The following is a 144179-nucleotide window of genomic DNA, read 5'->3' on the forward strand; positions in this document are numbered from 1 at the left end:
CCATTTCCTATTTCAAATAAGCAAATAAATGTATATACAATATACCAGATAACAAGGTAAGGTAATGTAACAGTATGAGAATAACCAAGGAACAACAAAAGAGGTGAGAAATAACATAGGACATTAAGAACAACAATCCCACATTGTATGGCTCCATATCCTGGAGGTCCTTTCATCATATATGGCCTTATGTATCTAGGCTTTGAGCTATTGTAATCCTCTGCTAGGAGAGTCCAAGGTATACACTAATTATTACAAATGAGGGAAACCACCAAGCCTATGTTCCTTTGGGTCTGGCTTTCTTCACTTAATATGATTTCTTCAAGTCTTCCCATTTCCTTACAAATGGGGTGATGTCATTCTTTCTCATGGCAGCATAGCATTGTGTATAAATACCATATCTTGTTGATCTGCTTATCAACTGAGGGACATCTAGTTGGTTCCATATCTTTGCTATGGTAAATAGTGCTGCAATGAACATCGTTGTGCTGGTGGATTTAGTATGTCCTTGTTTCTGGATCATTGGGTAAATGCCAAGTAGTGGAATTGCTGGGTCATAGGGGAGCTCTATGTTTAGTCTTTTGAGGAAACACCATACTGCTTTCTATAGTGGTTGAATGAGTTTACACTTGAAGTGTCTTTATTTTATATCTAATTTATTGTGTCTGAACTTATGGTCAGAAGTGAAAAGCCTCGTGGTAATTGATCATGGTCATAAAAGAGAGAGACTAGAATATTTGGGGAAAAGAAGGCTGTATTCTATTTTCTGGACAGACATGTAGAAACAGCCATAAGATGAAAATATCTTGTATCCTATATCAGCTCCTACCAGAAATGACTTACCACAGAAGAACAAGACATTATGGATCTGTGCTAGCCACTAAATTTAAATGTGCTGGAGATGTGAAAGATGCACTGGATTTCAAAGACTTAATAGTAAAGAAAATGTAAAATTCTACCAACTTTTTTTTTTTTTTTTGCCAGTCCTGGGCTTGAGCTCAGGGCCTGAGCACTGTCCTTGGACTTTCTCAAGGCTAGATCTCTACCACTTGAGCCTCAGCACCACTTCCAGCTTTTTTTCTATGTATGTGGTACCAAGGAATCAAACCCAGGTCTTCGTGCCTGCTAGGCAAACACTTTAACCACTAAGCCAAACTCCCGGCCCAACCAACTGTTTTTAATGTTAATTAAATATAGAAAATGTTTATGCCAGGTTAAAATACAGTAAAATTAATTTTATGGACTTTTTAAATGGCTACTAGAAAGTTACAAATGTGGCTCACATTTGCATTTATGGATAGCACTGATATGGACAGAATAACTTGCCAGCTGATAGTAGCCAAACTCAGGCATAGGCTACAGAGTGCTGCCAAGACAGATGCATGGGTGTGGGAGGAGCAGTGAAGACATCAAGATTCTGCCTGGCCTGTGCACATGATCCACCTCCCGCCAAGGGTAGTAAAGCTCTCTGCTGCTAGGAAGAATGATGCTGAGCTCCTGGCTTGGTGCTCTTTTTCTTCACTATTCTTAGATCTCAATCACATCATCAAGATTATTCTTCTGGAGTCTAACCCTAAGAATCAGAAATACTTTTGTTTGTTTTTTCTGTGTTTATATATACTTATACATGTATATATACAAATATTTCATGTATTAGTTTGCTTTTCTTACTGTTTATTGTCTATTTGACATGAGAGCTTGATTGGAAGTTCTAGCAGGGGCATGCAGGTATTGTATACCTATCACCAAAGATGGGTCTTCCCCTATCAGGGTCAGTTATCCTTGATCAAGCACCCAGCTTTGGAGGCTTGCACATGGAGTCATGAGGAAGGAAGAGAAAATCCATCTAGCCAATCAGATCAATCGAATCAACCCTGGCAATCAATGGGGTGATAGGTGTTCCAGCCACATCCCAATTCAACATATTAGAGTATACTTCTTATTATCCAGCCCTATAGTGTCTTCTGGTTACAGGTGCCCATTCCTGAGGGGCATTCTTTTTTTTTTTTTTTTGCCAGTCCTGGGCTTGAGCTCAGGGCCTGAGCACTGTCTTTGGACTTTCTCAAGGCTAGAGCTCTACCACTTGAGCCTCAGCACCACTTCTGGTTTTTTTCTATGTATGTGGTACCGAGGAATCGAACCCGGGTCTTCATGCATGCTAGGCAAGCACTTTAACCACTAGGCCAAACTCCCGGCCCCATGAGGGGCATTCTTATTAGGAGGCTAAAAGTCCATAGAACTGTAGGTGTTGTTGCAACTGCTGATATATAGGCATATATACACATATGTGAGTATAATATATATAAATATATATAAATATAATAGAACATAAACAATATAAACATATACTCATATTACATATATTGTATTTAATTCTTCTATTAATAGTATATTACTAGAATTAAATACAATATATGTAATATACAAATATGTAATAGAGTGTATAAATATAATTATATATACTAGATATTGTGTAATATAAAATATATTACACACATAATATATAACATATGTATATTACATGGTATATATGTAATGTATATATGTATATAACACATAGATAATAAATAATATATAGTATATTTTATATATTACATATATTTCATAATATGTGTTGTACGTATAATACCTTGTTGTTATATATAATATATATAATATTATATATACCTGAATATAAATATTCACTCAGGAGTATACTGCCAGGTAGGCCATGGAGAATAGCAAATTGTTGCTAAGGCAGAGGAAAAAAGTTAGAAATAATAGTAATGAAGGAGATGACCAGTAACAATTGTGGTTCTAGGAACAACTTGGAGTCTCAGGGACTGTAGGTAATTCTAACCAGCAATTCTAAGTTTTCTATAGGAAATAAGCACTTGCCAGAATCCTGGCTTTCGCAAAGTTGTTGATCAGACAGGAGTTTGGAAGACAGAGGTGCTGTTTTACAAAACTATCTACAAACATGACTTTGTCTGGACTTCTGAGAAGGCTATCCACAAACATCGTCCAGCTTTCTGCTCTTTCCAGGTTTTTCACCACAGTATGGAGACAAGCTAGCTACAAGAGAGCTAGAGAAGCCTAGCTGCTTTGGCCCATTTGACTCCAAATTCACCTGGAGGTGGTCAATCCCTAACAAAAATCCTACATGATGAACTTATTCTTTTCTTTCTAAAGGTCCAGTCTTCTTTGGTACATTCATCTCTCTAGGTGTATTATTCTCTTAAAACTCTCATTCACCTCTAATCTTATATCTGTATCCAACCCCAAGACGTAGATTTTCTTTTGGCCATGTGATATTTTTATTGAATGTCCCAGCATCAATCCAACGGGTCTAAAATTAACCTAGCTCCTTTATTTATAATATTCTACTTTCAGTTTGCTCTCTCTACATCTTATATACATCCCCATATTTTATGTAGAAGTATTTTAAGGTCATATGCTTATTACCTTTAATCTGCCATGTGTTAACAGGTCTTCAAATAATTGGTTCTGATATAATAACCTAAACTTCTATCCTTGCTTGACTAAAGGAATTCACCTATGTTTCTAGATTAATGGCCTCTTTATTCTCTAGCCCAGTGACTTTGTCAGAGCAGGTCCTTACTGTTACTACTGATTTTCCCCCTACTTTTGTGGTACTGTGGAGCTCAAGGCCTCCAGCTTGTTCAGCAATGCTCTACTACTTGAGCCAAATCACTAGACCTTTTACTTTTAGCTTGTTTTCAGACAGGATCCCATGTTGGCCTCAATCCTTCTTCTTCTACCTTTGATGTAGCTGGGATTACAGTCATCTGCTGTTAGTATTTCCCCACACACAACTTTTTTGCTGGTTATGGGGCTTGAACTCAGGGCCCGGCCAGTATCCTTGGGCTAACACTCTACTACTTGAGCCACAATTCTACTTCTGGCACTTTCTGTGTATGTCGTACCAAGGAATTGAACCCAGGGATTCATGCATAGTAGGCAGGTGATCTACCACTAGGCCATACTTGCTGCCCATTATTACCTCGTTTAAAATGAATCATGACCATAATATCTACAATGAATATCATCCTACCATTTCTACTCTCAAATTGACAGTGCACCGCATTCATACTGATTCTTCATGCTGTCTATGCCACCACGTTTTGGTTGAGCTATGTTATTGGATGTACTTAGGACGTCTCAAAGTATACAGGTCAGACACTTTGAACTGCTTTTGGAAACTATAGAATATCTCAATCCATTGTCCTCACCTGATCTGCCATTTGTTCCTCAGTTAGCAATTACTTATTCTTAACAAAGTCCTCTGCCTTCCCAGCACAGAAGAAAATTGTTTATGGAGGAAAGAGATCTGCCTGACATTGTCACATAGTATGAGTTATGGAATTACCTTCCATCTGAATTCCTCCCTTCTGCTGAACCTGGCATTATTCCAGAACCTGCAACAGGCTATTTTTCCAACATCTGAACTCCTACAAGTATACTTAGCCACAATAGTTTTTGTGCTTCACAGTCATCAGCAAACACTTTGAGCATCTTCTGTGTCAGATTCTGAGAACTTGGATAGTAATGAAATTAACTCATTTTCTAACTCATATGGTAGATATATAAATGAGTGCAATAAAGCTTGAGGGATTTTCAGCATCTACTTTGGGCGTAATAGAACAGGTAATTACTTTCTAGAAGAATCAGAAAAACAACATTAAAAAAGGAACATTTGAGCTTTTTCTTGAAAACAAGTAGACCATCATTACCATGCTGAAAGGATGGGCCTGCCTAGGGGTGATATTCCGGGCTGAATGGACAATATGTCTGAAGGCAGGAAAAAGTAACCTGCAGGTGAAATCTGATCAATCTGTCTTATAAGCAAAGGGGTGGGTGGCAAGGAGGCAGTTTGGTTAACAACAGGTTACAAAAGTTGAATCCAGATATGAGGCAATCCTGAAAGACTTTCCAAATATCTTAGATTTTATTTTGTTGGCATTGAGGAAGAAACACTGCAGATAATTGTTTTAAGGGGGAGGTCCTGGGGCTTAAACTCAGGGCCTGAATACTGTCCTTGAGCTTCTCTTGCTCAAAGCTAGCACTCTACCACTTGAGCCAGAGCACACTTCCAGCTTTTTCTGTGTGTCTAGTAGTAAGGAATCTAACCCAGACCTTTGTGCATGCTAGACAAACACTCTACCACTAAACCACATTTCCAGCCCATGGCCGATTTTAAAGTAACAAAATCAAATTTGAGGTTTTGGATTACTACATAATTACTATTATATTTATTATTAATTTAGCTTTTAAAACTATAGGTATAGTCTTCAGATTTAAGAAAACTGTTTGAGAGAAATGTGTTGCACACAATAGGAGATTAAGAAGTTAATTCCTTTTCATCCTGAGGGTAATAGATTTGGCTTATTTTAAGCTAACGTCTTTAAGCAGATGGGTCTCAATAATGACTTACTTGTACAAATATATTACCAATACCATACAATAGCAAAGCATACTACTAGGCAAGAGTTAAAGGATACAACTTTAAAAGAGAATACATTTGCCTTTGTTCCTATTTGTGAAAATGTCCTCTTAAATTCACTTGGTGAGTTCCATTTTGGCTTTTGTGCTTGTTTACAAAATTACTTGATGAATGGAGGGAAATGCTGAGAGAGGTAAGCAGCTCCGCTGAAGGAATCGATCATAACAAATTCAGCACACCTTTGAAATGATAATATAATGAGCCATTTTGCAGAAAGTGACTTCTCTTAGAATTTCTCAGGGACATATATTACCTGTTCCATGGGAGGAAGGGAAGGAGAAAGGAGAGGGATTCTTGTGTGTACTCTGAGAGAAAAGGAAAAGGGACCAGAACTCAGGATAAAAAAGCAAAGGTTGTCCACAAAATATGACAAAGTGCCACAGTAGATACAACTTAGAAACAAGTTTACTCTGCTGCAAACAAAGGGACAAGTTATTGTACAATATATAATAAAAAGTACAGCATAATACAAGTGCCACTATTAAAAGAAACAAGAAGACTTAAAAAAGCTTATTTGTAATATATATATATATAGATAGATAGATAGATAGATAGATAGATAGATATACACACACTGCAACAAAAAGCCACAATAAATACAGGATTTCCCATGTCATTCATAATAAATATTGAAAATATAAATACAGAGGATCACAGCTAATATGAATAAATTATTACAACATAAAGTCCAGGTTAAATTCTGTTGAGTATAATTGTAGCTTATTTTCTATACCCTTTGGCATCTTTGATGTTCTAACTCATAGAAATCAATCTGGAAACTAACATACAAATGACATCATAGCATAAAATGACTGCATGAATTATAGTTTGATTTTCTTCCCATTCAACCTGTAAAAGTCATTTGATTGAACATAACAGTGATTAGATATTCACTGAAGTACACGGAAATATATTGAGTAAAATAATAAAAATCAACTAAAAGAGAAACAATCATAATGTCAAAAATAGTTTTGCAGTGCAGTGGCTTTTCTGGTTTTTAAATTTCCTATTTTCTTTTTCTTTTGCCAGCATCATACAAACAGACCAAAAAAAATTAAAAACCACCAAATACTCTCAAAAGACTTTGCTTGTATATCTGAATGATTCCACAGACAGAAAGATAACACCTAAGTCCTTTGGATCATTTGATCAACCAATACATTCAGCTCTCTACAGATCACCAGAATTTCCAAATGTGCCACATTTCCATAGCAGCTGGAAAATGGAGACACAGTCACTTTCTAAGACTATGATCAAGATAAAAAAAATGCAGCAAATGGTGACATTCATCTATTACACATATTTATTTTAAGTGTGGCAAATGGATCTTGGACCAATGTAAATGACCTTTCCTATCAAATCGAGATACCCTGTGACATTGAGGAAAACACATTGAAATAACAAAGTGCCATTTTCTGCATTAACCAGTACATATGCATGAATAGTTCTATCTTAAGAGGCTATTACACCAGAAATGTGACAATTTTATTTTATTATTTTTTTTTTTTAAAAAGCAGATCAACTTTACTAAGACACAATAAAGGCTGAGGTTCTTAGGAATGGAGTTGTAATCTACAGGTTTAATTTTTATACTATTTCTGTACTGCAAAGGTCTAGCATTTATTATACATCAAACACTTTTGAAACATGTTTCACAAACTACGCCTCAGACTCATTTCCATAGTGTCTAGAGTCAATTAAAACATTGGCCAAATTTTATTCACCATTAAATATGATGAGCATTCTACAGCATTTTTTTTTAAAAAAAGAAACATAAAGGGCTATTTCTCTCTAATGTTATTTGAAGGGACCAACCAACTGTATGGCTGTGGCTGTTATTTCACAAGAGCCGCTGAGCTAGAGTTAAGAAGCTGTACCTAGATTGGGAAAGAACCCATGGAAAAGGGAAATCCTGGTTTCAGGGATGCTCAACTCCTCATTAGTTCTGCCTCTGAATGGTAGTAAAGTGTAAGCAAATAGCCAGGGCTCCACAAGCACTAGGGGAGTGAAATAGTCAAGTGACTGAATCAGAAAAACATCACCATCCTTCATGATTCCTTCCTTCGTTTTTCAGGCCTTGTCAAGATGACACATTTTCTTGATCCCTGAGAAAACAAGCAGCCATGGTTGAAATAACATGAGAACAAAGGCTAGGATCAAAGGGTGGCTGAGTGATTCTCCAGAGTCATTTCATTCCAGATCAGATGCTTCACGATGGTCACATCTTCTCCAGGAGCAGAAAAATCTTTAGATTGTTATTTGTCATTGTAGGCTCAAGAAAATTAATGAGAAGGAATTTCTTTAGTAAAAGCAAGAATGTAGAAAGTACCCACATTTTTGTTGTGGCAACATCTCAGGAAACTGGATGTCTTAAAGGTCTAATCAAATTGACTGTATTGATGTTTGAAACTTGGGATGGCAAATAGTTGCTTTTCCTGACATTACTTCCAGACATAACCACGTTTTTGATAAATAAGTAGATTAAAACTGCTTTTGCCAAATTTGCCAAAATATGAAGCCGTGTCTGAATATCTAAATCCTTTTTCAAAAATCTAGTTTCTTAGGAGACTTACTGAGTCAGCACATGTACAATCATCAGTTGTAGGGGGGAAACCCAGCTTTCATGGAGTCACCCAGTACAATGGCCCAAATTTCCACAACTGTTGCCAGGCGCCTAGCTCATAAAGCATGGCCACTGTATTTCTTTATCGTGAGAAACCCTAAAAGAGCTGGATTGGGTTGTCAAGGAAACCACTTTCCCTAGAGATGTGAAAAACTAGATGGCTAGCTGTGGCATTGGGCACGCCTGAGTGACAGTCTTCCCAGAAGGTAGATGGATGAGCCCTAAGACCTCTGGAGACTCTCTTTTGAGTCAGGACTATAAAAATTAAAAAACACAGAAAATGTCAAACTTTCCATTATTCACATGGTTGGTTATTGTGAGTACCTAAAAAGGATTAAATTGTCTGGAGATACCTGTTGAGCAGAATTCGTGCCTAATAAATTAGGATTGAGATAACTTTTGCAGTGGGTTGTCATACAGAATGAGTTACACAATTATTAAAATCTAAGCTCTATTAAGTTTGAATATTATTTGGGTACCAAATATCACTAAAAGAAAAACAATAAATTTAAAAGAAAAAACAAAACAAAATCAAGGTGATTGGGAGGGGCTGAGGGGAAGGAAATTGGGAGAAAAACATGAGGAGTATCAATATTCAAGAAGTGATGTAACTATTACCTGATGAATGTAACTGTAGCCCCTTAAACATCACCCCAACAATAAAATACAAATAATGATTTAGTCCTTGGTTTAAATATTTTGTTTTTGTTTTCCTTAAGGAGAATTCAGATTTGGATTTTAGGGATTCATTTTCATTTATGTTTAAATAAACTTTCCATATATATATATATATATATATGATTTTTTTTTTGAAAAATTTCTGGCCTGTTGAAGAGGGCAAAGATTTATGGCCAGTAAAACTGACTTTTCTAATCTTATAAGTAAGTAAGATAGGCAGATAAAAACCATTCCTCCTGTAAAGTGATGTATTTATCCCAATCAAAAAAAAATGTTGCCCACCAGCATGACTCAAGTCTTCAAAATTGTTTTGTTTTCCAGTTTCTATGGATGTAAAACCGTTTTTACTAAAATCCCAGGTTCTACATTGATGAGACATTTAAGTTCCCCTTTCTGGCTTTCCATCATTGCCCTTTTCTTATCACTAAAAAATAAATAAAACCCAAGACTGAGAAATAAGTAAAACTCCTGTAATATCAAGTTTTTGGCTTCTAAGAATTCTAAGAATGAAAATAAGTACCTGCATTGTTCAAGAAATGGGTCTCACAGTCTAGATGAAAGGCCATGAGAGAAGTCCAAATAAAACACAGAAGTTACTGTTCCTAGAGAGTTCCTAGAGAGGTTATAGCTTTGACAGATAAAACATTAAGGAAAAGCTCTTTGTCTCAAAATTCCTTAGTTTGACAATAATGCAAGTCCTTAGTCCTTTGTAATATAAATTGAGTTTATATTTCTTTTTTCTTTTTTTTGGTGGGTCATGATCTTGAACTCCACCTGGATGCTGCCCCTCAGCTCTTCAGCTCAAGGCTGCCTCCCTACTCCTGGGCCTGGGCATTGTCCCTGAGCTTTTCAGCTCAAGGCTACAGCCCTACCCTTGAGCCAAGCCTCACTTAACATTTTCTAGAGGTTAATTGGAGATATGAGTCACAGGTCCTTTGAACCTTGATCCTCAGATCTCAGCCTCCTGAGTAGCTAGGATTAGAGATGTGAGCTACCACTCCCGGCTTGAGTTTATATTTCTTTTTTTTTGATATTTTTTATTGTAATTAATAAAAGGGTTACATGATATTTGCCAGATAGAAGATACACTTTTCCTTTTTGAATGCTGGAGTTCTATTTTTGTTTTCTAAAGCAAGAAATGACCTGCAGATGGTAAAATGTAGTAAATGTGGATGTTTGTCAGCAGAGGCGAGTACAACTGGTCTGTGAGCATAGCCATGGCCGAAGTTTGGAAGTATTTGGAATATCATTTGTGAACTTTCAAGTGAAATAAAACCTAGCATATCTCTGCTGAAAAATAAGTTCCTAGCAGATACTCAATTCAAACCCTTACCCTGGCATTTTGTAATTCTAGTCATCTTTTATTACATGTGGGAGGGGGAGGTTGCTGGTCCTGGGGCTTGACCCAAGGGTGTGGGCACTGTACATGAGCTTTTATGCTTAAAGTAAGTGCTCTACCACTTGAGCCACAGCTCCACTTCCAGTTTTTTGGACATAAGAATCACAGGGACTTTCCTGCTGGAGCTGGCTTTGAACTGAGGCCCTCAGATCTCCCCTTCCTGAGTAGCTAGGTTTACAGATGTGACCCACTGGGTCCTGGCTTCTAGTGACTTTTAAATTGCTACTCTTCAGTTAATTAAGTCAATTAAAATTTCCAATGTTAAACCAAACATCAGGTGAGCTCTGTTGTTTGAAAATTTTGACATGCGTTATAGGAGGTGTTGGTTGACCTCAGAAAAACGTATACAATCAGAAGTCACAAAATGTATTAGAATTAGGAGTGAAGTGTGACTGATATTGAAACTTTTTATGTTGGTTGTGGTAACCAGAGAGTCAATTTTGCCTTTGAAAGGGAGCCTTCCCATCTAAGCTTGGCACTTTACGCACTGACTATAAAGGCCCTGTCAACTCGTTCCAGAGAGAAACAGGAACAGAGTTCCTGAGAAGAAGAAAAAGGAGAAAAATTGTTACATTTTCAGAAATAGAGGGTCTTCTTTAAAAAAAAGCCAGGTGCTGACTTCCGATGATGTCAATTTCTCACTTGCTATTTTGATGTTTTTTAACTCCAGCTACATGTCAAGTGGTTCTAATAACCTGAGACTCTGTAACTTGGAATGACATTGTTCAAGTGAATAACCTGTTTACAAAGACAAGTAAGAGTGCTTGAGTCCCACATGGTTCTTTCTAGTCTCCTGAGAAGTTTCCTGCTGTACTACTCCTCAGTAAAGGCCTCTGGAAGTGTGAAGAGGAGCTGTCTGGTGTAGCCAACCAGCTGAAAACTTCATTTACCCTTAATTCGGTCCTACCAATATTCAGATTTAAATTTCAGACATTGGCAGGAGGATCCACTGAGTCCCATCCATTTAGGAAAAATGAAACAATCTTTTGCATTCCAGTTTGACATAATGAAGACGAGAATCAATGACTACTTTTCTAATATGACATTTGTAAATCATATACAAAACGGTTGGGACTGGTTTATTTCATGCCATCCATCATCATCTCTTTGACTGTAAATGTTCCCCTTCTGTGTTTTTTACTACCCAGAATAATTGTTGAATAAGTACTTGCTAAGAAGCATGCATAATAAATTTCTGAATATTAACACTCAGTGAAAGTTGGTATTATACAACCATATAAAAAATTAAAAGCCAGTTATATGACATACCAATTTACAGGAAATAAATTATGATAGTTTCTTCTTTGATGAAACTAAGGCAGAATTTTTCCTAGAAGCCATCTGCTGGGAGTAGATAATTTTGAAGAACATAATTACTTCACATAATCTCTTGCTTTTTGATTCATGTGTGACTCGAGTTTGTACAACGTGTAATCTTCTGTGGAGAGTAAGGATTGCTGTGCTGTTATAATCATAAATATGCTGATAAGAAATGTTAGTTTCGAGGTGAGCATGGTGGTTCATGCCTATAATCCTAGCTACTCAGAAGGCTGAGATCTGATGATCTCAATTCAAAGCCGGCCCAGGTACTAAACTCCATGAGACTCTTATCTCCAATTAACCACCCCAAAACCAGAAGTGGCACTGTGGCTCAAGGGATAAGGCAGTAGCCTTTAGCTGAAGAGCTCAGGTACAGCACCGAGGCCCAGAGTTCAAGTCTCAGGACCAACACAAAATAATGTTAGTTTCATATTTTATATGTGGCTGGCACAGTGGCCTTAACAAAGAAACCTTATTATTCCATCCATCCAAAGGTATGAGATAAATGAATTTTACCTATGTCTTAATAATTGATAAGCAAAACAGGAGCTGGGAGTTTAGCCTAGTGATAGAGTGCTTGACTAGCATGCACGAAGACCCAGGTTCTATTCCTCAGATAGAAAAAAAAGCCAGAAATGGTGCTGGGCTCAAGTGGTAGAGCTCAAGGCTAGCGTTGAGAAATTCCAGTGCCCAATCCCTGAGTTCAAGGCCCAGGACTGGAAAAAAAAAAAAGAAAGAAAGAAAAAAGAAAACAGAAAAAAGTTCTCCTTGACACTTTTCTCAAAGAAAAGAAAATCAAGAACGATAAAGGACTTGCAAATTGTCCTTCCCATTTGCTGGCATATGGATTTGGCCAGAATTGTAACAGGGAATTCATCTCCACTTAAAGGTGTATGGCTGATGCTAAAAACAACAGGGTTGAAAGCAATTGACAGTGGATAAATAAAAAGCTGTGTATACAAGGATTCTAATTTGCTAAGTTGTCTTACGGGGTAACACAACAGCTGTAGGTCATACGAGTGTGTACTGGGAAAAGGATCTGAAGTATCCAATTGGCTGTCTCTAACTTAATCTCCCCCTTTCAAAGCTAAGAGTAATTATAGCACTTTCTTGGCTAGGAGGGCAGTTTTTGTTGAATTTAAAAGTTTATTTTAATAGAAAAAAATGTTCAGATAGAACACTGTGCTCTTTCAGTTTTCCTGGGAAAGGAAATAACACAGAAATGACTCCATCAATGTTAGTTGCAACTTTACCCTAGATATTAAAATGATTACTTTATAAGTTACCCTTTTCAAATCACAGTTTTAGGACATAAAATCCAACCAGATCTAGTGTAAAAAAACAGAAGTACTTGTTACTTACTGGTCATTGACTAAAATCTGTATGTCTCTATGTGTGTTATACGTGTGTGATTTAGGCACAGTGCATGGGAGTTTTTTTTAGTAGGAGTCTGTGCATGTGATTTATATATCAATTAGTTCATAATATAAAAATTGGGATGGGGTTGTCAATTTTAGAAAGCTAATTCTTCTGATTAGGGTAGTGACTTTCTAACCTAAATGGAAAGATAGAGGGAAAAAGCTCTCTCATTTCCCCCTCACCCTAAAGGCAACAAAATAGCAACCTAGCCAAACATAAAAAAGAAGGAGCCTTCAAACAATCTTGTGAAGATCAAACTGGACTAAAAGGAAAACATCTGTTCATTCAGAAACTGGACTGTCATTCTACCCTTCAAATATGACACAACCAGAGTTGGCTCCTCCCACTTCCCATGCACTATGTTCCAAGAACAGCTCAAGAGTGCCTTACATGTAAACTCTTTCAGAGAATGTAACGATCCAGCGGCTGTAACACACAATTCTTCTATATGCTTGAATGAACAATAGACCATTTTCTCTTTGGAACTATGTTCTTGTAGGTTGTATTGTCAGAGGGAAAACTTGAGATTAAGCCTTAATATCTGTCATTTTCAGCTAAACAAGAATATAGTACTGAAAATTGTGCAAGCTCCTATCAGATTAGAGATGGTTATGTCATTCAGAAGGTCATTTCTATATTCATGATAGCTACTTCCATCATGATAAGCCCAAAGCTCTTTGAACACTGCTATTCATGGCTGTAAATTTGTCTCAGAGTTGAGTCCAACTACATGGAAGAAGTGCTGCCAAGTAAATAGATTTCCCCCACATCAAAATTTAGTAGAAACTTTTTCCATTGGAGGACTATTTTTTATTTATTTGTTTGTTTGTTTGTTTCAGTCCTGTGGCTTACTGAAGGCTAGCACTCTACCACAAGGGCCATAGCACCACTTCTGGCTTTTTCTATGTATGTGGTACTGAGGAATTGAACCCAGGGCTTTGTGTATGCCAGGCAAGCACTGTACCACTAGGTAAAATTCCTAGGTGGGAGGACTAATTTTTAGATCAAACATTAAGTTCAATGAAATATAATAGTAATTTTAAGGAATTGAAATCTACCCTAAATTTGTGTTCATCTTTCAAAATACCCAAATCCAAAAGACATTAAAAAGTATTAATGTTGTCACTGAATAGCAAGGCATATTCATATTGTGGATAAATCGGAAAATGTGAAATGATGAAACAGTACAGGTCAAAAAAGTGAAAAATATTTAGCATAAGTATACTGCATTGAGGAAAAAAAGATAGAACAAGCTATGTAGTTACCTAAATTAATTTACAGGAAAAGAGGTTTCTAAAAGTCCTCCGATGAAGCAAGTGCAGGTAATCTATAGGCGGGGAGTGCATGTGAGGTAATTAGAGAGGCTGCAATGCACTCTGGACTGCTTTGCTAATTGTCCCAGGCAATATGAATCCAACTGCTTCAGAAAAGTAAGGCCTAGATGAGCATTTGGGTAAAGGCCCCCCTTTCATCAGCTAGTCACTAAGTGGCAATCTCTTGTATGCTTTTTGTAAGGAGGATTGATTGCTCTGTAGAATGGGCTGGCAGCCAACACTGTGGTCTTCCATGTCTCCTCAGCCTCTTCTGAGTTTACCAAGTCAGGCCCTCAGGATGGTGAGGGAAAACACCATTTTTTTTTCTTCAGAAGCATCATAGGATGATTCCTTGTTTTTCTTTCATTGTATGAACCTTATAATAGTTACCGAACTTTTTTTTTTTTTTTACTTCAAAGAATTCTCAGTCCCCACTCCACACAAGGTACTGTGAAGGGGTACTAAAGTGCATTTTAATGTAGGGGGTAGAGTTTAAAGGTGCTGTCCAAGCTAAGAACCAAGATGACACTCTGTGTGTGTGTGTGTGTGTGTGTGTGTGTGTGTTTCTTTTTTCAAAAAAAATTTTTAAAAAATGAACAAGAAAAGAGAAAGAAAGGCAATTCCTTCTACCTCCATCTGGGGAGGCAGTTGAGGGAGTCAACAAACTGGATCCTCCCTAGAGGATTGTCCTAAGTCTTAAGTTCAGAGAAAATTGTGTAAAGACCTGCACATATAGACTCATTTATGCGTCCAAAGTAGCAAAAATAGGCCTTTTTTCATCCTTAAGAAAGTATTTGCAAATCTGCTCAGTCATGTTCATAAAAACAGGAGTGGATTCCCGATGCAGTTCATGTGGGCATGCTCTGTGGTGCTAGCGACGTTTGTATCTTCAGCTTGCATGAACATGCTGCTGCTCATTTGCAACAAAACATGACTCCTAAACTACCATAAATAAAATACACATGAAACAAGTAAGTCATTTTTGACAATAATTACTTTTACATGAAAAAGTCACCATCATCTTCAGATATATCGAAAATTAAGACTCTAAAAATCTTATTATTTTTTTTCTAGTTTTAGTTAACAATCTTGCACAGGCCCGATATTCCAAAACTTGGAGCTCTGATCTGCACAGCTTGGCAGGTTTCGCACAGTTTGACAGGTAGGCAAGTGTGAGATATGCATTTCTAAAATTTAGCATATTCTATCAAAACAGTCTGAAATCTTTTTAAATCCCCATAACGACTGTATTTGTGCAATGTCATTCTCAGGAAGCTAGAAAGGAGAAAACAAAATAATGTCTGGAAGATTAATCACAGTCCAAGGTTTCTTAGTCTTCGGTTTAAATAACAATGAACCTAGGAGATCCAATTAAATATAGTGCCTTAAATAGGAGAGGAGCTGGTCCCACAGTAGAATAAATTAAGCAACTAGACAGGAACCGTTTCCACCACAGGTGATTTGATGCACTCCTCATGCAATCTGCTCTTTTCTGCAAGGCTCAAAGAATTTTCAACAGGATGCTCTGAAATATGACTGTCCCCATTCAATGTGGAGACAAATGCTTCCTGGGAAGGGCCTTTCAAGTATGAATGAAATTCCACTTGTGCATGATTAGACCTGTGCTCAGGATACAAGGTATTGCAGGGCACCCCGTTTTCATTTTCAGAAGAGGAGCAGCAAACGATCACAGAGGGGTTGGCAGCTGGGTAGTGGGAAGCATTGTAGGCCTCTTCTGCTTGTCGGGCATAGTCAACAAATTGCTCTGGGGTCATGGTGTACGGCACCAAGGAAAGGGTACCATTTTTGACAGAATCTCTTTCAGAATAGTTCTCAGAGATCTGGCTGGGAGTTCCTGGAATGTGGTTATCTATTTGGTAATACAGAGTTGAAGAGTTGGCATAAAAAGAAGTGTTTTTTGTGTGGCTTTCATGAACAGCAGTGCCATCAGAGTAACAAAGGACTGAAGGGAGAGGGACAACTTCAGCATGGGTGCTCAAACCTTCCACAAAGCTGTCTCTTTTGTCCTCCTCATCCTCCTCTTCCTCTTCTTCCTCCTCTTCCTCCTCTTCCTCCTCCTCCTCTGATTCACTAGGTGCCAGGCTCTGTGTGCTGGAATCAGTGACTCCACTGCAAAAGCTGCTTCCATCTTCCTCCTCCTCCTCCTCCTCCTCTTCTTCTCCTTGGCAATCTAATTCCTCCGCAGACTGCAGGTGCAGCACTGCGGCCTGGGGTTCAGTCTCAATCTCAAAATTGTCTGCAATGGCATAGTCTACAGAGTGAGCCACAGGACCCATGGCACTGCTGTGAGCACTTAACTCACCATGGCAGCCATTCAGTGTGGAGATTTGTTGCTCTCGGTTTTTCTCCAGTTCAAGTTTCATTATGGTGTGCAAAAAGTGAGTCCGGACACGGATAGGATTAAATTCAATTCTACCTGCTGTGTTGCTACATCCTTCTTTAGTGCAGCCACATGGGAAAGACATACGATCCACCTTGGAAAGGAAGAACACAGATTAGTGCTAGGGATCTACTACAAAACATGTACAAATCTATAGCCTCTCAACAACCCTTTTGAATTAAGTAATCCAACTCAAGTCCACTCATGTCAGAGCTAATGACAGTCCAACTGCAAACAGAAAGGAAAGGGGAAATAAAGACTTAAGTCATGAGAACTAACTCCTTTTAAACCTGTATTTTTAAATGGATTTTAAAATACAAGTGCATATTTTATTTAATTGACCTCCTCCAATACTGCTTCAATTACATTCACCTCTGTGACATTACACTCAGGTTTACACTGTTTCTCCTTGCCTCCTCCCTCCATTGGAGTGTAAGCTTCTTGAACAAATCGAATATACTTTTTACTGAAATTCCAGAAGTATAAGTGATAAGGCTTTCGACCTGACATGTGTTCAGCAAGTGTCACTGGACTAACCTCTGTACCTAGCTTGGTATGTATAATTCTAAGCAACCTGTAAGGACTCTTAGGATATTTGCCAATGGCTCAGACTCTGCAAGCGAGAGAGGAAATAGGTCCTGCTTCCCAACTTTTCCAAGAGCAGAGACCTTCCTGGGCTTTGAAGGAGAAGGGCAACTCTTAGAAAGTTACGGTGATATTAAGGAAAAGTAGCAGGGTGACTGTGACAGAGAATCACAAACTCAGGGTCAACTTCCCTGGGAAACATAGCAATACTGTTTCAGTTCAATCCGAGGGAACTTGTCTAGTGTGTTTGAGGCTCTGGGCTCTGTCTAGAGTAACATGTATGTGTGTGCACACAAACATACACACACAGACATAGAGCAGAAATCAGAGCCAATACCTGTAGCAGTTATTATATCTATTTTCTGTGAGGTATAAGCAACTGATCTGTTCAGCTGATGAGATCTGAATTTTCTATCTGCTGTAGTGGCTCTCTTCATTGAAAAACCTGTGTCTGCATATAATAACAGCAGCTCTGGATAGTAACCAGAGATGCATTTAGTCTAGAGATTGATAAACTTCTCCTTTATCAGTTTTAATCATAAAGGCTAAACTATAACCCTCAGATATAATCCTCTTGAGTAGCTAGGATTACAGGCATGAGCTAACAGTGTCCAGCTAACCTTTAAGTTTTTAAAGCATGTAATCAGCCAGGTGAGAATGGTAGGGGATAATTTCTAACATTTGTCATATAAGCTCAAAATTTAGGCTCTTCATTGGAATAAAATGTGTTTTTTTCTGTCTATGGGATTATTCTCATTGTAAAAATTCTCTTTCCATGATTTTTCTTTTCTCTCAATCTTTTATCTTCTACTCAATCTTGGCTACCACAATCAGACAGACAGAAAGTAAGAGGACACTACCTGCTAGGGAATGCTTAGCAGCAGGAGTAACTGCCATAGTGAACTGTAGATCTGTGCATCCCTACTATCACCTCGAAGGCCCAAAATAATAAATATTTTAGGCTTTGAGGGCCATATGGTCCCTGTGATACTACTAAGCTGTCCTGCAGAAGTATGAATGCAGTCGCAGACAAGAGGTAAACCAACAAGCAGACAGACAGACAAACTGGCACTGTCCCCAATAAACATCTGTGTATTAAAACATTTAGATTTAGTCTGTCAACTGATATTTTGTCAACCCCTGGCCTCATCTAGCCTATGTATTTTAGAGTTAAAGAAACTGAGCTCAGAGAGTTTACCTGTTTACCCATTTCAATCAACTAGTAAGTACCAGATGTAACAGCTCAACTTGATTTTCTTAGGTCTAGATCTAGTTACTTTTCCTGGAGTCCATTCTGCCCATAATGATTCATTATACCTCATGGGTTCACGTCTAATAATTATACCCTGAGTCCATTTTGCCTCTAATCAACCATCACAACTTGTTTATGGGTCAGAAAACATAAATACAAAGGGGTGTCATGGTTTCCCTCCCTGAGTATTTTGAGAAACGCCACAATAATCTGGCTTAACATATATTTCCAAAAGGGCTGGGCATGATGGCCTAGCTACTCAGGAGTCTGAGATCAAGGTTCAAAGCCAGCCCAGGCACAAAAAGGCCTGAGACTCTTTTCTCCAATTAACCTCTAGAAAATGGGAAGTGGGGCTTGGCTCAAGAGTAGAGAGGTAGCCTTGAGCTGAAGGGCTCAGGGACAGCTCCCAGGAGAAGTTCAAGCCCCATTAAGCCCCTTTTTCTCCCCCCAAAATTCCAAGAGGTAATGATGTCAGTTCTCTTAGCTGTAGTTTGGGTTGCTTTCACATTTTGTCTACAATACATAGGAATATTGTGATTGTTCTTGAATCAGCATTTCTTTTCTCCCGTGACAAAGTTTTCTTCCACATACTACACATATCATGAAACTCTCAGGGCATGAAATACATTGACATGCAGATCCTTACTTGACACTTAATGCCCGCAAGGCTACAGGTGCAGGTTTCTGGATCACAGAACACTCTGCAGTCACAGCCACAGTCCTCTCGTGATAGACGGATAGCTCTCAGCTCGTGCTTTTCTTCCACATCGATCTTTTTCACACCAGAAGCTCGCAGCAGGGCTCTTCGCTTTTTGGTTGGCAGAGGTTGTAGGAAGAAGTACTCATCTACTTCTGTGTTGTCTAAATCAATATCATCATCAGAAATGTCATCCACTGTAAGAGTGCTAGCCTCTTCGGATTCTACTGTGCCATTCTTAGTCATCTAGAAACACAAGACAGTAAATCAGAAACATCACATGGGCTGGGTTCAGCATTCTCACTTCAACCTTTGTGAAAGTAGGCCATTACACAATCATCATGTACCCAAAGCCCATATATGCTTGTGGGTTCGATCATGTCTTTTTATATTTACTATTTAGGAGAACTCACAAGTGAAAAAAAAAACCAAAGGCATCAAAATGATAGGCTTTTAAATATTTACTTGTTTGAGAAAGCTATAGAAGTGGGACATTCAGCAAGTTACATCATGTTCAAAAATGGACATGTTGAATTGTAATCCCCTTTGTAGAATTACTTAAAAAACACAAAACTTTGTTTTTACACGGAGTGCTTACAGAAGCCTCCCAAGCTTCTGTACTTACAGTTTCAGCTTGGGAAAGTCTAAGGAGTATTTACTCATTTACCAAAGATGCTGGGCATCCATCACTGAAAGCTCTGTTTAAATTCAGTTCATAATGGGCAGCTCCAATGCTAGAATAAATGTGTTCTGGTGGTAATGGCATCGTAGTGGCAGCTGCTAACATTTCATTCAGCAAACACAATGTCCTTGAAATACTAAGTCTGCCTTTCAGGTTTCAGAAAAAAAAAACATGCACACAGGAAATAGTTACGTTGCACTGTGCAATTGGGAAAACAAATATTATCCTACAGGACATTCCAAGGATGAGGGCTTGATATGATGCAATCAGTCAGGATTCTGTGCTCCCAGGAAGACTGAGGGTAGTACTGGCTCATGTTCTCCAACCTACAACTAAACAATAAATTTGGTCCTCAGAGGGGTTCATACTTACCTTAGCCCACAGCCATATCTTCTAGCTCATGAAGACAACCATTTCTCATGTCCTTGTGACTATCTGGCTTCTATTTTTTTTCTTCTCTAAAGTAATCTCATCCATCACTGAGCCCTGAATCAGTATTTCTTTCTTACTCTTACCACCAAATCTTGTTTCCTTCTTACACAACCATTTAGAAAGAGATGATTTCCTATATCAGTAAGATTTTTTTTCCCTGAGAAGCACAGAAATAAATGCAGCAACTCCACAGGAAATAATAAAAGTTTTCAATACAAAAGCAATTTTATTGAGGTTTTCAATGTGTAAATTCCTACTCTTTATTAGTTACAATTATTACTATGTTTGGTTATCTTAATGACTAATAAACTCTAACTAGTTAGTGATCTTCAATAACAGCTAAAATATTCTATTGACATCAGACATCATTCACTTATGATCATAGGAAAAAAATTAAACTGTCCTCTTTGTAGAGGAAACGACATAGGAGCGAGTATGTGTCAGAGCATATTAGAAAGAGTCCTGAGGTTTACTGTCAGAAACCATTTAGCCTTGTTTATTTGAAATACGAAAGAGAAGGGGGAAAAATGATGAGGGGAGGGCGGGAGGGGAGAGAAATGGGGACAAAAACATGAGAAAGGGTATCAATGTGTGATACAGGTGCATCTGGTGAATATAACTGTAACCCCTCTATACATTAACATAAAAAAGTGGCTTTATGTTGTTTAAAGCAATTTCATTGCTCCATGTGAGCAAAATGTCTGGAATCCATATACACAAAATTAAATCATATTTGACCACTTATCTATGTTTGTTAATGTTTCAGAGTTTTAGAGCTTAAATCTATGACCTCAGAAAAACATGCATTCCTCTCTTTGTTTCTTGGTTATTGTTGTTACTGCTGGTATTGGGGCTTGAACTCAGAACCTGCTAAGTTGGTACAATATTACTGAGCCTTACCTCTATTCTTGTACTTCATTGGTTAACTGCAGGATGAGGTCACACTTTGCCTTCCAGATGTGCTCCTGTTCTATGATCCACTTACTTTTGGCTTCACAGTCAACGGGATCAGAGGCATACACAACCAAGTCCAAACTCTCCCATGGAGATGAAATCTTTCAGATTTCTCTGTAAGGACTGGCTTGGTATTACACTCCTCCCAGACATGGTCTCCTATGTAGCTTAGGAAGACAGTCATTTGCCACTGTGCTCAGGAATGAGCTTTCAATAACTTACCTACTCAAGATGGCTTTGAACCCAGGTAGCTTGGATTATAAGCATAAGTAGTATTTCTTTGGGTATATTTATTTATATGTGCATTCCCTTTTAAACTGTAATGGCCACTACTAACTTCTTGATTTTATGTAATTTTAACTTTGATAATTCTACTTTCCTAATAAGTAGCACATTTCTATCTCTAAAATATGATTTTCTAATAAATGCAAGTGTAACATACTCAATCTTTGTAACAAGTAAATCTGTGTGAATATTCTTTCCCATCTTTTCATTCTTGGACACTCAGATTTATTTAAATTAATTCTTGGTTTGCCTATGTAAATGTCACCAAGCATCTGACTCTGTGACACATGAGGACAGAAAGAATATGATTAGTATGATTCATTTTAATACTTTCTTCCCACTTCAGCTCCATATTCCAAGAATGTTTGTGTTTTTGTACAATTAGTAGCAGTATAACAACAATATCTCTAATTCCTACAACTTTTTAAACATTGCTACCAGACTACATGAAATTTAAAAATGAATACTAAGAGATTTCAACAGATAAGCAAATAAAAATTTTTAGGGCAGAGTCAGGAACTAAGGAGGCTGAGATCTGAGGATTACAATTCAAAGCTAGTCCATGCAGGAAAGACCATGAGACTCTTACTCCATTCAATCAGCAAATACCCAGAAGTGGAGGTTTAACTCAAATGGTAGAGCACCAGCCTTGAGCAAAACGGCCAAATAAGAATGCAAGAGTCTGAGTCCAAACCCCTGGACCAGCACACCCCCCCACACAAAGAATAATAATAATAATAATAATAATAATAATAATAATATATGTATATAAACTGGCATCTAACAATGTAAGAAACAAATCAATTTAGATTAACTACTAATTTGGTTTACTACAAATGAATATGCCTTAGAAGTGAAAATCTGCACCACTTACTTTCATGTATTTAAATTATAAAAGTTTTTGATTAAGAAACCTACAGAAATCCTAAGATGGATTGTCAGAAGCTGACATAAATGCAAAAGTCACCAAACCAGATTCTGTTCTCTTCAGCATCATTTCTAGTGCAAGCAGAATCTTTTAGCTCAGGTTGGCCAACTGGCTCACCTTCCTCTTCTCACAGCCATGGTTTGTATGCTGCTTTTGAGACATGTTCTCCACTGTGCCCTGGGAGGCCTTGTTCTGTCCTTTCCCCAGTATATGCTCATCCTCTCCCTTACAACCCAGGTCAAAACTAGACTTTAAATATTTTCAAATTTAATTTCTAAGAAATGAAATATAAGAGAAGTCAAGTCTTTTGGGAGTATGAGGGTTGCTGGTAGCAGAAATTGAACTCAGGCCTGGGCATTGTCCCCTATCTTTTTTTTTTTTTCCCAGTTCTGGGGACTGAACTTAGGACCTGAGCTCTGTCCTTGGGATTTCTCAAGGCTAGCACTCTACCATTTGAATTACAGCACTACCTCCAGCCTTTTCTAAATTTTTGTGATACTGAAAAATTGAACCCAGGGCTTTGTACATGGTAGGCAAGCACTCTACCACTAGGCCATGCTCTTGTTCCTCCCTTCCTTAGCTTTTTCCTTAAAACTAGTGCCCTACCACTTAAGCTGTGGGTCCACTTCTGGATCTTTGCAGAAATAAGACTTTTCTGCCCAGACTGGTGTCAAATCATGATCCTCAGATCTCTTGAGTAATTTTAAAAAACAGGCATGAGCCACTGGTGCCTTGAAGAGTGTTCCATTCTTGTTCACCTACTGATATCCATTAGGATTTCAATATCTAGTGCAATGACATCAAACAATGTCTTTGATGAGCCTGGGTTGCCCCACATACTACTGGATTCTTTGTTCCATGACTATCTTTATTCAAAAGAACAGTCTTTTGTACAATATTTTATTCCCTTCTGACACAAGCATTACCTTTATGTCTTTTTCTATCTGAAAACAGAACCACTGATGAGATTTTTAGACTTTAGTTTGAATGGACCATCCCTACTCCATATTTCAAACAGCTTCTGATTCATCATGATCTCTCTAAGACATACTTATAGAACCTAAATTCTTAACTCCTATTTCAACATACATTTCTCACATCTCCTAGTAAGATTATAAGGTTCTTATGATACTTGATAAAAAAAAAGGCTGGTATCCTAGCATGGAATTAAAGTCTGTTTAGAAAATGACATTCAGAAACAAGTATTTTCAAATGCTCACACTATTTTTTGGTACACATGTTCATTGAGGAATTAGACCATTTCTCATCGAGTGTCTGCACTAAGGTGTGTGTGTGTGTGTGTGTGTGTGTGTGTGTGTGTTTATGTGTGTATTTTAAGCACACATAATTATAGTGGTGCCTCCTTAAGAGCTTCAAAAGAGTTTATAATGGCTTAGAGCCCTTTAATGGTTTAACGGATGTAGTGGTATGTGCTTGTAATTTCAGTGTTGGGCATCCGAGTTCATAATATCAGAGGGTTGAAAGTTCAAGGCCGTTCAGAGCTACATAATGAATTGAAGGCTGATATTAGTTACCTAGAGAGATAGTTTCAAAGCAAAACAAAACAACAAAAACCTGAAAAGTGAAAAGTAAGGGTTTGGCCTAAAGTTCAATAATACTGCACATGTGCATAAGTTTATGTACTTAATATTCTCAATTTCTGTATTCAGTCCCCATCAACACATATAATACAATTAAAGGGGACTATCAAACAATCTAGTCTTTGTAACTTGCTGTTTTACTCTATTCATTGATATACAAAAGAAAGAGAAACTGAAGACAGAGACAAAAGTATGTAATAGAAATAAGTATGATACAACAATACTAGTAATGGTCTTTGTGTCTGTGTTCCAGGAACTGTTCTAAGCACTTAACCTACATTAGCTCATTTAACATCACAAAAATCTCCTGGGGGAAATATTATCATATCCTTTTAATTGTTGAGAAAACTGGGGCAGAAGAATATTCAATATCTTGCCCAAGACCTCAAGTTGTAAGGGACGGCACCAAGATATTTGGCCATAGGTATTTTATCTTACAACCTACGCTCTCAAAATCAATGACAAGTCCTTGTATACATTGTTAGTAGGTGAATATTGCTTATTTATGATAATTACCCATTTTTAAATAGTAATCTCCCATTCTTACTTTGTATTATTTACTTGGTATATTTGTACATATAAAAGGAACTTAATCTCAATGGACTGGATTAAAGATTTAGGGAATCTAGTCATTTTAATCCATTTCATGAACATTTCCTAGCTTAGATGAATGCAAAGCATTTGTGAGCATCTACTTCTGTTGCTGGCAGGGGAGGAAAAAGAAGACTTTCATATAGAAGCTTAAATCCAAGAATGACCAGCAGGTCAGCACACAATGGATGTACAAGGTATCACTCATACAATAGTAACTTCAATTGTTTCAATTGTTTAACACAGGAAAATCATAACACATTCTTTAGCCTACAAATCATTCAAAAGATAGGACTTGAATGAGATTAGTCTTTTCTTGTTCCATAAGCACAAAACTTAAAACAAAATAAACAGCATCACTTCAGTGAGCAGATTCTCTTTTACGCAGTCTCTATAGATGATTAGTAGTAATTTGATTCATGACTTGATTTAAGGATCTTGACTGTATTTTCTCTACTACATTTGTAGTAGAGAATTATTAATATTATATAGCAAGGCTCTTAAGGCATGTGTGCATGCATGATTTGTTGCTTTGAACCAACCATCACCATAATCATGAGATTTATATCCTAAGCCACTATATGAACTTCAATGTTCGTCAAATGAAAAGCACATTAACTTGTGTTACATAGATAGAATTAAAGCATGGCAATTTTATAACCTGTTCCATGTATAGACATGAATAAACAACTCCCAAAGCCTGGTAGAAAACTTCATTTTCCCATTTATACATACCTGAAGAATAAGAAGGAAAGAAGACAAACAGGCAAGCTAGGTACAGAGACAAAGCAGAATTATCTAGTTTTGGTTCTGATTGCATCATCTCTTCCATGAAGAAAATTGAGTGGATTCTCAGACTGCTCTGAATAAGATACCCCAAGGAAATTTTGCATTCAAAATTTTCTTTCCATGTTATATTCTAGATATATTCCATTGTCATTTTATTATCAATGAAATAAAGGTTTTGTTGCAATTAATTGTCCCAAATAATTAGGTTAAAAATGATTATAAGGAGGGAACAGATAATGAAATTGTAGGTTATCTAAAACATTAAACCAAAAATGAAACAGTTCTTTTCAGCAGTCAGATAGCTGGTCTAGTAACCATCTAATAAGTAAAACTTCTTGGCCCTTACAAAATTATTAATATGTGGAAATAAGACAGTAAACCAAATTTATTCCCACGAACACCATTTGTTGTCTATTATAGGCCATGAGTGTGGCCTATTCCCCTAGCATACATGAAGCCCTGGGTTTGATTCCTCAGTACCGCATGCACAGAAAAAGTCAAAAGTGGTGCTGTGCTCAAGTGGCAAAGTGCAAGCCTTGCCATTGACAATGCCCAGGCCCTGAATTAAAGCCCCAGGACCGGATGATGCTATTGATAGTGGCCCAAGCCACTATCTATCTATCTATCTATTTATCTATCTATCTATCTATCTATCTATCTATCTATCTATCTATCTATCTATATCTATATCTATATCTATATCTATATCTATATATATATATATATATACCAGGCCTCAATTGCATTCTTTGTATCAGTTAACTCACTTAATTTTTACTAAATTTTCTGAAGAATTTTTTAATAGTTGGAAAAAAGTAAAACTGGCCCAAACCTAATGGAACAGGTAATTTGAGATGGTTCTAAAAATCAAAGTCAGGTTTATTTGATTCCAAACCTTGATATAAGCTGAGTAAAAATACTTAAGACTAATGATAGAATTCAGCTTAAAAAGTGCTTAATTTGTTATATCAAAAAATAAAGTTTTGTTTTAAGTTCTGGAAACAAAAAAAGACTAATGGTAGAAAAACATTGAATGAAAGGAGTAAAAGAGGCATTGGATTCAGGATGCTGATTAGATTGAATTGCTGATCACAGTGCTGAGGGTCAGCAGGCAAAAAAAAAAGCAGAGCATGGTCCCTTTGAATTAGCTCATTCAGAGCGAAAGAACATGATTCAGAGAACAAGAGCTCAGAAGGGATGAAAATAGATACCTCATCAGTTAGCATTTCCCTTTGGGAATCTATTTTGTGCGCATGTGGAGGCAGCCTTTCTAATGAAGTTTTCATTAGAAGATTCTAGTTGAAGCTGGTTGAACTAATGTGTAAATCTTGTTATTCTCAGCCTATTCATTTATCCTAGATTATATTAGTATAGCTCACTATCTAGTGTCTTCATAATATATTAGTTGGACAACTGGCTCATGTATTTGTTTTTCTCTATCATACTGTGAGCACATTAAGAGCAAAGACCCTGCCTTGCTCTCCATTTTAAATTGGACCTTGATAATTGTTAACTAAATATTTTTCAATCAACAAATGAATGAGTTGCTGTAGAGACCATGGACTATATAGAGATTGTGAGTATAAAAAACATAATGAATTTATAGAAATAGCAGGGAGGAAGAAAAGATAAACATAAAGAGAAGCTAGGTACAACGACTAAGGAGTGTTACCTAATTTCTTTTCTGATCACATTGTCTCTATCAAGAAAAAAGACCTTCAAGCCAGATGTAGGAGAACAGGGGCATCAGAAAGAACAAGATGGGTAAGGAGTACTCAGTTGTTTTGTGTAAGCATTCCCAGGCCCAGTGATTTATGCTTAAAGCAGTAAAAAAAAAGCTTGAAGTTATAATTGCTCAGTATAACATCTGTGCAGAGTCATGACAAAAGGAATTAAACAATGATCCAAATGGAAATGAGTTGTTTTAAACAATGCTAATTCTGGATAACAGTTTTCTAGAAAGAATTACTTAAACAGATGGCCTTTGTACGTGGAATAAAGGGGAGCTGTAAATACCAAACTACTGCTTAGGTTCACTGTAGAGAAAATATCCATAAAAACAAGTAATCTCCATGCCTAACCTCAACATGAAAGCTCTGGGCCTTCACTCCTGGTGGTTGCTGTTCCCAGACCACATGGGTTACAGTTGGAAATCCAGTGCTGAGATTTTTCCCCCTCATATTTCAGACAAGAATCTTATTCGGAGAACTTCTCATTCCTTGGCTCTGAGAACATTTCTGATGCTCTTGTCATAGAAAGATGGAATACAATCTAATTCCTGGAAGTATGGTTAGGTGCATGGAGGTTTGGTTCTTTGAACAGGGAAAATGTCTCTAGGTAGGAGTGAAGAAGGTGCTATATTTCTAGCTTATCCTCAGCAGTGGCTCATTCTAACTAGATTTTCAGTGAATACCAAGGTGGGGTGATCAGTGCTGTGCACTAACTCTTTCATTGTGGCCAACAGTCACATTAGTGAGGATCCATAAGGTAAGCATGACACACATTCAGATAACAATGTTTATTGAAATTAAATCTGGGATGCAAGTTTGGCCTAGTGGTAGAGTGCTTGCCTAGTATGCATGAAGAACCAGGTTTCATTCCTCAGTAATCACATACATAGAAAAAAGTGGTGCTAAGACTCAAGTGGTAGAGCTCTATGCTTGAGAAAGCCCAAAGACAGTGCTCAGGCTCTGAGTTCAAGTCAAGACTGGCAGGAGAAAAAAAATCTAAATATAGCAGCCAAGTGCTGGTGGTTCACAAATATAATCATAGCTACTCAGGAGGCTGAGATTAAGGATCTTGGTTTGAAGCCAGCCTGGGCAGGAAAGTCACAAGACTTTTATGTTTAATTGACCTCCAAAAATTCAAAAGTGGAGGAATGGGTTCAAGTAGTACAAAACTATCCTTGAGCAAAAGTGCTCAGGGACAATGCCCAGACCCTGAGTGTAAGCTCTAGGACCAGTGTGTGTACATGCATGTGCACACATGCACATGAGTGCATGCACATGCACAATAAATACAACAAAAATGCATTGACCATTTTATAGGATATGGACAGCAGTAAAAAAGGTTCTTATTCTGGGAAATAATACAAAATTGTGATTTTATCATGATACACACTTGGCTTTAAAAGAACTGAGTTTTAGTTATTTTAGTTTGATAGGTTATTTTTCATTTTTTGGTTCATGACTATTTTCTATTTTTTGTAATTAAAGAATTTATTAACATTGATTATTCCATCATATTTCAAATGTCATATTTAACAAACAAGTATTCAAGAAGGGAATCTCCCCTTGGTTATCTCATATTGTTACAGTATCTCACTTTGTTACCTGATATATCAGATATATTTGTGTTTGGTTATTTGAAATTGGATAGGGAAGGGGGGAAAACAAGATGAGGGGTGGGGGGGGAGGGAAATGGGGACCAAGACATGTGAAAGGGTATCAATGTATGTGAATTAATGCACCTTATATTTGGCAAATATCATGTAACCCTTCTATTAATTACAATAAAAATATATGAAAAAAGAAGGGAATCTCTATATACAATCACTGGCACTTAGATTTTTAGAACATAATTAAAATTAAGCTGAGGGTTTGTATGTCATAGATACATATTAATATATGTAATAGAATATTATGTCTCTAGAATATACAGCCCATCATAGATTTTTATGCCTATGTAATTTTGTTTATATCTTCAAGAGCATATCCATAATCTTGGTATCCTAACATTGTTGTTGTACTGTTTGGATCCAATATTCACATATTAAGGATACCCTGCACCTTTTGTTCCTTTGGTCTTGACTTATGTCACTCAACATGATTCGCTCTAATTTCATCCACTTCCCAACAAATGCCATTATTTTATCCTATCTGTTGTCTATGTAGACTTCCATTGTGTGTGTGTGTGTGTGTGTGTGTGTGTGTGTGTGTGTGTGTGTACATATATCACATTTTTTGGATCCCTTCATCTGTAGTGGGGCACCTGGGTTGTTTCCATCACTTGGCTATTGTGAATAATGCAGAAATGAACATGGCTGTGCAGGTGTCCTTATCATATCCTATGTTATGATGTTCAGAATAGATGCCCAGGAGTGGTATAGCAGGATCATAGGGAAAGTCTATTTTCATTTCTTTAAGAAGCCTCCACATTGCTTTCCAGACTGGCTGAACTAGTTTACATTCCCACCACAAGTGCAGTAGGGTTCTTCTTTCTCCACAACCCCGTCAGCATCTGTCATTGTGTGAGTTCAGAATATTGGCCATTCTAATAGGGGTAAAGTGGTATTTTAGGGTTTTTTTATTCGCATTTCTTTTATGACCATGGATGATGAGCATTTTCTCATATGTTTCTGCCATTTTAACCTTTTCTTTTGATCAGTCTCTTTTTAGTTCCCTTGCGCATTTAGTGATTTGTTGGGTTTTGGGGGGGAGAGTTTCTTGAGTTCCCTGTAGATATTGGATATTAAGCATTTGTCTTATGTATTATTTGTCTTATATATTATGTACTATTTGTCTTATGTATTATGTCTCATGTATAAATACCTTTTCCCAGTTGGTTGGCTGTCTTTCTACTTTAGTAGCTATGATTTTATCTGTGCAGAAATTTTTTTTTCTTTTTCTTTTTTTTTTTTGCCAGTTCTAGACTTGAGCTCAGGGCCTGAGCAATGTCCTTGGGCTTTCTCAAGTCTAGAGCTCTACCACTTGAGCCTCAGCACCACTTCGGGCTTTTTTCTATGTATGTGGTACCAAGGAATCGAACCCAGGTCTTCATGCATGCTAGGCAAGCACTTTAACCACTTGGCCAAACTCCCGGCCCCTGTGCAGAAATTTTTATGTTTAGGTAGTCTCATTTTATTGAGTCTCTCTCCAATCTGTTGTGACCCTGGAATTCTGTTCAGGAAGTTTTTGCCTGTGCCTATGAGTTCCAGTGTCTCTCCTGCTCTGTCGTATAGCTGTTTCAGGGTTTCAGATCTGATATTGAGGTCTTTGATCCATTTTGAGTTAATTCTTGTGCATGGAAAAAGGCTGGAATCAATTTTTAGTTTTCTGCATGTTGCTGCCCAGTTTTGCCAGCACCAATAATTGAATAGGCTGTTTGTTCTACTGTGTATCTCTGGCTTCTTTGTCAAATACAAGTTAACTATAAGTATGTGGTTTTATTTCTATATCTTCTATTCTGTTCCATTGATCTTATGGTCTATTTTTATGCCAATACCATGCTGTTTTTGTCATTATGGTTCTATAGTAGAGTTTGAAGTAGAGTTTGAAGTAGAGTTGCATTGCTCTTTTTGCCTAGAATTGTTTTGGTTATTCTAGGTCTTTTGCTGTTCCAAATGAGCCTTTGGATTCTACCTCCTATTTCAGTAAAGAATGTCTTTGGGATTTTGATGGGTATTGCATTGAATTTGCATATCAATTTTGGCAGTTTTCCCTACCCATGAGCATGGGGTGTCTTCCCATTTCCCGATATCCTCTTTAATTTCTTTCATTAGGCTTTTATAGTTTTCATGAAATAATTCCTTTAGATCTTTGGTTAAGTTCATTTCTACATATTTTATTCTTTGAGGGGCTATTGTAAATGGGATCATTTACTTGATTTCACCTCTTCTGTTTGTGTATTGTTGATGTACAGAAAGGCTACTGACTTTTGCAGGTTGATTTTTTTATCCTGCCACTCTGTTAAAGTTGTTTATTTGTTCTAGGAGTTTTGGAGTGGAGTTTATTGGGTCATTCAGGTATAGGATCATGTCATTTGTGAATAGGGATAGTTTAATTTCTTCTTTCCATATGTGGATCTCTTTGATGTCCTTCTCTTGCCTTATTGCTCTGGCTAAGGGTTCCAGCCCCATACTGAAGACAAGTGGAGAGAGTGGGCATCCCTGTCTAGTTCCTGATTTTAAGGTAAATAGTTCTAGCCTCTCCATTTAGTATGATATTGGCTGTAGGTTTGTCATATATGGCTTTAATTATTTTAGGGAATGTACTTTCTATTCCTATTTTTTCTAGCGCTTTCAACATGAATGTATGTTGTATTTTTTCAAATATCTTCTCTGCATCCAGAGAAATTATCATATGATTCTTATTCTTAGCTCTATTGATATGATTTATTACATTAATTGATTTGGAAATATTAAACCAGTCTTGCATCTTTGGGATGAAGCCTACTTGATCATAGTGTATAATTTTTTAAATTTGTTTCTGGATTTTGTTGGCTAGTATTTTACTGAGGAGTTTTGCATCTGTGTTCATTACAGAGATTGCTCTGTAGTACTCTTTCTTTTGTTGGGTCTTTCCCTGGTTTGGGGATGAGTGTGACATTAGTTTCATAAAATGAGTTTGGTATGGCTCCTTCTGTTATTTTTCATTTTCAATACTTTTTTCATTTACTACTAATTTAATAAAGACAAGCAAAATGACTAAGATCAACATATTGAAAACATTTTATGTCATGATTAAGCTGTATTCATTCCAGAGAAACAGTGCTGGTTCAATAGATGCAAATAAATAAACATAAAACAAGATATGGAATCAACCCAGGTGCTGCTCAGTAGATGAATGGATCAAGAAAACATGGTACATATACACAATGGAATTCTATGCTTCTACTAGAAAGAATAACATCATCCCATTCATAAGGAAATGGAAAGACTTGGGGAAAATCATATAAAGTGAAGTAAGCCAAATCTAAATAAACATAGGCTGTGTAGTTTATCTTATTTGTAATAATTAGCATTATGTCTAGGGTAGCTAGCAGGGGATCACAATAGCTCAAATACTTGTATTCATATGACCATATAAAATGCTGCTAATCGAAATAACTCTAAGATAAGAAAACAAGAGAATTTTCCCCCTCTCTGTAATGAATGTTGTTATTTCTATTTCACCCTTAATTTATCTCTGTTGTCATCCTTTGTATGGTATATAAGTTTATCTATTTTGGGGATGGGAAGGGGAATCATAGAAATGTTAAGACTAAGGAAAAAGGGTAAACCCATCAACAGTGATACTCACAAGCCTCTATGTTGGAAATGAACTTTACACTTTGAGGGGAAGAGAAGGGGGATGGAATAGTGGGAGAATGTGAGGGAGTGTGTAACAATGCTTGACAAGAATTGCACTAGTCTCCTTACTTATCTAACTGTAACCCCTCTGTACATCACCTTCACAATAATAAGAAAGAAAGAAGAAAGAAATAGTGCTTGAGCAACTTCATAACTACACGTAGAAGACTAAAACTAAACCTCTGTCTCCCACCTCATACGAAAATTATTTGAAAATGGATCAAGTACTTTAATGTAATATTTGAAACTTTGAAACAACTTCAGGAAAACATAGACAAAAGATCCAAATATATAGGCATGGGCAATTGCCTTCTGAATAGGACTAATTGTTTAGGAAATAAGAGTAACAATTGGCAAATGAGATTATTTTTTTGAGATTTTATTAAATGTAAAAGCTTCTGAAAAAAATCAAAGGAAACAACAGAATAAAGAGACAATCCACAGCTCTTTGTAAGTTAAAGTACTGATAATCAGAAAATATAAAGAACTTGAAAAATTAAACACAGGAAGAACAAATAATCTAATAAATAAATGGGAAAATGAATTGAATGTAATTCTTGGGTGAAGTACAAATGGCTAATACATCTATGAAGAAATGTTCAGTATCCCCCATAAAAGAAATATAAAACAAAATATCACTAAATAGCAGTCAGATTCTATCTCACCCTAGTAAGAATGGCTGTCATCAAGAAAACAACTACTGGTTGAGATTTTGAGAGAAAAGGGACTCTTACACAATACTGGTGGGAACATAAATCAGTGCAGCCTTTATGAAAATTAATGTGGAGGTTCCCTAAAACCTAAAGGGAGAAGTGCTATCTGACCCTGCTATTCTACTGTTAAACATATATGATAAAGAACTGGCTGATGTAGGATTGAGACACTGGCATAATCATGTTTCCACTACCTCTAGCAAACAGATTCCAGCACACTACTAGATTCACCCCACATTTAAGTCAGGAAAATCAAGACATTTATTTCTTATTAAAAAAAACAGCAATTTTTCTTGAATGGGGAGAATGTAAAGATTTCAATACATATGCTTAATTGTTCCATTTCAACTAAAATACCAGCAATATTTTGAAAGAACTTATTCTTAAATATGCTACATATGCACAAAGCTGAAGGCCCCCTGTCAGTCTCTATCACTTTGCTTGTATTTTCCCTGTACTTGTCAAAATAGGTTGTACATATTTTAGGGCAGGTATTTGGCACAACAAACTTTTCCATTTGGTGCTGAAGCAGATCTCCATTTACGAATGCATTTTTGGAGGTTTGATACTAATTCATCTGTGATAATAACTTTTAGAAAACAGTGAAGTAATTTTTTACAGAATTTACAGGTGAGGTTTTGTAGAGAGAAGTGGGGATCAAACTGCCATGATGACAGGCCAGACAGGCAAAGAACCATAGCATGGTGAAATTACTGAGCTCTTAAAAAATACAGGTTGCAGATAGAATCTACCAGTCTCTCAAAAGTCCCAAATCATTTATCTTTCTCTGGACATGTAAGAGCTTGGCTGGAGAATCGATCACAAGAAATTTGAAAAGAATAGAAAGCCTGGTGATACAAGTAAAGTAGAGAATTGTAACGTTGCATGAGTAAACAACTAAACAAATGAAGTAGTCTTAATTACAAGATTTGAACTGAAGAACTTCATGCAGGCACTGTTTTTTAAAAGAGTTGATTACTAACAGATGAGTTTAAACTCAAGCATGTCTCATTATTTTACATGAGTACAGAAGAGCCCACAAGAAACACATGATTGAGAAATTCACAAAAACACATAGTCCTGCAAGCGAGTGGAAATGCTAGCAAGAATGTGGATAAGCCTACAATCTCAGAAACCAAGAGCTACCCAAAACAGGCAAGTCACAATTATGGAAGTTAAATTATGTTCCTAGAACAAGACACAGTATTATAGAACACAGAGGCCAAAGGTACATTAGGCCCTCTAGGACACACATATGGGTGCCTAATGTATCTTGCAAATACAGGAGAAATGGGAATAAAAGCTAATTTGTTTAGCAGTGTGATCCAAATGATGAACTCTAAACACTTAATTTGGAAAAGAGTATAGTATTAAGTTGACTATACTGATTACTGTGAAGTGCATGACAGATCTGAATGGATTTGACAGAGTATAAAGGCTCCTCTATAATTTAGAAACCTGGAGCTAGTTATTTCTTCTAGGAACATGCATTTTACTCAATCACTTTTCTCCATAAGTGGTTTTATAGATAATGTTTAAAACACCCACAACAAAGGATGCACTTGAACCCTCAAATAGAATTGAATTTGTTCTACCAGTCCACCTCTATACGTAATTTCTTATTATCTGCAATTGATGATTTAGAAGATGAATTACTAAGTTTAATCAAAATCAAATTGAATTTTCCTACTATGTCTCCAAAATATTTGCTCCAAGGAAATATCTAGAAGTGTGTATGTATAGCTTTCTTTTAGTCATACGTCCCTATTAAAGCTCCATGGCAAGAAAAGCAATTATATAAGGAACTCTACTTGGAACTCAGGAGAGATGCCCTAGAAAAACAGAAACTCAGTGGAAGAGTTGTTTCTTATATAAATAGAAGGAAAACTACCTTGGTTGGTTCCAAGCTCAGTGAATTTTCCCATTCTACCCAATGAGAGCTTCAGAAATGTTTGACTTCAGGAATGTTTGACTTGCCTTCCCTCTGTCCTCATTTGACTCAACTCATTGTCACACCCACAGGATCATCTCAGGCAGAGTCCAAGTGAGCAGAGGTAGTTTTTTTTAGCAAGCCTTTCTTTCTTCTTTACAAGTGTCTTCTGATCCAGTAATTCTTCTATAGCTTCATCCAAACTAATGGAATTATTTTAATGGAATCATTGGTTTGGGGTATTTGCCTGAGAAGAATTTAAACTCCAAAACAAACATCATATTAAAAATGGAACTTCAGTAGCTGCCAGTGCCATTCTCACCTAGAATTCCAGCTACTCAGGTGGCGGAGAGGCAGAGAGATGAGGAGCACTGTTCAAAGCAGGAAAGTCTATGGAATTCTTCAATTACTCATCAAAAAGCCAAAAGTATGGCAGGGAGTTTGGTCTAGTGATAGAGTGCTTGCCCAGCCTGCACAAAGACCGGGTTCAATTCCTCGGTATCACATACATAGAAAAGCCGAAAGTGGTGCTGTGGCTCAAGTGGTAGAGCACTAGCATTGAGGAAAGCCCAAGGACAGTGCTCAGGCTCTGAGTTCAGTCTCCAGGACTGGCAAAAAATTTTAAAAAAAGCCATAAGTGAGGCTATAGCTCAAATGGCAAATGGTAGAGTGCTAACCATGAGCAAAAGAAGCTCAGGAACAGTTCTCAAGCACCAATTGCAAGTCCCAGGACAAGCACATAACACACACACACACACACACACACACACACACACACACACACACACAATAACCTGGTGCCAATGGTCACACTTAAAGTATTAGCTACTCAGGAGGTTGAGATCTTGGTTCAAAGTTAACCCAGGGAGGAAAAAATCTATGAAACTTTTATCTGTAATTAACCACCAAAAAGCAGGAAGCAGATCTGTGGCTTAAGTGATAGAGCACAACCCTTGAGCAAAATAGTTCAGGGATATAGTGTCCAGGCCTTGAGATGAAGAACTAGGATGATTTAACCAGCTTTGTTCTACTTTGTTGTGTTTCTGGATCATTACTTTGAAAGTTTCATCCTATGTAAAGGAGCTCCTATTCCTTGCTGTAATGTTTAGGGTAGCTGTTCTTACATTGAGGTATTTGCTCAATTTGGAATTAATTCTAGTGCAGAGTGATATATAAGGATCCAATTCTCTGCACGTGTATATCTAATTCAGCCAGCACCATTTTCAAAGAGATGTTCTTTCTATCCTATGTTTTTGGCTCTCTTATCAAAGATTAGTGGTCAGAGGTTATGGGTTCATTTCTGAGTCTTTTGATTGTAAGCCAGACCCAAATAGGCTGCATGAATTTCCGCATTTGTAATAACTAGAATACATCTAGGATTATGTCAAATAGAGGATCACAATAACTCAATGGTTATGATGTTTATAAAATAATGCTTAGGGAAGTGAACTCCAAGAAATGGAAACAAGAGGGAAGAGGGTTGTGTGTGTGTGTGTGTGTGTGTGTGTGTGTGTGTGTGTGTGTGTGTACTGTTTGTAGTTATTTCTTTTATCTTTCTTTCTTTTGTCCCTCCAATTTATTCCCTGTTGTCACCATTTTAAATTTTTGTACCTTTTGTCTTGTATATGAGTTTACTTCATTTGGAAAGGGAATCAAAGAAATAGTTGGATGAATCAATGCAACATTGATACTCACTAGACACCATGTTAGAAATGCACTTTACCAATGTTCAAGAAGTAATGTACTCACTACCTAATGAATGTAACTGTAACCCCTTTATACATCACTCTGACAATAAAAAAACAATGCTATGCACTTTACAACTTGTTGGGTGAGAGTGGGAGGAAAGGAGGGTGGGGTAACACTTTCAAAAAGAAATGTCATCATTACCTTATTTATGTAACTGTAGCTGTAACTGTAATTGTAAGAACCAGTATCCGCACCAGAAAAAAAAAGAACCAATAATCAAGTTTATTTTTGTGTGTTTTCTTTTCTCATTGAGCATCTTAAAGCATCAAGGCAGCTGAATATAAATTTTAGCACCATAGTACACACTGCTCCTGCAGAAAAAGTGTTGTGTACATGTGTAGCTTCTTCTGGTATTCATCACATAAAAGATGGGCCTCAAAGTTCACCATAATGTCTTTTAGTTCTCAGATGGCATCAGTCTCTCAGCTGTTAAAATCCACTATACATAGTACCAAACCCAACAAGTACATGTTGTAACTGCATTTACAAAGATTGTATTTCCCAATTTCTATAATCAAGGAACTAATTTATAATTAACCAATTAATTAATAAATCAATTAGTTTAATAATAGAAAGCAATAAGAATATATACACATATTTTCATTTGTCTATGAGTGGGATATTATTTAAAATCTTTGTTTGAGCTGGGTGAGGTGGCTCATGCCTGTAATTCTAGCTAGTCTGGAGGCTGAGATCTGAGGATCAAAGTTCAAAGCCAGCCCAGGAACAAAAGCTATTATTTTCAAGTAATCACTAGAAAATGGGAAGTGGGACTGTGGCTCTAGGGGTAGGGTGTATCCTTGAGCTGAAGTGTGCAGGGACAGTGCAACAGGCCCAGAGTTCAAGTCCCATGACCCTCCCTCCACCCCCCACACATACAAAAATCTTTGTTTGAAGCTGGGCATGGTGGCTCATGCCTTTAATCCTAGCTACTCAGGAGGCTGAGATCTAAGGATTGCAGTTCAAAGCCAGCCTGGGCACTAAAGTCCATGAGATCCTTATCTCCAATTAACCACCAGAAAACTGGAAGGGGTGCTGTGATTCAAGGGCTGAATCTGAGGAGCTCGGTGACAGCTCCCAGACCCAGAGCTCAAGCCCCATGACCGATCCTCCTGCCCAAAATTCTGTAAACAGGTTCTGACAATTTACCTATCCTATTACTTCTTTGTGAGGATTAAATATTGCTTATAAAATACTGTTTATAAAAGTCACTTAGTGATTTTTAGCCATTCTTACTACCAGACCAATATTTGCATTGAGAGATTAAACTTCATTCTTTTGTAAGAACCCAGCTTTAGATATAGTTTAAAAAAAATCTTAGACTCTCTGCTCAGTCCTTTCCCCAAATTAGATGATGTGGGTGCTTTAGACCCTAGCCCTGGTCCTGAAACTACAAGTACCACTAGCCTCCAGCAGCATCAGCAGAATGCTGTCTGTTCAGGTCTGATCACAATTATTAACCCCCTGGCTACATGTTATCTCTAATATCCAGCAATAACTGGACACCCCCTAATGGCTCCAACAGGTTATCTCATAAAATTGTTTAGGAAAATTCCTCATAAAAATTGCCCATAAACCTACTTAATAGAGAGGAATGAAGGAAACTGAGCCAAGCTACTGCATTATAACCTTTACACTCAGCTTGCATACTTTTCAGCTTGTCACCAAGAAATTCCAGAAATAATCAAAAACTGATCAGCCTGGAATGTGAACCTTGTTCTGCTTAATGATCGATAATGGCTACCGACACTGTATTGTTTTGCTTAATGATTTGTGACATACACCTGAATTGTAATTGCTACCACTATCCACTAATTTCTGTTTCTGTAACTTTGTTTTCTTGCTTTCTTGCACATAGACCACCTGTGCGTGATTTTTGCCTTTTTAAACCCTGCTCTACTAGAGGACGGTTCTGCCCTATGTCCTGAGACTTCCTTGGGAGTCCAGGACAGGACACAAACCAGCCAACAATAAAGTTTGTCATCTTCAACCATGCCATGCCTTCATGGAATACTCAACACCAAAATATTTCACTTTAGATAGGGAATAGAGTTAACTTGCAAGGATGGAGTTTAGACTACTAAATTAGTCTAAATAAAGAGCCGCCAAACCATAATAACAGTGTGTTGTTGGTGTCAAAATTCTCATTGAAACTTGCTAAAATAGTAGGCAAAGGAAATATGAGATATATGCCCTAGGCTAAAATATGTTCTGCTTAATTTAAGTGATTATCTTATCAATCCAGTGGACATAGCCACAAATTATATAAGGTGCAAAATGTATAAAAGAAAGAAAGAAAGAAAGGAAAGAAAGAAAGAAAGAAAGAAAGAAAGAAAGAAAGAAAGAAGAAAGAAAGTTAATGTGTTTTGCAACATGTTGCAGCTTTTCTAGCTGACTTTATATATCAAAACATGATGGTAACAAATGTGAACTTACAATACTTTGGGTATTTAATGAAAGATTCTTCAGGTTATATATACTAGATTACCTTAAAATTGTTTTTCTTTGTCATCCAATAATACTGTAATTGGAGAATATTTTCTATGTATTAATAGCATAATGGACCAATGCAAATGTAAAGAGTGGCTCAAATCAGTAGAAATTATTTTCTGCATTTTGTTTCTCTTCACTTAACATTAAAGTGACTTAATAGTTATCTCCCTTTAAATACCATCCTGATCCCTGGCAATTCAAAAGCCCCTCAAACTCAATAAGTTAAAAAAAGAGTCTCATTATCTAACACTTTATATCAAGTTATACCTATTCCTGTGTTCTTTGTCATTTCCTGTCATAGCAAATAGCACTGTCACCTACACTTATTCAATTTTGAAAGCTGGAAATTTAGTTATCTCTTCTGACTATTCCTTTCTTTTCTTCCTCAGTGCATCTTATCATTGAGCACTGTTCATTTTACTTCCTAATTCCTCTGTCTGTCTAGCTGTCTTTGTCCCCTACCATAAATTTAATCTAACTTCTCCCCTCCCCTCTCCTACCTACTATAATTGTCTCCTAATGGTCTAATGGCAGATCCCCGCTTTTCCCAATATGGTCTTTCCCACCCACGGACTACACTTCTACCATGGCCTGAACAGGCCTATTATCTTACCACCCTAGCCTTGAACTTAAAACTATACAAGACTTTTAATTACCTCCTCCTTGATGAAGAAGGAAAAGTCCAGACAAGACCTGGTGGCTCACACTTGTAATCATGGCTTATCATGAAGCTGAGATCTGAGATGTGAGGATCACAGTTTAAAGCCAGTTTGGGCAGAGAAGGACACAAGACTCTTATCTTCAATGGAGCAGGACAAAAAAAAGCAGAAGTGAAGCTATGGTGCAGGTGATAGTGCACTACCCATAAGCATAAACACCAAGTGTGTGATGCCCTGAGTTCTAGCTCCTATACTGGCAGAAAAACAGAAAAAGAAACACACACACACACACACACACACACACACACACACACACACACACATACACACACACAAAGGATTTGGGGGAAAGTCTTTTACAAAGTGATTTGGAAAGCTCTCTTCCTGCTTTCTGTATCTTGCATTACTCTTCCTCTCTCTGAACCAAACTGACTTTTGTGTGTTCCCCCACTCCCTGCTAAAATGAGGCAGCTCTGGTCTTCATAGGTCTCTCCATAGGCATTGCCTCCGCAGAAACATTCCTTAAGCCCCTGGTCTACATCAGCCATCCTGCTTTACATTTTCCTAATGCTAAGCAATTCTCTTTTGGGGCTCTGAATGAACTCCCACTTTTATTTTGACATTTGGGTTAATATCTTCCTTTCCTCGTAATCTCTAAGTTCCTGTAGAAAGGGAACCACATCCATTTTGGGTCACTCACTAGCTTCAGTCTAAACTCAGGTATTTGATCTCCTAATATTCAATAGTAACTATTTGAGGGATGAATGAAAACCGATGGCAGGAAGTTTCCTTCAGAACATTACAATGTTTCGCTTTATAGGAAAGAAAGAGGAGGCTGGGGAGGGGGAGGAGGAGGCAGTGTAATCGCATCATGTAAAATGCTGTTTGTTTGGTGACTCTAAGGTGGAGGTGGTTAACTCACAGTTATGAGGATATGGGATTTTGCAAGAAATAGATGGATGGCTTTTACCTTTAGTTTTAAGGAGTTCAGTTTCTCCTCCCTGAGGTGTTCCCTCAGCATGTCCCTGTGCAGTCGCTCCTGCTCTCGGGCGAACTCGCCCAGCGTGTACTGGCGAACGCTGTTGTGGCGGCTGGACATGCCCAGAGTGCTGCCCCCCTGGCTGGGCACACTTGTGAAGCCTTGCCTCCTGGTAAAGTAGTACACTGTGACACAACTGAAATGCACATTCTTCGTCCTCAGCCGCTTCTCCCTTTTGAGAATGGAGGAAGCTGAAAGAGAAAGAGCCGAATTCAGTGAAAAGATTTATTTTCCCAAGGCAACAAGGTACCTAGAAATAGCTTGTTGATACTACATGTAAGTTTAGCAACCTAAATCTGACAAAGTTCTCATTGATGAAAAAATAATATCCCTAAACAGTAGGACTTTAATCCCATTGTTAAGACAATTGAAAATGCAAAGCAATATTTCAGAACTTTTCCTTTTATCACTCATTTTAAAATTAATAACACTTGTATATATGTATGCACAAAGTAATGATGTATTATTGCATATATGTACACACTCACCCATACAAATATTCAGATTGTTAAATCAATTTAATCAACATGTCTATTACCTTAGGTTTCTTGTGGTTATGGTCAGAACCTAATTCTAGGAATTAGGAATTATAGGAATAGAAGAGAGAGAGAGAGACAGAGAGAGAGAGAGAGAGAGAGAGAGAGAGAGAGAGAGAGAGAGAGAGAGAGAGAGAGAGAGAGAGAGAGAGAGAGAGAGAAGAGAGAAGAGAGAAGAGAGAAGAGAGAAGAGAGAAGTGAGAAGAGAGACAAAGAGAACGAGCATCAAGGAGAGTTGGAGTACACACTAGGGTACAAAGAAAAGAGGCAATAATGATGATGAGCTTTTGGAGCTGGAAGATGCAGGAGGCATCATCTGGTTGGAGACCTTCATTTCATAGTGAAGCAATCCAGCTTTGGGAAGTTTGATTTCTTTTCATAAAATTGTGACAGAATTGAATCCAAAAGCTCTACTGGTGCCTATCATAGGATTCCTTTCCAGTGTGACAGAAAGGACACAAAGAGAAATTATGCTACTGTGGGGTACATTTTTATTGCCACCATCCCCTGACATATGTTGGAGCCCAAGCCTACAGTACTCTGAGATACAATCCTCTTAGAATATAGGCTCCATGGCTTCCCTCATTTGTAATAATTAGTACACACCTAGAATCCTAGCAGAGGACTGCAATAGCACAAAGCCTAGGTACATAAAGTCATACAGGATGAGGCTAAATGAAAGGATCTCCAGGATATGGAAACGAGACCTTTATCTTGTGTGGTTGTTGTTTTTAATGTATTGTTATTTCTCTTCTCTTTTATTGCCCTTTGGTTACGCTCATATTATTACTGTATCTGACTTTATTACTTAGTATATTGTATATACGTTCATTTTTTGTTTGAAATAGGAAAGAGAAGAGGGGGAAACAAGATGATTGGGAGGGGTGGGGGGAAATGTGGATAAAAACATGAGAAGGGGTATCAGTGTGTGAGAAGTAATGCACCTACCACCTGATGAATGTAAACGTAATCCCTATATACATTATCTCAACAATAAAGAAAAGAATACAGGGTCTTTACAAATGTTGTCATGTTAAAAAAGGTCACTAAGGTGAACACCAATCCAATATGACTGGTAGATTTAGGAAAAGATAAGAGTTGGATACAGATGTGGAAAGAGGGAAGATAAAATAGAAAGAGATACCAAATATGACACATGTGAAGACAGATACAGAGATTAAGAGTATATCTGGGACTACCAAAAACTAAAATATGCAAGAAAAAAACCCATTGTGCAGGGTTTAAAAATTTTTTTTAATATTTTTTGCCTGTCCTGGGGCTTGAACTCGGCTTGGGCACTGTACCTGGGCCTCTTTGTGCTCAAGGCTAGTGCTCTACTATTTGAGCCATAGTGCCACTTCTGTCCTTTTCTGAATAGTTTATTGGAAATAAGAGTCAGATAGATTTTCCTGCCCAAGCTGGCTTTGAACTCTGACCCTAGATCCCAGCCTCCTGAGTAGCTAGGATTACAGGTGTGAGCCAACTGGTGCCTGGCTTTTTGCAGGTTTTAAAAGGGAGCACAGCTACGTCTTTATTTGGAGGTACATGGAGGTGGCATGGGTAATTTCTTATCTCAGATAAGCTTTAACTGCTTTGTAGGGAGCTGAAGGCACAGTAAGGTGGAGACTTGATATCATAAGACTTCTGATAGACCACAACTTGCTGCTGGCTGGCTTCAAGAGAAATTTGTTTGTATAACTGGGTGGACAATAAACTTACAGAGACTACAATATCACTTAGGATGTACATATAAATATTTTTCCAGATGTTGCAAGTATCTTTGTCTCACTTTTCCACCATAGACATTTAAATATGGAGAAATTGCTGCCATCAATCTTATTTGGGGGATTTGGGGGTTTTTTGTTTGGTTGGTTGGTTTTTTTTTGCCGGTCCTAGGCTTGAGCTCAGGGCCTGAGCACTGTACTTGGACTTTCTCAAGGCTAGAGCTCTACCACTTGAGCCTCAGCACCACTTCTGGTTTTTTTCTATGTATGTGGTACCGAGGAATCGAACCCGGGTCTTCATGCATGCTAGGCAAGCACCTTAACCACATGGCCAAACTCCCGGCCCCATTATTTGGGGGATTTGTTTAGCCAGTAAATATAAATTGAGAACCAACCATGTGTCATACAGGTTCAAAATCTTTAGAATGCATTAGTGGAAAAATATTGAAACGTCATACTTCCTTGAGTAGAGTTCCCATTCCAGGAATGAGACACAGAAAGATCACACTCCAAGACAGAAGAGTAAAAGAATTATGAGGCCTGGAACATGGCCTAGTGGTAGAGTGCTTGACTTGCAAGCATGAAGCCCTGGGTTTCTGGGTTTGATTCCTAGGTGTCACATTCACAGAAAAAGCTGGAAGTGGTGCTGTGGCTCAGGTGATAGAGCACTAGCCTTGAGGAAAGCCCACGGACAGTGCTGACTTCAAGTCCCAAGACTGGCCAAAAAAAAAAAAAAGAATTATGACTAACTCAGCTTACCTAACTTTGCCTCTTTTCTACTATGGTACTTCTTCAGAAGAGATAACTAAAAAGGGAATGCTTTTCAAGGTATGTATAACTTACCCAAATATTCACTGAAGCATCACTATCCTACCGATGGCACTGTTTTCAACATTGATTTAAAAGCTTTGACCTTCATAACTGTTGTCTAAGTCATCACAAAACAAAGAATGTGTCAAAATATAAAAAGTCACCATAGAAAACAAAATTTCATCAATTTTCTACAAATCTGCTACCAGATCTGACAACTTCACCTGTCACCATTACTTAGCAGTTGAAGTAGAGTCTGGTGTTAACGTAATAATCTCTCCCTTTTCTTTGCTCCTTACATCATAAAAGTGATAAAAGTGATAAAATGTTATATTTCAAAGCCATAAATCTGCAGTCAGGGTTAACAGTATTGCTGTGCTCACTTAAAATAAGTATTACTATTTATGATAATTTTGTTATTTATTATTTAGTACATTAATGGTAGTCTAGACACGTTAACTTTACAATTATGTATTTAGGTATATGGCTTTAGTTTTTACATTGTAAGTCTTGTGTGTGTTTTTTTTATCCTTAAGCATGTACCTGCCACATTACCATTTCTTGAAAAGCCCAAATATCCTCTTTGCTCCGAAGTCAGAATGTAGAAATGATTTTCTGAGATGATTTTTTGACAATAGTGGTAGAGAGCCAAAGTTCTTCAGCTGTGTCCTCTGCAGACTAAAGTGTATTAGGAATTGAAGTTATAAAAACTCTACTAATTAGGATTTATAAACATGTGCTTATGGATTAATTAATTTGCCTATTACAAATTACATTGTAAAGACAATTATCCAAAGACTATGAATGAAAACCTTTCAACTACTCTAAGATCAGCTTAATGGACTTTATTTTATGTGTAGCTTTCTAGAATTTAGGAGCCACCCACAGGTTCTCTTCTGATGATTGAATCAGAGGAAGCCAGAATGAGCTATCTCCTGCCTCTAGGCCTCACTTTGACTAGCATCACAAATGAAGTCATAAAAGGAGTTCTCTCTTCAATCCCAGGATAAAGTGAATAAATTCACTCACCACATTTGCCTTAGGGAATCTAAAACCGCCATGGTTTACCTATGTGGTAGTACGTGCCTTTTGCAGAATTATTGTGAGGTCAACAGCAAGAAAAAGAAAGAGAATGTGGCTTGCTACTTCAAAAAATAGTCCATTTTCATATTCTGTACCAATTTTACGTATCTTCAGCTACTTTTCTTTCATCTAATGACTCCCCTGAAATGAAAGTTTCAAGTGGAATAGTATCACATTATATTCTTCTAAAGGCCCAGCTCTGGGGACACCATTATGACAGCCTATCAGGCCATATGAATGTCACTATAAAATAATTGCCTGTATCATACAGGCAAAATTGTCTTTGAAAATTGAATGAATACCAGCACTGACTGGTATTAGGGTTTTCCATCCTAAAAAAAGAAAAACTAACTTAAAAGTGAATGAAAATGAGCTGGACACTGGGGGCTCGTGCCTGTAATCCTAACTACTCAGAACTCTCAGATTGATTATGGTTCAATGCCAACCCAGGTAGGAAAGTCTGTGAGACTCTTATTTCAAGCTAACTAGCAAAAATCCAGAAGCAGAGCTGTGGCTTAAGTGGTAGAGCACTCACCTTGAGTGGAAAAACCTAAGGAGAGAGCCCAGGCACTGAATTCAGGCCCCACATATCGGCAGCCCTCCCCCACAAAGAATGGAGAAGAGAATTCACTAATTCTCCATAAGGTAAAAATACAGATAGATAAAATAAGCTCTATCATAAATTGCAATTGATGCAAAGGAAATTTATGTAAATGAGAAGATCATATATAAGAAATTCATTTTTAATGTATATAGATGTACAGAGAGGATACAATTACATAAGTCAGGCAATGAGTGAAGTGGATTAAACATAAAAATAAAAAATTAAGATGTAAATGCTTCTGCAACCACCAGTAAAGCAAGTACTCTAGTGAGACAGAGGTGCCACACATTCTAATCCAGTACAGTGGATGGTGGAGTATGAAAAATTAACTTAGGACCCTAAAAGTGTGGACATCTTATCTGTTAGAGGAAAATTTGAGATTGAATTAATTACCAAGCCGATTTTATACAAAAAACAAGAATTTTTATATAGAAATAGCAGATTAGGATATTATATCAAATTTCTCATAGTTAATGTTAAGATGAAGCTGGCCTTTACAAATGCTTTTTGTGAATTTCCTGTGAGCACACACCGATGTCTTCACTAAGACACTGTGAATTTGGGCTCTTCATCAGATGTCACCCACACAGGTGAAAAGGTAAAGCTAAGCGTAGTACACAAAAATCACAGGAGTAATTCCCTTAAAAGTACAGTCTAGGCCAGGAGTTTGGCCTAGTGGTAGAGTCCTTGCCTAGCATGTACCAAGACCCTGGTTTGACTCTTTGGTACCATAAAACAGAAAAAAGCTAGATATGGTACCGTGGCTCAAGTGGTAGAGCTCTAGTCTTGAGAAAGTCCAGGGACAGTGCTCAGGCCCTGAGTTCAGTCTCCAGGACTGGCCAAAAAAAAAAGTACAGTCTAGTTTGGTACCAAACTAGATCTTACCTTGTTCTGATTAGTCACCTTTATTTTTTGAATCATATATTAAAGTTTTTCTACTGTTCTTATTTTAGTCATCACTTTCACATTATTTTGTATTAGGGCAGTTCATCAGGGTAAGTGAAGAGAATTTCTCAAGACTAAGCCACTAAGCAATGGGTGAATGAAAGGAAATCATAGTCAAATTAGAATATTAGAATATTTTCTTCCCAGCCTTGAACAAAATTTCAATTAATCTAGCGATGTGATATGAACTCATCTATTACTTAAGGTTAAATAAAAAGCATATCACTGTATAGTCATTCTGAAGAGTATAGCATAGATATGGACAATCAGAGGCAGAAGAAGATCACCACAGTCATTGAGCATGATACAGATATTTATGCAATATTTTGGAATTGAGGCATTATCTTTCAAAAAGATAATCAGAACAGAAACGCTGAAACAAGGCAGTAGGAAAATATAAGAACCAATAAAAAGGAACACATCCCTTTTTCATTTACTGTCCTTATTATCATTTAAACGTAAAAGTTAGGAAAAGGTAGTCCCCCCCCACTTCAATGATGGTCTTCATTTTAAGTCCAAGACAATATTTTTCTGATATATTGGATTCCCTCTATTATTTTAGCTTTCTGTGCTTTTTAAAGTATTTCTGCACCACTTCTTTCAGCCTCTAAATGCCATTCTTCACTGTCCCAAACCAATCTACTCATGTATGGACTAGAAAATTAGCAAGCAGAATTAGATCATATAAATGAATCCTCCCATAGCAAAACAACAATAACAACACACACACACACACACGAAGCAGTTGTCATTAATGGAGGAACAGATTTATAAACTATACACAGAACTAACTAATTTAGCCATTTGGCCATTAGGTTTTCTTTTCGATTTTAATACTAAGGTGGAAATACTCAACATTGTTTATCTTTAAGATTAATAAGATATTTTCACTTATAAATAAAACAATTCAAGATGAGGCCCTTTGGTTTAAATCACTAGTTTAAGAAAAAAATTCCTCCATGTACGACTTTACAAACTAATAAGCATTATATGAATATATGCATAGATGTTACATATTCATGTAAACATAACAAAATTGCAAAACCAGAAATAATATAAGAAGCAGACTACTGTGACTGGATGACTATGCTTTGTTGTTTTAGATTATGAGCATGCATGTCACATTTGTTTAGGCTGTCAGCTCTACCCATCCACAGAAGCTAGTAAAAGATACACAGAGAGGAAATGAGTCTCTCCTGTCTCTCCTGACAGGCACAGGATCTGTTCAAGGCTCTGCAGGTTGAATTTGTCTTTAGAGGAGGTCAACTAAGCAATCATTTACTTTGTATGCTCAGTTTGAAAAAAATTACTGTTCAAGATTTAAAAATAAATTCTGAAAGCTTCATATAAAAATCAAATGAAGCCTTTGACTTTTAGCTTTGATGCCATAAATAATTAAAATGATTAGCTTACAAGATGTGATCACACTTTCAGAACTCGCAGTTTTTTCATCCATACATTTCCATTTATGAATAAACCACTTCCTGTCCTCCTAATCCTTCTGAGTGATCTTAAAAGTGAGTGGGAGTGCTTTTTCCTCAAGCTTGTTAGAACAAAAGCAGCAAATATTAAAGTTATAAGCTTGAGTCTAAGAGAACAAAGATTATTTTTTTTTAAAAAGGAAGGCTGTTCTTTCTATCTAGTTAAGTAACCTAGCACTGACTCTCTCTTTGCATAGATTTGACATTATCCTAAAAACATGATGCAACTGCAGAATGCCCTGGTGTTAAATTTGTAAACTACAACAAGCTCAGATTAAACTGGTGTTTAAAATTGTACCACTAACCCTTCTACTGACTTTCACTCTAATGTAGACATATGATTTTCCTTTTGCATCAATCTACCCATGAGATTTACAGTCCTAACCATCACAAATGGTGCCATTCTATATTTGACTTAGTCTTTCCAGTTCAGTTTTGTCTTATGTAATAAATCAGTTGAATATGGTTGAGACATTAACATCCCCAAGCAAAATATTTGAAGGACAGTATGAGATTAATGTCTTTGCCCCATTTAGGTATAGTGTTCTGCTCATCAATGCCTGGACCTGAAAATCAGTTGGGAAAATCTTCCCTCTGTTCCATATACCTAAGCAGCCATTTATTTCAATGGTTAAATAACCATTGCTATTCATGAGAGTCATCTTACAGTATTTTTATCTAAGTTCTTTTTACTCATTTCACATTATTTCATTACATGACATTAAAAATGTCCAAAAATATCCTTGAAGTTTCCTAGAACTGTTAACTCATGGAACATACATATATTACTTCTCAAAAGAGAAGGAAAATACATTTACTTTACTGTCTTTTTGATGCATGTATTCTGAGAAAACCTTTTTCTATCCAGGTATCTGGAAAAAAATAATAAAATGTCAAACAATATAATGAATAAAATCTGAATTCTAATACTTGTTATGGTCCATTCTACATAGCATACAATCAAAAGTCAGTAGTATTTCCCAGTTAGCATTTTCGGAATTTGGCTCATGTACCTCACAGGAATATTATATGAACTAATAACCATTGTAACCAGTCTTTTGAATAGCAAATGGAAAGTATTACACATTCAAAGTATTATCTTGTCATTGTCCCTTTATTATCCATGAAAACTAAGTCTGGTCTACCTTCTAGCTTTTTCTTTACATCTATGCAATTAGCACTAACACTTCATGCTTAAGGAACTAAAGTAATAGCTATTTCCAAAATATATAAACCTATAACTCTAGCTTTATTAAAATTCCAATGTGCATAACATCTTAAGACATATCATTTCTTACTGGGTTACTTCACATAAATAATTGCAGTGCTGGCTGCAGTCCAAGATGTAAGTGCTTTCCTGTGCTGTTTCAGCAATTCTCCTGATGTCAAAGACACATTAAAATAAATGGGAACCATATGGCTCCCCAGCAGAATACCCACATTCTTACAGCCAAGAGGGCAATGCAATTCATTACCACCACTGGAGAAATATTTGGGGGACACGGAATATCTCAGTGTAAAATAAAGCTGCATGAGACTTGCTCACACAATGACAGAAGGAGACATTTGCTGTTCTTCAGCTCCACTAACCTGTTTTACTGCCTTTTACATTTCCCCAATACCACCATAAGCCTCTCCTGGTAGAAGGATTAAATAGCGTTTTCCACCTGCTCAATGACTTCCCAAACACTATTTCATCTGGTCCAACAATATAGCCCTGTCAAGCCTAATATATCATCATAATCTAGGTCAGAACATCACTAAAGCCAAACAAAACAGATCAGCAAAAGCAAGAAAAACCTGGTGAGATCTGCTGGGGATTACACTGGAGAGGAACACCATGCCCTTGACTTTCAACTTTACCAGGAAGAACGAGATCTTGAAACATGAATTTAAAAACAAATTATATATATATATAATATTTTACTACATTTGTTTCAAATAAGAAATTTAAAACTACTAAGAACATTTTAAAAAGGGAATCAATCAGTGCTACTTAGTGGCTCCATGTGCCAGAAATTCTAAATTTATGAGCTATGCAAAGCTGTAGAGTTAAAGTAGAGCAAGGAGGGGCAGCTGGGAGACCAGCTGGGGTTATTGGGGTACCTTCTGCTTCCTGGCTGCCAATGAGTAATCTGGGAGGGAAGGGCCATAAAGACTTAAAAACACAGACAAATCTTTAGCAGTGATTTGTCTATAAATGCATATTTAATTTTAGCATATGCCTCACTCTTTCATAATCCACCATTATCTGAATGTCTGTATCTGTGCAGAATTTATATGTTGACATCCTAACATCTAAGGTGATAGCGTTAGTTACGTATCAGTAAGTGCCTTTATAAACGAGACCCCAGAGAGAACCTGAGCCCTATCCACAGGAGGACACAGTGAGAAAGTGATGCCTGTTATGGACTCAGGCCTCAGCAGACCCACATCTGCTGCTGCCAGAGCATGGACTTGCTACCTGCCTGAGCCATGTGAAATGATTTCCAGCTGTTTTAAAAGCTATCATTTATGGCATTTTTGCCCTAAACAAAATATTAGCTCTAGCACACTTCAAACGATGACAGAAGGAGATGTGTAAACACAATGCTGAACACAGAACTACCACTTCATGAGACCGATCTCTCATGTCACCGCTAGGAGGCCTTCTGTACATTCTGCACATTCTGTCTTTCTACACATTTCAGAAACACCCCTGCCCTCCACAGTACAAATGTGTGTGAGCCGCTCTGGCTACTCAGTAACCACGTGGGGGAAAGCAGTGTCTTGCTCACAAAGGAATCCTCTGAGTGAAGCATGTTTGCCAGGGTTCCAGGAAGCTCTCAGTGGCATTTCAGGAAATTAAGTAAATGAATGGTTTACTGAACAGTGAGCTAAATAAGGAAACATTTAGAGATAGGGGTAAAAATGGTAGAGCACTTCTTGAGGTTCCTGGATTCATCCCCAGCACTACCAAAGAAATCCCAAAACAATAGCCACCACCTGAAAACAAAAACAATCCACAATCATTTAAATCTCCTGCGGGTATTTCCATTCATTTTAGGGAGGAGGATATTCAATGATTTTTATCAGAATTCCTCATCATCAATGTGTCTTTCTTCATTAATTTCTAGCCACTTCATGTATTTTGCTCCAGTATGTTTCAAAGACAAAAAGCATGTAGTGAAGAGAGGACACCCTGCCCTCATGGCTGGAGGGCATAGAGAGATTTTATACGAGAAACCATTTGAAACAAGCTATATTTTACACCTCAGAAGATCTAACATAACAAAAATAACTGTAGCACCAACAGTCCATCAATAATGAGCTGTAGGTCATGTTGGAAAAGTAAGGAATGGGAAGAGAAGAGTTACCTGAATATCATAAAATGATTTTGAAAGAGCAATCCTGCTGATAATGTATCACTAATTGGTATTGACCTCCAGCAGAACATGACTGAAGTTCCTGCCTTTAGCAGTCCATTAGTGATGGATTTACAAAATGACTTTGCCTTTAGTATTCAAATTGTCATCTGTGCCTTAGAACAGAAGCTGTCACATAAAAAATAATACAGCTTAAGATTTATTTGTTTCTTCCAAAATTTATCATATACAGGCACGTCCTAAGAAAGAATTTTTTGTTTTGTTTTACTAGTAGTGAAGATGAGGCATAAGAATAAGCCCCCATGAGTGAGATCTTGAGATAAGGAGTAGAAACAAGCAAGGAGAGTTTCCTGTTTTGAAAACATGAAAGAATGACGACAATGTTCTTAGGAATAGTAGTTGGACAAGTTAGACGGGAACAGTGGTTTTTCACGTATGGAACTGATCTAGCCTTAAACAAAAATTACTTTTAGCCAGGTGCCAGAGCCACAATCCTACCTACTAAGGAGACTGAATGGTGAGGATAATGATTAGAAGACTGCACTGGCAGGAAATTCCATGGGTCTCATATCCAATTAACCACCAAAAAGCTAGAAGTGGGACTGTGGCTCAAGTAGTAGTGTCCCTGAACTAAAAAGCTCAGAGACAGTGTCCAGGCCCTTTGTTAAAGCCCCAACACACACACACACACACACACACACACACACACACACACACACACACACACACACACACACAAATTCCTTCATTAATATTTCATGGATGGGCTCAAAAGATAGGAAAGTCCTGAATGGAAATCATAGTATTTTTCTACTACCAGCACAGCAAGCAGCACAAGCACCATCTTTCTGTTGCCCATATTCCTCAAGTCCTGTGGGGATGATGTGGATAGACTAAAATACACCGAGCTTGCTACCTACTGGTATAAGAAGCTTTTTTTTTCCTCAAATGAAGACATAGCACCATTTACAAGCTAAGAAATGACTGAAAAGAATTTAGGACAATGCATTCTTGGTATTGTCAGAAAAATGGAAGTGTAAACATCTCATAGAGATGTGTGTCTCAACAGTATTTCTTTTTTTCTTCAAATATTTTTTATTGTAATTGATAGAGGGATTACATTATATTCACCAGATAGGTGCATTACTTCACAAATATTCATACCCTTTCTCATGTCTTGGACCTCATTTCCCTCCCCCCACTGCCACCCCTCATCTTGTTTTCCCCCTTCCCTATCCAATTTCAAATAACCAATTACATATATATACGATATATCAAATAACAAGGTAAAATACTGTAACCATATGAGATAAGCAAGGGACAGCAAAACAGATGAGAGATAACATAGTATATTAAGGACAACAATAACTCATTATATAGCTTTTGTTTCTATATCCTGGAAGTCCATTCATTTAGAATCGTACTGTATGGCCTTATTTATCTAGGCTTTGCTCTATTGTAAATCTCTGCTAGGAGAGCCCAAGGTTTCTACTGATTATGACAAATGAGGGAAACCATTGAGCCTATGTTCCTTTGGGTCTGGCTTACTTCACTTAATATGATTTTTTCTGTCTTTTAATTTCCTTACAAATGGGGCGATGTCATTCTTTCTGACAGCAGCATAGAATTCCATTGTGTACAAATACCACATCTTGTTGATCCGCTCATCAACTGAGGGACATCTAGGTTGGTTCCATATCTTTGCTATGGTAAATAGTGCTGCAGTGAACATTGTTGTGCTGGTGGATTTAGTCTGTCTTTGTTTCTGGATGATTGGGTAAATGCCAAGCAGTGGAATTGCTGGGTCATAGGGGAGTTCTATGTTTAGCCTTTTGAGGCACTGCCACACTGCTTTCCATAGTGGTTGAATGAGTTTGCACTCCCACCAACAGTGTAGTAGTGATCCCTCCTGGCACATCCCCTCCAGCAACTGTTGTTATTAGATTTCTTGAACATGGCCATTCTAACTGGAGTAAGGTGGAATCTTAGAGTTGTTTTGATTTGCATTTCTTTTATGGCAGAGATGTTGAGCATTTCTTCATGTGTCTATAGGCCATTTTTGTTTCTTCTTCAGAGAAGACTCTCTTTAAGTCTTTGGCCCACCTTTTAATGGGATGGTTGTTTCTTTGGAGATTAGTTTTGGAGTGATTCAATTTTTTGAGCTGTTGATATATTTTAGATATGAGGCCTTTGTCTGTTGTATGGTTGGTGAAGATCTTCTCCCACTCTGTAGGCTTTCTGGTTAATTTGCTAGCTATGTCCTTTGCCATACAGAAGCTCTGCAGTTTAATGCAGTCCCACTTATCCAGCCTTTCTCTGATTTGTTGTGTTTCTGGGTCCTTATTAAGAAAGTTTCGACCTGTGCCAAGGAGGCCTAGTGTATCTCCTATTCCTTCTTGTAAAGTTTTCAGTGTATCTGCTTTTACCTCGAGGTCTTTGATCCATTTGGAATTCATCCTAGTACAGGGTGACAAAGAAGGATCCTACTTTAGTTTTCTTCAGGTGCTTAACCAGTTTTGCCAGCACCACTTGTTGAAGAAGCTGTTTTTATTCCGTTCTATTTTTTTGGCTCCCTTGTCAAAGATTAGGTGGCCATAGGTCTGTGGGTTAATATCTGGGTCCTCAGTTCTATTCCATTGGTCTTTAGGCCTGTTCTTGTGCTGGTACCAAGCTGTTTTGGTCACTATAGCTCTGTAACAGAGTCTAAAGTTTGGTATTGAAATTCCTCCTGCGCTATACAATCTGCTAAGAATTGTTTTCGCTCTACGGGGTCTTTTATGATTCCATATGAAATTTTGGATTGCCTCTTCTATTTGTTTAAAGAATGACATTGATAGGATATTGATGGGTATTGCATTGAATTTATAGATAGCTCTTGGCAAGACTGCTATTTTTCACGATGTTAATTCTTCCAATCCAGGAGCATGGGAGGTTTTTCATTTCCTCAGTTCTGTTTTAATTTCCTTTTTCAGGGTTTTAAAGTTTTCATCAAAAAGGTCCTTTACATTCTTAGTTAAGTTAATTCCTAGGTATTTTATTTTCTTTGAGGCTATTGCAAAAGGGGTTGCTTTCCTGATTGTTGCCTCATGCCTCTCATTGTTGGCATATAGGAAGGCAGTTGATTTTGAGGGTTAATTTTATAACCTGCTACCTTGCCAAAGTTTTGAATCAGCTCAAGCAGCTTGGGAGTGGAATCTATAGGATTCTTTAAATACAAAATTATGTCATCTGCAAAGAGGGAAAGTTTCACTTCCTCTTTCCCTATTTGGATCCCCTTTATGCTTGCTTCTTGCCTTATTACTGTGGCTAGGAATTCTAATACTATGTTAAAAAAGAGTGGATGATTTTAGAGGAAATGACTTTAGCTTTTCCCCATTAAATATAATGCTAGCTGTGGGTTTGTCATATACAGCCTTTATTATACTGAGGAATGTTCCATGGATTCCCAGTTTCTCCAGAACTTTTGGCATAAAGGGATGCTGGATCTTGTCAAATGCCTTTTTTGCATCTGTTGAGACAATTGTGATTTTTGTCCTTGCTCCTGTTTATGTGTTGAATTATATTAATTGACTTATGTATGTTGAACCAGCTTCATTTCTTTTTAATTCAGTGATCCCAAATAGTAGTTTCTGACATAGATACTCACTAGCAGTTTGCTGAGTAAGTGGAACTTATGTGTTAAATTTCTATTATTAAATTCATACTGTAAATCTAGCAATACTGTTGATAAAAATAGTTTAAAATACCCATGGAAAAATAGAATCACTCTCTGTAACTCTTTTTGCTGTACATGTATCTCCAAATGAAAGTGTTTATCAGCACTTATGGATGACAGCACTGAGAAAATTTGAATGAAGTTCCTTAAATTTGTATTTATGCTATAAATAAAATGTATAATAATTTTTACATTTCAAAATAAAAAAACTTTTCTTATGATCTATTTTATTTTCTAAATCAAAGTTTAAAAAATTTGTTTTCCAAAGCCAGTGTTTCTTTCAAAAATAGATGGCTACAGTTTCGATTAATACCACTCATTCTTTAATTAAATGTCATAATTCTTGCAAAATTGCAGCAACACATTCCATAACTATCCATCATGCAGTATGGGAAAGCAATATTCCAAACACCTAAAGTAAAGATTGTCCCCTGCAGAGAATCAGTGAATTAAAAGTTTCCTAAAGAATGCTTATTTTTTTAATTTTTAATTTTTGCCAGTCCTGGGGCTTGAACTCAGGACCTGAGCACTGTCCCTGAGATTTTTCCAGGCTAGCACTCTACCACCTGAGCCACAGCACCATTTCCAGCTTTTTCTATGTATGTGGTACCGAGGAATCGAACCCAGAACTTCGTGCTTACTAGTCCAAACTCCCCACCCCAAGAGTGATAATGAAATGTTATGTCTGTAAAGTACAGTATTTTTCCTCAACATCTCTTTATAGCTCCCAAACATTTCTCTTTACAAACATCTTGTCAAAGGGGAGAATCAGGCCAAAAATATTTGAGATGATTTTGGCAAGCTAAGGCAAAGTATACATTCATGAGATATGCAGGGGAGTAATCCCAGTTGTTAGCTACTACTAATACGTTTCCCCCCAAAGGACTTAATGACTGACATTAGTTAATGCCATTATCATGACATCATTGGTATGGTAATAAGAACTATTCTTTTCCAAAGAGAAATGAAGCTTCAGATTTCAAATACACTGAAGAAAGGGAAGGGCAAAACATGTTTCTTTGCTTTCTTTAGTGTAAAATTTTAAGCTCCTGAGAAAAAGAGGAAATAAAAAACATGGCCACAATAATGCTGATTGCTGGTTTTTATAAATCATAATCAACAATTTCCAGGTTTCCTGCCTCATGTGACACAAGCTCAAACTCCAAATTTTATTTTTTTATCCTTTTAAAAATAATTGTATTTTATTGTTGGGGTGACGTATGGAGAGGTTACAGTTACATTTGTCAGGTAGTGGGCATATTACTTCTTGAAGAGTGATACCCCTTCCCATGTTGTTCTTACCAGTTCTTCTTTGATTTCTCTCAAGAAAAGCAGTTAGTGCCTCTCAATTCAATTTTTAAGTGATTTACATGAGCAGCATTGTCACCTCTGACTTCTGCCAGAGATCAATTCAATAATCCGACAATCTCTTGAACTTTAGAATTATGGAAAAGAAGAATGTGAAAAGCAGATCTTGACTTGTCTCCACACTCCTGACATTTAGTTAAAAATTTAGGAGGTAACACAAGAAACTTTTTGAATATATGAGTAATCTTGGGAGAGTGGACTATTACTGCCCCAAAAAGGTAGTAAATTTTATTACTTCCCTGAAGAAATGATACCTCTTTGTCTTTCCTATGTCAGTGGAATTTAGAAAGGCTGCAGGAAATGCTAGATAACTCTGAATGAAAAACTCTCCTGAGATGGAAGGTCTTTGTGCTGTCAACCTAACCGTACCCTGGGGTAGCTCAGCAGTATTTGGAAAAGGTAACCTTAGGACTCTGAGAATTGTTGTTGTTGTTGTCTGGTTTAGAATAGCATGCATTTATTACCCAAGGGATACATTTTATTGTTTACACACCAAATAGGATATTGATATATGTATGTAGCCACAACAGTTTTGAATTGACTTATTCATAATAGGAAGAACTGGACATAGCCGACAAACTACAATCATTCACACTAACCAACATAGGGAAATAACCCAGATAACCCACAACAGATGAATGGATCCAAAATATGTGGCACCTATATACAATGGCATTTTACACAGCCATTAGAAAGAATAAAATGATGTCATTTGCAGGAAATGGATGGAACTAGACCAAATCATGTTAGGTGAGGTAAGCCAAGATCATAGAGACAAACAGCACCTGTTCTTCCTGACATGTGGAAGTTAAATCTAAAACACACTGGGATATGACAACTTGCACAGGATTCTAGATACTAACATACAATGAGACAAAAATGGGTAGTTTCAGGAGAGAATCACAAAGGGACAAATGCCTAAGTGCCTCTTCATATGAAATGAACTCCAAAGATATGGAAACAAATGACTTTTTTCTTCATTTGTTTTTTTCTTCTTCTAGTGACTTTGTAATCTTTACCTTATATACAGTGTTTTCGCATGTATATCTGTGGGAAAGTGGGCACCGAATCTGAGAAAAAGTGCAGTAGTGGAGCACACTGGACACTGATGAAAGTGAACTGTACAACTCATGAGCGTAGAGGTGAAGGAGAGAATGGAAGCAAATAAGGGAATGGAAAACACTGTAAAAAAGGAAATGCACTTATTTCCTGATGCATGTAAATGTAATCCTGCTGTACATCACCTCTAAAATAACAATAAAACACTTAAAAGGAAGAAGTCTGCAGAATGGGAGTACCAGCTATATATCAGACATTGGCCTAATATACAGAATATGGAGGGAATAGAAAAAATTAAACCCTTAAATATCCAACAACCCAATGAATAGGCTAAAGCTAATGAGCTAAAGAGAGACTTCTAAGAAGAAGAAATAAAAATGGCCAATAATGGGCCGGGAGTTTGGCCTAGTGGTAGAGTGCTTGCCTAACATGCACGAAGACCCAGGTTCGATTCCTCAGTACCCCACATACATAGCAAAAAGCCGGAAGTGGTGCTGAGGCTCAAGTGGTAGAGTGCTAGCCTTGAGAAAGTCCAAGGACAGTGCTCAAGCTCTGAGCCCAAGCCCAGGACTGGTAAAAAAAAATATGGCCAATAAATACATGAATAAATGTTCAACATATCTGGGCATAAAGGAAATGCAAATGAGAACATTGCAGATATTATACCTCATTCCAAATGGCCATTATCAATAAAATAAACAATAACAGATGTTGACAAGGATGTGGCCAAAAGAAACTCCAGTATGCTCTTGGTGGGAATATAAAATTGTATAGCCACTTTAGAAAACTAAACATGAAACTCTCCTATGATCAAGCCATTTCATTTCTGGGCATTCTTACAAAAGATTACAAACCAGACACAGTAAAGCCCCCAGGACAATGTTCATTGCAGCACCATTCACCATAGCCAAGGTATGGAATCAGTCACAATACCCCTCAGTGAATGACCGGATATAAAAATTTGGTAAATATACAGAGTAGAAGTTTACTCACCAGTTAAAAAGGATGGTATTGTATGATTTGTAAAGAAATGAAAAGATCTAGAAAAAATATGTTAAGTGAAGTAAATCAGCGCAAAGTGACAAAGGATGCATGTTTTAGCTTTATAAACTTATAACTTGGGTGGTATGCAAGTTTATACAATATACTAACAGAAGTATGGTCGAGTCAATGTAATTAATTCTTCAGAAAGGTGAAGGCAATGTTTGGCAAAATAAACACCAGGAAGCAGGTACTTGGAAAGGGTGGAGTGGAGTCATGAGAAAGGGATAGGCAAAGAGAAGAGGAGAATGCAGTGAAGAATTCAATGTATATCCTACAAAATTAAGATGGGGGCGATGGGTGATAACATTGAAAAGAGTGATATTGATCAAGATACATTGTATTCATAAACTTGTTAAAATGCCAACTCTTTGGTACGACTACTTAAAATAAACATTAAGTATTCTCAAAAATAAGGAGATAAAACTTGGTAAAAGAAAAACAGATAGTTTTAAAGTATTAGTACTATTAGTGATTTCTTGTTTGTATTCTAATGACACAATAAAGTCCTGGTGATTCTGGATCAACCATGTCATCCCACTGCATATGTGGAACTCCTTAAGCTTTCATGTAAATAGGAATGCTGGAGCATTTAGTTCAAATTCTGAGTCTTCATTTACTTGCTGTGTAACCTGACACATATTAATCTTTTGGTGCCTCCGGGCCTCATATACAATATTCTTTAACAACACTTACCACATAACTCTATTAGGAGGATTAACTAAATTAACACACTAAACAATATTTAATAAACTCAAAGAGTTTATTAAATAAAAATAATTAATGTGTATATATATATCCAAAAAATTCCTAACACAAATCTATATGTGTTCACTATTTATTGATAATGACTAATCTCATATGAAAAACATTTTACAGTAAAAGCAAAGCTTGAGCCAGGCACTAGTGGCTCACACCTGTAATCCTAGCTACTCAGGAGGCTGAGATCTGACGATTGTGGTTAAAAGCCAACCTAGGCAGGAAAGTCCATGAGACTTTTACCTCTAATTAATCACTAGAAAACTGGTAGTGGCTCAAAGTGGTAGAGTGCTAGCTTTGAGCAAAGGGAGCTCAAGGACATCACCCAGGCCCTGAGTTCAAGCCCCACAAATGACAAAAAAAAAAGAAAAAGTTTGAGTTTACATGTTCAGTATCCTGAAATTTAAATACATTTTTTTGAGTTCTCCTATTTGCCTTTGTGTCAAAAGTAGCAGAGAGTAAGTAACTGACATGTATATTGACAAGCATGGTAGTTACTCTTTTTTTATTGTTTTTTTATTGCATTTTATTGTCAGGATAATGCATAGAAGTGTTACAGTTAGATTTTTTTTCAGGTAATGGGTACATTACTTCTCAGACCTTGATGCCCCTTCTCATGTTTACTCTCCTTTTCCCTCCCTCATGCCCTCCCAGTCATCTTATTTTCTCCCTTCCCTTTCCTATTTCAAATAAACAAGTAAGTGTATGTACAGTAGGCCAGGTAATAAAGTCAGATACAGTAAGCACAGTAAGCATCCACAGGGGAAGCTTAGCAGTTAACTAAAATCGCAGATTGTGCCTTACCTGTTATTATTGATTTTTTTTCCTGTATGCTTTTCCACATTTGGTCATATTGCCAAATCTAATTGGTCCTCCTATGTTTTGGTCATGGTGGTTACTTTGAATCATTATGCTTGAGGTTTGAGGTAATTTTTAAGCAAAATATGGTTGACTGGAACACAAGCACTGTGACACTATTCCAGATGACCTGAGAAGAAGCTGTCTCAAAGGGGCTAACAAGCCGGTACCAAGGAAGACATGGGAACACTGGATAGAAGAGTAATGACTACTTCTAATGGAAGAAGAAGGGCTGTCACATGATTTTATTACACTACTCTGATGACATATCATTTAAAAGTCAGTTTTGTAAGAAAGTACATCACTGCACAGGACAAAATATTTACCTTATAATACTCAGGAAGGGAAGGATAAGAACAAGAGACGAGAATCTTCCAGTTCCATTAGAGGACAGCTCCTCCAGAGTCTAACACCTTGCATTAGGTTCAGCTCCTACCAATAACAGTAGAATGGAGCAAGCCTGTAACTTGGGCCTTGGGGAATATTTGGATTCAAAGTAGCACAATCTCCTTAAATAGTGGTGTAATAAAGAAAGTGACAAAAAGGAAAACAATTCTTGAGACAAGACAAAGAAGTTTGTCTACTCCCCAAAATGTTAACTTGTGGGGAAATCTAAGAAAGAAAGGTCAGCTACACATTTCTCTGGTGTGTGATTGAACTTTCTTTGGACTGACAAGAAGATTCTTTGGACTGACTGAAAGAGGAAAGCCTGTTTCTTAAGTCTAGGTAAACAGAGAAAAGACAGATTTCCTTCGTGATTTTACTACCTTTAGCGTCACAGTCCTTAATACTTAGCAAACAATAAATATATTTATTGATTATATTTTCAGGTGTGAATTTAGATTCCAGATAAGGAAAAGAAAAAGAAAAATTATCTTCTGAAGACACACAAGGATGATGAATATTTACAATTATTAAATTATGATAGAATGTTATCTGTTGCTCAAAAATGTATTTTCTAAAAATGTTAAAAGAAAATTTTGTCTTTTAAAAAATGTGTGATATATTTTATTTCAAGGGTAATAAAAAGGGTATAAGTTTAAAAACTATGGGACCGAGAGTTTGGCCTAGTGGTAGAGTGCTTGCCTAGCATGCACAAAGACCCGGATTCAATTACTCGGTACCACATACATTGAAAAAAAAGCTGGAACTGGTGCTGAGGCTCAAGTGGTACAGTGCTAAGCCTTGAGAAAGTCCAAGGACACTGCTCAGGCCCTGAGCCCAAGCCCAGGACTGGCAAAAATAAATAAATAAATAAATAATATTCAGTTTTCTATGAAATATTTTAGACCTTGGTTAATCTCAAGTAATTGGAAATTCATAAAAGTAAACAATACATGAGAAAGAAATGTGATGAATGAAATACAAAATCAGGAATTACGTTAAGTATTAGTGTTATGGCTATAAAAAAGACAAAAATTTACCAGTAGGAGAGATTTTGTCTGAGAAGAGGGTTCTAATATTGTTTTTTTATGGATAAGGATATGGAGTCCTCAATGGTTCCCTTTCAATGTCAGGTAATTTCACAGACAATGCACTTGGCTTCCCAGTAGTGTCCTTCCCATTTCCTTGTCTGCTATTTCTCCTCAAGTGTCAGAATACTGACTTCAACCTTCTGCCATTTAATGTAAAATTATATGATTTAAGGTCACAATTCTTTTGACATATTCTCTTTAAAGTGAATAGATATTTTACCATTCAGTCATGACATTACCTATTCCATTGTCATTTACTCTGTGACCCTCACTAAGGTATAGAAACATAGTCAATCATGATAATTTGCATTCTGAACCAATACATAATCCTCAATTAATACTCATTTACAATCATCACAGAGTGACTGAGTTGTCCCCATGCATGTTCTCAGGTGAGGCTGATAGGATGACCTCTCTCTCTCTCTGTCTCTCTCTGTCTCTCTCTGTCTCTCTGTCTCTCTCTCTGTCTCTCTCTGTCTCTCTGTCTCTCTGTCTCTCTCTCTCCTCTCTCTCTCTCTCTGTCTCTCTGTCTCTCTCTCCACACACACACACACACACACACACACACACACCTATTAACATAATTAGAGAATACTTGATATTGTGGTCACTGAAAACAAAAGGGCATATGAAAAAGTGAAAAAAAGTTTAATAATGCATGCAGCTACATAAAATATAATACTTTTAAATGCTAAGACAATACACCACAATGCTAATATCTTGTAGTGATGAACTTATAGTTTTAAAACTAATTGTTTTTATACTCTGTTGAACTTTTCAACTCTTAAATAATGAATATCACAAGCAGCATGTTTACAAAGACTGAATTTTCTATATATTAAAAACACTTCCATAGTTTTCTGAATTGAAGACAATAAAATTGTTTCATGCACTCAAGAAATGGCATTACTCTAAGTGAGTCATCTTATACCCTAGCACTTCTGACCATATGTTTTACATTTTCAAAATTCCATTAGGCATGAACACTAGCATATACTCATGGAACTCTATAAACTATGCTAAAGAACAGAAATGACTCAATAATAGTTTTGAACGTGTTGTTCTTTTCCTGGCACAAGTGCAACCAGCTGTAAGAACTAATCCCATCTACTTCTGAGCCAATGAGAATGAGGTTGGGATAGCTCCAAATCCATGCATGATGTTAGACATACAATTCATCTGTTCCTGCATTTCAGGATTGTATCTACTTATACTACTACACAGTATTGTTTCCACCAAATCTCTACATAAAGACCTAGACACTTCAGTGCTTCCATTTCTGGCTCTGGATTCACATTTTATTTCCTTTTTAGACCTCAAACTTTCATATTCAGGATTTAGGCCTGTTATTTACATTCTAACCTAAAATACAGATTCCTATATGACCACATGTACATAGCTTCTGAGCTATTGTGATCCTTTGCTGGGAGAATCCTGGGTGTGTACAAATTATTACAAATGAGGGAAACCATGGAGTCTGTGTTCCTTTTGGGTTTGGCTTACTTCATTTAATATGATTTTTCCAAGTCTTTCCATTTCCTTATGAATGCTGTGATGTCATTCTTTCTAATGTCTGCATAGGATCATATAGGATAAGACTAAATGAAATGAACTGTAGGATATGAAAAAAGAGGCTTATCTTTCTGATTGTTGTTCTCGATGTACTTATGTGCAGTTATTTCTTTGCTCTTTTTTCCCCTTATTTTTAATCTTATGTGGTCACTATACTGACTTTCTTACCTGGTATATTGTGCATACATTTATTTGTTTATTTGAAATGGGGAAGGGAAGGGGAAAACCAACATGATTGGGAGGGGGAAAGGGGGCGAAAACATGAGAAGAGGTATCAATGTTTGAAAAGCAATATACCCACTACCTGACAAATGTAACTGTAACCCCTCTGTATATTATCCTGATAATAAAATACAATTAAAAATATGGATTCCTATTATGATTTTGTAGAGTCAACTTGGAATCATAGCTCTTTGAGTTGCCTCTTATCCCAATACTGTTAGTGCTTTTAGCTATATTTTATGTGAAATATAAGGTATTTAGCTTAAAATAAGAAAACAAAACATAATTTGAACAAACAATACCTGTCTGTGAACAAACCCTAACATGTTGTAGCATCTGTTTGCTGACTGTTCTGTAACACTACTGCCAAGGGACTGCTCTTGATGCCACAGCTTAGGAACCGTACCTAGATATTCAGATCTAACACTGATTTTAAAAAAACCAAAGAACTATTAGATGACTGAATTAATACTTAACAATATAACAATGTGAAGTGTAATAAAATAAAGCAGCATAACCATAATATAATTTTGAAATGAATGGAAAGCATTCATATTTGTGTTACACATTGTTTTGGTAGAATTGAAATTTGTATGTCTTTTTTTTTTTTGCCAGTCTTGGGCTTGAGCTCAGGGCCTGAGCACTGTCCTTGGACTTTCTCAAGGCTAGAGCTCTACCACTTGAGCCTCAGCACCACTTCTGGCTTTTATCTATGTATGTGGTACCGAGGAATCGAACCCAGGTCTTCATGCATGCTAGGCAAGCACTTTAACCACTAGGCCAAACTCCCGGCCCTGAAATTTGTATGTCTTATATGTAAAACTTTTCAGCCTATATTTGTAGTTATAGATCTATGCATGGTAAGCGGATGAGGTCGGTTGACAATTTGGGCCTAGTGAAGTATGATCATATATGGAAATAAATGCTTTTGGTTATGAGGACTAAATGCAAGAGGATGGAATGTAATAACATAAGAGCATCAGTAGTATCAGAGGCACATGTCTTATGAGTGGAGACTGGAGAGTTATTCTCATTTGCAGATCTCTAAAAACACACAGATCATCTTCCTATATTATTTACACAGATCATCTTCCCATATTATTTACTCCTTCTAATTGTTCCTCTCCTATATAGTGCTAACTTATATGTTCATGTATGCATCTAATTAGGCATGCGAATGTTCGCATTTATTCATTTCTCAATTAACGTTTATTAACTTCCTTTAAACCAGGTAGTTCCTAGGTAGCTTATTCAGTAGGTTTGTCAGTAGACACAGCTTAGATGAGCAAGGAGTTTCTCTTGAGCCATTTGTAGGCACTGCCTTTGAATTGTATTCAAAGGAATACAATTGGAATAACATTGTGTGTTTACAGAAGTTTAGGAAAATGGGTTACATCAACAGTCAGTAAGGAAGTTTGATCCAGGGAACTGAAATCAAACCTGTATTTCATCATGTAGTGACCACTTTTGACTCAAAAAATAGATATTCAAAGCTATAGAATCATATAGATCTCATGTGCATCCCTGGTCTGTTATACTCTTTGTAATTAAAGCATCAGTACTATCCTTTCAACACAGTGACTAAACCAGTCTGAGGTAGTCTTTCCAGCAGGAGACATGCTGCCTCTAGATGAGACAATATTAGCTCATAATTAATATATACTTAATAAAATTGGTACTTTTCCTCTGTGCATGGATATTCTATGTTGTAATGTTGCTGATTGCACACAACTACATTACTGTGTAATTTTGTTCCCTTGCTACCTCCAGCCTTCTTATTAAAGGACTTGATTATCCCACAATGCATGGTCTCAGGTGCACTTCTGAGAATTAGAGCAAGGTTTTCCACATAAATTTAAAATTACCAGTTTAAATCCCTTCTTTATCTGGGAGGAAATAGAACCAAACTTTTGGTGCTGGATACAAGACATAAGAGCAAAAGCTGAGTCTGTGCAGGCTCTGCCAGCATCTCCACTATGATCAGAGTGAGCTTTGCAAACAGACAGGAAGAGAATGACCTAACCAACACCCATAAGGCCAGCCTGGCTGCCAGGCTCTGGCAGCTCTCCCACTCATCAAATATGTGGCTGCTGGGCTTCTCAGTATGTACAGTAATTCACAGGAGGAGAGCAATCAGCTTGCTCACTTGAGAACACTAGGACAGGCATTCCAGGAGGAGTTGGCTCTGCCCTTGGCTCCAGTGTTAGCGTCCAGAAGGATGTTCCTCAGGACTGCACGTTCCATACCCCACGAGGTCTTCAATGCATCAGGGACATTGAAGCATGCTGGCATGTCAATGTGAACCACACATACATTTGAAATACAGAAGAAAAGCACTGACCCACATAAAAGAGTAAAGCAATGAGGACAGCATTACAATATTGTCTACCCTTCCCAGATTGTACTAGAAAACTTTCTGAGTACCAGAGTGTAATTTGTCACCCACAAGTAAGCTTCTCCACTAAATTGTGAATACCGGTCTTTTCCATCTCCTAATACAGTGCTTGTGGTACGGCTCATGTAACCCAGGTCTCTACTTCAGTCCTTTCTCCTTCTTCATCTTTCCTGCTTATAATAATCATGCATCCAACACTTTGTGGGCTTCTTTACTCTCATTTTATTTTTCTTTAAAGTCTCCCCTATACCTTTTGTCATGCATTGTCTGGTAATAAGATGTTTTAAGTGTCAGAGGACAAACTTTGTAAGAGCAGAGCCCTTGCTGCCTCTGTATCCTGAATTCCCAGTCTGGTATCAAGTAGATAGAACAATAGCCAGTATGTGAGTTTCAAATATTCCATAACAATATGCTACAAATAAACACCTATAGAATGAATTGGAATGAATGACTCATTAGTATAAACGATATAGGAATGTGCTGAAAAAAACCTATGGAAAAAAATTAATCTTGGCTAGTGAAGGAGAGGCTTTGTGAGTCAGAGTCTTGGAAGAGTGAGTAAGATTTCAACAATTCTCAAAAGGATCCAGAAGTAGCAATCAACTGATAGGGAGTTGCAGAGGAAAATCTGTACTGGAGTTCTTGTCAGATTTAACAGACATTTACTGAGAATCTACTTTGTGCACAGATTGGGACAAAAGCAAGATCTGGCTACCATGTTCACATGTACTACGTTAGCTTGATTTCAAGATTATACTGGGATCAGGAGAGTAGATTTTATTCTGTGCTAAGTGAGTACTCTTGGAAAATTATGACATGATTAAGTGGAAAACAGACATTAGAGTATTAAACATTAGTGTAAAAAGATGCAATTCTTGACAGAGACATTCTTTCTTTCATTAAAACTATTTATTATTGGATGCCAGTGGCTCATGACTGTAATGCTAGCTACTCAGGACATTGTAATCTGAGTATTACAGTTCAAAGCCAGCCCAAGCAGGAAAGCCCTTGAGACTCCAAGAAAGCTGGAGTTGTAGCTGTAGTTTAAGGAATAGAGTGCTAGCTTTGAACAAATACACTCAGGGAGAGTGCCCAGGCCTTGCATTCAACCCCCCAGACCAGCACACATTTTAATTTTAAAATTTAATTCTATCAAATTTATTTAATTATTTGTTAATATTATTAAGCTTTAATTTATCATTTAATATTTTCCAATTGGACATATGAGAAATCCTAGAAAAAACAAGTTCAATAAGTTATTTATGTCAAAATTTTATCCTTGATGATAGGTCTTGAGAATTTTTCTTAAAAATAGAGATTCTAGTGTGAGAATGTAACTGTGATCCCTCTAGCCATTACTATTTTAAAAAAAGATAGAGGTTCCAAATATGCAGCATATCCCAGCATATTCCAAGTTATGGAATGCCTTCACTGTCTTAAAAAAGAAAGCAAAACAATATATTGCATGTTCAAGTCATTTTAAAGAGAACGTTCCTAGGTTTGAATGAATAGTTTAAAAGAGTAAAGCAAACTGCACAATCATTGTGGTTCACTCAGGTTGTCTTTCCCTAGGTTTAACATGACAGGAATATTTGCACAGACAGTATGAAAAAAATGTTGTCATAGTACATAATGAATTACAGAAAGGAAGGAAGATAATTTTCTCATATAACTCATGCTATGTAGTTTCAGCTTCTGTTCATACTTGAGCACTGTAAATAATATAAGGGTTTTCATTTTACAGTTAGAAATGAAAATAGTTCATGAAGAAATATTCATTTAATTCAAATTAGCTTTGTTGTTTTTATGTCTGTTTTGTTTGTGTTTGAACTAGAACTTGAACCCAAGGTTTTGTGCACTTGCTTGGCTTTTTTTCTCAAGACTGCTGTTTTACCTTGAGCCACAATTCTACTTCGAGCTGGTTGGTTAGAGATAAGAGTAACATAGACTTCCTTCTTTGGACCAGCTTCAAACCAGGACCCCAGATCTCGGCCTACTGCATAGCTAGAATTACAGATGTGAGCCACCTGTGCCTAGCTTAGTCCAATCTTTCAATAAATAAAAATATTCTGATGAACATATTTAGCATAACTGGCTAGATTTATTGATTTGCTCTAAAGTCCTACTACACAGGTAGACTAGTGTCAAGAAGAAAGAACATTTAGTCTCTGTTAATTTTTGTTCCTTAGTAATATGACAGAATGTGATGTTGATTTGAAAATTGAATAAAATGAACATATTTTTCTCAAAATTCATTATTAACAATTGGTATAGTGAGGTTTGAACTTAGTGCCTCATGCATGTTATGTATATGTTCTGCCACTGTACTGGACCTCAGCCCCTCTTGATTTTACTTAAAGTATCTCTAATACATCAAGCAAGGGTGTGAGAGTCAGGCAGTTGTCAAAGGGCTACTTCCTCTAAGGAAAATCATAATGGCTTGTGAATTATTAGTGAACCAAATAAAATATGTCAATAAAAGTGGGCCAGGAGTTTGGCCTAGTTGTTGAGTGCTTGCCTAGCATGCATGAAGACTCAGGTTTGATTCCTTGGTACCACACACATAGAAAAAAGCTGGAAGTGGTGCTGTGGCCCAAGTGGTAGAGTTCTAGCTAAGTGCTCAGGCCCTGAGTTCAAGCCCCCAAACTGGCAAAAAAACAAAAATAAAAACTGTGGTCCTCCATAGAAGATAGTCAACTTACTAATGATAGTCAACCATACAAAACAGATTCCTTAAATGAGAATATAAGAAAGCCTTCTCAAATGAAGTAAGCCAGACCCAAAGAAATGAAGGTTGCTTGGTTTCCTTCATTCATGGTAGACAGCATGTATATAAACTACCAGTAAACACTTTTGGGTGGTATGCAGATGGTAACCACATCTGTTTCATAATAGATGATGGAAAGCTCCACTAGGACTAGGTCAAAGCCCAAGAAAATCAGCACCAGGAAATAGTTATCTGTAAGAGAGGAATGAGGGCCAAGGGGAGATGGGCAGATGAATGAATGGAGAAGGTGGGAGGGATGTGATCAAGAATTCATTGTACCTACAAAAATTAAGAAAAGAAGGAAAGGGGCTGGTGGGGAGGGATGGGTGAGAGTGTTGAAAAGATGACATTCATCAAAATGCATTGTACTCATAAACTGCTTTGTTGAATGGCAACTCTTTTGTACAACCATGTGAAGATACTGAAAAATCATTAAAAATAAACAGAGTGAAGTTATTTTTTTCTCCTTTTTTCCACTTAAGGTTAATCTCATGTGTTTACTGTATCTTTGTTACCCGGCATACTGCATATAAACTTATTTGTTTATTTGAAATAGGGAAGGCAAGGGTAAAAACAAGATGATTGGGAGGGTGTGGGGAGAGCGAAAGGGTGATAAAAACATGAGAGGGGTATCAAGCTTCAAGAAGTAATGAACCCATTACCTGATGAATGTAATTGTAACCCCTCTATACATTATCCCAACAATAATAGTAATTTGTAAAAAATAAACAGATAATTCTATATTAAATATGTAAGGTCCTATCTGTGTAGGTTTGATCACAGAGACTAATATTGTCTACCAAATTTCTAAATGAATTGTGGCACTAAAGAAAAACAAACAAACAAAAAAAAAACCTAATCTCTTTGCTTGCAGTTTGCACATCAACCTGTCCTTTTCAACTTAAAGGCAAAGTCAACTATCTACACACACTTCCTCCCCTCCCCCCAGTGAATTCCCAAAAGTCACAGTCATTGGAAACTGAAATTTGGACAGTGCACATATAAAACAGCTATGAATATTACTGGTCAGAAATGTAATATATTTGACCAGTTATATTTAAAACCCTCTAATAAAATTCTGCAGAATTTATCTGGTTCCAAAATCTGTCACAGCAAGGCAATTACGACTGTTTGGTGTTATATAATGTTCATTTAACCTCTTATTTTGGACATAATGAATAAGGTATATATAATTGAAAACATTGAGCAAAATATAAATTAGCCCAACTGGAGTATTCACATTTTTTTTTGCCAGTCCTGGAGCTTGAATTCAGATGTCTGAGCACTATCCTTGGACTTTCTAAAGGCTAGAGCTCTACCACTTGAGCCACCACACCATTTCTGGCCTTTTCTGTGTAAATAGTACCAAGAAATTGAACTTGGGTCTTCATACATCCTAGGTAAGGACTCTACCACTAGACCAAACTCCTGGCCTCACATATCTTTTCAGTTCTAGTAGGCTTTTAATAAATATTGATTGAGCTAGGCACTAGTGGCTCACACCTGTAATCCTAGCTACTCAAAAGGCTGAAATGAAGATTGTGGTTCAAAGCCAGCCCAGACATGAAATTCTGAGAGACTTTTATCTCCAATCAATCACAAAAAAACAAGAAGTGAATCTGTGACTCAAGTAGTAGAACGCCAATGTCAGGTGACAAAGCTAAGATGCAGTAATCAGGCTCTGAGTCAGTCCCTGGGTTCAAACCTCAATACTGGAATACACAAAAACATTTATAGAATGAATAATAATAATAATAATATAATAGCTATGACCATTTGTTCCCTGGCTCTGATGAATCCATGGGCTGATTTTGAAATTACTGTCTCATCAATTTTATGGTATTAGTAATAATGGAACTCCTGATAAAATTCCCACTAGCTATTCTGGGTTTACTGAAATATAAGTTAAATTCACTGTGAGTGAGAGATACAGTCATGTACGATGTAAAGGGAAAGTTTGCATTTGGTAAATGGGAGAGAAAAGAACAGACTAAGAGGAGTGTAGGGAGGACCCTCGGAACCCCCAATAAAGGAAGTGGTTGTAGTTTAGTGTACAAGGACCTATTACAGGCTTCCATGGGCACCTGCATGTCTCCCTCACTGCCGTTAATGACACAGGAAGATGGGAAATAGGAGGAATATGGTGATCAAGAAAAAGCACTACAATTGGACAGCACCACAAGTAAAGAGGAAAAGGCCAGAACAACAACGAAGTGGACACAAAAAGCACCAAAACCTGCACCTACTACTATGATAGTAGAAAGTGTTAAGATCAATTCAAAATATTCATATACATTTTTAGATTCACATGTTGTTCACTAAGGATACTGAAACTTAACTTTTCAGGACAGAAAAGGAGACAAAAAAGAGTCATTTCGGGGCCGAGAGTTTGGCCTAGTGGTAGCGTGTTTACCTAGCATGCACGAAGACCAGGGTTCGATTCCTCAGTACCACATACATAGAAAAAAGCTGGAAGTGGTGCTGAGGTTCAAGTGGTAGAGCTCTAGCCTTGAGAAATCCCAAGGACAGGGCTCAGGCCCTGAGCTCAAGGCCAGGACTGGCAAAAAAAAAAAAAAAAAAAAAAAAAAAAAAAAAAAAAAAAAAAAAGGAGTCATTTCATTTAAAAGAACAGACATCGGAGGATGGTGCATTCTAGGTTTTAGTTTAGTCTCTATACAGATCTGATGTTGAATTTTTATATTTTCTATTAAGAGTCTTTAAAAAGAAAACATGTCTTAAACAATCAGATTCACTGGTGTATGAATGAAAAATCTGCAACCATTCTTTTAAGTGGTTAGAACTGAACCAAAAGAACTGAACTTTCTGAGAGAAGGAATGGCTTGCTGAATGCATCAGGCCAGACAGTGTGAAATAAAAGAGAACATAAATGGAAGGTAGAGTACAGAGTGAAAATAAAAATGGAAACTCCTGCTTGTCACGGTGGCTCATCCCTCTAATCCTAGCTACTCAGGAGGCTGAGATCTGAGGATCAAGGGTCAAAGCCAGCCCAGGCCCAAAAGGACCTGAGACTCTTATCTTCAGTTAACCTCTAGAAAATAGGAAGTGGGGCTTGGCTCAAGGGTAGAGTGGTAGCCCTGAGCTGAAGAGCTCAGGGACAGTGCCCAGGCTGAGGCTGAGTTCAAGCCCCATGACCCACAAAAAAAAAAAAGGAAATTCCTGAAGGAAAAGAAGACAGGGTGGAGGAAGAGGATCCAAATGTAGGCACCAGGTCAGGTTTGACAAACACAATGGTTTAATAATTCGGGGGGGTTAATATTTATTAATTCAATTTCTGGACATGTCTGGACATGTTTGTTTCTCATTTGATAGAATAATTTGATAGAATATTTCATATATGACCCTGGAGAGCAGTATGTTTGTTCTCTATCTTGACCTGACAAGTCATCAAAGGACCACAAATAAATCTATACCTGCAGTGCATTAGACATTTCACAGAAAAAGAAGAATCATAATGCACTCTGGAATTCAGAGCATTTTGGATGAAATCATGGGAGATTTTCCTTTGAATTGAGGAATGTCAGAACCACTTAGCAGAAGAAGAGAAGGCAAATTAGTTTCCCTGAGAAGATACATCACAGAACATACTCTCAAACTTTGTATCAGAGTCATCTGGCAGCAGTTATGTGTTTGGAAATGTTTCACAAATGACCCTTAGAATAAAAAGTCCTCATTTTGTAATGTCTGCCAATTATAGTGGTGTAAGTAGCCTAACTCTGAAAAATCTTAACCTACCAACATAAAATGAAGGGACACAGATTTGGAAAAGATATAAAGCGCCTATACAAGCTGATTCCAATAATTAAAAACAACCTGGAGGTCTTATTAAAATCGCAGATTTGGGTGCCCATTCCTAGTATCTCTGATTTGGTAGTTCCCACATGGCTGATCTTTTTGAAGGATGACTCTTTGAGAATCAATAGTGTGTGGGGAGTAATTGTGGAGCAATAAGAGTAGAATGAAATTGAAAAACTGCAGCATTGTGGTCATAACAGAAGACAAGAGAGGAGAAAAAGAGAAAAACATCCTAAAACAGTGTTTTGAGAATACTGCAGACTAGGAAGAAGAGAAAGTTTGTGGATGCATAGGGAAAATCTCTGGTGATATCTCTCCAGGCTCATTTATTTTTATGAGAATTCTTGAAACAAGAATCGAAACTAAAAATGGGGCTTGATTTTGATCTGCTTTAAAATGATCCAAGAAAGGTTGGAGACTAATTTTACAGCAACTCCAGTGAGTTAGCTGAGGATTAAATCTGCTCATTTTCTTCAACAATTCAACAATAGCTTTTGGAGAACTTGTTTGTTTTAGTCACTATTTTGGAGCATTCGCAGCTCGAGTAGGACACAGGTCCAAAAGGCAGGTTCCTGTTAAGGGTGTGCACTGTGGAAGGGAATGTGTTGTTATATTTGTTCACTCCTAAAGGAAAGAAAGACTAGCCCTGACCTTGCCTTTGTGTGGTGAAGAGCAGACAGGACATCTGTTCAAGCACATTCAGTGGTGGATAGGAAGAGATCTGTGAAATGTAGGGTCATGTGGCAGAAGGAGAATGTTCACTGCCCACAGTGTTTCTTCAGAAGGAAGTGGTTTGCAGGAGGCTCTAGCAATCAGTGTGATGAGAGGGGAGAGAAGCAAAGGGAACATCAGTGAATTCTTTAGAAGAGCTAGAAAAGACTATTTCTAGCAGACTGGGACAAATCATTTCTCAGTAAGGGTAACTCATGCCTACTTTGAAGGCCCAACATGGGAGGGGGGAGGGAAGAAAGAGAAGCCTCAGGAAAGCTACCCATGACAATCAGAGACAGGAGAGTATGAGAGAGAGCTTTTTCCTGGAAGGAAGAAGTAGTAAAGATTTCAGGTAATGAGAAGATGAAGGCAAGAAAGAGAAAATGAGGAAGGGAAGAAGGGGGAGGAGGGAGGAAGGGAGGGCGGGAGGGTGGTAAGGAGAGAAGAAGGAAAAATCATGTAACCCTTTTATTAAATACAATAAATATATTAAAAAAAAACTAATGCGCCCAGCACAGAATTCAAATAAATGGCAAGGAAATTAATGTACCTATTAAACAGAAGAGATAAATGAACATGATTTAAAAGATCAAGGTCTTAGGCCACAAAGAGGAGGAGGAGGGGGGAAAACAACAAGGAGAAACAAGTGGCTCACTGCAGTAGGCAAATAAATACTGGGCAGTAAGAAGATGACTCATTAGTATTCAAATCAAGCTGCAGGGACTGAAAAGAGAATAGGCAAATACAAAATGGAAAGGTTCAAAAGAAGTCAGGAAAACACCCCTATACCAAATTAAAGCCAGAAGAGGCAACCAATACCCTTGAGAATGAAAAAGGGCAACAACACTGACCACTGGAAGATGGGAAATGTGTTACATAGGAGAAAAAACCAACCCGGTTGTTGTGTTTAGAAAGAAATAGGATATGGTTGGACAGACATATGGGTTTTCCTTCACTTATAAATAAAGAATGTAAATAATTCTATCTTTGTATAAAACAATGGGGGAGATCAGAGCTTTCATCTGTAAGAGAAGCTGCTCCCCACCGAGGGGGAGCCACTCAGCCACTGGGTTCACAGAACCAAGTGGCAGCTGTGCACCCTGCAGAAGAGGAAGTGGGCAGAATGGGGTAGCTGGCCTAACCTGCTGAGGGTGCTCAGCTCTTAAATATTTATCCCATGTTTTAGACAAAGAAATGATGCTTAAGGAGAAGGTTAACAATTGTAAGGTGTACAATTATACCTGCAAGAACTTAACACCCGGTAAAGATCAATATGTTTTCCACTGGCTTTTGAATTAGTTACTATTATCACCTGCATTTGGACTTTTGTTCTTTTTCTTTAGCCAAAACTACGCTAATCCCAAATAGTTACATGGCTACTTACCTTACTGAATCTGGCTGGCTGCTGAAATGTCACCTTGTCAGGAAAGCATTCTCAGACCTTTATTTCTTGTATTCTCCTCACTTTTCTTCAGAGCACTTACAAGTACATGGTATATACATCTGTAGATGTATGGATAAATCTGATACATATACAACGTATGAAATATACATGATCTACACATGTATACCATGTGCATATACCAGTCCTTTGTTACTAGGCTCCTTACTAAAATGTGATTCCTTGAGAATGAGTGTCTGCATTGTTCCTTGCCCTCTACCTACATGCAGGACATTGGTGCTTGGTGAGTAAGTACTGACAACATGGATTGTTGGCACCAAGTTATGGACGAGGGAATGAATTCAGCAGGTGACTGACTTGTCTAAGCTACAAGTGAAACAACAGAGTCAGGATTTGAAATTCAACTGTGTCAACTGTCACACAGATTTTGTTCTGCATTACTTCTGTACCAACATGATGTGACAAATGAGTCTAAAGGACAGGGTGACTTGGTGCCACTTTCAGAGTTAGCTGAGGTTTCAATCTTGGTTCAGCTTGTGTTTAGCCTCCCACCATCTCCAAGCTTCACCAACTCACTTCGCCTGCTTCCTCTTGGAACTATGAATATTTACCTCATTGGCTTGTGGAAGCTGACTAGCTTGTGGAAGTTAATTTGATACTTCAGATTGTAGAGACATATAGGGGAGGCATATCTCACTGCCTGTCCCTTCCTTTTTAAATAGCGAGGCAGGTTTCTCATCACCCAGAGGACCCTGGGTGAATGGCAGCTGAAACTACTGGAGTGGTAGAACAGGTAAAGAAATGAGCTGTAAAGAAACAAAATGTAATGGGGATAGGCAAGGGAGGAACAGTGATAACTTCTGTGTGTTTTATTTACTTTGGGGCTACAGGAACAAAAGTTTTCTCGGGAAAAAAACAAGTAGGTTTTGTATAGGAGGAAGATTTCTCCAGGAAAATCTATGACATGAAAGTTTCATATCTAATGAGTTCAGCTGACCAGCAAGGGATTTCCCAGGTCCTATGGCACCTCAACATGAATAAATGCACAGGGCATTTGTAGTCATATAAATCACTAGAATGAGGAAATGGTGAGCTTACAAGAAGCACAAGTGGGAAGCTAGGGTGGGGAGATGAAACTGACTTTGGGGAAGATTCAGGAAGATGAGAGGATTGGCCTGATCCAGAAGCCTTTCCCCAGTTTCTTCAGGGACTCACATGGTGAGGTGCACATATTCAGAATCCTCATTCCAAGGCTGTGTTACATAAATCCTATTTTATCTTTAGTTCCCTGGTATAAACATTTCACAATATTCTTTTTGATAATTCAGAATCACATAAAAGATGTTTTAGTTGCCTCTCTTATTATATTATAGGATGCTTTTCCTGAACCTTCTTTAAGGATTAGGATAAGGGAAGAATCAAGGTGAGGGAAAACATTGAGCCTAAGCTCCTTTGAGTCCGGCTTACTTCACTTAATATGATCTTTTCTAAGTCTTTCCATTTCCTAACAAATGGGGCAATGTCATTTTTTCTGACAGCAGCATAGAATTCCATTGTGTATAAATACCACATCTTGTTGATCCACTCATCAACTGAGGGACATCTAGGTTGGTTCCATATCTTTGCTATGGTAAATAGTGCTGCAATGAACATTGTTGTGCTGGTGGATTTAGTATGTCTTTGTTTCTGGATGATTGGGTAAATGCCAAGTAGTGGAATTGCTGGGTCATAGGGGAGTTCTATATTTAGTCTTTTGAGGAACTGCCATACTGCTTTCCATAGTGGTTGAACGAGTTTGCACTCCCACCAACAGTGTAGTAGTGATCCCTCCTGGCCACATCTCCTCCAGCATCTGTTGTTATTAGTTTTCTTGATCCTGGCCATTCCAACTGGAGTGAGGTGGAATCTTAGAGTTGTTTTGATTTGCATTTCTTTTATGGCCAGAGATGTTGAGCATTTCTTCATGTGTCTATAGGCCATTTTTGTTTCTTCTTCAGAGAAGACTCTCTTTAAGTCTTTGGCCCATCTTTTAATGGGATGGTTGTTACTTTGGAGATTAGTTTTGGAGCGATTCAATTTTTTGAGCTGTTGATATTTTTTAGATATGAGGCCTTTGTCTGTTGTATGGTTGGTGAAGATCTTCTCCCACTCTGTAGGCTTTCTGGTTAATTTGCTAGCTATATCCTTTGCCATACAAAAGCTCTGCAGTTTAATGCAGTCCCACTATCCAGCCTTTCTCTGATTTGTTGTGATTCTTGGTCCTTATTAAGAAAGTTTCGACCTGTACCAAGGAGGTCTAGTGTATCTCCTATTCCTTCTTGTAAAGTTCTCAGAGTGTCGGCTTTTACTTCCAGGTCTTTGATCCATTTGGAATTAATTCTAGTACAGGGTGACAAAGAAGAAACCTTGGGCTCTCCTAGCAGAGATTTGCAATAGAGCAAAACCTTGATACAAAAGGCCATATAGTAGGACACTAAATGAAAGGATCTCTAGGATATAGAAACATAAGCCATATAATGAATGATTGTTGTTCTTAAGGTACTATGTTATCTCTCATCTCTTTTGCTGTCCCTTGGTTATCTTATATTGTTACAGTATCTCACTTTGTTACCTGCTATATCAGATATATTTGTATTTGGTTATTTGAAATTGGATAGGGAACGGGGGAAAACAAGATGAGGGATGGGAGTTGGGGGGAGGGAAATGGGGACCAAGACATGTGAAAAGGTATCAATGTATGGGAATTAATGCACCATCTATCTAGCAAATATCATAGAACCCTTCTATTAATTACAATAAAAAACATATAAAAAAGAATCAAGGTGATATAACTGAAGTAGGAAAGTCAAGGTGGCTGGGACTCTGGCAATAGCAAGGAGGAGGAAGGCAATAGAAGAGAAGGCGCCACTGGACATTTTGAAAAGCCAAGCTGATAGACTTCATGTGCTGCTATGAAAAGAAAAGCCAGAGGGGAGATAATAGCTTTTGTGGAAAGAAAGCTGCTTAGAGTCAGCTCACTTATGGGCTCTAAAAGCCAAGAGAAAAATGCTTGGAAACAAAAAGCCTAGACAATAGCCACCAATTCACAGAATTCAAATCTTAGAAGTGGAGATTTTAAAAGGTAGGAAGTAGAAAGTAACTATGTACCATCAAAATACTTTTTTTTGTTTTTCAAGGATTAGTGTCTTAGGCCTATAATCCTAGCTATTCAGGAGGCTGAGATCTGAGGATCATGATTCAAAGCCAGCCAGGATAGGAAAGTACATGGGATTCTTATCTCAAATTAACTACAAAAAGTCAGAACTGGAAGTGATGGCTCAGGTACCAGTCGAGCAAAAAAGCTGAGGGAGCAGATAGGGACATGGATCAAGTGTACCATCAAATGAGTAAAAGCACCAGATTCTGAATCCTGGTCTAGAAAAAGAAAAAGCTCTGGGATAGCACCCTAGTTTAATCCCCAATACTGGAACAAAAGGGACAATGTCTCCTTTTCCCCCCAAACCCTTATGAATATAGATCATACTGTCAAGAGACATTATATATATATATATGATATTTGTGCTGATTATATCACAAGGCCTGATATGCAGTTTCCAAAAGGTAGAATGAAAATTCTCCAAAGCATGAAATTGAAGGAAAACTTGGCATATAAATGTCTACTGTAATATTTCTTTTCCCCCTATGGTAATACAACTTTAAGCCTCCCTTGACATTAAGGGAGTTCATGTGACTAGCTTCTGGGACACAAGACAACATTTTAGATTAGCTGTTTATCTATATATCTACCTACCTACTTACCTACCTACCTACCTATGTACATACCTATTTTTGCATAGGGTCTTGTTAAGTAGCCCATGTTATCTTCAACCTAGTTCCTCCTGTGTTCTGACATAACAAGCATGAACTACCACACGAGTATCAGATCATATTTATTTATTTATTTAAAATTTACCTCACCTTTTAATTTCTTTTATATCCCCTACACCACTCATTTTATCTCATGTGTGGAAACTAGATAAAAATACATTGGAACAAGATAAATTGTATAGGACTCTAGGCATTCACAGATATTGAGAACAAAGAACCCTCTTAGGGAAGAAACACAATGCCTATGTGCCTCTGATGATATAAAGTAATATTTATTAAAATTAATTCCTGGAAATGGAAACAAGAAGTTTTTCCTTTGTTGTTGCTTTTCTTTTCCTTTTTTTTTCTTTTTGTTTTGTTTGTTCACTTATTTGTCTTTGGGAGGGTAAACTGTGGGGGGGAGGCACAGAAATGATGGGAGAAAAGGTGACCAAATGCAGCATAGCGGTGCTCCTCATTAGACATTATGTTGAAATTAGACTATACAACTTGTAGATAGTGTAGGAGAGAAAACCTGGGAGAGACAGAGGAAAGAGATACCATTGGGCAAACAACATGTTCACTTTACCTGACTTATAAAACTGTATAACCCCTCCCACAACACCTTTAGAATAACAATAGGAAATTAACTGTAAATAAGTAAACTTAATGAATTTAAAAAAGAATTATCTCATCTCAGAATTTCTTTCATATCCTCTACCTGCTGAGAGTATGTAAATATGGATACTGGAGCCCAACCAGCTATAACAAAACACAAAGTAGAAGACTGCATCCTAACTGCAGTAGAACAGCAAGATAAAAATACTGTTGGGTCTCACAGCCATCAAGTTGCCATTCCGCAGTTTATTATAGGCCCTTTGAGTTCACAAAAATCATCTTGCATTTTTTTTGGTTGGTCATGGGACTTGAACCCTGGACCTGGGCACTGTCTCTGAGATTTTCAGTTTAGGACTCTCTATCACTTGAGCCATGGTGCCACTTCTTGTTTTCTGGTGGATTGAAGATAAGTGTTTCACAAATTTTTGTGCCCAGGCTGGCTTTGAACCATGATTTTCAGATCTCAGCCTCCTTAATATTGAGGAATACAGGTGTGAGCCCTGGTGCCTGGCTAAGCTTGCAATTTTAAAGATGTGTATGTACTTATACGTGTGTCTATAATATGGTATTGACTCCTTATACTAGATAAACCAATACGTAGATACCTAAGGAAAATAATTGTTAACATATATAATTGTTTTTGTTCTATTTTGGCTCTTACAAAAATATCCAGCTGTAGAACCATCCTACTCAAAGCCAAAGGAGAATTCTGGAGTGCTACAGTTTGAATGTTGGACGTCTTTCAAATACTCGGGTGCTGAAGATGTGGTTTCCAGCCAAAAGAGCTACTGAAGTGGTGGCAATGTCTAGAGTGGGGTCCAGTCAGAGGAGCTAGCTCCCAGTACTGTGCCCTTTTGGAATCTGTCCCATCCTCCATCCTACTCCATTCCTCCCTGTCTCTCTGCTTTCTTACTGCTGTAGGGTGAGTAACCTTTGTAGCCATGTGGGCCCTGCCCTGGCATTCTGCCTCACCACAGCCCTAGAAACAATAGAGCCAAGTGACTATTGACAGAACCATGAGTCTTCCTTGAGAGTTGTTTGCATCAGGAATTTTGAAATTGGTCTGACTTAGTCTGGAGACAAGTGCATTCTAACATGATGAAGAATATACTTGTAAAAGAAGAGATGTTGCTGCTAGAATTAAAAGTCTCTATTGGCAAGAACAAGAGCAACAATTTAAATTCACATTAAGAGATAGTCTCTTTTTTGACTGCCTTACCAACTTCAGGAATTATTATTATGTTTTAATGTGGAAAATATGCAGAACCATAGTACAAGAAAGAAATATCATAAAACAGAGAAGAGAGATGAAACAAAAAGGGGAATTTCTGCCAGGCACCAGTGGCTCATGCCTGTAATCTTAGCTACTCAAGAGGCTGAAATCTGAGGATCACAGTTTGAAGTAAGCTGATGGAAGAAAAGTTCGTAAGACTCTAATCTCAAAAAAATTACTCAGAAAAAGCTGGAAATGGAGCTGTGACTCAAGTGTTTGAGCAGTAGTCTTGAGAACAAAGAGTATCAGGCACAGCTTCCAGACCCTGAGTTCAAGTCCTGGGACAGGCAAAAAAGAAAGAAAGCAAGAAAGGAAGGAAGGAAGGAAGGAAGGAAGAAAGGAAGGAAGGAGAGAGAAGCCTATCTGCCTATCAAGAGTTATGAGAGGAGAGAAATTAAGTGATCTGAAGAAACTCCTCTAAGCAATAAAGCTGAAGGTGATCCAGAGCAAAATATACATCATCATCTATAAAAACATTTAATAGCAAACATAGGCAGAAATAACAAGTAGAAATGAAAATAATAAGAGGCAAGAGAAGTAAATAAGACAAGTAAACAAGGACAGACATGCATGTAAAAATTGTGTGTATGTGTGTGTATAAGTAATCATGTGCATAAAAGTTGTATAACAAAATGTAGTAGGGCTGTTTAAAATAGATTACTTTCTCCCCCATGAAGATGGACTTTATCAAGAAAAAGAAAGAACCAAATGCTGGTGGTTCACTTCTATTCAGGAGGCAGATCTGAGGATCACATTTTTAAACATGACTAAGCCAGACTGGGCTAGGAATGTCTGCGGCTCTTATCTCCAATAAACTACTCAGAAAAAGCTGCAAGTGATCATGTGATTCAAGTAGGAGAGCACTATCATAAAAGAAAAGAAGCTCAGGAAATGGAAATTAAAGCAGAACTGAGGAAATGGAAAAACCTCCCATGCTCTTGGATTGGAAGAATTAACATCGGGAAAATGGCAATCTTGCCAAGGGCTATCTACAAATTCTATGCAATACCCATCAATATCATTCTTTAAAGAAATAGAAGAGGCAATCCAAAATTTCATAGGGAATAGTAAAAGACCCCATATAGCAAAACTAATTCTCAGCAGAAAGAACAACGCAGGAAGAATTTCAATACCAAAGTTTAGACTCTATTACAGAGCTATAGTGACCAAAACAGCTTGGCACTGGGACAACAAAAGGCCAATGAAATAGAACTGAGGACCCAGATATTAACTCACAGACTTTTGGCTACCTAATCTTTGATAAGGGGGCTAAAAAACTAGAATGGAAGAAAGACAGCCTCTTCAACAAGTGGTGCTGGTATAACTGGTTAAGCACCTGCAGAAAATTTAAGTTGGATCCTTCTTCATCACCCTGTACCAGGATTAACTCCAAATGGATAAAAGACCTGGAGGTAAAGGCAGATACACTGAAAACTTTACAAGAAGGAATAAGAAATACACTAGGTCTCCTTGGCACAGGTCGAAACTTTCTTAATAAGGACCCAGAAACACAAGAAATCAGAGAAAGTCTAGATAAGTGGGACTGCATTAAACTGTGGGGCTTCTGTATGGCAAAGGACAAAGCTAGCAAATTAACTAGAATGCCTACAGAATGGGAGAAGATCTTCATTAACCATACAACAGACAAAGGCCTCATATCTAAAATATATCAACAGCTCAAAAAATTGAATCACTCCAAAACTAATCTCCAAAGAAACAACCATCCCATTAAAAGATGGGCCAAAGACTTAAAGAGAGTCTTCTCTGAAGAAGAAATAAGAATGGCCTATAGACACATGAAGAAATGCTCAATATCTCTGGCCATAAAAGAAATGCAAATCAAGACAACTCTAAGATTCCACTTCACTCCAATTGGAATGGCCAGGATCAAGAAAACTAATAACAACAGATGCTGGAAGGGATGTGGCCAGGAGGGATCACTAGTACACTATTGGTGGGAGTGCAAACTCATTCAACCACTATGGAAAGCAGTATGGCAGTCCCTCAAAAGACTAAACATAGAGCTCCCCTAAGACGCAACAATTCCACTACTTGGCATTTACCCAATTGTCCAGAAACAAGGACAGACTAAATCCACTAGCACAATGATGTTCATTTCAGCATTATTTATCATAACAAAGATATGGAACCAACCCAGATGTCCCTCAGTTGATGAGTGGATCAATGAGATGTGGTATTTATGCACAATGGAATTCTATGCTGCTGTCAGAAAGAACAACATCACCCCATTTGTAAGGAAATGGAAAGAATTAGAAAAAATCATATTAAGTGAAGTAAGCCAGACTCAAAGGAACATAGGCTCAATGGTTTCCCTCATTTGTCATAATCAGTAGAAACCTTGGGCTCTCTTAGCAGAGATTTACAATAGGACAAAACCTAGATACAAAGGCTATATAGTATGATTCTAAAAATGAAAGGACCTCCAGGATAAGGAAACAAAAGCCATATAATGAGTGATTGTTGTCCTTAATGTATGATTTTATCTCTCATCTCTTTTGTTGTCCTTTGGTTATCTCGTATTGTTACAGTATTTTACCTTGTTATCTGCTATATTGTATATATGTTTATTTGGTTATTTGAAATAGGGTAGGGAAAGTGGGGAAAAAAGATGAGGGGTGAGTGAGAGGGAGGGAAATGGGGACCAAGAAAGGATTCTTCTAGCAGAGGATCACAATAGCTCAAATGCTATGTACATTTGGCCATATAGAATGAAGATATAGAAACAAGAGGTTTATCTTTATGACTGTTGTTCTTAACATACTATGTGAAGTTATTTCTTTACTCATTCTCTTTTTTTTCCTTTCTCCTTTCAGTTTATCTCATGTTGTTACTATATCTAACTTTGGTACCTGGTATATTGAATATACACATTTGTTTATTTGAAATTAGAAGGAAGGTGAAAAACAAGATGATTGGTGGTGAGAAGGAATTCTGGAGAAAAACATGGGAAGGGGTATCAATGTTCAAGAAGTAATGTGCCTGACGAATGTAACTGTAATTTCTCTATATATCACCCAACAATAAAATACAATCATTAAATAAAAAGAGAGAGCAAGAAGGAATGAAAAGAAAGAAAGAAAGGAAGGAAGCAAGGAAGGAAGCAAGGAAGGAAGGAAGGAAGAGGAGAAAGGGGGAGAATGCAGGGAATAAGGTTCTTGTAACAAGAATAAAAATGTTTTAAGTGCCAAAAAGAAAGAAAGAAAGAAAAAGCCAGAATTAGTGCTCTGTCTTAAGTGGAAGAATATTAGGCTTGAGCAAAAAGAAGCTCAGGGACAGTCCCCAGGCTGAGTTCAAGGCCCAGGACTGGAAAAAAAAGTCACATTGTGTTCCTATGCTGATTCATACATATTCATTGTTTCTATGGATTCATTTTCATAGTCTTCTAGAAAATTGTTAACCTTCATTTCTCTTTAGTAAGTTCTTTGAGGGCCAAACAATGTTTTTATTTTCTTTGTGTCTTGCATTCTGAGCACATGGGATGTACGAAATATTTTATGAAAACTAACTGCCTGTTGAGAGGAAAAAGGTATGAAAGCCAGAAAAGAAAACCTGAGTATTTCACAGAAATGTCTAAAAGACACTAAGAGAACACAAATAATAACATTTTTGTATGATACTTGCTGTAAAAGCTGCCAAGAATAGCTGTGATCAGAAAAGACCCAACATAACACATGGCATTACAATGATCCAGGATTTGAACCAAGAGTTTCATTTGTTTAGTTTAGATTCTGACTTCCAGCTTAAGATATATCACAAGGCCATCATACCTTATACTATTTCTGTTTGTTCTTGTTTTTGTGTTTTGCTGGTCCAGGGGATTGAACTCAGAGGGCCCGGGCTCTGTCCCGGAGCTTGCTTGCTTGCTTGCTTGCTTATTTATTTATTTATTTATTTATTTATTTATTTATTTATTTTTTTTTTTTTTTTTTTTGCTCCACCACTTGAGCCACAGAGCCACGTCTGGCTTTTTTTTGAGTAGTTTATTAAAGATAAGATTCTCATGGAGTTTCTTGCTCAGGCTGGCTGTGAATCAGAACTCTCAGAGCTTAGCCTCCTAACTAACAAAGATTACAGGTGTGAGGCATTGGAGCCAGGCATCTTATGCCCTATTACAATGGGGAAATAAATTAACACCGGGTAAGAAAATCTAGGTTATTTGGGGGGCACTCATTTTCTAATTTTGAAGAAAAGGAGACTAATCTGATAAATAAGTGGTTATGTATAGGAGGTAGTGGCTAGTGGTTCATGTCTGTAATCGTAGCTACTCAAGATGCTGAGATCTGAACTCCAGCCCAGGCAGAAAAACTATGAGACTTTTTTCTTCAATTAACAAGCAAAAAGCTTGAAATGGAGATGTGGCTCAAGTAATAGAACAGCAGACTTAAACCAAAATGCTAAGCAAGAACATAAGGCCGCAAGTTCAAGCCTAAGTACTGGAACAAGAAGAAAATGCAAAATTACAATGTATAAGGATATAATTTTAATCTGATAATAGTAAATAAATTTTGAGGCCATTTATTCCACAGGAAAAACAAATTCTAATTGCAGATAAAAGAATTAAGATACCCTAATTTTAAGATACACTTCACTGAAAGTATGTGAGAATTCAAGCTTCTACAAGTGGTATTAGCTGGTGTATTTATGGATTATCAGTAGTAAAGTGGCTTAGAAATTCAGTCACATGCTGTCAAAATGGTGTTTGCAGTATGTCCCAAACTCTATGAAAAACTTTAAATGGAATCTTTTCTATGTTATTATACTTCCAAACAATTTTTAAGCCAAATATTAAAAAAAATCTCAAAAGTACACAGACTAAGACTTACTTATCTGTCCTGGTATTTACAAAATGTCACACCTTACTGATGCATGGACAGTGCAGAGGAAAGCATCTAAAAGACATCAAATAAATGCCTGCTGTGACTATTTCTCATAAATCTTATCTTGGACTGAACTCATAAAAGCTCTCATGTGTTTCCATTAAGATGGTCTACAAAAGACCTGTGCAAGTGCCTGCTGCTAATTAGAGCATAGATATTTTTAAAGGCTGATGTGGTCAATCAAGTGGGAGGCAGCTGCCAGAACACCTCCATTTCCACAGCACTGAAGCATTTCCTTCCAGGAAGCAGCCTGGCTGAGATGCCAAATTGCCCAGCCCCTCCTCTCAGCCATAATACTCTCAGAAACTCTTCTTTTGCACTTCCTTCTATCCTGAGGAAAGAACAAAAACAAAGCAACAACAAACTAAAATAACAAACAAACAAACAAACCAAACACCTACAATTCCAGATGGTCAGGTTCAGACAAATCCAACTATCGAGTTCCAATCAGCTACAGCTTTTAAATTCAAACATTCATGTTCAATGTGAACCATTCTATGGGTAAAAGAAGTAGTGCACAAAATAATCATATCCAGTTTGAAACTAATTCATGTAATGTTGAACTCCTCTCATTTAAACTGTGCTGTTTTATTAACAGCAGACAATGATTTTTAAATCAAATATTAATAGTTAGGACATGTTATCTGAAGTTTGGAAAGTGATGTTGCAATAAGAATGAATAATAATGCATTTTTGGTGAACAACATTATGAAAACAATCAATATAATGATATTAAAATATAGAATTCAGATGAACATAGGTCAAAAGCTGCTGCAGGGCTTGTTGGCTTTCTAATGCTAACAGGTTCTTAAACTTCCAAGCACAGGATGCCTCATAGGAGAAGCTATTGAGAGTCTGTCTCTCCCATTGAATGCTTAATGAAATTTCAATAAATGTCACTTATCGCTGCTGGGACTATTATTCTGAATTCCTGGTGTTTTTTTTTTAAAGATTAATACTAGCAAGAATGGAAAGAGCAAACAGGAAATTTCTTTCTTCACAGTTGCTGTGATTCATCTCCTCCTGTCATACACCTGGTAATTTCTCACATTTACATGTCTGCATCTGAAGACATTTAATTTTGCATCACTAACTAGATATTTCCCAAGCTTCTCTCCCACTCTACCAAAAGCTCCACCTATCATATGTCTCTTTTGTCTGAAGCTTTACTCTCTGTTTAAGTTACTTTTACAGAATAGCTATTAATAAACCATGCCTTGTTCTTTATTGAAATCACTGTCATCATCATCAGCATAGTGAACACTTTGAGGGCACCTATTAAATGTCAAGTACAATGTCATGCATTTTTCTTGTATGTACTCATTTTAGTTTTTAATATATGCTTCAGATCTATCTCTGGGTGTGTGAGTAGGGGAGGGAGAGGTAGGGTTTCAAGAGTTTCAACTTCAGCCTCTCCTCGGCAGGAGCTCTATCATTTATTTCAGCCATGTTCAAAGCCTTAACCATATTTTTGCTTCCGTTTTGTTTTAAATCATTCTCATGAGTACTCATTTCTTGATTTCTTAAAAGATTTTAGCTAGACTATTCTTTTATAAGCATGAGGTCTTTCATGAAACAATCTGTATTCTTAGCTAAAACTACCCTTGACAACAGTTTTTAAAATTCATTGAACATGTGCATATCTACTTATTTTTCAAAGTTTCACTGAAAGTAGACAAAATATACATGAAACATTTTATCAAAATAACTGCACCTCAATTTTATTTAGCTCTATATAATCATACTGTTTTCCACAATCTTTATTACTATAACTTGAGACTGTTACCTATTTAGTTAAGATAGCCCAAACAAAACCTGTTAAAATAAATGTTATTTCTATAAGCAGAAGACACAATGTTTTGTTGTTCTTCTATATGGGTACAAGCACAACACTGAAAATGCACAAATGACTTCAGATAAGAAGAAATATAAATAACTCAGAAAATATGAACTGCCATAAGTATAGCATAGAGTTTCTGACTCTCGTGCAAATCATAACTTCAAAAGCTGTCTAATCCTATATTTTGCAAATGAACAAACAGGTTACACAGGTCCATCAGGATGATAACTCTTTGTAACACAACTAAAACTAGACAAGATCTTCTGACTTTTAGGTTGTAGCTTTTTCACTTATGTGAAATAGAAAATCTCATCTCCAAACTCCAACTGATGTACTGGATAAAAAAAATTATAGCAAACCTAAATACTTTTCTTTTACAAATGCTTCCAAATTAAAGACAATGTTAATGTTAATCCTTAATGAAACAATGTAACAATTTAACACTTTATGGGGTAAAGCAGATTTTGTGGGACTTAATGCATATTTAGTGCATTAGTATACTTTTAGAAGCACAAAGGCAATTTCCATAGGTGATTTCTTTATGTCTCTACAAACTGAGCCAAACACTTTGGAAACAGAAGTTTGCTAATATTTTAGGACTCAGGAAAATAATTTCAAGAAACCTTTGATAATCTTACTTGGTTATCATTGTAGATAAGGTATAGGCTTTGAATATGTTAACTTTAGTTTTCATTTTTTTAATCTTCACCCTTTCAAAAAACACTGGAAGTAATTATACTGATATATGGATTTAAGCTGAAATATGAAATCTAAGGATATAGTCATGAGAAAATCATCCTAGAGAGGACCAGAGAGGATGCAACTTTGTTAGTGTCACAGAAATCAGTGTGACTGGAGTTTGGAGATGGTGAAAAGGCAGGAGATTTCAGATTCAAGTCACTGAGGTTTTGAAAGCTCTAAGAGTCCAATTGAAAGTGGATGAAGGGTTGGAAGTAGTTGAAGAATTACTACCTACAGAAAAGGCTGAGGTTTGGATGAATGAGGTACAGCGAGACAGAAAGCAACTGAACAGTTTGTGCCAATGAAGAAGACATGGCAATGATGTGGACTTGGCTCCACATAGAAAAGAAACATGGATGTATGAATGGGTATGAGATATGTCTATAAAATATGATTATGGGACAATGATTAAACACAGAAGATGAAAAAACAATTTTTGCAAGAAAAACAGCAGCCTGAAATAAAGACCTAAATCTAATGTTACCACTTAATTAAAGCTAAAAGTGAGGCTTTCATCCTGAATTAAAAAAAAATCAAACAGAAACTAAATGAACTGCATTTATATGGTATTAGTGATCTGACTTGGTAATGCCTTTTTTCCCCCTAGCTGATTCAAAGGATGGTGAAGGTGAAAGCAACTTGAATTCCCTCAAGTGTGGCGTGTAGCTGCACAGCATCCAATTAAGCACTGATGCCTTTGCCTGGGAAAGCTATATATACGCAAATCAAGTCAGAAAGAGACATGTTAGGAATTAATAATTGTGGCAAAATCCTAGTAAAAAGGAACTTCATCATTACATATGTTTGATAAGTCAGAATGCTGATAGATCACATTGACATGAAAAGAAATCATAACTGACAGAGTCCACTTGGAACTTGGTATTTATTTTTACCAATGACCACACAATTACGCAGTACAACTATAATTTCATTTCACATTGGAAGGTTCAGCTGTACAAAAACAACTCTTTATAAGACTAAATATATCTTATCAAGCATTTCACAGTAAGTAAACCAGCAATAGTCTCAGTAGTGAGAAGGATCTATAGCTATAGTCTTTAAATCTCCAAGAAAGGTAAGGTATTTGCATAAATAATTATTATGTAAAATATAATGTAGTATTATTTGACTATGAGCTTCTACAGATAATACACTATGCATTATTTACTTTTATACTAGTTCCTAGTAGTACTATAACAAATGTAAGCAATCTCTATATTCTCAGTCTGCAGGAATTCAATGTTAGATGTACATGCATGTAGTAAACACATGCTCATTTGGAATGACTTACCTACTAAGGTAAGGACATGAAGGTAAGGCCACCTATGAAGACAGAATGCAAGATGACAAGGACAAGGAGGTAAGATGTGCTACCTAAAAACTAAAAATAGAGGGCAAAGTGATGAGGACAATTGAAACACTGGATAATGGAACCTGCCTAAACACATCTCCATTGTTTGAAAACTCATTGATTAAAGGGTAGACTCCTACACTTGTCTTTGCACAAGCACATTTTCAAAACAATATTGAAATTATTTTAGATATGATCCATCACAGTATCTCTAATTTACCATACAGAATTGAACACTTTGATGCATGCAAATTCTCTAGCATGCTAAATCCATAGCTTAAGGGCTTTTAACCACTTGGCAAAAAGAACATGACAGACATGTTTCTGTCATACTTCCTGATAAAGCTTCCCATCAAAATCTGTATTCTAGAGATTCCTCATGACAACACAATTATGAAATATGGAACCAATGGGAAGAAAGAACACTGGAGAAAGACTGATTGGGGTGCATATGAGGGCATGATTATGCTTTGTTTATTCAGAGAGGAAAAGTCAGTCATGGAAGAAAGAGGGAAAGCAAAGCATGGATTCTAAATTTCAGCTTCTGGCTAGGTGCTAGTGGCTCATCCTTAGTCCTGGAGGAGGATCTTGTTTTGAAGACAGCCTTAACAAAAAAGTCTGAGAGTTTCCATCTTCTAAATAACCAGGAAAAAAAAAGCCAGATTAGAGGTGTGGTTTAAGCAATAGAGCATTAGTTATGAGTTGATAGTGTCTATCATCAGACACACACAAAAAGGGAAAAAAAACTGCCTCAACTCTTGGGTAAATTGTAAATAAATTTGGTTTTTACTTTCTACTTTTGCAAAGTGTACATTATAATATTCTCCATATAACTTTTATATAGTAAGTCAATAATGGAAATGTATTCTCTACATTTACAACTCTTAACCCTGTGTAAGAAATCCACTAGTTGTTTTCACATGCAATTTAGCATGTCCATGCTTCTATTGCCTGATATTTCCACTTCCTATATACTATACATTTTATTTGTCAAAATGTTTTTGCAGGAGAAAAATAATACATTCCTTTGGGGGCCATGTTTCATCACAAGCTCCTTGTTAGTCATAAGAAGTGCCAAGAACCTTGAAGGGACAGGGGAAAAAAATCACACCTCTCCAGTTTCTTTGTAGCTCTCCGTTGACAGAGCAAGCACAAACTCATTAGCTTTAGAGCCATAGGGATTCCACAGCCACAAGGAACCTGCTGCTTCGATCCCAAGGGAAGTACAAGTTATGACCTTACTTGATCATTGGTGAATAAGCAAGTCAAGAAGTTCAAGGAAAAAGCCCTCCCACTCTTAATTTGTTGATTTATATTTTGAAGCTGTTAATATTATGTTTTTAGCTTAGACTAACAAAGAATTTTCTACTATATAGCTGTTAATATTATGTTTTTTAGCTTAGACTAGCAAAGAATTTTCTACTATATAGCTGTGGTACATTAAGAACAACAATTACAAAGATAAACCCATTGTTTCCATAACATGGAGTTCATTTCACTTAGCTTCATCCTATATAGACATAAATTATTATAAAACATATTTTTAAAATATGTATTTTAAGGGCTGGAAGCATAGCCTAGTGGTAGAGTGCTTGCCTTAGCATGCACAAAGCTGGGTTCGATTCCTCAGTACCACATACACAGAAAAGGCTGAAGTGGCATTGTGGCTCAAATAGCAGAGATTAGCCTTAAGCAAAAAAAAAAAAAATACTCAAGGACAGTGCCCAGGCCCTGAGTTCAAGCCTCAAGACTGACAAAAAATTTTTTAAGCCTCACATATTTTATTAACATATTTTTAAGCTGAATTTGTTACTTTGTCCATTTTTTCCTATTATTTTAAAACTCATATAAAGATTCTACCATGTATTCCACAAGTACACATTTGCCCATTAGTAGTTTTAATATTTATCTGCATAATCCCTCTAAAATATGTTTTGTCAGAAGTCCCAATTTCTTTTCAAATTTGCAATACTACAACTATTTAAAATATTTTTCTTTCCCATTATTCAATAATGCTTATTTTCTTATTTTAGACACTTCTATATGACATATTGGGATTTTTCTTTGCTAGGAAAATAAAGGTAGGAACAGGCCTTAATTATGATTTTTATTGTTCCATTTCTCTTTTTACTGTAACTTGACACTTAGAGTGCTTTTTTGAAGTTTGTAACTTCTTTCTAAACCTATCCTTATATTTGCATTACCAAAAAAAAGTTGGTAGGGAGTGGGTCAGTTGTGTGGCTTGAACTCAGGCATGGGGTCATCCCTGAGCTCTTTTGCTCAAGGCTAGCAGTCTACCACTTTAAGTCACAGCACCACTTCCAATTTCTGGTATTTGGGGGTTTAATTGCAGGTAAGAGTCTCATGGACTTTCCTACCCACGCCAGCTTAGAACCAAGATCCTCAGATCTTAGCCTCCTCAGTTGGCATGAGCTTCTGGCATCCAGCTTCAAATACATATTACCATTCTTAAAGAAAAATGTAGTTGAGAGTTTTATTGAGATTGTACTGCCATCATACAAATCATAATTAATTACAAATTAATTATACACTAATCTGAAAACATTAGTAGACATATATATTTATATGCAGAAATATAATTGGGGTCCTTAATAAATAAGTTCTCTTTTCTAACTAAAATAAGTAATATTTTAAAGATTTGTCTAATAATATAATATTTAAAAGAAGAATGACATAATGGGAAAAATAATGACCATAGTAGGGAATGCATATACATACATACATACATACATACATACATACATACATACATACATACATACATTCGTACGTACGTACATACGTACATTCGTACATACATGTGTATGCGTGTATGTGGGCTCAGGTCCTTTGTGATTCTGGGCTAGATTCCTAGGCTCTTTGAACTCAGCTATCATCCAGGTGTATCTGATAGTTGTCTGATCATAACCTTTAATCTAATGTATGGACCAGTTCTTTCATGTCTATCTATCATTTGCTCCACTTGAGCTTTGTAGATGATACCAGCATTCATGCCAAAACAATACTGATCTAACTTTTATAAAAAAAAAATACAAGCTTATTTGGTTATTTGAAATTGGATAAGGAAGGGGGGAAAATCAAGATAAGCGGGGGGAGGGTGGGATGGAAATGGGGACCATGTCATAAGAAAGGGTATCAATGTTTGTGAAGTTATGCACCTTTTATCTAGTGAATATAATGTAACCCTTCTATTAATCACAATGAAAAAATTTTAAAAAGAAAAAAAATGCATGACAGACAATAAACCTTAACAAATACAAGCTTTTTTCTGTTGTCTAGGTATGTATAATTACATTTGTTGATTACCTACTTCACAGAAGAACTTTGTCCATAAATATTGTAAATTTTCTGCTATAACAGCTGTAATTGCTTTTTCCTCCCTGGTTCTAGAGCTTGAACTCAGTGTCTGGGCCCTGTGCCTGAGTATTTTTGTTTCAAATCTAGCACTGTTCCACTTGAGCCACCTAGCTTTTTGGTGATTAATTGGAGATAAGTCTGATGGACTTTCTTTCCCTTCAATGTTCCTCAGATCCTAAATAGGATTTCAAGCATGAGCTGCTAATGTCCAGCTGTGATAGCTCTTTCACTTACATTGCCCAATTATCAGTGATTGTGCAAATTAAGGAATTGATTTTAGTTTATACCATAATAGTTACTGAATTCCTTGTTACCTCTTTCAACTTTTTTTTTTTTGCCAGTCTTGGGGCTTGAAGTCAGTGTCCTTGGACACTTTTTGCTTAAGGACTAGTGTGTTGCCACTTGAACCAAGCTACACTTCTGGCTTTTTCTATGTATGTGGTACAGAGGAATCAAACCCAGAAATTCATACATGCTACCACTAGGCTATGCTCCAAGCCTTCAAACTATTTTAATCATTTGTTGTGGGGAGGTTGTCACACTTCTAAAATTAAATTTGGTATAATAGACTAAAATGTTAATAGACATCAGATAACTTCAGGTGAAAGATTCTCATGATACTGTTACATGTCAAAATCTTATTTTGCAAACATAAATTGAAAAAGATATTTCAAATCAGCTTTTGCTGCCCTATAGACTGTATTACTGTAAACATTTTCCCATCCTGAAGTCACCTTGCCTAACAGGAAGGCCTACAATGTAACAGAAAAAAAGTATCCAAAGGCAAAGCAGAGTTTTATTCCCTTGATGAGCTTTAAATATGATCTAGGAGGAAGAGAGAATGAAGACCCTTAGGAGAGTTTTGCTACTCTGTTGTCTACATTTCTTTTGAGTGCTGGCTGCCTAGAGCTTTTCCCCCTCTCAGTTATTGTATCAATTAAGGGACATAGATAGAACGATAAGTAGACAGACAGATAGATAGATAGATAGATAGATAGATAGATAGATAGATAGATAGATAGATAGATAGATATTAGGTAGGTAGAAAGATCCTACAGTTATTGAAGAATAAGAATCCACTGAGATGTCTCAACAATAGTTCACTTTTTACTATTTGGTCAATTAGAAAAATGTAAAAAGCACAGTGCAAAGCAAAACAAACAATCTGAAACATATGTCATAATAAAGATAAAAATGAAATTTCCCAGGAGCGTCGACACCCTTCCTGGGAGGGACCAGGGTCTCAGGTGCAGTACTCACGGGTGAAATGGTTCGAAGTGGATGGATTGACGCTGTCTCCACTGTCAGCACTTTCACTGCTGGAAACTTCATCATCTGATTCCCGCACAGATGAGCAAGGCGAGGAGCCATCCACTTCTTCAAACTTCCTCTTTAAAATTCCACTCATAGCTGCGGTGCTTTCTCATGTACCTGCAACAGAAATAGGAGGAAGAGAGCACTGAAATATTTGACCACTGATTACATACCCAGCCTCCAGTGTCATTTTTATGTATTTTCTTTATATATATATATATATATATATATATATATATATATGAGCCGAGCTGTAGTTTTCCCTTGAAAGCAATAGCTGATTTTTATCTTTAAATTTTAAAAAATGAAATAAATATTTCACCATTTGGTTATTTTAAAACATTTCTATGTTTTTTTAAAAGACAGAGACTTTTTCATTTAATGTACTGTCACAATTTTTGTTTCATGGCAAATTGAGAAAACCCACTTGAGTCCGTGAAATACTATAGACAAAATAATTACCCATGTCTCTGGAAGTCTAAAATGAAGACTACATGATTCAAAATTTGTCGGGAAGAAACACTAAAATAAATGGGTAAAATCCTTGATGTTCAAGTTCTAACATTCAAGAAACTCAATCAGCTGAATATAATGAAGCATTTGAAATTTGCTCAGAATTGTAGGGTGTTTCCATTTTAACAAAGTGAAATTTGTCTCCATGCTACCAAGTTGCTGAAGCTGTTGTTAATTTTCTAGAAATTTTCTTAGGGTATTTTTGTGGGAGAAGGGATTAAGAGAGTAGGGAAGGCAGATAGAGGAGAATTGCATTCCTCTGTTTCATTTTGTTTTCCCCTGGGAGTGAACTAGAAGCTACTGTTTTTTCCACATGTCCATCTTTACCTTGACATACTCAGATTAAAAAAAAAACTCCCCCATATGAGTGTATTTCAGGAAACAAGCTATATATAAATTAGCTTGGATTTTATGTAGATGACCTTACATTGTAAAATTAGGTTAACTTAGCTGAAAGTAGTACTAAGTTGATTTCATGTATTCCATCTACCTCATCTCTATCAGCTGATTTTTTTTTGCCATTACTAGGCTTGAACTTTCTCAAGGCTAGAGCTCTACCACTTGAGCTCCAGCATCATTTCCAGCTTTTTTCTATGTATGTGGTACCAAGGAATCAAACCCAGGTCTTCGTGCATGCTAGGCAAGCACTCTATCACTATGCCAACCTCCTGGCCCCTATATCAGCTGTTTTTCACTCTTATCTGAGTTTCTGAAGTCACCCTCTCCTCTCACTACAGGGTACAGCTGTCAGTTCTGTAGATCAAGAGGAAGCAAATCCCTTAAAACTATTCCCAAATCTGTGGAGTTAAATTATCTCAGTATTGCTCTCAGAAATCTCTAAAACCAGCCCTTCTCTGTGCAGATCACAGAGCAAGCAGTCTGCTCAAATCCCCTGATCTGGACCAACTCTCTGAGGTCTGATTCAATAGTTTTCAAAGTGTGAAACGTGCATCAGTAGCTGCAATATCACCTGGGAGACAGATGGTTAGAAATGAAAATCCTCAGTTCCCACACCAGATCTACCTAACCAGGAAACAGGCCCTAGTACTTCATGCTTTATGAAGCACCAAATCAGCTGATTTCACTATACATTCAAATTTGAGAGCTACCTGTCTGTGCTCTAGAATGGCCTTGATTTTCCTCTCATGACCCACACACCATTTCTAGGGAAGCACATACCTGTACTTCAGGTATGTACTTCAATTCCTGATCCCAAATCTCTACTTTGGCTATCCCTGATGTAAAGACTAATAGAAGTACATGTAGTAGTAGAGTAACCATTAGTATTTCTTCTTCATTTCAATTTATTCATTCATGTAAGAATGTGCTGAGTAACTGGTATGCATATGCTTATAGGAGACAGAATGAGTTAGAACAAGTTACCTGCTCTCAAAGAACAAATGTTTATCTTGCTGGGCTCATTGAAATAAAAGAGACTCAAATGCATGTTCTACATCCTTTGCTTTTATTAATCCATGGCTTTGGTCTAGTTGCTATGTTAACAATTTTAAGTGTCTTAAAATTCTTTTTAATAGTACTGGAGATTGAGCTCAGGTTTGCTAGGCAAGGAACTCTGTCACTTGAGCCATGTTCCCAATGCTATTTGCTTCAGTTGCTATTGGCTAGAGTCTCAGATATATGTACAGGTCAGTTTGTATCATTATCTGTGCATTGATACCTCCTGCCCTCGCTGGAGAGGAGCTGCAGTGAAACCATTCCAAATGGAGTTTCTCGAACTTTATGCCCCAACTAGCCTTGAAGAGTAGTCTTCCCTACCTCTACCTTCCAAGTAGTGTGAGCCACTGTATCAGTCTCATTGTCAACATCTCTGAGGAAAAAAAATCACATTTAAATCTGATTTTACCACTATTCAGATTCAGATATTATTTTCTTCACTGACAAGAGTGTGAAATGCATAAAATGTTCATGCATATCTAGGCAGAGTGAGGAGGGGCAAACATATTTTAAGGAAAGTCTTGAAATAAAAGTAGGATAGGATATAAAATTTAAAATGATTCACTTCAAACAAGATGCAAAGTAATTTAAGCAGGAGTAATGAAAGATGGAAACCTATGTTTAAAATTATACTAGTAATATAGTAAGATACTGAAATGGGAATAGCTAAAAACCCTTAGCCTTCCTAAGGTCCCCTCCCTTCCCTTCAAGGTACTTAGGAAAAGCAGACTACTCAAGAAGCAAGATACTAGGCCAGGAGTTTGTCCTGGAGGTAGAGTGCTTGCCTAGCATGCACCAGGACCCTGGTCCAATTCCTTGATACCATATACATAGAAAAAGCTGGAAGTGGTGCAGTGAATCCAGTAGTAGAGCTCTAGCCTTGAGAAAGCCTAAGGATACTGCTCAGGCCCTGAGTTCAAGTCCAGGACTGGCAAAAATAAAGAAGTAAGACATCCAATTAGCTACAAAGAGCCATGTCATGCTGCTAAAGCATATTTGCTACTCTTTCCCCCTTTTCTCATTCTCAAGGATGAGAGTCAAAAATTTTGGAGAGATAATATGACAATCAAAGTCCCCCCAATAACCTGTTTTGTTAGTGCATGTGGGGCAGGCCAGCATTGTAGCAAAGGATTTGAAAACTGGATGCAGTTCCTGCCTTGATTTGTAGAACTAAGGAGGCTGAGCTAGTCCCAGAAGAAAGGAAGTGGTTGGAAGACTGTCTAAACTAAAAATTACTCCTTCAAATTACTACAGGAAAATATTACCTTTCCAGATATCCATGGAACTGATTTAGAACCAATTTGAATGTGTAGCGATGAAACAGAACATTTGTCTAACCTCGCTGCTTTTTTCAAACCACTGGATGAGTGAAACATAATGTCTCAACAAAATAAGAAGGTTGAAAAACCCCAGTGATGGCTGTGTATAACCTACAACCTTCTTATCTGCGGTGCAGTGAAGGAACATGTGATTTTTACCTACATCATTTAACTCATCTTACTAGGGGAAAAAGGAACACAAGATTTAGAGGCAAGGCTCTGTTAAGAAAAGTGTTGTCTGACTGGTTTGTTTATATCCTGTGTTGCTTCTCTCAGAATATCAATACAACAGCCTGTGGATGGAGTTAAGAGTCTCATGAATTATTTTTTTGCCAGCTTCCAGGGATTAAACTCAGGGCCTGATCACTGTTCTTGGGCTTAGAACTCTACCACTTGACCCACATCACCACTTTAGGCTTTTTCTACATATGTAGTACCAAGGAATTGAACCTGGGTCTTCGTGCCTGCTGGGCAAGCACTCTACCACTAGGCCAAACTGCTGGCACATTTTTTTTTTACTGTTACTTTGGCAGGACCAGATTTTGCAAGTGAAAAGTACACTATATTCTGCTGAGTGTGAGTTCCAACTAAGAGAAAATAAATAACATTTGAGAGACAATTATATCAAAATTACTTTTTGGTATTTTATGAAATTCAAACTTAAATGATTGCATTTTTTTGACAACCCTCATTGATTTTGGTGAGGAAGTAACTAAATATTTAAACAGCAGATATCTACATAATAAAAAAACAGATATGGACTGGAACCCTGTACATGAATGATTCACTGCTATCTTTTATCAACAGATGAAATCCAGCGTATAAAATATGTCAATCGTAAAGGTTGAACAGTGGATGGTTAAGGACTGGCGTGCCTATCACTGATGATATTTGCTTTAAGGGAAGCACTTCTGGCTAGGCAAGAATTTGCCTGTATGACAATGAGGCTAATAAATATTGTTCTAGTCTGGTAATGGGGAAGTCTCTGTAGTGACATGCAATCTCTGTCCTAGGCCTAGTTCACCGAGTTCACAGTTTATTGGTCATTATTTCATATAGCTCTTTACATGACTTAGGAAATAGCCTCTCAGGAACAACAGGAATCAGAGTCTGATCTTTGCATTGCTAACTTAGTACTTAAGCAAAGTGAGGTGATCTTTAACTGCAAATATTAGTCACAAAATGATTCTTTTGTGTGGTGATTCAAAATGGAGGAAGGGGCTAATTAGACAACGTGTATTACAATGATCCATACAAAGGATAATTTTTTTTTCTTCCATGATTCCTTAAAAAAAATAAAGGTGCCGGGCACAGCGGCCCATGCCTGTAACCGTAGCTACTCAGGAGGCTGAGATCTGAGGATCTAGGTTGAAAGCCAGCCCCGGTACAAAAGGGCCTGAGACTCTTGTCTCCAATTAACCTCTTGAAAATGGGAAGTGGGGCTTGGTTCAAGGGTATGGTGGTATCCTTGAGTTGAAGAGCTCAGGGACAATGCCCAGGCTGAGTTGTAGGCCCATGACCCACAAAGAACAAAACAAAACAAAAGGCTATTTTACATTTTCCCACATACACAAAAACTAAGAAATTATAATAGCATATTATGCTAATGAAATTGAGAAACACCAGGATCTAAAAAAGCTTTTCTTCTACACTCAAGATAGGAAGTAATTCTGCTAGTTGCTTTGCTAAATTCGAATGATGAAGGAGAGTCAGGGCAAGCACACTGATGAAAGGACTTGGAGCAGCTCCCCTATGACAATAGGAAGAAAACACTTCCTTGGGAGAAGTAAATTAGTATCTCCAGGTCAAATCACCAGACAGATTGTCTTTTGGTCTGGACAGAAGAGAAAAGTGGTGCATTCAATCTATGGGTTTACTCCAACATTTAAGAAATAATTCCAGGAGGATCGGCGGAAGATGGCGGCGGCTCAGTGTGAGTCGTTCTGAGCTCCCGCCAAGATACAAGTTCTGGCAGCATAGGGGACAGTTCTTTACCAAAAATTGATCCTAAGTAAGCTTTAGCGCCACAGAGATCTCAGTCAGAGAGGAAAAAGGCAGAAAACTCATGGGAGAAGGCAGGGCAGCGTGGAGCCCCGCCAGCCGCGGAGCAGACAGTGCTTCTTGAGGGCACAGACCCGCCCGCTGCAGACAGAGCCACACAGTGCCTGCTCGAGCCCAGAGCCGACACCCAGCTGTGCACGGACCTGCCAGCTTCACCAAACCTGAGAATCCAGCAATTTGTGAGTACCTCCGAGAAGTTTCCACTTCTGCTCACGGATGTCATTTGGAGGGAGCCCCCTCCCCCATAAGCTGAGAGCAGTGCCATCTTGACTGATGGCAAAGACCTGGCCAAAGCAATTGGAGCCTGAGAGGTGTTGCTGACAGCGCCATCTTTCTAACTGGCAAAGGATTTCCCAGAGATCCCTTAGCAGGAAATCCGGCCCCAGTGCTGCTGAAGTCCATCCCCTGCACCCACCAAAAATCTGATAAACAAAGCCACCTGTGTTTCTTTCAGCTTTGTTTTACCAATCAAGCAACTGGATCCAAAAAACTGCAAAGCCAAATCACAAGAGAAAAAGACTTTGTGAAGTGTTTGGATCCCAAATTTAGTGGAGAAACAAATTTCCTATCTTGCCCCCCCCAAAAAAAACCCTGAACAATACCCTTTTTTTTGTTCGTCTACCCCTTTCCATTTGCATTTTTAAGTGTTCTTATTTTCTCTTTGTCATTTTACCTACACATTTTTTTTCTAATGTTACGATTCATTCCTTTTTTTTTTTCCTCATTTTTTTCTACTTTCTTTTCCCGCATTCCTTCTGTCACTGTGGTCATTCCTAGAAACACAGTGACAGCTCGGGGTACAGTCTGAATAAAAATGATATCTATATTGATACAGTCACCTGCTTTTATCTCCTGGTTCTCAACCCTAGTATCTCTTGGGTAAGAACTCACAATAGTGAGGAATTTCCCCCACCTTGTATGTGTGTGTGTGTGTGTGTGTGTGTGTGTGTTTTATTTTGCTGTTGTTTTGTTTCTTCTTTCTTTTTAAAATTTGTATCATTGAAATTTCTTATATCTACCCCCCTCTTTTCTCTATATATTCTTCTTATTACTCTTCTTATTTTCATAAGTTTTATCTAAGTTCTTCTAAACTTTCTACTCAAATATCCTACTTGTCTATCACCTTAGGTCAGTTATCCTTACATGATACCTTTTCTTTATTACTATAATAATCTTACACTCCTGCATTATTCTTTTCCTACCTCCCTTGTTGTCTTTCATATTATTTTTCTATCTCTGGTCCTCTGTTCATCCTTCAACTCTTAAAATGCATGGATCTACATTTGATGGTTGTTGAGCAACGCTGTGTATCTAGGTCCAGAGGGACTTAAATACAATAGAGATTGGATTGAGGGACTTATTGTTTTGGTCATAAATCGGTAGTCTGTGGTTGTATTAGATCTGTATATAAGTGCACAAAAGGAAAGAGAGAGTGATTTTACCAATCTAAAACAGTGAACATCTATTGTCAGACAACTAAAAAGATCTAGGCTTGTTATATCTGAAAAATTATAATCTTGTTCAGTATTGATCTTGCTCCCATTTTCAAATGGGCAGAACAAGAAACCCTTGAAAAATTTCAAATCAAGGAATACCATCTCCCACCCAACAAAAACAGGCAATGGAGCAGTCAGTGGTAAATCTGGAGGAGAGTCTTCCAAGTGCTATACAAATTCAATTGATATGTCATGCCCTGAAGTCAAATAACTACCAACCAAGAATACTGTACCCAGAGAAGCTCTCATTCATAACTGAGGGAACAATAAAAACATTCCATTCCAGGGAAAAGCTGCAACATTATGTAGCAACCAAACCAACATTACAGAAAATTCTCAATGATGTTCTACACATAGAAAACCAACACAAATGAAATACAGAGAAAGAAATGGCACCTAAAACTCATACCATCAAAGTACCACAAGAACTGTCAAGACACAGGCCCTAATGAAAGCTTCTAAAACTGGCAGCAACTAATAAATATTTCTCAATCCTGACTCTCAATATCAATGGACTTAATTCTACAATTAAATGACATAGACTATCTAGTTGGATCACAAAGCAAGATCCATGGTTCTGCTGTCTTCAAGAGGCACATCTTACCCCCCAAAACAGACATTTTTTGAAAGTGAGAGGTTGGAAGAAAGTTTATCAAGCTAATGGCCCCAATAAATATATCAACAACTCAAAAAATTGAATCACTCCAAAACTAATCTCCAAAGTAACAACCATCCCATTAAAAAATGGGCCAAAGACTTAAAGAGAGTATTCTCTGAAGAAGAAACAAAAATGGCCTAGAGACACATGAAGAAATGCTCAACATCTCTGGTCATAAAAGAAATGCAAATCAAAGCACTCTAAGATTCCACCTCACTCCAGTTAGAATGGCCAGGATCAAGAAAACTAATAACAACAGATGCTGGAGGGGTTGTGGCCAGGAGGGATCCCTACTACACTGTTGGTGGGAGTGCAAACTTGTTCAACCACTATGGAATGTAGTAGACTAAATATAGAGCTCCCCCATGACCCAGCAATTCCACTACTAGGCGTTTACCCAATCATCCACAAACAAGGACAGACTAAATCCACTAGCACAACAATGTTCATTGCAGCACTATTTACCATAGCAAAGATATAGAACCAACCCAGATGTCCCTCAGTTGATGAGTGGATCAACAAGATGTGGTATTTGTACACAATGGAATTCTATGCTGCTGTCAGAAAGAATGGCATTGCCCCATTTGTTAGGAAATGGAAAGACTTAGAAAAGATCATATTAAGTGAAGTAAGCCAGACTCAAAGGAACATAGGCTCAATGGTTTCCCTCATTTGTCATAATCAGTAGAAATCTTGGGCTCTCATAGCGGAGATTTGCTATAGAGAAAAACCTAGATACAAAAGGCCATATAGTATGTCGCTAAATGAAAGAACCTCTAGGATATAGAAACAAAAGCCATATAATGAGTTATTGTTGTCCTTAATGTACTATGTTATCTCTCATCTCTTTTGCTGTCCCTTGGTTATCTCACATTGTTACAGTATCTCACTTTGTTATCTGATATATTGGATATATTTCTATTTTGTTATTTGAAATTGGATAGGGAAGGGGGAAACAAGATGAGAGGTATGGATGGGGGGAGGGAAATGGGGACCAAGACATGAGAAAGGGTATCAATGTATGTGAATTAATGCACCTTCTATCTGGTGAATATTATGTAACCCTTCTATTAATTACAATGAAAAATATATGAAAAAAGAAATAATTCCATTAAAGGAAAAAACCTTATGTGCTATATTATTCTATATTACTATAATATCTCTCTACGTATGTAATTATTGAAAAACTGTGTTCTCTCCATATTCCAATTTCTTTAATTCTGCTTTTTCCCTTTCACTGTTACAGTCATTGAGAAATGTCAATAGTTTACAGTTATCATTACACAAATAATTATTTAAGCAGCTACCTCTGTAAAAGAAATTATTTGGGGGAAGTTTCATACTATCTGAAATATATTATTTTTTTCAAGTTGTTTGACTTTGTTTGGTAAGGTTTTCTTTGTTAAATGCTGACATTCTCTCCTTTATTTTCTTTCTTCTTCTAATTTATTGAATTTTTATATTCTGACCTATTAGCCTACAGTGCTAACCAGACCAGGTAAGAACATTTCTTCCATGCTAAGTATCCAGTGTTAAGCTACAGTATATGGTGTAATACATCACATTTCTCGGAAAGCACCCACAGTCAAATTTAATTCCAAGTGTTATTTTGAAGACCCTTTTTTTGGTGCAGTTATGGAGATTCTGAATTGCATTATTTCCTCTAAGAATAAATTCATGTAATCTAAGGTCTCCTTAAAATCCAATAGAGAAGTTGTATACATTTTGTTTTATCTGATTTTTTTGTTTCAATGTTCATGTCACTTACATCATATTTCTGTTTTTGTTTCACTTAGGTGTCTCTAAGCTTACAAACCAGAGAAAAACAAGGAAAAAGACTATTAATTTTTATCAAGGGATTGGAGAAAATGAATTAGACTTATATTTCATGATATATATTATGAGAAATCACAATTACTTTTGCCAAAGGTTCTTTGCAGGCCAGGATGAGAGCTCAGTATGCCTACACTAAATTCTCAACCATTAGGATCATCTCCAGTAAGTCACAGATGGCAGCTATAATGCACAATATTTTTATTAAAAGCAAAAGGCACACATGGAAGTGGAGGGAATCCTTCAAAAACTCTTTAATGTAGTTGTTTATTAGAAGATAAGCCTCGCTTCATGCTATTCAGGCAATTATAATTCAGTAAGCAAAAGAGGGCCTTGAACATTTATCACTCCATATATTCTGAGAAAGCTGGTTATTTCTTTGAAAAAAATTCCACCATAGTAGGGCCATTTCTGCTTAAATTCATTTGGCAAGAAAGTTGCTTATCTGCTGCCAGAAGGAGAGAGATTTGGCATTGATTTCATAAGGTAAAATCCCATAAGGTGTTTCTACGGGGCACTACCAATGTGAAAAATGCTGCTGGTGGATTGCCAGTGTAAGAAGAACGAGTCAGCCAGAGGCAACACTCTTGTCCAGGTGGCAGTGTAAGCCAAGAACCCTGGGAGCACTCTTGCTTAATGAATATTTTTGTTGGAGAAATGACTGTGGGATTCCCTACTTTTGTATAAATTCCTCATGCAATAGTTGCCTGTAATTTCTGAGTTATTTCTTGTACATGAATCTTACCCTTTTGCAGTTGTGATTTCACAGTTTTGCGAATTTGATAAAGGACATAAATACTTTCCCCAGAATAAAAAGAAGTGCACTTAAGCACAAATGTATGCCATCTATTCATGGTTTTGCAAGAGAAGAACCTCTGCGCTGATGATTAGAACATTTCCTCTGCTTTGGTCAATATCCAGAAAAGAGAGAAATGATTTATTGTAAACACTTAGTTACAGAATATCAAAGAAACCTGAGAACCTGTTTTCTCCTTCCCAACTCCCTTTATAACCAGAGTAATCCTTTTTCTAGCAGGGAGCTTATTCTACCTTTCTCATGTTCCCTTTTCTCTCTTTTCCCATTCCCTTCCCTCCCCCATCCCCGGTGTAGTTGGGATTGAACACTCTGGCTTTTCTAGATAAGCTCTCTACTATTGAAATACATCCTCAGATCTCCTGTAGTTATGATATGTGATCCAGATAGGTAACTCAATGTTGCAGAGCATCCTTTACCAGTTTTCTTATTTTTTTCAGTTACTATGCAGGTTTCTTAGATAACTACCAATCACTTACCCTTGTCTGTAAACTCGTGGCAAGATGAAAAGGCATTTTTTAGTATGAAATATCGTTTCTAAAAGAATGTCTACTGTTCCTAGTTACAATGATTACAGGCAGTCTTTTGGGGGCACCTACTATGAGCCAAATACTTTGCACTTACTCTCTTTAACCTTCCCTGAAACCCAAAAATGTAAGCATGACCAGCAATTTGACTCCTGAGTATTAATCTATTAGCAATAATGAAGCCATAGTAAAACCACCAGCACAACCATGTTCATTGCAGTACTATATCCTAACCAAAACATGGAATCAGTCCAGATGTCCTTCAGTGGATGAATGGATCAAGAACTTGTGGTATATACATACAAGGCATTTTTTAAAAATATATCTGTTGCTTTTATTATCAAATGGCACTTCCCCACAATAAAAAACCTTGAAAGAAAACTGATGCTATATTTACTCCATACTTCATGGTACTTTACCTATTCAAAAAATGCATGCCACCCATGGGAAAAGTCTGGGATATTCCAACCCTAGATTTTTTGGACAAAATTACCTCTTTAATGCTTCAGTCCTTCCCCCCCCCTTTTTAATGTCAGTCCTGGGGCTTGAATGCAGAGCCTGGGTGCTGCCCCCGAACTTTTTTTGTTCCTCCTCCTCCTCCTCCTCCTCCTCCTCCTCCTCTTCCTCCTCCTTCTTCTTCTTCTTCTTCTTCTTCTTCTTCTTCTTCTTCTTCTTCTTCTTCTTCTTCTTCTCCTTTTCCCTCTTTGTCAGGATAATGTATACAGGGGTTACAGTTACATTTGTCAGGTAGTAGTGCATTACTTCTCACACATTGAAACCCCTTCTCATGTTTTTGTCCCCATTTCCCTCCTCACACCCTTCCCAATTATCTTGTTTTTCCCCTTCCCTTTCCTATTCCAAATAAACAAATAAATGCATACACAATATACTAGGTAACCAAGTCAGATACAAGGCATTTTTAACCAAGGAAATTGAGATCAAAGCTGTAAGGCTGACCTTCTTAGAGAAATATTCTAGAGCAATAACACATTGGGATTAAGTGATCTCTGCCTTGACAACATCTCTCCCAAACAGTTACCATACTTATGACTTTCCATTAAAATTACTGTTTTTTCCTAGCAGTTTTCTCAATTCACTGTGAAGCTCCTTATACACTGAATTATATTCTAAAGCATGTACAGTAAATCATAGTCATATTTGAACCAGTTATTAAAAAGTGGCATAATTTTATGTAAGAAGATTTACTTCAGTTTCAATTTCCACTTCCATGAATGCAAGGGTCAAGGTATAACTGGCAAAGAGAGGCTCTAAGGAAATGTGATCTTTGCCATCTAGACTAAATGGTGAAATCCATACTTTCACCTCATTACTCACACTCTTTCTCCTTCCCTTTGTAGACTCTAAAAACCTCACTGATGGAGATGACATGTCTTTCAAAAAAAGGAGTGAATGGCTCCTCCACTTACTAATGATAAATGGGTTCTTTTTCATTCTATTTGTGGAGTCCAAACGAAGCTCCTCATGTTACATGTGCTATGTGTCACTGGACTTAATATTCACAGAAGAAACCCAGAACTTGGTTTTTATTTCTCTGGCCCTAAACTTGATTTATAATCTAATGTTTGATAAAATGGAATAATTGAATACATACTGCCTTGGGTTTATTCTTGGGATGCTGTTTAGGTAGCAAGAGAAGAGACATTTAGGCAAGAATGCAGTAAGCTTTTAAAATTTGGAAGATTCATCCCAGGCCACTTGTAAGTTTGAGCAACAAAACTACTAAGTGAAGTTAATGAAAATTTATTTTGTATGCTTGCTTTTAAAGCTAAATAACAGTACTTAGCCTAACTCCTTCAACAATTGGCAAGTCTTACCTCACTAAGGGGAAAAAAGACCACACAGAGTTCCAAAGTAGAATAATTCAGAGTACTTATGACTGCAGGATTGGAATATGACATTGTTTTCCCTATTTAGTACTTAAAAGTTTTTCTTTGATCTTTCAGAAGGCTTTTGATAGTGAACTAGACCAAACAGTATAGAACAAGGGGTAGTTAAGAGACATGTCCTCCTTCAGAAATACTCTCAGTCTAGTGCAGAAAAAAAGAACTCAAAAGAAAGCTTAATAAAATATCTTGAAAAAATATGTCAGAATAGAATAAGCTCAATTATTAGAACTGTATTCCTCTAAGTACTGTGATCCAGCCAAAGACACCACATAGAAAATAAAGAAAAAGTAAAAACTAGAACAAATAGAAAAACTACTTTAGACATTTGTTAAGATGAATCTCCACCTTAGGAAAAATATAGATTTTTACTATGCAAGATAAAGAACAATAACTGTTTAACCTATTGCTGGCATTGTATTAAGCAGCAATCGGTAGAAATAATATGTAGTAGGAGATCAAATAACTGAATTTTTCTGCAAACACAAATTAAAACTTGTTCACAACAGGAATAAGTCATATCAAAGTCATACAAGTCTTTGGAAGCTGGAAACTCCTATTCAGGAGTTTTACAATTCAAACAAGTTCCAGAAGTGCTGAGTCATAATTTTCTTCCAGCTTATCTAAAATTTACTAACAAAACACACTTGCCAAAAATGCATGCTGAGTATGTTACTATGCAGATAATTTTTACACTCCAGGTGCGTTTTCTAAATTTCTTTTGAGCTACCTGAGACAATTCAATTGATGCATCATTGCTAAACATTATGAGTCACAGGAATTTTTAAATTGCAGTTTGTCTGTGCCATAAAGGTCACTTCATGATCAAACAAAGCAAAACATTGTATCATTAGTTAGAACCCAATAGGTGCCAAGCCCTCCCTGTAATTAAAGAACTCAGCCGTTGGATGAGGCAGAAACTCAATATGGGTCAGAGACAAACAACTATTACATTAATGTACAAAGAGAGCACAGAAAAATGGTAAGGTAAAATGGAAAAATATGGGAATCTGAAATGAAGGAAAGGACATAAAATAAGAGAGCTCTGAAAGGCACATGTTGCCACATCATTCTGAAGGAATCTTTCAGAGAGTGGGCTTCTAATTGCACAATTTATGCTATCTATAGTTATATGTTGTTTGGACCTCTGTGACCATGGCAACTGCACTCTCTATTTGTTTCCCCTGAACTCTAAGCATCAGTTCTCAGTAAGACCTTGATAGAACATCCAATAAGAGACTGGTTGGTGTCTGCTTCTGGAAAGCAAAACTCTTACTCATTTGCTGAAATCTAAAATGTTCCCTCAGAATTCTCGGTAACAGATTTTAAATTCCCTTGCTTCTCAGCATCAGGGAATCTACTCATGGAGGCTGAAATACTACTACTTAGCAATCATTATAAAAGTTCTTATTTTGGGCCAGACATACAGTATGCTCCTGTGTTTTCATTTTAAAACAAAACCTTTTTTTTAACATAGTCTATTGTCATTACTTCACAGATAAAATGGGGTTCACAGACTTTACAGTGTGCTACATCATATGACTTACAAATCATAGAACAAATCTTGGAAATAACAACAAGGTTGAAACTTCAGTGTAAGTTCTAACTATTCTATTGTTTACACACAATCCATTATATAATAAAAACAACTACCCATCTAGTAAACAACATACAATCCACACTATTTTTTCTGAATTTTCTTTGGCTGTTCATGAGTTGTACTAAATTTATAAGGGATGAAACAAAATTACTCAGGTTTGACAGGTAGAAATTCTCAGGCCTTTAACATGCTAATCTTCAAGAGAACCAGAACCTGAAGCAAGTCCTCATTCTTACAGAATCCTTCAATTATCAAAACTCGTGGGACTAATATTCCTTTATAGCTACAAAGTTCTTGGCTATCAACTTCAAGTTTCATAATATAGAATGGCATTACCATTCTATATTATGTACCAATGGGCACTTGATGGCTTATTGTCTTCTAATTCTGGCTTAGAAAATATAAGGCATGGGTGGGGGTAGGGGGGAAGGAAATGGGGACCAAGACATGAGAAAGGGTATCAATGCTTGTGAAGTAATGTACCTTCTATCTGGTAAATATAATGTAACTGTTCTATTAATTACAATAAAAATATATGAAAAAATAAAATATAAGGCATGAACAGATGCATGAACAAGTAAATGTACTTCTGAATGGATATGGGGATCTATATATGTTTGCATGGAGCTAGAAGTGACCTAGCAACAATCCCTCCCATCCAGTGTAAGATAATGTGTTCAGTTTGTCACCACGCTTTGAGAATGAGAAGGCATACATTCAACTACTGATAATGGCAAACATAGGTATAATTGTCACTACTGAGTAGGCAAATGTCACTATTATGTTGGTGTCTATTTTCTTGTTTTATACTTTCTAGAGATTATCTCTCTATTCGATATAATAGACACATTTATCTATTAGGTATGTTGATTTTATGCTGTTAGTGGCATAATATGACAAATTCTTATTATAGCAACAGCAATAATTACCTGTTTATGTGGAACATAAACAGATTTCACTATCCTGAAGATAAGAAAAACAAAAAACAATTAAATTTTAATTCTGTTATTGTTATTCGCTCTGTGTGTAGGGAGTATGCTCAGATGTGGTATGTGTATGAGTATCGGAATTTCAGGATACAGAAGTTTAGAAGCTTATATATCTTTCTCTAATTGCTTAGCAAAGTTGTAATTTATAGCATGACTCAAGTAATCATAAGGCTCTAGATTCAATCCACAGTATCTCCCCCTCCAAAAAAAGACTAGTGATTTAGAATTTAATATCACATCATTAAAAATATTATTGCCATGATCACACAATAGATCATTAAATTGTTCTCAGATAAGGAATAATTACTGTGTTAAAGTAATAATGCTACATGAAGAATAAAATTCTAAAAGGCACAGAACGTTAATATAAAATGCATCTAATAGAAAGAAGCCATTTGGTGTTGGAGGGCAGTTCAAGAACAGTTTTGTACTTGCAATTGGTGAGTGAAAGACTGAGACTAAAGATTCTGGTGCCAGATACTGCTTTCCACTGTGCTCAGAAAGGCAGAGTAATTGGCACTAGATATTGCTCCTATGAAAGTTATTAGCATTTTAAAATACTGACCTTTAAAGTTACAAACTGTAGCTATTTGGAGAGTTGGTTTACAATGCGCAGATCATATTCCAACTATGATGCTGCTATAGCTCTAAAAAGATACTTAAAATTATCTTCCACTTATTATACCTGTATTTTTTTAACAAATGAAACACTTCCATTTAAATTCTGTATTAAGCAATCAAAAGGCAATTCCTGTATCATTTTTACAAGAAGCATCATGTTAAAATAATATGATTGCTCCGAATACTCAATAACTATCTTGAACATTTTCCTCATTTATGTTAAAATTTAAGTTCTTTCTATTTAATAAGCTTTAGAAGTTCAATGGACAAATATGGTGACACTGAGACTTAAAACCTGCACACATGAGATTTTCGAGATAACACCAGTTATTTGTAGACTTGAGACTATGTTTCATGCTGCTAGACTGAGTACAACATGCTTCTCTAAAATTATCTCCAAGCCTACAATATGGTCTCGAAATTCATATGATGGCAAAAACAGACTTCTTATCAAAAAACAGGGAATTCAGTATTTAAAAATCCACAAAGATTTCTTGGAAGTCTGATCTGACACTATTTCTTTAATTATCTTAACTACATATCCCCAAGGATTTGTTTTTAGATTGCATAATTTACTCTTTTACTTCTCAAATTTGATTTGAATTGTGTTTATAGAAATACCCATGGTTTAGATGCACAGACCAGGAGTCTACTGTGTAAGCAGAAAATTGTATGGAAGTGCAGTGACCCAAGAAATAGAGAACAACTTCAAAGTTTTGAATGAATTTGCATAGAAACATAAATTATCCAGGATATTCAAACCCATAAATTAGCCGCAGGACATATATAGCTCTCTTGTGACTCACAGAAGCACAACATTTTCTTTTATTTCACATTGATCTATTATCACATTTTCTCCAAAAGTCTGCATGACACCCCTCCTTTGCCCACACTGTATTTTTATTTCTATATTCAGAATATTCTCACTGGAATCAGAGGTACCTGCAGAGTTAAGAGTATTAAACTATCTAAATGATTTTAACAGAATTCCTTCTTCCTTGTCTATCTAGAACACACAAAGTTTAGTTGATAGAAATTATTATCATAATCTTAACCAATTGCAAAACAAATCAGTAAAAGTTGTTGGATAAAATATGAGTGGGCAGTATAAAATACTTTATTTAGCTGCTTGAACTATGTGCAATATAAGTTTAATATTATATATAATACATAGAATATATTTTAGTACACAAAGTCAATATATACTTATATAAAAACATGCATGTTTTGACTGGAGTTTAGAATATATGGTGATCAACTACAAAGCAAAACAATTTATTGAAAATATATCTTTTTAGCTAAAGTCACTGAAAGTTCCACCAGAAAAAACACTAAGAGCAAAACAACTGTTCTGCATTTAAAAAATGAGTTCTGTTTCATAAATTAATCCCAGAGTCTTGGATAAATATCATCATGTCCCCACAGAGTGATAAGGGGGAAGGATCTGGCAATGAGTGACTACTACATGGTAAATTTTGTAAATATTTTTAGTAATTGTCCTTCACTACTTTAAATGGCCATTCTCCATTTTGTTCCCTCCTCAAAACTCCCTCCACTTAAAATAAAAGATATTGTTGCCAAACCAACACATCATAATTATTACAATAAAACTAACTACCCTTTCAATTAAGAATCGTTATTTCTAGTTAAATATGTTCTGGTTCTTAATATGTAAATCTCATAACATGCACTTTTTACGAATAGTAAAGAATAAAGCAGTAATTTCATGAGGAAATGCTACTTTGCCTGTTCACCTTTGCTAATATTTTTGTAACCCATACATCCTGTCACATAGACAGATGCATATTCATAAAATGTAAACAACATTCTTTCCCATCAACATTGTAACTGGTGACATGCTACATGGAAGTTTTAAACTGATAGAGCTAAACATAGTTAAATCATGCTGCTTTATACTTAGTTAAAATATGTTGTGGAAATTCAATGAAGTATGGGCAATAAAAGTCTACACATTTGCTTGGTGCAGGACAGATCAGACCATGGTGTAATCACACATTTACCAAAGTGTAATATTTAGTGCATGGGGGGGGAAGACTTTTGTCCTGTAACATTTATGAGGATCATTTTACAATCCTGATTTAACTGAGAGGGAAAAAGTCACAGAAAGTCGAATACGTTGACTGCAAAATCACTGTCTTAAAAGCCCCAAAGAAATTTAATAACAACTAGAAAAATCAGAGAGATCTAATTCAAAAAATAAAACTAAAACAAGCAAAAAACAAAAAAAGAAGAAGAAAAAAGATACCATTTCTTGGTAAAATTAAGTAATAAATGAATGCTCTCAAATGCAAGACATTCCCTTAAAATAAAATGAAAACACGATTTACTAAAATTGTTCTTATGAGGTCGCATAGGATATAAACAAAAGAACTCATTACTGAATTCCAGATACCTCACACATACACACACAAAAAAATCTTAGACTGAGAATTCAGCATATATTTAAAATAAACCTCTCTAAAAATGTGAAAATCCACTAAAAGTGTAACTCTTAATATTTATTCTAAATGTTTTTACTTAGCTTCCCACAATCAAAAGCTTACCCAAAAGACAGAATTATTTTGAAGCCCAAATTCAATTTTTTTCCTCACATTCAATTATCTCATCAGAGCAAAAATAAGTCAAGTCAAGAATCATGAAGACAATTTAATAAATAAAAAGTAAATAGATATATAGATAAGTGAGTGACGAAAAGACTGAACACAAGAAATACCAATTGCTATAATGAATTTATATAGCCAATCCCTATCAATGTCTTTAAGGAAAATAAAATCACAAAATGTCACCATATCTGCATGCATTTTAAATGATCATGGCACACATCCTCCAAATTTTACTCTTGAAAATAAAGCATAGTTCATTTAACTGCTTCAAAACACTGCTGCAGAGAAATTATATACATGTATATATATTTTCATATATGTGTATATATATACAGAATAAAAGAATATATATGTATACCTGTGTGTATACATATATAGATAGTCTGTTTTTTTCTTTTTCCAGAAACTGATTCTGCTTTTTACCTGCACTGTGACCTTTGAACTCCCACCTGATCCCCTCCTCTCCTGTCTGCAGTCAAAGCCTTTGAAACATCTCATTTGCATAAGGCTCCAGCATTCCTCCAGCAGTGGAGACAGAATGCTGGATAAGGAATTGTGCAAATGAGGCTCTGCCTAGTACCTGAATCACATTAGCACATGGACATCCGGTGGGGAGTGGGCCTGGGCTTTACTGGACTGTGGTATCACCTGCCCCCATCTACGGATGGATAAACAATTTCTCTTGTTTGTTTTAAAGTCTATTATCATTGCTTACAGTGTCCCCACCATCAGAAGCTGTCTGCAGCAACTATTGTAACCAAGGAAACAAAAATACTCAAATATTTCATTTAAATATGTGTGCAAAGTCATTAAAAATTAACATTAATTTCTCCTGTTTTGCAGACGTGGTTCTTTTTGTTAATATATATGTAATTATGTATTGCATGTATAATTAAAAATATGATGCACTTTTTGTAGCAGTAAATAGCATCTTACAGGCATAAAATTTTATTTGACACTATACAAATACGTGAACTCACTACAGTACTTCTGCGAAATGCTAAATGTGCCCAGGTGCCTTAAGAAACCATCATCCTAGGTGATGGCCAAAAATTGTAAAGATTTTAGGTCCCAGGGTGCCTTTCATGGCAGTAAAAATGTAGAGTAAACTTAAACTATATGTTTACATTGAACACTTAGTATAGCAATAGCGCTTGTGTTTGGCAAAGATGCTAAATGCTGTGCTATTATTTCCTAAGGTTATTTCTTGCCTTGATTTCATATATATAACAATTAGTCTATTTGGAACATAGACTTCTCCATTGCTCAGAAGCCCAAGAAGTGGTTATATTCTAGTAAAGGTCATGTCTGTGTGCATACTTTATAAATATCCACAAAAGCATATATATTTTCTTTTTTTTTGAAATGGTGAGTCAACAGAAATATGTACCAGCTCCCAGTTAAATCCATTCATGATAATAAAATTGAGCTAATTGTTGTTGTTGTTTTCCATTTGTGGATCAATACTACCTATAACATTAATGGTTTTATGCAGCAATCTTTGCCATTTGTGAAAAGAAATAGAACAGAAAATAAAAGCACACACAAATGAATGTATATTCACATGCACATATATGGATATATATTTGCTAAAATACAAATGCATTTTTATAATGTCATCAGTATTTAAATTTTTCAATTATTGTAAACCATTTTTTATTTTTAATTTAATTATTTAATATATTTCATTATACTTTAAAACAAAAATATTTGGAATGATTCACATCTTCTAATTTATAAGACACATAAGCTAATACAATTCAGGCTTTTTAATACTGAAAAATGAAGACTTTTTTATTTGAGCAATTTATTAGTGGTATTCTGGTTCATGTTATTTTTATATACACAGATTAAAAATTAATGGATACTTTTTCTTTACCAAATTTTTTAGATAGAACACATAACTTTTCAGATTAATATAAATCATATCAACATTTCTCTGTTAACTGGCTACATAAAAATTTTAGCAATGTTCGGCCAATTCAAGTGCGTTCTTCACATTACATACAACAAATACCTTGCAAAGTTTTTGTTGCAAGGTAAAGCCCATATCACCCATCCTAATTTAGATTCAGTCAAATACAAGGAAGCGCTGGAGGAATGTATAAAATCACCGACCTGTTCAAATAGCTGTAGTCTTAGTTCTTGGACGCTTTATTCATTTGAATCCCAAGGAAATTATCATTTTATAATATGTGTCAGCATAACAGAAGCCCCCAATCTTCGTGGTTCAGCGGAATCTTCTTAAATTTCCGAGCCCTGTGTTTTATTGCTGGTACCATATGCTTTATTGTTCAGCGACAAGAGCTTCACTCGGCACAAAGACTCATTACCTACTGCCTGCTGCACGGCGGCACGGCGTCAGCCTCAGAGAGGCTGCCTATATGTGATCACATGGAGTTTTGTCTGAGAAAGCCAGGCGTGCCACTGACTTCACTGGGTCTATGGATATTTTTATCAGCTGAGGTCTACTAGGAGGAAGAAATAACAGGCTAGGAAGCTGCTCTAAGTCATTAATGTAGCACAACTTAAGGAAATCCTCCCACAAAAAAATTTTATATTATTATTACCATAGAAAATGCTTCAGTGAGAGCATTCAAGAAAATGGTTAGCTAGATTTTATATTCATCAGAGGCTGCACAATTATTGAAGGAAAGCAAACTTACAAAAAGCGATTTCCTACCTTGCATTTTTTTTTTTACAAGCACTCCTGTACAAATGGCATCAAAGAGTGCAGCCCTAATGAATGAACTGGTAATTAATATGCTTTAACCTTTTGATTGCTAGTACGTCTTTTTTGCTGTTTTTGTTTTGTTTCCCTAAAATGATCACTTCTACTTGCTCCAGATCTCCTAATTAAAACCCCAGTCACTAAAAGATGCTCAATATGAATAAAAATAGATATACTCAATCGTTTTGATAAGGTCACTGAGAAGGTTGAGTCTTTTACTAAGTATATAAATGAAGTGGATGAATGAGGTGGATGATTAATTTATCTTCACAAAAGATGACACATTCCTAGAACAGCTGACTTAAAAGAACAATGGAGATTTTAAGTTAAGATCTAAAGGACATATGGCTTGTATTAATTCTTAAGAATTATAGTAACTTTTTTTAGACAGCTTACCTCAATACAGCATATGGTTTACCTTATCTGATTTCAAGTAGCTTCAGAGATGATTGTTCAACATTTACAGAGATTTTCTGCTATACAAGATATTGCATTCTTAAATTTACAGTGAGTGTGTGAAGTAATGTTACTGTTCACAAAAATGGAACATGAAAATTGGAAAATGATTTCTAAATAAAAACTACTCAGTTATTGGAACTTGAAGCTTTTTGCCTCTTCTAAATTGTTTGGAAAGCTTGTTACTTATATTTCACAGTAAAAAGCTTATCACCAATACATGCAAAGTCTAACAAAGAGCAAAGGGGAAAAGTAAAAAAAAATACCATAAATAATGAGCAAAAACAAAGTTTCAGTTTAATTACACCATTAGTGCCCTTATAGATACTTCAATAATTAGTCTTAAAAAGCTATGAAAATAGATATATACCTATGCATGTACATATATGTCTAAGTTCATACATATATGAACCTTTAACCAATAAGAAATTTCATTCTGGAAAAAAAAATTAAAATGTAATTTTTTTCTTTTGTCTATTGAAAATAGACAAAGAATACTTTCAATCCAGAATATTCAAATGTGGCTACATATTTCCATTCTTAAAGTGATTTAACATTTTTCTGTATAATATTATTTTGGAGAATTTGTATTGATCTAGAGTGTTTCAAAACTTAGTGGTTAAAATAACCAGGGAATAAATATTGAAAGGGGCTTTAAACATCACCATTTCAATACATTTGAGCCAAAATGCTTATGTACATTTTTTCCTTTGTACTTAAGAGCTACAAAATCTTTAAGCATTGTAAGAAAAATGAGGGAAGAATGTTTCTGGCTAATGATATACCTCTGCACTCTTAAAATGTGTTTTTTAGTAAATATCTATGATATGTTAACATGCAAGGAAATAAACAAAAGGCAGCCATTTTCCTGCCTGCATCCCTTCAAAACAGTGAAATAAAATGGTTGCCAAATGGAAGGAAGGAATCAACAGAAAATCAAGGTGTTTTCAAGTTCTTGTAACAGAAGTGGTAGTGGGAGGGCAAAGCATGTGAATTAGGAAATAAATTCATCTGTGATATATATATGTAGATGCATATATCTATATACACAGATGGATTGATTAATTTCTTTGCATGGAGAGAAACAATGAAATAAACTATGACTATAAGTAATATAAAAACAGGTAATAATTACAAACTGTCAGGTAAATGATGAGTCTCCTAAAGAAAGGCTATATCTATGAACTTAATATAAATGTTCGTTATATCCATTAAGTAGGAAGAATATTCAAAAATATACAAACACTTTAGAAAGAAAGATCTAGAAAGAGGCAAAGTGAATAATGAAATAGTAATGATCTCACAAGGTCACCATTACCTTAAATGATCTTGATGAGTTATTACAGCTTCTCCCGCCATAGTATTCAAGTAAGAAACAAAAGACTGAAAAGCATAACATGAAAATGCATGCAATATTCTTATACTTCAGTTCTCTAAACTATTTCTAATCAAGCATTGTCAATTCATATTAATAAAAAGAAAAAAGATGGTATAAAGCTTTAAAATATTTTTGGTATGCACTACCCTAAAAGCAAAGTCACACATTATACATTACATAGACATGACTTTGGGGGAAAGAAATTATTTTCTTCAAACAAATGCATAAAAATTAGAAATGCACTTAGTAACTTAAAATCTCATAAAATTGCCTCTGAGTGAGATAAATTACAAAAATATGCTCATCCTTCTGATGAAAGCTCTGGACTTCTGTCAGTAATGGTAAGACTCTCACATCATACACAAAACAACTATGGCTCTGCTTATGTAACAGCTTCATCAGACAAGAGTTTTTAAGTTTGAAATTAACCCTAACACAAGCTCACAGCTTAAAGAAACACATTCCATCCAAGATCAAAAGGACAGTTAAATTTATTTTAACATATCAAAACATTGTGAATTGGAAAAGATATTTCACCTCTATTGTCTCTTATTTATGTGGCTTTTCTCCACAGGCAAAAGGGCATCCTAGAATTATTTTGTTTCTATCCCTTTTCCTACAAAATAGCCATAACTTAACTGAAGCCATGTAAAACGCCTGCTGTTTCAGCTGCAGCTATAACAGTGGTGCAGATTTATGACAAGTAGATGATCCCTTAAAAATGCTACTGCACAAAAGAAAGATGTAACAGCATACTACTATGCTTCTAGAAGGTGTATTAATGGGTATTTATACCAAAATCTCCTGCAGGATTTGTCCTTGATCAGGTGACATTTCATCCACCCTCACAGCACATTCAGGGAAGTCAATACAGTGGCCTTGTCAGTGTCAAAAACCCAGGACTAATTCAATTCTGTTCGACAAGCATTTATCAAGAAGTTACTATGGACCAACATCTGAGACAGTTGCTAGGGATACAAAAATGAAATATAAACTGTTCCCAGGAAGAGCACAGTCTCCCTAGTTTAAAAGAAGATTTTTAAAAAGGTACTTGTTAAGCGTGTCATGGGAAGGTGTTCAGGTACAGAGTTTGGTCAAGTTTGAATATCATAAAAATTAAATATTAATGTTATGAAAAAATACATTTTTTATATTTTCAGTAATTTCCAATACATTCATTGCTGTTACTTAAACTCATTTATCAAATGTGTTACTGTAAACTTTCCTAAATTACTTGTAAACTTCTAATTTAGATGATTTTTTTTTTGCCAGTCCTGGGCTTGAGCTCAGGGCCTGAGCACTGTCTTGGACTTTCTCAAGGCTAGAGCTCTACCACTGGAGCCTTAGTACCACTTCCAGTTTTTTTCTATGTATCTGGTACCGAGGAATCAAATCTGGGTTTTCGTGTGTGCTAGGCAAGCACTCTACCACTAGGCCAAAGTTCCAGCCCTAATTTAGATGATTCTCATATAATAAATCACCATATATATGATGCAGTATTTGCTATTCTTCTAAAATTATATGTATGTATTATTTTATGTTGACTATTTCTTATGATACTATAAATATAAAATATACATGTTATACATTATATGAAATAGATACATATACAATGCTTTGCTATTCTTTCTTCTTTATTTGTAGCTTATCTAAGAGAGGATAGCTAACAGGAAGTGATATTCTGAGCACTACACAGCTAGATCCTAAGACACCTTGAAAATCTGTGGCATCTACTTGTGCCCTCGAAACACTGTCTCTCCAGGATCCCCAAACCCCTGTGTAAGAGGGTTGGCCAACCCAGGACTGTCAGGTCAGAGAAGCCATGTATAAATACTCTGAAATAAAAGGAATTCTTGAGTCGTAAAATTATACTTTGGAGAGCTCACAATGACAAGGATAATAGCTTTACAAACTAGAAGATTTGTATGACAGGAAATTGAGGCATGTATTGAGAAGTTGAAATTGGGGGGAAAATGTATTGCTTCTTTAAGTACTTTGAGCTTTGAAATACAACCATTTTGTTATGTGGAAGATGTGAGTTTAACAAGAGATAAGATATATGGTGGAAGTCATAAATAAGAAGATAGTTTAGGTCCTTTGAAGAGAGGTGTGCTTGATGAAGAGGAGATAGGGGATAGCATGACTAAAGGTAATGACTGAGGAAAGAAGAGAAAGTAATCCAGCATAAAAACATATGGAATATTTAAGATAGACACATGTGCCTCAAAAAACTAAACATAGATCCTCCATACAACCCAGGCATTCCACTCCTGAGCATCTACCCTGAACCTTAAGAGCCACCATACCATAGAAACACTTGCATATCCATGTTCTCTGCTGCACTACTCACAACAGCCAAGTTTTTGAAATAGCCCAGAAGCCCTACAATAGATGAATGATCCAAAAAATTGTGTCACGTATACACAATGGAATTTTATACAATCATTAGAAAAAAATAGTATTGTCAAATTCAGGGAAATGGATAAATCTAGAACAAATCATGTTAAGTGAGGTAAGCCAAGCTTAGAGAGACAAATAGTGCAAGCTTTCTCACATGTACAAGTTAGATCTAAAATATACTGGGCCATACTAAATTATGCATATCTCTGGGCATTCACACACTGAGACCCAAGACCAAAGGACACTTTTAGCAGAGGAACAGAAAGGCACAAAGCCTATGCACATTTGATTGTGCAAAATATTTATCAAAATGAACTCTAAGAAATGGAAACAAGAGCGTTTTTTCGCTTCTTTGCTGTTTTGTTTTCTTTTTCTTCTGTGTGCATATGTGTCTCTGGGAGTGTAAGGGGAGGCATAGAAATGACAGGACTAAGGGTAAACAAATACAGCAATGGTACACACTAGATGTTAAGTTGAAAATTAACTATACATCTTGTGGAACAGGAGGGATAAACTGGGAAGGGGTGACATTGTCCAAAAATATGTATCCTTTACTTGATTTATGTAACAGTAACCCCGCTGTATATCACCATCATAATATTTTTAATTTAAAAAACAGATACCTGTAGCTCACATAATCCTAGCTATTCAGGAGGTTGAGATCAGAAAACCACAGTTCAAAGACCCTTTGGACAGAAAAATTGGAAACACACTTATCTTCTAGTATGTTTAAAAAACAGGAAGTAGAGATATCCATATATATGTAATCCATATATATGTGTATATATATATATATATGATTCAAGGAGTAGAATGCTGCTTTGACCCCACCCCCAAGAAAAGCTAAGCATGAGTTTGAAGCCCTGAATTCAAGCCCCCATAATAGTACTTTTAAAAAGGCACACTTAAAATTGATCGGCTAACCTGGCCTCTGATCCCATTTATGGCTGTTATGTCAATTGTTCAATGAATCAGTTGGCAATCAGATGTAGAAGTAGAAATTATTAATTAAACTGGTTATTTTTAGATTCAGCAATTTCTCAGGTCTTTCCATTTGCACTGGCCTCCACTGGTCAACTTTTACATATTGTGTGTATAATATTAAATATTACTAATGTGTTTTGGAGTATGAAAGTGACTAGAAAACCACAGGACCATGTTTGAATAGTGTAGACAGAGGAAAGTATTTCCATATCTTCTACTTGTGTCTCATTCTTATAATGGGAGAAATGTAGGGAAAGTGAATATGCCCCAATATTGCAAAGACTAAATAGAAGGTGATTTGGATACTGCAAATTAAGCCTTAAAACACAGATACACTTAAATAGGCATGTACCATCATTCTTTGTCAAAGTAACCCAGCCTACTAGATGACTTTTCACTGTATTTACATATTGGACTATTGAAGCAAAAGATGTTAAGTTCATCAGCCAGTGAATGGCCCCACAGAAAGATACAGATTAAGTGATAGAAGAGCTCTATTATGGCTGCTACTGTGCCTACAGTATACACATAAATCATCTGAACATGACTACAACATCCTACACAAAATGATTCAGACAGAAACAACCCAGATTCTTCATCACCTTCAATGGTTATCACCATCCAGGCATTAGAAGCAGCATTTATTAAGAAAAAATAAAGACCCCTCTGAGAGAACATAGAATATATGTATATTTTTAGTAGTCATTGAAAATAATTATAATGATTTCTACTTGTGCTGAATTAGATTGCTAACTTCAGACAAAATAAAATGTAGAATCAAACAGCATACTCTAAAATCAAACATGAACTGTTTTTTAATAAAGAGTAATTTAATAAGAGGGATGGGCATTTTTTCCTATTTAATATGATAGAAATACCATAACTAACAAGGCCACAAAACTGCTCTTGAACTCAAGACATCAGGAAAGGAGTTTGCTCTTCTTTTGTTTTTAATTTCACCACTACAAATCCACAAATAATTGATTGATACAGTAAGTATAATTTGATTTTCATTATCTATCTGGATTCATTAATATAATACAACTATGCATATATTATGGTGGCATCTATTCATTTTACATTCACCAAGAAGTACAGCTTGGAACTTGGTCAGGTATTGTGGCATGTTGAGAATGTGTATGTCAGGATCTACAAGCTAAATGAAACAGTGATAGAGTTAGAGAATTAGTCACAGAATAGTGAAGGAAATCTTGCAATTGAAGACAGAAAGTGACTGGCCAAGTGACCAAAAGTCAATTCCAACAGAATTACTATGCTTTTGAACCATTGTGTCTCCAAAGTAATCACCAAGAGCTTTGCAGGAGAGGTGACTTGGGAGATAACACTCAGTGCAAGAATAGTTCTGTGGAAAAGGCAAGGTGCCTATAGTTTACTAAGTGGGACTAATACACAAGTTAAAGAAACAAAGAAGGTTGGCTGGCGTAATCTTGAGGGGATTGCGCAAGTAATATTGGGTTATTTGGAGCTCAGATTAGGACCAGTCTGAAGTTTTACTGGGGGGGGGGGGTTCATGTGGACTGATTCATCTATTCTAATTAGCTCCAGAAATTCTTCAAAGAATACAATAATTCCAGTTCAGTCTCTCAGAGCTCGGTGCATGGTAGAAGAGCTCATAGAAAAAACCTATTATTTAGATAGAGTTTACCTTCATTGTCACTATTTCTGCTGTTATTTGGCTGAGTTTCTGTTTAGCTTTATTTGAAGCAGTATCTGGATGTACAGCCTAGATTTTCTTCCAGTGCTACAACCCCCAAAGGCCTTCACACTTGCTGGAATTACAAGCATGCCTGTCTTCACAGTTAACTTTTAAAGTGTATGCAATTTCACTTTGTCATGTAATGTAACCTGGAGAATGAACGAAGTGATTGCTTTTTTAAAAAAACACTTCAAATCTAGAATGCTGTCAATTAAACAAAACTGTGGTGTTTATGTAAGTAAACTGCACAGAAGTGTTTTGTGCTGATTCAAATCATGCTGCTGATCAAGAAATCCACCTCCATGCTTTATATTAATCATACAGCATGAATAAATACAAGAAATAAATTAGATTTCTGCTTTAAGGAACTATATTAATGAGCTTATTTCCATGGCTTTCCATTAGTACTCATGGCAGGCTACTTTTATATGAAACATGCATTTTCCTTCTTGCTATATAGTAAAGTTCCTACTTAGTATTCTTTATTCATGCCTACTTTGTTTTTAATCACACTCAACTATTATAAGAAACCATGACCCAACCATGTGACACTTGGCATTACTTCTGGAAGGAGATTACACAGCCTTATTGTCCTGAAGTATGATTGTCATATGTGTATGTTATTGTGTGTACAAAGAACATATCTTTTTCTAGCTGCTATTTAATTCAAGAGGTCTGTCTAAAGGAAAGATGTTTTAATCATACCTGTGTTAATTTAGGGCACCAGAGACATTGAAGAAAAGAAATCAAACTGGTAAACATGCTCAAAAATCAATAATTTTTACTCTTACCATACAATCTAGGTACTCTAAAACTTCTCACATGAATAGCCAACTAAGTGGAATTAAGAATAGAGGAAAGTATACACACATTTTGTTTGAATGAAATATTTTATTAGAATGACTTTTGAGTAACTATGCCCAACAGCCCATAGCAAGATTCAGTTTTGCCATTTTAATTACTGATGCTTTCCTATGAGACACACAATTGACAAAACTCAGCATTGTAACTGCTACTGTTTCTCAGCCACTGAAAATGAAGTGACTTTAATTCTATTTATGATATACTCATACATTATTTCTATGTTTGCCTGTAGTGACATACATCACTCCCATTCTATAGGCTACCATCTCAAGAGACAACAATGCAGTAGTGATTCAATATCTGAAAGAAGTAATTTTTTAAGTTACTTTAAGATTTCACAATTATAGTAATTAAAAATTTTGGATCATTATACTCAAAATATACTTACCAATACTCTGGGATGCCCACTAGCCACTGAAATCAGAATCATAACTATGCAAACAATAGAAAGTGGGCAAAACAATTGCAAACAAATATGCTTATAATTAATATACACAGAAAAAAGAGAGAAATGTCAAAGGATCAGGGTCATGGATAAATATAAAACAATGTGCACACTGTGATCTCTGTACAATTGCTTGTTTGTACCCTGAATTCCGCAACCAAATACAGAAAAGAAATGCATTTGCACTAAACTTGTATAGACTTTGTGTCCTTGTAATTATTCTCTAGCTACTATATTCATTGCATTGATATTGCATTAGATTTTATATAATGGTGTTATTATACTGTAATAGATTACTTAAAATATGCAGAGGATATCCACAGGCTGTGTAAAACTAGCGTGTCACTTTATGTAAGAGTCAAAGCATCACAGAGTTTTGTACACAAAGAGGAGACTTGAAACAATCCCCCAATACCCCTTAGACATGATTATGTTTTAATTATATATAAACATAGAATAATTGAGAAAACAACACAGTGGGAGGAAAAATAATATCCAAAAAATCTGATCAAAAACCATAGACAGTGATCTCAGAATTAAGCAATAGCTGATTTTGATTTTCTGCATGGATGTGTTCTGTGTTTGTCACATTTTTCTGTCCCTACCAGAGTGGAAATTCCAACAATATAAGAATATGTCGTAATATGAACATAAATAGCATAAGTTATACTACTACACTTAACTTCTAATAAGAAAAGCATTTCAAATGAGAATAAAGAATTTCAGCGCAGATAAGCCTAAGCTTTATGATGTCATGGAAACTGGTCAGCTCCCACCATTTCACTCCTAGGCCGGACTGTAAGCTGCATGCTAGCCTTGCTGTATACAGACTCTCTAAAGTCATGCTCGCTTTTGATGGATGAACATGTGTTTAATACTTCCTTCAAGTAATCATATGCTATGCTCGGCTGCTTTGCTGGTATTTATTGTTGTTGCTGTTGCAATTGTTTGTATGTTTTCTTGTTAATTTGTTGTTGTTGTTGCTGCTGCTGCTGCTGCATGTTTTTGCTATTGGTTTGGGGGAGTGTTTTGTTTTTGTGTTGTGTCAGTTTTGGAGCATGAACTTAAGGCCTGGGTATTGTCCCTTAGCTTTTTGTCCGAAGGCTGGTTCTCTTCTACTCAGTCATATTTCCACTTCTGGCTTTTTGGTGCTTCTCTGATCTTGCTAATCGGGTACTGAAAATAAGTTCACATATTCCTCTCCCACTCTTTTCTCATGTGGCAAGGGAATGAATGGATGATTGTAAGTGGCATATTAAGATATCAGTGAGTGACACTTCTGACTCTACATGATAATAAATTAGTTTATTTGCCTATGAGAGAGATTATTTTCACAAAGAAAAAAGCTAAGACATGAGAGGGATGTGAAACTAAACTTGAGAATTTAGAAAAATCTACAGGTGAATATTATACTATTCTAGTTAAAATTGAACAAATGAGAAAAGTAGAGAAGGCCTGGGGTGAATGCATCTAATCGATGGAAGAAAAAAATGATTTGTTCCTTATGCTTAGATACTGGCTGGGAGGCAAAAGTCTTGCAATTGAACTCTTGCTTTTTTGCAAGACCAGCGAGACCTGAGGTTGAAGATTGCTGATCCTGAAAACTTAACCATCAGAGAGCTCTGTTAGGGCTACTAATTCATACTAAAAAAGAACCAATCAGTATACAGCTGGAGAATGTTTCCTAGGCAACAATTTGAGGGGCAGTTTTAATCTGTGTTCCTCAATAAATCATTGGCTATAAATAGGAGAGTGTGGTCCAGAAGCCAGTTGTTAGTGGTAAGTACTGCACTTTGGTTTCTCACACCCTTTTCTCCCCTTCATTGGGAGAACTCCTTCCTTATAAAGTATTCTAATAATGTGCTTGCACTTCAACAAAGGCACCGGTAACTTGAATCACAAAGGTAAAGGCCTGGTTGATTCATATTTGCAACATGAGAGACCATCACCACCAGCCATTCCCACTAAAGATACTGAGAACTATTGAGTGAGTTCTTGTGATACTCGAACTCTTGAGACAGATGTCTTCAGAATATTTGGTAGTGCTAGCAAAATTCAGGTTGCTCAGAGAAGAGAATTATTGTTTAACACTAGCTTCCAGTTTCTTCTTCTTGTGCTTGTATAAGTAACACAGATGAAAAATCAAAGATACTACAAACATATTTTCCCCCAACACCAGGGTTACACGAATTGGATCATACCAGATGTCTTGCAGTTTCTCCCTTCTTGCAGTTGTTCCACAGCTGGCAACGTATTTTCAGCACTGTTATTTTTTTTTAACTGATAAAACTTCTTGGGCCTTTTTCTCAAGTACCAGTCATTCTTACCATCCATATTGTCAACAGCTTTTCTCCCTTCTTTTGTTTTCTCAAAGATGCAGGAAGAAAACTGGGCCTCAACTTGTTCCCATGACCAAGAAAGATCTCTGAGATTTTGCATACATCCACCTAACAATGCCTTTGGAGGCACAGGTAGCACTCCATGCAGTAGAGACACAGCATATCACGTGTGCTCCAGCTTTTTCAGTGGGCCTGTAGAAACATTCCTCATTTGTGAATAATACGTTTGCCAATGTGTCACTTGAAAATTACAATTTTTATCAACAGAAGCTCCTTCTAATTCATGCCATAGACTAAATACAATTACTAAGTTAGACCAAAATCTTTGTGTGCTTCTTACTATGTTTTAATAGATGAGCTATTTATTGATTGATTCATTTATTCGTTCAGAAATAATTTAACAGGGCTTTAATAGTGTTCAACATAAAAGATACTGAAACACTGATATACAATAAGAACCCAGCAAAACCTGCAAAAGATAATTTAGAAAGGGGGATAGAGGCCATAAAATAGAAAAAAAAAATCTTTCTCGGAATCTCTATATCATACTGTCGATTCTTACCTTGGAAACAAAGGGCTTTGTGTACTGTTAAATCTTCTACTTTTGTCAAAGATTTCAGAAGACATGAGATTCTAATGTAGCCTAAAATGCACATACATACATATATATGCATATATATGCATATATAATACAGTACATGTGATTTATAGTATTTTTGAGAGAATAAAAAATAAATGAATGATCACTTCTAGATACAGTAAATGAACTGAAAACAGTGACATGACATTGTGTAGGACATCAGGAGCATGAAAGAACTGTTCACTGAAATGAAAACACAAGAAATCATTCTGATATATCGGATATATTTGTATTTGGTTATTTGAAATTGGATAGGGAAGGGGGGAAAACAAGATGAGGAGTGGGAGTGGGGGGGGAGGGAAATGGGGACCAAGACATGTGAAAGGGTATCAATGTATGGAAATTAATGCACCTTCTCTCTGGCAAATATCATGTAACCCTTCTATTAATTACAATAAAAAATATATGAAAAAAAAGAAATCATTCTGAGAGAGGGGGAAAATACTTCAGCCATTCACCCTCTAGGAGCTCAACTTCATATGGCCTTTGAAGGGTTTTTATTCCCTAACTTGAATTTACTCAACCTTTTGTTGAATTTGAGGTTCATCTTGAGAAATTTAAAACATTCACTATGATTTTTAAGAAACCTTGTAGACCAGTCAGAGCCACTAATAACTGAATTGGGTTTTAGGGATGGCAGAAGTTAAGCAGACATTTCAAATGTCCACTTTCTTATTTTGGAATACTAGTCTTTTCACTCAAATATTCTAGCTTTTTATTATGTGTAGAAAAATAAAAATTTTATATTTGTGGAGAATTTCACAGGGAGTAGTCCTTACTTGATTTTATAATAAATTGCAGTATTTCTATGGTAAATAGTGCTGCAATGAACATTGTTGTGCTAGTGGATTTAGTGTGTCCTTGTTTCTGGACAATTGGGTAAATGCCTAATAGTGGAATTGCTGGGTCATAGGGGAGCTCTATGTTTAGTCTTTTGCGGAACTGCCATACTGCTTTCCATAGTGGTTGAATGAGTTTGCACTCCCACCAACAGTGTAGTAGTGATCCCTCCTGGCCATAGTAAAGATATGGAACCAACCCAGATGTCCCTCAGTTGATGAATGGATCAACAAGATGTGGTATTTGTAGACAATGGAATTCTATGCGGCTGTCAGAAAGAATGACATTGCCCCATTTGTTAGGAAATGGAAAGACTTAGAAAAAATCATATTAAGAGAAGTAAGCCAGACTCAAAGGAACTTAGGCTCAATGGTTTCCCTCATTTGTCATAACCAGTAGAAACCTTGGGCTCTCCTAGCAGAGATCTGCAATAGAGCAAAACCTTGATACAAAAGGCCATATAGTAGGACGCTAAATGAAAGGATCTCTAGGATATAGAAACATAAACCATATAATGAATGATTGTTGTTCTTAAGGTACTATGTTATCTCTCATCTCTTTTACTGTCCCTTGGTTATCTTGTATTGTTACAGTATCTCACTTTGTTACCTGATATACAGAATATATTTGTATTTGGTTATTTGAAATTGGATAGGGAACGGGGGAAAACAAGATGAGGGATGGGGGTGGGGGGGAGGGAAATGGAGACCAAGACATGTGAAAGGGTATCAATGTACGGGAATTAATGCATCTCCTATCTGGCAAATATAATGTAACCCTTCTTTTAATTACAATAAAAAATATTTTAAAAAAAGAAATTGCAGTATTTCCTTTTACTTGTGAGACAAATGTACTACACTTAAATGCATGTGTTCCAGCCTTGTATTCACTAGGTGAAACTAGCCTGCTATAACTAAATGTTTAAAAATAGTGTGCCATACTTCTCCAAAGTAAAGCTTCAGTAGACCAAACTATACAGTGAATGCAAGTGAAACACTGAGTTTAAAAATATTAAAGACAAATCACAAAAGAATGAAATCTGAATTCAAGCCCATGAATAGAAAAGGCCTGACTCATAATACTGCAGACCTGCATTTTATACCTGATCGAGCATCTAACAAAATTTACATAGATATTTTAAGCTTGCTGTTAGGGAGTATCTTTGTCATCGAATAACTACACTGCCTTCTTTCCCATCAAACCCAGAAAGATCTGAATAATTGAAGTCCAATTTGATGGCAAATGCTGCAAAAGAGCAGTGATGCTTCCTACAAGTTTGGCGCTGCCCTCAGAGGAGATGGCAGGGTGGGAGTGACAGAAGCACTCAGTAGGAAGCATACGGAAATGATAGTAGACACACAGGTCAGCTCAGAATAACACAATAAAGAGATTGCAGGGAAGACAATGCCCGCGGAGGTTGTGAATGCAGTGGTAGAGGTGAGAGCCAGCACCTTGACTTATTCAAAACAGCTCTTGCAAAGTCACTGAGCAATTTCTTCTACCTTTGTGGTGGACTCTCTCTGTGCTACTTCCTGCTTTTTCTATGTATGTGGTACTGAGTAATCAAACCGGCTCTTTGTGCATGTTAGACAAGCACTCTATCATTAGATCATGCTCCCAACTCCAAAAAATGGACTGTTTCAAAACTCAGTACACACAGTTATTCTATAACATATGGCAATTAGAAAGATAACTTACAATATAAATTTAATATATTATCTATTTGAGATCTTTTGACTTGAGCATATTGCTATAAATGTAAATGTATTAAAGTTAAATGGTGACAAAAACAACCCTCAATTTTCCTCACTGATGTAACTGTTAGTTTTATAATCCTTTATCTTAAAGGACTGTGTGAGACCTTTCAAGAATATTCTGCTAGTAAATTATGCTTTATTCACTGATTTTTTAAGTTTCTTAATATTTGTATTGGTTGCATGTATTTAAATGGTTTTCAGCAAAATAATATGTGTATATTTGTGTGTGTGTGTATATATATATATATATATATATATATGGTCATAAAAGACATGCAAATCAAAACAATTCTAAGATTCCACCTCACTCCAGTTAGAATGGCCAGGATTAAGAAAACTAATAACAACAGATGCTGGAGGGGATGTGGCCAGGAAGGATTACTACTACACTGTTGGTGGGAATGCAAAGTCATTCAACCACTATGGAAAGCAGTATGGCAGTTCCGCAAAAGACTAAACATAGAGCTCCCCTATGACCCAGCAATGTCACTACTTGGCATTTACCCAATCATCCACAAACAAGGACAGACTAAATCCACTAGTACAACAATGTTCATTGCAGCACTATTTACCATAGCAAAGATAAGGAACCAACAATAGATGTTCCTCAGTTGATGAATGGATCAACAAGTTGTGGTATTTGTACACAATGGAATTCTATGCTGCTTTCAGAAAGAACGACATTGCCCCCTTTGTTAGGAAATGGAAAGACTTAGAAAAAAATCATATTAAGTGAAGTAAGCCAGACTCAAAGGAACTTAGGCTCAATGGATTCCCTCATTTGTCATAATCAGTAGAAACCTTGGGCTCTCCTAGCAGAGATTTACAATAGAGCAAAACCTTGATACAAAAGGCCATATAGTATGACGCTAAATGAAAGAATCTCTAGGATATAGAAACATAGACATATAATGAATGATTGTTGTCCTTAAGGTACTATGTTATCTCTCATCTCTTTTGCTGTCCCTTGGTTATCTCATATTGTTACAGTGTCTCACTTTGTTACCTGATATATCAGATAAATTTTATTTGGTTATTTGAACTTGGATAGGGAAGGAGGGAAAACAAGATGAGTGGTGGGGGTGCGGGGGAGGGAAATGGGGACCAGACATGTGAAAGGGTATCAATGCACCTTTTATCTGGTAAAAATCATGTAACCCTTCTATTAATTACAATAAAAATATATGAAAAAAATTTTAAAAAAAGAAGTGATCTTAAAGGCATAACCCCATCAGTAGAGATCAACAGTTGATATATTGTTTGCATTTTATTATTGTTTCTCCTACCTTTACAGCTCTGTTATATGCTAAAACTAGAGTGATTTATTGAAGAAAGTGGCAGACAATGAAGAATTAAAAATGTATATATGTTGCCAGGTGCTGGTGACTCTAACCTGTAATCCTAGCTACTCAAGAGCCTGAGATATGAAGGATGTGGTTTGAAGTTGCCTGAGGTAGTAAAGTCTTTGGGACTATTACCTCCAATTGGCTACCAAAAATCTGGAAACATGAGCTGTGAGCTGTGATTCAAGTGGCAGAGCACTAGCCTTGAGCAAAGAAAAAAACAAACAAACAAAAAGCTCAGGGAGTTCAAGCCTCAGGACTGGCACAATAACAACAAAATTTTATATGTTGAAGTAGGGCAAAAACAAAAGAAATTTAAACTCCCCAGTTTCAATTCTTGTGTGTTGGTTAGCATGGAAGACTTTGAAAATTCACTTCACTATAAGTCTAGGCTATAATGGAGAGAGAGAGAGAGAGAGAGAGAGAGAGAGAGAGAGAGAGAGAGAGAGAGAGAGAGAGAGAGAGAGAGAGAGAGAGAGAGAGAGAGGTGTGTGCAGATTACTGAACAGGACCAGAGGTTTGGAAATGTCTACTTACTATTATGCCATGTGTTGCATGCATAGATAAATTCTCTGTCATTGGGAACTACCCCTCTGTCATCAGTCACTTTAGAGAATCCCTTTCAGCAACCTATGCCTACAAGGAGATTAATGATAGGGCTAATTATGCCAAGATGAATATCATTATAGGTCATCACATATATAACTCCCTTGGAGATAGAAAGATTTCTTGGGGGAATGAAGAACACTAGATAACTGAATGCTTTTGCAAAATTAATTTTTACATCCAAAAAGACTGAGTAATAAGTGTATCCATTGGTACTTTCATAAAAATAGGGCTATATGCTATTTGCTTTTTAAATAAATAAGACAATTCTAGTCATTTGGCCAATTGGAGACTATATACATATTCATGTAAATGTGTCTTGTTTCTTGTCAAGGTAATGTATAGAGGGGTTAGAGTTACATTCGTCATGCTGTGGGTACATTACTTTTCGAACATTGATACCCCTTCTCATGTTTTTGTCCCCCTTTCCCTCCCTCCATCCGTTCCCAGTCATCTTATTTTCCCCCTTCCCTTCCCTATTTGAAATAAACAAATAAATATATATACAGTACACCAGGTAGCAAAGTCAGATACAGTAACAACACGAGATTAACCATAAGGGGATAAAAAGAGAGAAAAGAAATGACTGCACATAGTACACTGAAATAACAATCACAAAGATAAACCCCTTTTTCCATATCCTAGAGTTCATGTCGCATAGTCTCATCCTGTATGACTTTATGTACATAGCCTGTGAGGTATTGTGATCCTCTGCTAGGAGAGCCCTAGATGTGTACTAATTATTACAAATGAGGGAAGCCATGAAGCCTATACTCCTTTGGGTCTGGCTTACTTCGCTTAATTTGACTTTTTCCAAGTCTTTCCATTTCTTTACAAATGGGGTAATATCATTCTTTCTAATGGCAGCATAGAATTCCATTTTATATAAGTACCACATCTTGATCTGTTCATTTACTGAGGGGCATTATTTACACAGCTAAGACATGGAACCAACCCAGATGTCCCTCAGTTAATGTGCTTTGTATCTTGAAAACTTATTTATTATTTCATGTGAAAATTTCCCCCTTGATAAGTGTTAGAATAGTGGACATCATTCCTTAAAATGTTTTCCCATGTGAATATTAATTTTAAATAGTATAGATATAATTCTATCACAAAGCAGAGAAGTTATTCACTGACATCTGCAAAGTCTTTTTAGAACTATGTACGTATTATACCAGATAAACCTCAAGCAGGGCAGGGCTGTTTACAAACTTTCATATAACTCTTCCTCCATAGTTACAAATTTAACTACTTCAAGGCTAGGCCTGGCAAAGTATTTATATGTACCAGTGAATATTCTAGCCATGGTGACATGGTGACACTGGCAGCTGAATGAACAGTGCATTCCCCTGGGCATTAAAATCCAGATCATTAAAGCCTATTATGCTGGCCAAAACAACAACAACAACAAAGTCTTTTCTTATCTTCTGCTCCTCTTCAATTAAATTTCTGTTCTTCTTACAGCTCTTATTTTTTGTTAACATTGTTAGCGCCTTTAATTTTTTCATTAATACCCTTCTATGATTTACACAGCTATTCAGATTAGTAAAACAAAATGGAAGGAAATGGCCAATTTTAATAAAAATACTAACTCAGCCAAAATTGACTTCATTTAATGAATGGAAAATTAACTGAATAAGAAAGCAGCTTCCATTTTCTCCACACCTCTAAACAAAACATTTAACGTTAAAAAAAAAAATGTGAGCCTAGATAGCAAGAGAATTAAGTGCAAGGCCCTAAGGGCAGAGGTTTCTAGGAATGTGCTTATAATAGAGTTTCACCTGGGATTCAATTAAATATTTAGTGAGAGGAGCAGAAAGAGAGGCTCAGTGTGGAAAGCTGTGGGAGAAGCAGAGATGAATAGGACACCGGTTTTGTCCTCTAGAATGACAAGATCAGTGACAGTTCAACACATTTAACTTACAATGAAATGGGCAAGGATAAAGAGGGCTTTCTCCTCCAGTGCAAACTAGTTTCTGTTTCTACTCTTGCTCTTTATCCTGATTTCATAGCATGAAGTACTCCCCCAATTTCTTTTAATGGTTCAAAGCTAACCCTCCTGCATATTTACTCAATTCCATGTTTCCCTAGCTAATGCCTCTTCTTTTCTCTTTAACTCTTCTTCCTCTGTCTCTGCAGAAATAAAACTATATATAGACCAGGGACATGTTTTTCTGTAGCAGGTCAGAAAGTAAATACGTTAGACTTTTGCAAGTTATAAGGTCCTTGCCCAAACTTCTCAACTCTGTTGTAATGCAAAAGCAGCTGTTGTAAGGGGTAACAATGTTCAAGAAGTAATGTACCCACTACCTGATGAATGTAACTGTAACCCCTCTGTACTTCACCCCAATAATAAAATAAAATTTACAAAAAAGAAGCTGTATGAAAACTAATAATATAAACATATCAAGATCTATAAGCACAGAAGATGCCAACATTTTATAAGCATGCATGTGCATTGAAATTAGAATTTCATTTAAAAAAAAAACTTCACCTCTCATAAATGTCACACTTGCCTCTTAAATCATTTAAAGTATTAAACTGTTTTGGTTGCTGTTGAAGACATGTGAAGACATAGAGTGGCTTAATTTGTGCTACTTGCCCTACTTTGCTGATCCTTGCTGTAAAGCATTGCTATGTTTTTAGCATTTCTTTCCTTTTTACTTTCCCTTCATCTATAATCACTCTAATGTGTATTATCAAAAATATTTAATGGACTGGAAGAGAGCACAGGAAGGGTAATACTGTCCAAAAAGAAATGTACTCTTTACCTAACTTAAGACCTTGGACCCATCACTCCTTTAAACTTCTTTTCCAATACAAACTTTCCATTCTTTTCTTTCATTCACATTAGATTCTCACAGTTTTCTTCCATTTCTTTTTAATTTTTTGGTGTCCATGGCAAGTCCCTCTTTTTTCAACCTTCCTGCCTTCAGATATTTGGACTTCCCAGGGCTTTTATCTCACTGCCTCTGTGCCCTCTTCTTCCTTTGGCAGTCTGATCCATCCTCAGGCTCTGGTATTTATTTTTATGTAGATACATATGTGCGCATCTCTAGCCTTAAATCTCTCTAAACTTGCACGCTTGTTTTTACCAACTTTTAACTTTTATTAAAACCTCAAAGTCAGTGTGTTGAACCTGCAGTCCTTCTATTAGACATTCCTTTCTCCAGCGACCTGTCACAATTCCCAGAATAACTAAACCCAAGAAACTTGGAATTATTCCCAATGTTTTCCAACCTACCCATACTCCTACTTAGTTACCAATCTCACTGCTTCCCCCCAATTGTTTCTCAGTTAAAGCATTCATTGTCATTCCTTAATGCTGCTGCCTGGTTTGTTTACCTAAGTGGACTCTGCTACTTCACCACTCATTATTCTCTCTCTTCACGGGTGGTTTAGACTAGTGTCTAAACCAAAAGGCTGTCCTGTTTAATTCCTGAGTGATTCATTACTAGAATGCTTAGCCATGGCCCCATGGTCCTCTACCATCTGGACTCTACTTCCTGACTCAGTCTATATCAAATTTCATGCTGTCTCTTATGCACAATAATGGGGAATTGAACACAACATGTAAGTGTATGCCTCTATTACTAGTCCTATCCCCTAAAAACATTTTTTAAAAAACTATTCTTTACCTGATGAGTAGCTATTCACCCATTATGATTTTGCCTCTAATTTATAAAACTGAGCTGAGAGCTTTTTTTTCACCATCACATTTACCAAATAGTACCAGAAGCTCTTCTCTATTGAAGCTATCTCAGTATTACATTAAGCAAAGTACAGTGAGTCATTGGCTCTCCAGTTCTAGTCCAGTGTCTGGCAAAAAGGCCTCACTGAAGTGAGCTTGATAAGCCATGGAGAGGCCTCTGGGAGAGAAGACTGAGGAAAGAAGCCATGGAAGTCAAACTGTGCTATTATTCCCAGGAGCATAACTATTTACTGTATGAACTGGAGCTCATACTTTCTAAACTTGTCTTTTCATTTATAAATAAGAATCTCCAAACATTTGTGGAAAATATATAAATTAAGCACATACTATGTCTCAAATTCCTTAGGCACAGAAAAAAGATATCTTATTTCCAAGGTGCTTCCCTTCTAATGGGAGTGAGTTGGGGGCAAATAAAAAGGTGAAAAAAAGACATTTGATATCATTATAACTATATAATTATATATGGTTATAACTATATCATTGCTTGAAATAGGGACTGGGTTGTGGACTTGCAAAAGTAGTTGCTAAGGTTTCAATAAATTAGGAAAGGTCTCACTGAGCAGTCATATTTCAGAAAAGCCTGAAGAAGTAGGAAAATGGCCATGGGACTATCTGGGGGCAAGAGAATTTCAGAAAGAAGTCCCAAATGCAAACGGTCTAGTATTTTCAAGAAACAGACATGGGGCTTGGGGGTGTATTGGATGAAAGTAAGTAAAGAATTAAGAGAGGTCAGAGATCTAGGGCAGCTCTGATGGAGCAGCAGAATACGATCATTGTCGAGTGACTTTTAGTCTAGTAAAATAATCACTGGGTGTCTTGAGTGGAGGAGGAAATGATCTGAAAAAGGTTAAAGACACTTGGGCTACTATCTGAAAAGAGAAAAAAAATGTGCAGAAGCAGGACTCAGAAGACAATTGCAATAATCCAGATAAAAACATGACTATGGCTTAAATCACAAGCTTTTTTTTAAATGTTTATTTTGAATAGAATAGTAAAGGGCCAAAATAATTTGCTGGGTGGAGGAAAAAGATTCCCATGTATACAATTACAAAGTTTACAAAGTACTTTCACTAGGAAAGCAAACAAAGGCTTTCTGAAGAATAAGTGAGAACAGAAGTTCAAGTTTGTTCAAATTAATTCTAACACATCTATTACATAGTCAGACAGACATGTCAAATAGGTAGTTGTATTCATCCCTAGATATAGGAGTTTGAGTTCAAGAAAGGATTAAAAGCTAAAGATAAAAATTTTCTAGGGCACAGATAACAGTTAAAGACTCCTGACTGTAGGTGGAGAGGAAAGGTAGTCTAAGGGCTGTCTTATGCATTCATTGCTTAGCAATAGGAGAATTAAAAAAGAAGTAGCAAGGGAAACTGAGAAGAGGCACCAAATCTGGAAGAAATAAAACCAGGAGAGTAGAATTCTCTGGCAGCAAAGTAAAGGGGAAAAATTAAATGCAGCATCATTGTATGACTTGCATGAGGGAGTGAACAGCTATCCTACAGTCTGCTGAAGTGTCATATATGTGTAACAGCGAGGATTTGCAATTATCTTTAAAACCACAGAAGAATCTGTGACCTTGACTGTTCAATGAACTTGTAGAGGTCATCCCTGATCACAGAGTACAAATAAGCTCTTTCCAAAATTTTGATTATCAGGTAAATAGTAACAGTACCAGAGGGAAGAGGATATGTGTGTGTTGGGGGGGGGGATCTTTTCATTTTAAAACATGCAATGGTATAATTGCATGCAGACAGAAATAATAGAGAGATGCAATAAGGAATGAAATCTCCAGCCCATATTAAGTAATTAACATGCACATCCAGAAAGATAAGTAAAAGGTAGAGGTTAAGAAGAAGAACACATAAAAGCTCATGGCTATTTTGATTTTCCTCAGTGAAATGACAAACTTGTCTAGTAGTATCAGAATTGGGCAGAATGAAAAGATGTGGAAAGTCTCTGGATGAAAAAAAAGAGTTCAGCAGACCTCTGCAATAAGAGGCCACTGGCTTGACTTGGCTGCAATGATGCTTATTAAATTAAATGGAAATATATTAGCTGTGCTCATGTTCAGCTGTAAGAAAACAATGCTGCTGTACACAGTGCTTCATTAAAGCTGCACTGCAGTCGTGCCAGTCATCATGGGCTGCCAAGGAGAAATGAGCGAGGGAGGTAAGGGCAAATGTATAGTAGTGATTGCAATGATGGGCCAAAGAAGAAGGAAGGAAGGAGGTAAGTGGTGAAAATGGATACATGTTAAGGCCAAGGAGGATGGTAGAATGACATGAAGCAGATGTCATGGAAGGGAGCTAGAAAAAGATAGGAGGAAGTGGGGGTTGGAGAATGGGCACCTTGAGATTGATCTCAGGACTGCAACTGTCATACATTTTCATGGGCTGTGCATATAGGAAGAGAGCAAAAGCAAAAGCTACCACCTCAGAGGAGGTAGCCCCCAAATCTACTACTAGAAGTACTGTCCACGTGAACATGGGTATTATCAATAATTATAAAGGTATGACATTGAGAGAGTCCCAGTCACAGTGAAGTGGAGCTAAAACCTTCAGGGTCAGGGACCGAGAGTTTTACCTAGTGGTAGAGTGCTTGCCTAGCATGCACAAAGACCAGGGTTCAATTCCTCGGTACCACATACATAGAAAAGCCGGAAGTGGTGCTGTGGCTCAAGTGATAGAGCTCTAGTCTTGAGGAAAAAGCCCAAGGGCAGTGCTCAGCCCCTGAGTTCAAGCCCCAGGACTGGCAAAAAACAAAAAACAAAACAAAACAAAACAAAAAACACATCAAGGGCAGAAAAGGAGGCATCTGGGAGAGATGTCAAACATTCCATAAAATATTTCTGGCTGCTAAAGACTGAAATAAATACAAGTATTAAAAATTGCACAGAACTCAGCCCCCAGTGGTTACAAGAAAACTGAATCTATGGGGACATGTTAAATGTCAGCTTTTGCTTTCAATTCATATCCTCAATTCCTGTTATCATAGTGCTGAGAATAAGCTTTGTGCTGAAATATGCAAGTTGGCTTTCTATCCTCACTGGAGAACTAGATTACTGAAGGGGTGGGCTTAAGAACACTCAAAAGAGAAATTCTGGTGTTAAGGTTACTTTACTACATGATAAATCAATACTAATCAGACTTTCAAGGAAACAATGGTTTGTGGAACATTGGAAAATTGTTAACTTAAAATAAATTTTCTACTTAGGAAACCCTGTTTCTAAAGGAAACATGTCTAGAAAAGAACGAATCACAGATTTTATGTCAGAACACTTATCTGCCCAGCAATGAGTTCTCCTTACTTTAGAGAAAGGAATATCTATAAAGCCTTCTCAGAACGTGGATGTACATGTTCACACTGTACATCATACCTTATAGAAACAATAGGCTTAATCCTTCACTGAGAATAAATGAGAGTTGTTTATGATATTTACCCAAGTTATGTTTTTCTTTTCTTTCTTTTTTTTTTTGGTGGTGGTGGATCTTGAACTCTGGACCTGGGAGCTGCCCCTGAGCTCTTCACCTTCACCTCAAGGCTACTGCCCTACCCCTTAAGCCACAGAAATACATCCAGTTTCCTGCTAATTAAGTGGAGATGAGTCTCAGGGACTTTGTGCATGGGCTGGCTTTGAACCACAATCCTCAGATCTCACCCTCTTGAGTAGCTAGAATTACAGGCATGAAGCACTGTGCCCAGCTCCAAAATTATGTATTTCTCTTGTAGCTCTTAAAGCATTCCCTGATTATTTTCTTCTATGAATTTAAGAGCAAGATGATATCCTGTAAATGTCTGAGCTGCTGTTTTTGGGATAATATGCCTATTCAATTTTACTACAAAAAACAATAGTGACCCAATATTTCATGGTACAACCATACCGTTTTCAAATCAGCATGTTAGTGAACATAATTTTAACTTTGTTAATGTCACCATTTTGCTTCCTCTGGGAATATAACTTTATTCTGTTTCCAGCTTTCTATTTTAGCTAAACTTTTAAAGGAGTGGCTATTATGAGGATCTGCCAGAGGTTTGAAACCGACTTCTGCCACTACTGACTGCACATAGGACACCCATGAAAGTTTTTAATGTGAAATTTCTCCATCTCCTCTTGTTATTTAGCACTGAGAACAACAGAGAAGGAGAAAGACAAGAAGCAGGCTGACAGCAGGAGAGAGTTCCCAGTTCCCACTTGAAAATCCAAAGAGACTAAAAGCTTTTCATGGAAATAAATAAGGCACCATAGAAATGGAAGAGTGAAGAATGTTTCATTTTCTCCTAGCAGAGAGTTGTAAAATACCTGTTCCAAGATCCTTTCATGGTGTTCACATTGATGTGGGGAGAATACTTCACAGTATGGACAATGAATAAGATGGAATGACTGGGTGTATTAGCACCTCCTTTTCATGAATGACCTTGAAATGAAATTCAATGCTCAGATTTGGAATCAAAGAATAAGGATATAATTACCAAAAAAATTAAAAAGAACATAATTACAGGGAGGAAAGTAACAAAGGTGGATTTGTAAAAGAAACTTTTGAGGGGAAGAAAACTGAGTCTTGAGAAGGTAAGGTAGAGAAAGGACAGCTATATCATCCAGAGAAACGGCATTTGAGGTCAATATGTCCTCCATTAGTTTATCAAATGGCCATTCTTGTTAGAGTAGCCTCAAAAAATGTTTCTCCTCTAAAGAGTAATGCCATCTTAGGAATGGGCAGTAAACATGTGCAAAACACAAGGAGAAAGTAGGACAGCAGGAATGGGCAAAGACACAAGATAGCATGGGGCCAGATTGGTCCAGGGAAAATAAATCTACATTAGTCTAAATATAGAAACTTAAAAGAATTTGCATCCTGACAGCGTTCTAGAAAAGAAGAATGAATGAATTTTCCTCTCAGCCTATGAAGGGTTTTGAGGTTTGTTCTGTTGTCCTTAGGGAATGGAAGCACATTTTAGTCCACATTTATGTGAAATATAAGGCAAATCAGAATAGCTAAAATGTATTTGTCCCAGGAAGACAATGACTCTTAGCTAATTATAAACTGTTGTTGCTTAATTGAGCTCTTAATACCATTTCCATTCTGTTCAAAATAAATTGTCCATTCTGTTTTCCTTGATTTTCTTTCTTCCAAAGGATGGTATCATCTTTCATCCATAGACTCACTGCTATTGAATTGTTCTCTAAAACAGAGTCTTATTTACCAAAATATTCTACAATATAAACATGACATGTTGCCTTTTTTCACTTAACATTTCCTCTTTTTTTCTTTGTCTTCATGAACTATTACTTAAAAACATGAGGGATTTTTTAAATCAAGATCTCACTTTCATGCTGAAACCATTAACAATGATCAACATTAGTTGTGAGAAAGAATGTCTACTGTTTGTCTCCCTCTCCAAGTTTCTGCTAAAACTGATCTGCTAAGGAGATCTTGAAATATTCAAGGTCCTACCATACAATAGCTATTTCACTGCTAAAGGTTTTAAAAGCTTTCCATGCTAAAATGGTATTCTTTTTTTTTTTTTATAAAGAATGACTGGCTACAGAAAACCTTGGACAGTGCTGATACTACTTCCCTCATTTCCAAGGTCATTTGAGTGATTATCTCCAGACACTAGTACCAATTTGAAAGGACATAACACCTGTATGATACAGACTACACAACGCTGAAAAGCCTGTAAGATGTTATACAACAAATCGTCCCTTTAGTCTAGAGTCTGCCTGTCTTGTAGAGGTTTTCATGGGTAGAAAATTAAGATTGTTTCTAATTCCCTGCCATGTTGGATTGTGTTAAATTTCATATCCTTTTAATTTCTCAATGTTGGTGCTAATGAATAGATGCCTTTCAATAATTTTGTAATGATTTAAATGGAATAATACCTAAACATTAATAGCTCATTGAGAACAATAAAGTTATATGGAATTGAAAAATACCACACTCAGGCTTAAATTAGAGCTGGGTTATATATTTCTTAAGCTAATTAAAAACCCTGACTGAACCCTCACAATTTTATGGTAAGGAATTCAAATTTTCTGTCAGTCTAGTTTTGTTAAGCAAATAATTGTTAATTTGGATTAATTATAGGTACTTTACACTTACAAATTAAGTTTAAATTTATGTTCATTACCCTGGCTTTCTTTATATGAAATAAACAGATTTTATTTGTTAATCTTGGAAAGTCTATCATATTTTCATATTTGAATATATATTTTAATTTTTACTGTTTTACTAGTTCTGGAGCTAGAACTCAAGGTCTCATGCACTCATTTCATCTTCTTTTTGTTTTTGTTTTTGTTTTGTTTTTTGCCAGTCCTGGGCTTGAGCTCAGGGCCTGAGCACTGTCCTTGGACTTTCTCAAGGCTAGAGCTCTACCACCTGAGCCTCAGCACCACTTCCAGCTTTTTTCTATGTATGTGGTACTGAGGAATCGAACCCCGGTCTTCATGCATGCCAGGCAAGCACTCTACCACTAGGCCAAACTCCCGGCCCTCACTTCATCTTTTTTTCCCCAAGTCTGGGGCTTTACTACTTGAGTCACACAACCACTCCATAGGACATTCCTATGTGATCTGGTTTCAAACCTTGATCCTCAAATCTCAACCTCTTAAATAAGGTTACAGTGGTGAGCCACCAACCAGCTCCTAGCTAGAAAACTTGTGCTTTCTAATCTTCTCCAGAGTTCAGAGAACTCTGAAGTTCAGACTTTTTAGCCTGACAATCCCTCTTAGCATGATTACAAATAAAGTCACATTAGCAATAGGAATAACCACATCAAATTATTGCTTGGGGACTTTTCAGAATACTCTCAGTATAGCTAGGAGTAGACTACATAGCCAGGTTTAATGCATCCAAAAATTCAAAAGTAGATTCTCTTAAGTAAGTCATAATCAATGTTACTATTTAAAAAAGAAAGACAAGACATTGTCTCAGAAAAACAATTAAGAAGTAATAGTTTAAGAGATGAGAAGGCAAGCAGTAGAGAGGTATTTTTAAATTTTAATTCTCTTTCTATTCAAACCAGAGTAGAAATTCCAAACGGAGCACTTTTAAAGAAACCATGCATATAGATTATTAATTTTTGACACAATTCTGGCTAAACTTTCTATTTAAAGACTATCCTGTCCACATTAGATTCTTCACAGAAATACTGAGATATTCAAATTTAAGTTTGTCATTCTCAAGTAACTTGAGAAAGAAATGAGGGACTCTTGGTAAATTTTTCCTGCTTGCTCATTTATGGTAAGGTGTCTTAGCTTTTAAGACATAATTATTTCCAAATAATTTATATTCCTTTTGATAAAAACATAATAAATATGGAGGCAGCGAGATAGCCTAGTGGTAGAGTGCTCACGAAGCATGCACAAAGCTTTGGGTTCGATTATTCAGTACCACATAATCAAAAAAAGCCAGAAGTGGTGGTGCATTCAAGTGACAGAGTGCTAGCCTCGGGCAAAAAGTGTTCAAGCACAGAACTCAGGATCTGAGTTCAAGCCCCAGAACTGGGAAATAATAATAATAATAATAATAATAATAATAATAATAATAATAATGGGGCCGGGAGTTTGGCCTAGTGGAAGAGTAACTGACTACTATATACGAAAACCCAGATTTTAATCTTCAGTAACACATGCAAAGAAAAAGTCAGAAGTGGTACTGTGGCTCTAGGGGTAGACATCTAGCTGTGAGAATGTCCAAGGATAGTGCTCAGGCCCTGAGTTCAAGCCCCACAACTGGCAAAAAAATAGTAATAATCTTCATTGTAAAAATCTGGTATTATAATGCACAGAGCTGTTTACATTGTAAACATTGTATCCTGTTTAGCACAGAGGCATTAGGGAATTTGGAATTTATTTCCTTGAGTTAAAATTTGGAGATAAGTATCAGAAATTTAAATGTGAATTTCTTTATCAATGTCAGAAAAAAATAATAATAAATATCACAACCTAGTGATGTTTTTATGCCACAGCTTTTAAAGAGGAAATCTGTGTCATCTTTGTAACAGGACAGACTTTCAATAAGATTTACATAATAGTCCTTATATGTCACCCTGCACCAGAATTAGTTCCAAATGAATCAAAGACTGTGAAGTAAAAGCAAATACCCTCACATCTTTACAAGAAGGAATAGGAGATACACTAGGACACACTGGCACAGGTCAAAGCTTTCTTAATAAAGGTCCAGAAACACAACAAATTAAAGAAAGTTTGGACAAATGGGATGGCATTAAACTGCAGAGCTTCTGTATGGCAAAGGACTTAGCTAGCAAGTTAAATAGAAAGCCCACATGAGGAGAAGTTATTCACTAGTCTTACAACTGACAAGCGTCTCATATCTAAAATATATCTACAGCTCAAAAATTTGAATCTCTCAAAAACAAATCCTCAAAGAAACAATCATCCCATTAAAAGGTGGGCAAGGATGGACTATAGACACAGAAAGAAATGCTCCACATCTCTGGCCATAAAAGAAATGCAAACCAAAACAACTTTGAGATTTCACCTCACTCCAGTTAGAATGGCCATTATCAAGAAATCTAATAACAGATACTGGTAGGAATGTGATCAGGAGGGATCACTACTATGCTTTTGGGAGTCTAACTCACTCAACTACTCTGGAAAGCAGTATAGCCATTCCTCAAAACAATAAACATAGAGCTCCCTTATGATCCAGTAATCCCGCTCCAGGATTTACTCAAATGTTCAGAAACAAGGTCATACTAAAGCTACTATCACAACAATGTTCATTGCAGTGTTATTTACCAAAGATAAGATATGGAACCAACTCAGATGCCCCTCAGTAGATGAATGGATCAAGAAGATGTGGTACATATACACAGTGGAATTCTATGCTGCCATCAGAAAGAATGACATATCTCCATTCCTAAGGAAATGGAAAGACTTGGAAAAAAAAACATATTAAGTAAAGTAAGCCAGACCCAAAGGAACATAGGCTCAATGGTTTCCCTCATTTGTAATAATTAGTACACATTTAGGACTCTCCTAATAAAGGATTACAATAGCTCAAAAGCTATGTAAATAAAGTCATACAGGATAAGACTAAATGAAATGAACTCTAGGCTATTGAAACAAGAGGTTTATCTTTGTGATTGTTTCTCTTAATATACTATGTAAACTTATTTTGTTTCTCTCTTTTTTTCTACTTACGGTTAATCTCATCAGGTTACTGTATTTGAATTTGTATACTTGTATACTGTATATACACTTATTGGCTTATTTGAAATAGGGAAGGGAAAGGGGCAAACAAGATAAGTGGGAGGAGGCAGAGGAAGGAAAGGGGGACAAAAACAAGTTTTGAGAAATAATGTACCCACCGCTGATGAATGTAACTGTAACCTTTCTATACCATTACACCAACAATAAAATACAATTAAAGAAAACAAAGTCAAAAATAAAAAAAAAAATAGGGCCGTGAGTTTGGACTAGTGGCAGAGTGCTTGCCTAGCAAGCACAAAGACCC

At 36.6% G+C, this 144179-nt stretch overlaps 1 protein-coding gene across 1 annotated transcript; it reads right to left on the reverse strand.

Moving 5' to 3' along the window:
• Nucleotides 1–14664: 14664 nt before the first annotated feature.
• Csrnp3 (cysteine and serine rich nuclear protein 3) lies at nt 14665–114772 on the reverse strand. Its single transcript, XM_090342718.1, has 5 exons — nt 114601–114772; nt 94015–94185; nt 41036–41295; nt 19140–19436; nt 14665–16750 (listed from the first exon to the last, which is right to left on the reverse strand). The coding sequence occupies exons 2-5, from the start codon at nt 94160–94162 to the stop codon at nt 15686–15688; spliced, it is 1770 nt and encodes a 589-aa protein (XP_090198844.1). The 5' UTR covers nt 94163–94185; nt 114601–114772; the 3' UTR covers nt 14665–15685.
• Nucleotides 114773–144179: the final 29407 nt, after the last annotated feature.

This window comes from Megascapheus bottae, chromosome 12 (genome assembly GCF_031878675.1).
Source record: "Megascapheus bottae isolate mThoBot1 chromosome 12, mThoBot2.hap1, whole genome shotgun sequence".
Classification (NCBI taxonomy): Eukaryota; Metazoa; Chordata; class Mammalia; order Rodentia; family Geomyidae; genus Megascapheus; species Megascapheus bottae.

Bases quoted from the DNA above. Each gene is read 5' to 3' on its own strand.
- Csrnp3 (XM_090342718.1), bottom strand. From the start codon at position 94,162: ATGAGTGGAATTTTAAAGAGGAAGTTTGAAGAAGTGGATGGCTCCTCG. The intron at 19,437-41,035 runs GTAAAAGCCATC...TTGTGTTTCTAG, and splicing joins TGAACTCCTTAAAACTAAAG to ATGACTAAGAATGGCACAGT. The intron at 16,751-19,139 runs GTAAGGATCTGC...TTCCTTTCCAAG, and splicing joins TTGCGGGCATTAAGTGTCAA to GTGGATCGTATGTCTTTCCC.